A 144179-nucleotide genomic window follows, 5' to 3' on the forward strand; every position below is an offset into this window, starting at 1 on the left:
CTGAGCACAGTACTCCAAGTGGGGTCAGACCAGGGTCTTATACAGCTGCAGCATTATCTCCCGACTCCTAAATTCAATTCCTTGATTGATGAAGGCCAATACACCATACACCTTCTTAACCACATCCTCTACCTGCGAAGCCGATTTGAGAGCCCTATGAACCCCAAGATCCTTCTGATCTTCCACACTGCTAAGAGTCTTACCCTTATTGTATTCCTTCATCCCATTTGACCTGCCAAAATGTATCACTACACATTTATCTGGGTTGAAGTCCATCTGCCACTTCTCCGCCCAGTCTTGCATCCTATCTATGTCACGCTGCATCTTCTGACATCCCTCCAAACCATCCACAACACCTCAGACCTTGGTGTCATTGACAAACTTACCAACCCATCCCTCCACTTCCTCATCCAGGTCATTTATAAAAATCACAAACAGCAAGGACCCCAGAACAGATCCCTGGGGCACTCCGCTGGTGACCGACCTCCATGCAGAAAAAGACCCCACTCTCTGCCTTCTGTGGGCAAGCCACTTCTGGATCCACAAAGCAACTTCTCTTGGATCCCATGCCCCCTCACTTTTTCAATAAGCCTTGTATGGGGGACCTTATCAAACGCCTTGCTGAAGTCCATATAAACCACATCCAGTACTCTTCCTTCGTCAATGTGTTTAGTCACATTTTCAAAAAACTCAACCAGTCTTGTAAGACACAATCTGCCTTTAACAAAGTTGTGCTGACTACTTGTGATCATACTATACTTCTCTAAATATTCATATGACCTTAGCACTGACCCTCTGACAGTGCAGCACTCCCTCAGCACTGACCCTCTGACAGTGCGGCACTCCTGCAGCACTGAGCTTCTGATAGTGGGGCACTCCCTTAAGCACTGACCCTCTGACAGTGCGGCACTCCCTCAGTACTAAGCCTCTGACAGTGCAACTCTCCCTCAGCACTGACCCTCTGACAGTGCAGCTCTCCCTCAGTACTGATCCTCGAATAGTAAAGCACTCAGTGCTGACCTTCCGACAGAGCAGCACCCTCTTGGTATTAACCCTCTGACAGTGTGGCACTCCCTCAGAGTTGATACTCTGACGGTGCTGCACCCCTCAGCACTGCCACTGAGTGTGTCAGATTGGATCATGGGCTCGGGTTTCTTGTCTTTGATCTGAACCCAGGACTTTCTGTCTTGGGTCTTTTCTAGCTTCTGTTTGAAGCTGTCAAATGGATCTGTTTACAAAATAACGATGAGGAGAGAAAGTGAGCTTTCAGGATCTCGCCAAATCAGTATGAACTTTCAGAGGGATTAGAGTTACTGTGCAGCGTGGGTTGTGATGATCACCAGTGCTGAATTGAATTGCTGTGTGTTTGATGATGACAGTAAAAAGTCTCACAACACCAGGTTAAAGTCCAACCAGTTTATTTGACAGTAAACCCACAAGCTTTCGATCAAATAAACTGGCTGGACTTTAAACTGGTATTGTGAGACTTTTTACTGTGTTTACCCCAGTCCAACACTGGCATCTCCACATCATGTTTGGTGATGGCCAGACCAAGTACAGCTCAGACAGCAGCTTTTCTGCTGCCCACGTGACCGAGGATCGGTGATGGGCAAGATGTTAATCAGTACTGACAATGCCGAGGTCCCATTCATTGGTTTAATCAAAGCTCAATTTTAAATTAAACAGAGGTACAGGTGACGACTTCCTATGGGCTTGAGTCCGCTGCCTGCAGTTTTGAAAGTGTAGCATCCACCAAACTGACGATGTCCTGAAGGGAGAGCGAGAGTGTCAATGTGGTATGATTTGTTTCTTTTTCTCTCTCTCCCCTCTCCATCTGTGTCTCTCATGACTTTTCCTCAACCTCCTCCTTTTGATAGTGCTAAAAATTACTCTAATCATTCCTGATCCTGTCCTCACCACACCATGTGTTGTCAGGCTATTCACTGGAATAACAGGAGGCCACTTTAGCCCCTGAAGTCTGCTTCACCATTTTCTTACATCTGTGTTGATCTGAATCTCAATTCCATTATGAAAAACAGAAAATGCTAGAAATATTCAGCAGCTGTGGCAGTGTCTCTGGAGAGAGGAACAGTGTTAACATTTCAGGTAATGGACCTTTCATTGACCTGACACATACTTTTCCTCTCTCCACTTAAGATTCCTGGCCTGTTGAGTATTTCTAATATCTTTTTTTTATTTCAGCTATCTAACATCTGCAGTAGCTTGTTTATGTATTAATTCCATTAATTGATCCTGCTCAGTATCCCCTAACAACATTGTCCAGTAAAAATCCACACATTTTGAATAGCCTGTGCCCCAGCTTTTGCAGCTTCTTGGGTGAGAGTTCATTCCTTTTGAATGAGGAGGTGCTTCCTGATAGCATGCTGAACGGTGAGGCTGTAATGTTAAAGTTCTGCTCCCTTTGTTCTGGATTCTTAACCACCCTGCCCCTGCCCCTGCCCCTGCCCCCACCCCCACCCCCACCCAACCCCCTCAACACAACAGAAGAAATAGTTTCTGTCTATCCTAATGTAAGCCTATTTGTGACACTAATAAATAAGCTTTAAAACTATTGAATCCTTTAAACCTCTCCATTAGATAACCCTTTAAATTTCTATATCTGAGAAGTTTTAGGTCTGCGCAACTTGTCATTATCATATAACTTTGGCATCATTCTAGGAAATCTGTGCTGCATGTCTTCTGCTGGCTGTCTGAAAGAGTTATCCAGTTAGCTATCCCCAGCTGTCCCCTACAGACCTACACTTTCTCCTTTGCAAGCATCTTTAAGTTATTTTTGATCTGCTTCCACTGCCCTTTCAGGTAAGTACATTCCAATCACAAATTTAGAATAGGGATAATTGCATTCCTTGTGTGTGAGCTCATTGGTGATTCCAGCCTATCCGGCTGCTCTGGAATTTGGGATTGAAGGCAAATTCTCACACATTCCACTCACCTCATTTGATGCAAATTTGATTTTGATTGCATTCAGTGTCACATCTAGTTTTTGGGAGATCAACTCAGGCAACACATCCTCTGAAACAGCAATAGTACCAACAGGAAGCAACTTTATCAATTAATGAAAAGACATTTCTATAGCATCTACTTCCCTCCCTTTATTCACTTTCTTATTCCCTATCTTACACTCCTCCTGCCTCAAACATTCACCTCCTTGACTCCACTCTCCTCCGTCCCTTACTACCCCTCTCCATCCATCTACTCGATCTCCTCCTCCCACACTCTCTCCTCCCTCCACCCTCTTTCTTTCCCTACACTCTCTTTCTCTTCTCTTTCTCTTCTCTCCCACTCTCTCCCTTTCTCCCCTTTAGAGTCATAGTCAGACAGCACAGAAACAGGCCCATTGGCCCACCATGTCTATGTTTACCATCAAATAACAATCTATACTAATCCCATTTACCAGAACTTGGACCATATTCTACTCTGCCTTGGCAATTTTAGTGCTTGCCCAGATGCTTCTTAAATGTTGTCAGTGTCCTGCTTTCACCATCCTCTTAGGCAGCACATTCCATATTTCCATCATCCTCTGAGTAATAAAACTTTTCCTCAGATCCCCTCTAAGTCACTTACTCCTCACTCTAAACCTATGGAATTTAATCCAGACAAATGCATTTTGAATGGTCTAATGCAGAACGGAAGTATACAGTAAATGGCAGAACCCTTAGAAGCATTAACATACAGAGGGATCTAAGCATGCCAGTTCTCTGAAGGTTGCAGCACAAATGGATAAGCTGGTCAAGAAGGCATATCGCATGCTTGCCTGCATAAGTCAGGGCACAGAGTATAAAAACTGGCAAGTCATGTTGCAGCTGGAGAAAACTTTAGTTAGGCCACATTTGGAATATTCCATACTGTTCTGGTCACCACACTACCAGAAGGGTTTGGAGTGGGTACTGTAAAAGTTTAACAGGATATTGCCTGGTGTGGAGGGTATTAGCTATTAAGACAGATTGGACAAACGTGGTTTGTTTTCACTTGAATATCAGATGGCTGAGGGGTGACCTGATCAAAGTTTACAAAATGATGAGAGGCATGGGTAGAATGAATAGTCAGAGTCTTTTTCCCAGGGTAGAAATGTCAATTACTAGGGAATATAAATTAAAAGTAAAAGGGGGAAAGTTTAAAAGAGATGTGAAAGGCAAGTTTTTTTTACACAGAGGGTGCTAAGTGCCTGGAATGCACTGACAGAGGAAGTGATAGAAACAAATACAACAGCAACGTTAAGAGGCATTCTGACATACATCAAAAGGCAGGGAGTAGAGAGATATGAACTGCATAGAGATAAAAGGTGTTTTGTTTAGAAAGGCATCATGTGTCAGCTTGGTGGGCTATAGGGCCTGTTCCTGTGCTATGCTGTTCTTTGTTCTATGCCCTCTGTTCCTCAATACTCTCTAGGGACCGACAGTCCATTGTGTATCTCCTACCCTTATTAGACTTCCCAAAATACATCATCTCACACTTATCAGTATTAAATCCCACCCGCCATTCCTCTGCCCAACTTATCCACTGGTCAATATGAATCTGTGGCCTGAGACTATTTTCCTCACTAGTAACAACACCAACTTTCATGTCATCTGCAATCTTACTAATTATAACCTCTACATTCACATCCCATTCATTAATGTATATAACAAACAGCAAGGATCCCAGGCCCGATCCCTGTGGTATACCATTGGTCACAGGTTTCCATCACAAAAGCAACCCTCCGCCATCACCCTCTGCCTCCTATTAACAAGCCAATTTTGGATCCCATTTACCAACTTGCCTTAAATCCCACAGGCTTTAATCTTTTGGACCAGCCTTCCATGTGGAACCTTGTCAAAGGCCTTACTGAAGTCCATGTAAACCAACTGCTCTATCCCCTCCATCTCTCCTTCTCTCCCATTCCCTCTCTATCTCTTCCATTCTTTCTCTCTCCTCTTGCTCTGTCTCCTTTTCCCCCATCTCTCTCCCCTATAGTCCTCTTCCACCTCACTTTTCCCCTTAGATGTCCACTCTCCCCTCTGACTATCTTGCCGAATACCCTCCCCTCTCTTCCAGCCCATCCTCTTCTCCACATCTCTTTTCCCACTATATTGCCCACTACAATCTATAAGTGAGAACTCACTGTACTGCACCAACTCTAGAAACACCATACAGATATCTTCCACCAGCTCAGGGTCAGTGAAATGTTTATGGTAACACTCAATGATCAGGGACAGCCCATCTCGATCATATTCTGGCACCAAGATTCGGAATGCCACGAGCTCTGAAAGGGAGAGAATGTGAGCTGGTTAGATTGGAGAAAAAGACAGGCTAGGTGCCAGATCCTTCATTCCCTTGTCACTAACTCTCTTGGTTTATGTCAGCACACCACCTCCTCCATCCACATTCATGTTGAAATTTTTCAAAAAAATCTAAATGCCAAACAAGCAAGAAAACAGTAGCGTGTCAGACTCATTTTTTGGGAGAGTTTGAAACTGCAATCTTATGGCACTGCGCAGGTGCCCCAGTCTCCTCGTACTGGAAGATCCCTGCCACCCACTCCCTCCAAACACCCCCATAAACCCACAGACACCACCACCCCCTCCCCACCTCCCACCCACAGACAGACATCACCTCGCCTGAAGAGTTCCTTCCCTCCTCGATTGCCAATTAAAGGAAAGTAAAATTTATTTATTAGTCACAAGTAGGCTTACATTAACAATGCAATGAAGTTACTGTGAAATTCCTCAAGTCACCACACTGCGACACCTGTTCGGGTCAATGCACCCTAACCAGCACGTCTTTCAGACTGTGGGAGGAAACCAGAGCACCCAGAGGGAACCCATGCAAACACGGGGAGAATGTTCAAACTCCACACAGACAGTGACCCAAGCTGGGAATCGAGCCCAGGCCCTGGCACTGTGAGGCAGCAATGCTAACCACTGTGCTGCCTATGCACAGGTGGCACAGTGATTAGTAAGGGGATTACCCCCCTTCTGCAGAGTTCATTAATGATTGCATTTAGTTCTATTGCTCAGATACTGATGCAGTCCATGTTCAAACGCAGCAAGACCTGCACAACGTTCAGGCTTGGGCTGACAATGGTAACACAGTGGTTAACACTGATGCCTCACAGCGCCAGGGACCTGGGTCAATTCCCGGTTTGGGTCACTGTCTGTTTGGAGTCCGCACTGTGTCTGCTTGGGTTTCCTCTGATCTCCTAACCTAGTCTTTTTCCCAGGGCTGAAATGGTCACTACAAGAGGACACGGGTTTAAGGTGCTGGGGAGCAGGTACAGAGGAGATGTCAGGGGTAAGTTTTTCACTCAGAGGGTGGTGGGTGAGTGGAATCGGCTGCCGTCGGTGGTGGTGGAGGCGAACTCGTTGGGGTCTTTTAAGAGACTTCTGGAGGAGTACATGGGATTTAATGGGATTGAGGGTTATAGATAGGCCTGGTAGGTAGGGATATGATCAGCGCAACTTGTGGGCTGAAGGGCCTGTTTGTGCTGTAGTGTTCTATGTTCCTCCCACAGTCCGAAAGATGTGCTAGTTAGGTGCACTGGTCATGCTAAATTCTCCCTCAGTGAACCTGAACAGGCGCCAGAGTATGGTGACTAGGGGATTTTCACAGTAACTTCATTGCAGTGTTAATGTTAGTCTACTTGTGACACTAATAAAAAAATCTTAAACTTATACCAACATTTGCAACACACAAATGACAAGCAATGACCACCTCCAACAAGACAGAATCTGACCATCATCCCATGATATTCAATGGCATCACCATCTTTATCAACATTCTGGGGCTTAGCATTGACCAAAAATTGAACTGAACTAGGCATATAGAGCAGGTCATAGGCTGAAAATCCTGTGGTGAGTAATTCACCTCCTGATTCACCTAAGCCTGTCCACATTGTACAAGGCACAAGTCGGGTGTGATGGAATATTCCTCACTTGCCTGAATGGATGCAGCTCCAACAATACTCAAGAAGCTCAACGCCATCCAGGACAAAGCTGCTTGATTGGCACCCCATCCACAAACATCACTCCCTCCACTACAGTAGCAGTAGTGAGTACCATCTACAAGACTTCTTCAACAGCTCCTTTCAAACCCATAACCTTTACCCTCTAGAAGAGCAAGGGCAGTGGATGCAGGAGAACACCATCACTTGCAAGCTCCTGTCATGAGTTTTAAACTGTACCCACTGAATCAATAGCTGATCTCTAACTCGTACCTGACATTTGAATTAAGCTGGTCAGAGCAAAGCAGATTTTTTTTACAATGGTTTCCTTTCGCAGATGGAGTTCAAGTGCTTCAATTAAAAGCAGAGTGATATCCTCTAATTGCTCATCATTCAGGTGCTCTGAGAAGAGAACATCAGCATATCAATGCTCAAATCACCATACCACTGAGTCATGTAAACTGATAACATGCAGAGGCTGCATGATCGGACTGACATGCAGCTGCTATGTCCACTGCAGTAAGTGACACAGTGAGTTGCAGTGTGTGTACATAGGTATGCGCACACACGGACCGAGACACGGTTTATGTATACAGTCTTAAATACATAGGTTTATGCACACAAGTCTGAGACATGTGGTGGATATGCGCACATGCAGACTGAGACATTCAGAGGCTACCTACATGTGGACTGAGACACATTGCCAAACACTGTGCCGAAATTAGTAGAATAATAGTGTAGAACCCCTCCAATGCAGAAGGAAGCCATTCAGCCCATCAAGCCTGCATCGACAACAATCCCATCCAGTCCCTATCCCTCTAACCCCACATATTTACCCTGCCAATTCCCCTGACACTAAGGGGCAAGTTGGCATGCCCAATCCACCTTAACCCGCACATCTTTGGAGTGTGGGAGGAAACCGGAGCACCCAATGGAAACGTACGCAGACACTGAGAGAATGTGCAAACTCCAGACAGACAGTGACCCAAGCCGGGAATTGAACCCAGATCCCTGGTGCGGTGAGGCAGCAGTTCTAATCACTGTGCCATATGCCACCCCTGTCATATAGCATAGATCTGTTATATGTTGCACGTTCATGTATATATGATACAGTTCTGTAGTATGTACTAGTTCAGGCATATCCAACATGGGCCTGAAGGCCAAATGTGGCCCCTGGGGCCAGTTTTCAAAATGCTGGTCAAATAGGTGAGTTGGAATGGGATAATCTGTATGGAGCAGCTCTTCCAATCACAGGCTGTTTCTTTCCCATGTTTGCTGCCCAGCGAGCCTATCAGCAGCAAATGTGGAAGAAAAACAATCTGTGATTGGAAGAACAGTGAACACCAGCAGTCGTGAGTTCAAGGTCCCAGGGAGCTGAGGGCCAGGTGGCTGAGCAGAGGCCCCAGGCAACTGAGGGCTGGGTGGCTGAGCAGAGGCCCCAGGGAGCTGAGGGCTGGGTGGCTGAGCAGAGGCCCCAGGGAGCCAAGGGCTGGGTAGCTGAGCAGGGGCCCCAGGGAGCTGAGGGTTGGGTGGCTGAGTCGAGGCCCCAGGGAGCTGAGGGTTGGGTGGCTGAGTAGAAGCCCCAGGGAACTGAAGGATGGGTGCTGAGGAGAGGCCCCAGGAAGCTGAGGGGTGGGTGGCTGAGCAGAGGCCCCAGGCAGCGGGGGGCTGGAGAATCAAGGTGTAGGGCCTGGGGAGCTGAGAGTCAGTGATGTGAGGGCTGAGAAGACAATGAGTGGGGCCCAGGATCAAAGTCCAGTGAGCGGAGGGGCCGTCACTCAAGGAGCAGAGGGACTGAAGGCACAAGTACTAGGGAGGACAGTGTAGAGGACCATCCAGAGGGGGTCCACTGGTCTCCGAATCAGGGGAGGTGAAAGAGCGTGGGGTGGGTAGAAGTGCAGAATATGTCCACAAATCTGGCTCACTGTCTGTATCAGGATTCTCACCCAACCTCACTTACACACACTATCATGCAATCTCATAGCTGTTAAGAGTGAAACATAGAAAATAGTAGCAGGAACAGGTTATTTGGCTCTTTGAGCCCGCTCCACCATTTATTATGATCATGATTGATCATCCAACTCAATACCTGATCCCACCATTCCACCATCCTTTGATCCATTTTGCCCAAGAGCTATATATCTAACTGCTTCTTGAAAACATACAATGTTTTGGCCTCAACTGTTTTCTGTGATAGTAAATTCTACACATTCATCACTCTGGGTGAAGAAATTTCTTCTCATCTCAGACCTAAAAGGTTAATGCCTTATCTTTAAACTATGACCCCTGGTTTTGGACACCCGCCCGTAATCAGGAACACGCTTCTTGCATCTAGCATGTCTAACTCTGTTAGAATTTTATAGGTTTCTATGAGATCCCCTCTCGTTTTTCCCAACCAACTCAATCTCTCTTCATACATCAGTGTGATACTAAGATTGCCGGAGTTATGGATAGTGGTGAAGATTGTAAGAGAATATAGATAGGCTGGAAAATCGGATGGAGAAGCGGCAGATGGAAATTTAATCTGGAAGATACGAGGTGATGCATTTTGGTAAATCCAGTTCAGCTGGGAGCCATAAAATAAATGGCAGAACAATCAGGAGCATGGACACACAGAAATCTGGGCGTGCAGGTCCACAGATCCTTAAAAGTAGCAGCACAAGTGGAAAAGGTGGTGAAGAAAGCATATGGCATGCTTGCCTTCATCAAATGGGACATCGAGCATAAAAATTGGGAAATTATGTTACATTTATATAATACATTGGTTAGGCCACATTTGGAATACTGTGTCCAATACTGGTCATCACACTACCAGAAGGATGTGGAGGCTTTGGAGGGAGTAGAGAAAAGGTTTACCAGGATGTTGGAGGTATTAGCTATGAGGAGAGATTGAATAAACTGGGATTGTTCTCCCTAGAAAGATGGAGGCTGAGGGGCAACTTGATAGAAGTTTATAAAATTATGAGGAGTATGGATAGGCTGAACAGTTGGAAGCTTTTTTCCAGGACAGAAATGACAATTACAGGGGGGCACATGTTCAAGATAAGGGGAGAAAGATTCAGTGGAGATGTGTGGGGAAATTTTTTTTGTTAACAGAGTGTGGTGGAGGCCTGGAATGCACTACCAAGTGAGATGGTTGAGGCAGATACATTAATGACATTTAAGACTTATCTGGATAGACGCATAAATAGATGGGGAATAGAGGGGTATAAATGCTTTGTCTAGATAGGACAATGGAACCGGCACAGGCAGGGAGGGCCGAAAGACCTGTTCCTATGCTGTCCTGTTCTTTGTAGTCCCACCATCCCAGGGTGACTGGAGCACCAAGTCTGGGAGTGAGCTGAAAACACACACTCTTACCCTATTACACTGTAATTCTCATCTTTATTTATTACATATTTTGTTATTTTGCTCAGCAAGTTTTTTCATTCCTTGAGGTTTTTTAAAATTCATGATTAGTGTTATGCCAAACAAATTTCAAAAAGGTAATGTTTATTGGCCTCTTGAGTGAGAAAGATTTGAACTGTAGCCCCCCGCACAAAAAGGTTAGACAAGCCTGTACTACTTTATGTTTGTTATATATATTTACATGCTGCATTGTGACTGGTTTCTTGCACTCACCATGTAAGGACAAGGCCCACACAGCTGCGCTGGCTGCATTTACCACGTCACCATTCTGGATGTGCTTCTCCAGGATCTGCAGAACAACCTGCAGTGAATCTTCCAACTTTGCGGTTTGCGCATTTTCGTCTAAAGGAAGTGCACCAAGAGGAACAAAGTTACACAGTGAACTCCTCTCTAACCAGCTCTGACTGCCTGAGGTGAGAGCGTATTTGCAGCAGCTGAGCCCCTCTCTGCTGATGGGGTATCAGTCATGGTAGCACTCTCAACCTCAGAGTCAAAATATCAAGTGTTCAACCCCCATGCTAGAGTCACAAGCATGATGTCCAGGCTGACACAGTGTGGTAGTCAAAACATTAGAACCAGACCCTTCAGGAAGGAAATTAAGAAACATTTCCACGCAATAAAAGGTGGTAAAAATTTGGAATGCTTCTACAAACAGCAATGATGCTAGATGCGTTGTTAGTTTTACATCTAAAATGAACATATTTCTGTATTAAAATTAGAGGAATATGGGGCAGTGGAAGATATGTGAAGTCAGACTGCAGATCAACATGATCTCACTGAATGACGGGACAGGCTTGAGGGACTAAATGGCCTCTTTCGGTTGATAAGTACTTGTGAGGGATTGCTGTCTGTCCTCCCAGGTCAAACTTCTCTTCAGTATCTTGTTTTAATTCATTCTGAAGCCACTGGTGAAGTAGGAAACCAGAAGACAATATTTTACTTCAAACTGGAATTATTTACAGAATGCAACATTTCAAATGCCTTCTCCCTAACCAACATTCTAGAGGTCTTCCTTTATCAAACTAACAAAATAAACTAATTAAATGCATAGTTCCTTAAAAGGGCATAGGAACAAAAAAAAGTACTTTTGAAGGAAGCTTATGAAATTAAAATTAAAATGACATTCTGGGGCTGATCCCATAGAATCCCTGCAGAAAGAAGCTATTCAAGTCTTTGGGTCCGCACCGATTCTCCAGGGAGCATTTCAGAGAGACGAGCCGGCCACAAACATAATCACAGAAGAGGGGCAGACAGTCTGATCAAGGTATTTCATCAATCAATGGCCTCCACCTGTATATGCTTAACCTTAAAAATACATTTATCATGCCATTAACATCTTGAACAATATTATCCATCAACGAATGTCACTAAGAAATGGATTATCCAGTCATTATCCAGAGAACCTGGAGATAAAGGGAGCGGCCCTGAAGAAGTTTTGAGGTGGACCAGTGAAGGGACTGGAGCCAAGGGAGAGCATTAACATTAGGAAGCAAGGTGGAAATTTGTTCTGGAGAATTTCTTCGACCAGCATGTTCTCAGTCCAACTAGGAAGGAACATTGCTGGATTTGGGGCTGGGTAATGAGGTGGGCCAAGTAAACCAGATGTCTCTGGGGGAACACTTGGGTAAGAATGATCATCATATCATGCGGTTTTGGACAAGATGAAGGAACAATCTAAAGTAGAACTTTCTAATTCAGAAGAAAGTGAATTTCAGCTGGACGAGAGAGGATCTCACCAGGGTAAAATGGAACCAAAGACTGTCACAAAATACTTTAATGGATTACTGGGTGTTTTCTAAGAGTCTTTAATAACCCAAATCACCTGAAGCTTCAAACAGCATTTAGGAATCGGCAATAAATTCCAGCCTTGTCAGCAAGGCCCACATTCCAAGAATGAATTTAAAAAAGGAATGACATATTGCCTTGATGGGGATGCAGTGCAGATTCTGTGGATTTATACTGGAACTAAAGGATTAAATCGCAAGGACAGATTACGCAGACTAAGTTTGTATTCTCTTGTGTGTAGACCAATAAGGGGTTATCTAATTGAGATATTCAAATTATTCAAGAATTCAGAAGGGTAGATAGAGAGAAACTATTTCCTCTGATGGGGGCAGAACCTTAAAATTAGAGCCAGAGATGGTTTGTGGGTGATGTGAGGAAGTACTTCTTCACACAAAGGGAAATCTGAAACTTTCTCCCCCAAAATGCTGCTGAGGCTGGGGGCCATCCAATAAAGATTGCAAAAACGATGTTGATAATCTTCTTTGGTAAGGCTATTAAGAATTATAGAATGAAGGGAAGTAAATGGGAGTTGAATAATGTAATTAAATCTCCCTCATACTTATCTAGCATCCACTCCCATCTCAAATATCAGTTAACAGGACAAAGACTCACGGTTGAGCATAAGACCCCACAGAGCACCACAGCAGGGAATGCAGATATGGCTGTTGTCAATGTAAGTTCTCAAGGTCTTCATGATTATCCGAATTCCATTAGCCTTCCCAATCAGTACTCCAGATGCTTCTGTGGAAAGGTAAACAATTTTTTAATAATTGTTTGAAAATTTATTCAGCAAAAAACTAGCAGTTTGAACATTCTAAATTAAAAAGGCCACAAAGCCAGTGTCTCCAATGTTTTGTCAAAACAATCTTAGAGCTCCCTCCCTAACAGCACTGCAGACATATTGATGCCGGATGAACTGCAGTGGATCAAGAAGATGGCTCACCGTCACCTTCCCAAGGACAATTAAGGGTGGGCAATAAATGCTAGCCAAGCCAGTGACACACACAACCCAAGAATTAACGAAAAGCATGGCGTTAGATACAGAGTGAAGTTCCCTCTACACTGTCCCCATCAAACACTCCCAGGACATTGTCTCCAAGGATTTTAGCAAGGTCTTTGACAAGGTACCACATGGTAAGTTGTTGCATAAGGTTAAATCTCACGGGATCCAGGGTGGGGTAGCCAATTAGATGTAAAATTGGCTTGATGACAGAAGACAGAGGGTGGTTGCAGAGGGTTGTTTTTCAAACTGGAGGCCTGTGACCAGCGGTGTGCCTCAGGGATCAGTGCTGGGTCCACTGTTATTTGTTACTTACATTAATGATTTGGATGAGAATTTATGGGCATGATTAGTAAGTTTTCAGATGACACCAAGATTGGACAGTGAAGAAGGTTATCTAGGATTGCAATGGGATTTTGATTAATTGGGCCAGTGGGCTGTTGAGTAGCAGATGGAGTTTAATTTAGATAAATGGGAGGTGATGCATTTTGGTAGATCGAATTGGGACAGGATCTAGTCAGTTAATGGTAGGGCACTGGGGAGAGTTATAGAACAAGTGAATCTAGGTGTACAGGTGCATAGTTTCTTGAAAGTGGAGTCACAGGTGGATGGTGTGGTGAAGAAGGCATTCGGCATGCTTGGTTTCACTGGTTAGAACACTGAATACAGGAGTTGGAACGTCTTGTTGAAGCTGTACAAGACATTAGTGAGGCCACACTTGGAATATTGTGTGCAGTTCTGGTCACCCTATTACAGAAAGGATATTATTAAACTAGAAAGATGCAGAAAAGATTTACTAGGATGCTACTGGGACTTGATTTTTTTAAGTTATAAAGAGATGCTGAATAGACTGGAACTTTTTTCCTGGGAGCATAGGAAGCTTACGGGTGATGTTATAGAGGTGTATAAAATAACGAGGGGCATTGATAAGGTAGATAGTCAACATCTTTTCCCAAAGGTAGGGGAGTCTAAAACCAGAGGGCATAGGTTTAAGGTGAGAGGGGAGAGATACCAAAGAGTCCAGAGTGGCAATTTTTCCACTCAGAAGGTGTGAGTGTCTGGAACAAGCAGCCACAGGCAGTAATAGAGGCGGGTACGATTGTCTTTTAAAAAGTATTTAGACAGTTACATACAGAGTAAAGCTTTCTCCACACTGTCCCCATCAAACAGTCCCAGGACAGGTACAGAATGGGGTTAGATACAGCTCCCTCCATTAGTTGATGGTACAAGGTCAAAGTAACACAGATTTCAGGTTTTGTGCAAGAGATACAGAGGAATGTAATGGAGTTATAGAGTGGTACAGTGCAGAAAAGGCTCTTTGGCCCATTGAATCTGCACCGACAATATCTACCACTAAAGTCGCGCTAATCTCATTTTCCAGCACTGGTCCCATGTTCCCCACAGATGTTATGATATTTCAAATGCTCATCCAAATACTTTTTAAAGGTTGTAATGTTTCTGGCCTCCACTATCTTCCCAGGCAGTGCATACCCATCACTCTGAATGAATTTTGTTTTCTCAAATCCCCTCTGAATCTCGTTCACCTTACCTAAAACTATTTAGTTCATGATTGACCCCTCAACCAAGGGGAACAGCTGCTTCCTTTTCATCTTGTCTATATACCTCAATCATGTCCCCCCTCAGCCTTCTCGGCTCTAGAGAGAACAATCCAAGCCTATCCAGTCCCTTCTTATAGCTCAAATGCTCTATCCCAGGCAATATCCTATGTACCCCCTCTAATGCAATCACATCTTTCCTCTCGTGAAGTAACCAGAACTACACACAGTATCCCAGCTGTGGCCTAACCAATGTTCTGTACAGCTCCAACATTACCTCCTTGCTCTTGTACCTTATACCATGACTGATAAAAGCAGGTATCCTATGTGCCTTCTTAGCTATCCTATTCGCCTGCTCTATCATCTTCAGGGATCTATGAATAAGTACCCTAAGATCCATCTGTTCCTTTGAGCTTCCAATGTCCTGCCATTCATTAAATACTCACTTGTCTTGTTACTTCTTGCAAAATGCATCATCTCGCACTTTTCAGGGTTAAATGCCAACTGCTATTGTTCTGCCCATCTGACCAACCCTGTTAAATACCATCTGCCACTGTTCTGTCCATCTTCCTAAAGCCTATGATCTGGAAAGATGATGGCCTAGCAGTATTATCGCTAGGCTATTAATCCAGAAACGCAGCTAATATTCTGGGGATGTGAGTTTGAATCCTGCCACAGCAGATGGTGGAATTTGAATTCAAAAAAAAGAAATCTGGAAATAAGGATCTACTATGACCATGAAAACATTATCAATTGTCGGAAAAACCCATCTGGTTCACTAATGTCTTTTAGGGAAGGAGTTCTGCTGTCCTTACCAGATCTGGCCTACATGTGGCTCAAGAACCTCAGCTCCTACTCTGACCAAGGCCACAAGAAACTACAAAGGGTTGTGAACGTAGCCCAGTCCATCACACAAATCAGCCTCTCATCTATTGACTCCACCTATACTTCCTGCTGCCTTGGAAAAGCAGCCAGCACGGGACCCCACTCATATCCACTTCCACCTTCTTCCATCAAGAAAGCAATACAAAAGTCTAAGATCACTCCACCGGAGTCCAGAGCAGCATCTCCCATGTTGCCATCAAACTTCTGAATGGACCTACCTTGCATTCAGTTGATCTTTCTCTAAACCCTAGCTGTAACACTATATTCTACACTCTCTCCTTTCCCTCTCCCCTATGTACTCAATGAACAGTATGTTTTGTCTGTATAACACACAAGAAACAACACTTTTCTTGGTGTCCAATACATGTGACAATAATAAATCAAATCAAATCAAAGTGGTTGACTCTCAACTGTCCTCCAAGGGCAACGAGGCTTGGGCTATAAATGCTGGCCAGCCAGTGATGTCCATGTTCCATGAGTGAATAAAAAAAAACGACTGTCTTCCTCACTATTAACCATCCAACCAATCAAATATCTGCAAACTTGCTTATCATTCCCACACATTTTCATCTACTTAATTTATATATATAACAAACAATAAACGTCCCAGAACTGAATCTTGTGGTATACCACTGGATACGGCCTCCAGTCACTCAAACATAGAAACCAGAAGCAGGAGTAGGCCATTCAGCCCTTCAGGCCTGCTCGGCTATTCATTTTGATCATGGTTGATCACCAAATTCAATATCCTGATACCCCCTTCCCCCCTCCTTTGACCCCTTTAGCCCCAGAGCTACATCTAATTTCTTCTTGAAATCAGACAACAAATTGGACTCAACTACATTCTGTGGGAGTGAATTCCACTTATTCACCACTCTCTTGGTGAAGAAATTTCTCCTCACCTCAGTTCTAAAAGGTTTACCCCTTAGCCTCAAACTATGACCCTGGGTTCTGGATTCCCCCATCACTGGGAACGTTCTTTCTGAATCTACCCCGTCTATTCTGTTAGAATTTTATAAGTTTCTATGTGATCCCCTCTCACTCTTCTGAACTCCAGTAAATATGATCCTAACTGATTTAGTTCCTCCTCACATGACAGACCTGCCATCCCAGGAATCAGCCTGATAAATCTTCACTGTACTCCCTCTATAGCAAGGGCATCATTCCTCAGATAAGGACACCAAAATTGCACACAATACTCCAGATGTAGTCTCACCAATGCCCTATACAATCACAGCAAAACATTATCCCTATACTCAAATCCTCTCGCTATGAAGGCCAACATATCATTTGCCCTTTTTGCTGGCTATTGTACCTGCGCGCTTACTTTCAGTGTCTGATGCACAAATACACCAAAGTCTCGCTTAGTATCCACCTCTTTCAATTTACACCCTTCAAGTAATAATCTGTCTTCCTATTATTGCTACCAAAGTTGGTAACATCACATTTATCCACATTATACTGCAACTGCCATGCAGACGCTCACATACTCAGCCTGTCCAAATTGCACTGATGCATCTCTGCATCCTCCTCACAGCTCACTCTCCCACCCAACTTTTATCATCTGCAAACATGGAGATAATCATTTAGTTCCCTCTTCCAATCCCACTAGTCACTGCCTGCCAATCAGAAAAAGACCTATTTTTGCTTCCTGTCTGCTAACCAGCTTTCTATCCATCTCCAGACCTTATCCACAATCCCATGTGCTTTAACTTTAATAGTCGTGTATTATGTGAGACCTTGTTGAAAGCTCTCTGACAGTCTAAATAAACCATATGTACTGGTTCTCCTTGGTCAACTCTACGAGTTACATTCTCAAAAGAACGCCAATAAATTCTCAAGCATGATTTCCCTTTTGTAAATCCATGCTGACATTGTCTGATTATACCATTGCCTTGCAAATGCTGAGTTAGAAATCCTTGGTAATGGACTCTCGGAACTTCTCTAGTACCGACGTTAGGCTCACTAGTTTATAGTTCCCTGTTTTCTCTCTACCTCCCTTTTTTGAATAGTGGGCTCACATTAGCTACCCTCCAATCTGAAGGAACTAGTCCAGAGTCCAAAGAATTTTGAAAAATAACCACCAGTAAAGAACAAAGAACGAAGAAAATTACAGCACAGGAACAGGCCCTTTGGCCCTCCAAGCCTGCACCAACCATGCTGCCTGACTTAACTAAAACCCCTATCTTTTCAGGGACCATGTCCCTCTATTCCCATCCTATTCACGTACTTGTCAAGATGCCCCTTAAAGGTCACTACCTCCTCTGGCAACGAGTTCCAGGCACCCACTACTCTCTGTGTAAAAAAATCTGACTCGTACATCTCCTTTAGACCTTGCCCCTCGCACCTTAAACCTATGCCCCCTAGTAACTGACTCTTCCACCCTGCAAAAAAGCTTCCGACTATCCACTCTGTCCATGCCTCTCAATCTCGTAGACTTCTATCAGGTTGCCCCTCAATCTCCATCGTTCCAGTGAGAACAAACTAAGTTTCTCCAACCTCTTCTCATAGCTAATGCCCTCCATACCAGGCAACATCCTGGTAAATCTTTTCTGTACCCTCTCCAAAGCCGCCACATCCTTCTGGCAGTGCGGCGACCAGAATTGAACACTATATTCCAAGTGCGACCTAACATAAAGCTGTAACGTGACTTGCCAATCTTTAAACTCTATATTCCGGCTGATGAAAGCAAGCATGCTGTATGCCTTCTTGACTACCTTCTCCACCTGTGTTGCCACTTTCAGTGACCTGTGTACCTGTACACCCAGATCCCATTGCCTATCGATACTCTTAAAGGTTCTGCCATTTACTGTATATTTCCTATCTATAATAGGCCTTCCAAAATGCTGGGCGAATGGGCCAGGAACTAGCAAATGGAATTTAATGTTGGCAAATGTGAGGTTATCCACTTTGGTAGGAATACTGGTAGGAAGGACTATTACATACATGGCGAAAAACTGCAGCATGTGACGGTGCAGAGGGACCTCAGGGTCCTTGTGCATGAGTCGCAAAAACCCAGCCTACAGGTGCAGCAGTGGTCAGGAAGGCGAATGGGATGCTGGCCTTCATAGTGAGGGGGATTGAATATAAAAGTAGGGAGGTCTTGCTGCAGCTGTATAGGGCACTGGTGAGGCCGCAGCTGGAGTACTGTGTGCAGCTTTGGTCGCCGCACTTACGCGAGGATATTTTGGCCTTGGAGGGAGTGCAGAGGAGGTTTACTAGGCTGATACCGGAGTTGAGGGGGTTGAACTATGAGGAGAGGCTGAATAAACTAGGCTTGTACTCGTTAGCGTTTAGAAGAATGAGGGGAGATCTCATTGAGACATATGATGAATGGGATGGATAGGATAGAGGTGGAGAGGCTCTTCCCGCTCAGAAAGGACAGTAGGACTAGAGGGCACAGCCTCAAGATAAAGGGGGGACGGTTTAGAACGGAGTTGAGGAGGAACTTCTTCACTCAAAGGGTGGTGAATCTCTGGAATTCTCTGCCCGTTGAAGTGGTGGAGGCTGCCTCGCTAAATATTTTTAAGACACGGGTTGATAGGTTTTTGATAGGCAAGGGGATTAAGGGTTATGGGGAGAGGGCGGGATTGTGGAGCTGAGACACGACAGATCAGCCATGATCTTATTGAATGGCGGGGCAGGCTCGAGGGGCTAGATGGCCTACTCCTGCTCCTATTTCTTATGTTCTTATGTTCATTACCTCACATTTGTCTGGATTAAACTCCATCTGCCATCTCTCCACCCAAGTCTCCAACTGATCTATATCCTGCTGTATCCTCTGATGGTCCTCATCGCTATCTGCAAATCCACCAACCTCTGTGTCGTCCGCAAACATACTAATCAATCCAGTTATATTTTCCTCTAAATCATTTATATATATTACAAACAGCAAAAATCCCAGCACTGATCCCTGAGGAACGCCATTTGTCACAGCCTCCATTCAGAAACACACCCTTCCACTGCTACCCTCTGTCTTCTTTGACTGAGTCAGTTTTGTATCCACCTTGCCAGCTCACCTCTGATCCCAAGCAACTTCACCTTTTGCACCAGTCTGCCATGAGGGACCTTGTCAAAGGCCTTACTGAAGTCCATGTAGACAACATCCACTGTCCTACCCTTATCAATCATCTTTGTCACTTCCTCGAAAAACTCAATCAAGTTCGTGGGACAAGACTTCCCCTTCACAAAATCATACTGCCTCTACCTAATACATCTACTTATTTCCAAGTGGGAATAAAGCCTGTCTCGAAGAATCTTCTCCAATAATTTCCTGACCACTGATGTAAGGCTCACCGGCCTGTAATTACCTGGATTATTCTTGCTAAACTTCTTAAATAAAGGAACAACATTGGCTATTCTCCAATCCTCTGGGACCTCCCCTGTAGCCAGTGAGGATACAAAGGTTTCTCTCAAGGCCCCAGCAATTTCCTCCCTTGCCTCTCTCAGTATTCTGGGATATTTCCCATCAGGCCCTATGGACTTGTCTATCTTAATGTTTCTCAATAGCACCAATACCACCTCCTTTTTGATCTCAATATGACTCAAACTTTCCCAGACTCACCATCCACCAAGTCCTTCTCTTTTGCGAATGATGATGCAAAATATTCATTTAATACCTCACCCATTTCCTCTGGCTCCATACACAGATTTCCTCCCTTGTCCTTGAGTGGGCTAACCCTCTGCCTGGCTACCCTCTTGCTCTTTATGTATGTATAAAAAGCCTTTGGATTTTCCTTAATCCTGCTGGCCAATGCTTTTTCATGACCCCTTTTAGCCCTTCTTACTCCTTGCTTAAGTTTCTTCCTACTTTCCTGGTATTCCACACTTGTTTCCTGTATTCCCAGCCTCCTAGCTTTGACAAATGCTTCCTTTTTCTCTTTGATTAGGCTCATAATATCCCTCGTTATCCAAGGTTCCCAAAACTCGCCATACTTACCCTTCATCCTTACAGGAATGTGCCAGTCCTGATATCAACTGACACTTGAAAGCCTCCCACATGCCACATGTTGATTTGCCCTCAAATATCTGCCCCCATCTACATTCTTCAGTTCCTGCCTAATATTGTTGTAATTAGCCTTCCCATAATTTAGCACCTTAACTTGAGGACTACACTTATCATTAACCATCAGTGCCTTAAAGCTTACTGAATTGTGGTCACTGTTCCCCAACTGCTCCCCTACTGAAACATCGACCATCTGGCTGGGCTCATTCCCCAGTACCAGGTCCAGTATGGCCCCTTCCCTAGTTGAACTACCTACACACTGTTTCAGGAAGCCCTCCTGGTTGCTCCTTACAAACTCTGCCCCCATCCACATCCCTAGCACTAAGTGAGTCCCAGTCAACATAGGGGAAATTAAAATCTCCCATCACAACAACCCTGGTCCTTTTACACCTTGCCAAAATCTGCCTACATATCTGTTCATCAATCTCCTGCTGGCAGCTGGGTGGCCTATAGTAAACCCCCAACATTGTGACTACACCTTTCCTATTCCTGAGCCCTACCCATATTGCCTCGCTGTACGAGCCCTCCGTGGTGTTCTCCTTAACCAGTAGTGCAACTCTCCCAGCCCTTTTACAGCCCCCTTTATCCTGCCTGAAACATCTTTATCCTGGAATGTTAAGCTGCCAATCCTGTTCTTTCCTTAACCAAGTCTCTATAATGGCAACAACATCATAGTTCCTAGTATTAATCCAATCTCTAAGTTCATCTGCCTTACCTGTTACACTTCTCGCATTGAAACAAATAGACTTCAATCCACCAGACCCTCTCTGATTAGCAATACCACCCTGCCTGCTGTTTCTCTGAACACTACTGGCCCTACTCTCTGGTTCCCCTTTAGCTAATTCACATTTGCTTTGGTTCCCACCCCCTTACCAAACAAGTTTAAATTCTCCCGTGTAAACCTCCTGGCCAGAATATTTGTGCCCTTCCAGTTTAGATACAACCCATCCTTCTTGTACAGGTCCTATCTGCCCCGGAAGAACCCCAATAGTCCAGATATCTGAAACTCTCCCTCCTACACCAGCTGTTTAGCCATGTGTTGAGCTGCAGTATCTTCCTATTCCTAGCCTCACTAGCACATGGCACAGGGAGTAATCCTAAGATCACAACTTGTCATTGTGAAGACAAAAGCAAAATACAAATTTAATTCCTTGGCCATTTCTTTATTCTCCATTATGAATTCTCCTTTTTTGATGTAAGAGGCTTGCATATGTTTTTGTCAATCCTTTTCTCTTTACATATCTATAGCTTATTTTCATACTCTACTTTTCCCTTCTTAATCAATCCCTTGGTTACCTTTGCTGAATTTTAAACTGCTCCCAATCCGATTGTTTTTTTCTTGTTTGCTTCTTCCTTGAATCTGATATTGTCTCTAATTTCCCTTGTAAGCCATGGTTTGGCCACAATTCCCTTGCCTCTCTTGCATCAAACAGAAATGAACAACTTCTGGAGTTCACCTATTCGTTCTTTAAATGTGTGTCATTGCCTGTTCATTATCTTTCCTTTCAGTAATGTTTCCCAGTCGATCATGACCAATTCATGCTTCATACCATCATAGTTACCTTTATTGAGATTCAGGACCCTGGTCTCAGAATTAACTACATCACTATCCACCTTGACAAAGAATTCCACCGTATTATGGTCACTCATCCCCAAGGGTTCTCTCACAACTAGACTGCCAACTAGTCCTTTCTCATTGCACAACATCCATTCCTAGATGACTGGTTCCCTTATTGGTTCCTCAACATATTGCTTCCAAAAACCATCCCAGATACACTCAGAAATTCCTCCTCAACAGTACTGTCACTAATTTGACTCTCCCAATCGATATGCAGATGATTATCGTCCATAATCATAACATTTTCTTTCTGCCTGTCCTTCCTAAACACTGAATAGCCCTCAATGTTTTGTTCCCATCCTTGGTCATGTTGGAGCCATGTCTCTGTAATGCCAACTATATCATAGCCCTTTACATTTATATGTGCAACTAATTCATCCATTTCAGCCTTCTACCATCACTCTAAGATTTTGTGTCCTGTTACTGAACCAGTTTCAGATCCATCTCACCAAGTTTTCCTGTATTCTATGTGCTTCAACTTCTCAATCAGTCTCTCCTGTGGGACCTTGTCAAAGGCTTTGCTAAAGTCCATATAAACCATATCAACTGCACTTCCCTCATCCACACACTCAGTCACATTTCAAAACATTCTATCAGGTTTGTTAGGAATGATTTCCTTCTAACAAAGCCATGCTGACTATCTCTAATGAATCCGTGCCTTTCCAAGCAGAGATTAATTCTCTCCTTCAGAATATTCTCCAATAGTTTCCATGTCACTGACTTGAGACTCACTGGTTTGTAATTTCCTCTGCCATCTTTCCTGAAAAGTGAAACCACATTAATCATCCTCCTGTGTGGCCAAAGAGGAATTAAGAGTTTGAGTCAGAGCCCCTAGAATTTCCTGCCTCACCTCTTATGGTAGCCTGGGTTGCAATTCATTTTAAGCCCGTCAGAGCCTCCAGTACCGCCTCACACTCCCTTTTCCTGAATTCTGTACCTATAATGTGACCAATTTTATACGGACATATTTTGTGCAGTGAATGGTAATGTCCTGGAACTCGCTGCCTATGATACTGTTGAAAGTGTAGGTGATTAATGATTTCAAAAGATGGACACTTAAGGGAACTATATTTGCCCGGCTGGGGGAATGGGACTGACTAATTGCTCTTCAGAGAGCTGGCATGGATTCAATGGGCTGAATGGTCTCTATGATTTCATTTTTCACACCACACAATGACCTGACCTGTCAGTGTACAAACCTACCGCTTCCTGCCAATACCATGAGGAGGTTGCAGATGATTTGCTGGAGCTCCACACATTTCCACTGTGTATCCATTATGGAAAGAATGGTACTGATCACAGTCTCACTGAACAAAATACCTTCTTCCACACTGTCTTCTATGGCTGCAGGGAATCAAAAGACAGTCAGGACAGCACATTTTCACATACAGTCACTGATTAGAAATACTGACACATATACACAGTATTGCTAGTGATGTCAATTGGGAAAAATATTGGCCAGGACACAAGAGTGAACTCCCTAGATTATATTTCAATGGTGGCCTGGAATCTTTGACATTAACATATGAAGGTAGTTGGAGTCACAGTTTATCATCGTTTATCCAAAAGAAAGTGTTTCTGGGGTGCAGCACTCCCTCAGAACTGCACCTCTAACATCAGCACTCCCTCATTATTGTCCCTCTGTCACTGTGGCATTCTCTTTGTGCTGTCTGTCTGACAGTGCAGTACTCCTTCAGTTTTACATGAGTGAGTTAGGCTGGTTTATGTGCTCATACAGCCATCAGGTCTCAGGCATGAGTTCAACAGGAGAAACTGAAGGTGTTGTTCAGAGAGCACTCAACCAGGCACAACTTTATGAATTTTACTGTCCTACCTTTAACTGCAAATTTAATGAAGATCTGGCAAACCCGAGCCTGCAACTCCAAGCTGTCATTGTGATGCTTCAAAACAGAAATCAGGACTGGAATGATCTGTTCACTGGCCCCAAGCACTGCAAAGTAAATGACCAAAGTTACATTTGTTAAGGTGCAGATCAGAAACACCAGGTATGTTATAAAGCCTGTCCATATCCCAGTTTTTCTATTTTGGCATTTGTGTGAGGATAATGTATTTCACTCCAGGTGTGATTCTATTGGCACACTACAAAGCTTTTATCAGAACAAACTTTATTTAACAATACAGTTTAACTATAATGAAAGAATTAGCTTAACTTTTACCAACTGAACTGCTTAATCATGACAAGCTGCTAATCCATCTCTATAAGTTCCAATTCAAGCAAGGTTCCTCTTAGAGGCTTAAACTCCACTTGACTTGGTTAAAAAAGGGACAGGACTGGTAGTTAAATGTTCTGGGGTATCGGTGTTTTAGGTGAGACAGGGGAGACAGCAAGAGAGGTGGGGGAGTTGCAATACCAGTTAGGGAACATATTACAGCTGTACAGAGGGAGGACACCTTGGAAGAATCATGTAATGAGACACTGTGGGTAGAGCTCAGAAACAGGAAGGGAGCAGTCACTATGATGGGGGTGTACTACAGGCCTCCCAAAAGCCCAAGGGAAGTTGAAGAATGAAAATGTAAGCAGATTCTGGACAGATGTAGAAATAATAGGGTTGTTATAGTGGGAGACATTAATTTTCCTCATAGTGACTGGAAATTCCTTACGGCTGGGGGTCGGGACGGTGAGGAATTTGTTAAGTGTGTACAGGAAGTGTTTTTGGAACGATATGTAGATAGTCCAACTAGAGAGGGGACTACACTGGACCGGGTACTAGGCTCTGTTGCCTACCCAGTACCAGGGTTCAGGACATCTGCTCTGGGCTGGAGATTTCATGGTCATTGACTCTTAATAGGATAGAGGTTCTGCAGCCAAATGGTTATCCTCTTATGTGTCATGCCCAAATAGATAGTAGAAGAACTATTGGCTATCTCAGGGTAGTGTTCTAGGCCCAACCATCTTCAATTATTTTTATCAATATTTTTCCCTCCATCAGAAGGTTAGAAGCTGGGTTGTTTGCTGATGATTGCACAACGTCCAATACCATTCACAATTCTTCAGACAGTGAAGCACTCTGTACTTGCATGCAGTGAGACCTGGATAACATTCAGGCTTGGACTGAAAAATGCCAAGTTACACCCATACAAGTACCAAAGAGTGACTGCCTCCAAAAAGCAAAATATAACCCTCTCTCCTTGACACAACAGAATTACTATTGCTGAATCTCCCTTTAATATGGTCCCTTGGGTCACCATGGACCAGAAATATATCTGGACCAGCCACATAACTACCATGATTACAAGAACAGGATACAGATCGGGAATTCTGCATGGGTATCCCACCTCCTGAGTCCCCAGATAATTCACCAAGGCTCCTTTAAAAGCACTTTCCAAACCCATGACCTGCAGGGCTGGTGAACTTGATTGTTACTCGAGTGCTGTACTGATGGACACAACACTCACTTACCCTCAGGTTCATACAACAAGTAAGCTAGGTATTTCAGAGTTGTCTTCTGAGTTTCTTCTACGTCAATTTGCGACTGCATAAATTCTGCAACAGAACAGACAGGGGTATTTAGATTTTATACTTGGGGAGATTAGACATATGTCCATACATCTCCAACGTATAGAAAATTATGACTCCTGCTCCATACACAGGCTTTCCGACACTCTTGCAGAATTCTACTGCCCCATCTGCCAAGGAATTGGAGCTGGCGAGGGGCGGAGAATGGAAATGTCCATTGACCTCGGGCAGGAATTTCTGGTCTTTCTCAAGCAAGGCCATAAAATCCCGCCCTCTATGTCTACTCATACATGTACACACCTTCCAGCTCTCTGTATGGATGTTCTCCCATTCTGCTCACACGCCTATCTCCATTGTCCCAGATGCTAAACCTTAAGATGGAAATAGTGATCTTGGAGGGAGTGCAGCACAGGTTTACTAGAATGATGCCTGGATTCCAGAAATTAATTCATGAAATGGGATTACACAAACTAGGCTTGTATTCCCAGTAATTTGGATGGTAAAGAGGTGATTTAATCAGTTTTCTGGATATTGAGGGGAACAGGAAGGGTAGAGTCATAAAGTCATTTTGGAACATGAGGAGGGCGGTCAGCTAGAGAAGGAACAATTTTATGTCCGTGTCCGCCATGAGTGCAAACAGCAACGAAGGCACAAAATTTCACGAGAATCGTAAAACAAGATTTTCACCAACTTTTGAGCCATATGATTCTTCCAGGTCAGGAATCCGCCCCCCTCACCGATATGACATCATCTTGGCGAGGTTTACAACAGCCAATGCAAAACGGGAATTAGCTAAGGGGAATCCGGCAAGGGTGCAAATGTAAGTATAGTGTGGGGGTGCCCCTGTGCTTGTGTGTGGGAGGCGTTTCCCCTGTAGCTTCTGAGTGTGAGAGCGAGGTGTTTTTGTGTTCTGTATGAGGTATTTCTGTGTGTGTGTGTGTGTGTGTGTGTGTGTGTGCGTGTCTATATGTAAATGTGAGTGTGTGAGTGAGGTGTTTGCATGTGTCTGTGTGTGTGTGAGGTGTTTCCGCGTGTGTGTATGTGAGTGAGGTGTTTCCATGTGTCTGTGTGTGTGTGGGGTTAGGGGAGGGGCTGTTGCAGGTGCTCCAATGTTTGTGGGAGGGTGGGTGGCAAAGGGAAGTTTCTTTTAACACAGATCAGGGTGTCCTTGGAGCCAGCATTGACAGCTGTATCATGCCTTGCACTGCCGGCATGACAGTGGAAACAGAATGCTCTACAATGCAGTAAGAGACCATCCAGTCCATAATGTTTGCATGGACTCTCTTTGAAGATCCAATCTGTTTCCTTCACCCTATCCTCGTAACGTCACACATTTAACACGGTTATTCCACCTAACATGCACACCTTTGGACACTAAGGAATCTTTAGACAGTGGAAGGAAATCAAACCACTTGGAGGAAATCCAGGCGTACCACTGCACCACCCTTGCCTTGAAGGCCAACAGATGCTGAATCAAATGTCAATTTTAAATCAGAGATTGATATATTTTTGTTAACTGATGGTATTAAGGGATATGGCGGAAAAGGGATATATAGAATCATGTTGCAGATGAGCTATTAACTCATTGAACGATGTTTGAAAATAGGTTTGAAAAGTTGAATGTTTCTTTGATATACTGACTCAAGAGGTCAAATTGTGGGAACAAGTTATTCAAACTAGGCTTATACTCCCTTGAATGTCAAAATTTATGGCTGATCTGATTGGTGTGTTTAAGACAATTAAAACAGTTGATCAGGTCAATACAGAACCATGTTGGACTCCTGGATAAAAGTGTTTAGCCTTAAATTTAGATCTAGGCTATTCAAAGTGTCGCAGTAAAGACTTTTGTCACACAGAGGGTAACGGAAATCTGGTACTCTCTCCCCCAAGAAACTAATGAAGCTGAGGGTCAACTGAAAATTTCAAAATAGATGGATTTTTGTTGTGTATTTAGGGTTATAAAATCTAAGCTTGTGATTGGGGTTAATACACACATCAGTTGTGATCTAACTGAATGATAGAGCAGGCATATTGGATTAAATGGCCTTTGCCTGTTCCCCTACAGGCATTTCATATTCAGTTACTAGCATTGGGATAGAATTCAAGCTCCTAGATATTTTTAACGAGTTGGGTTAAGATACTCGGACATAATTCTCAAGTGGGTGTACACTTAGTTTCCAGTAATTACGTAAGAATTAGTAAACTCTGTTTTATGATTTCCTTCCATGCTGGGCATATTACCTGTCCAGTGTTGCAGCTGTACAAAACAGGTAACACAACATGTTAATGCTAGTATTTAGATGACATACAGAGTAAGATAATTGGCATTGTAAAGATTTGTCTGTGAATGGGACCAACTGAAAAATATATCCTCAGTAGAATGATTCCTTGGAATGTTTTATCCCAGTTAAAACCAATGGACCAGCAACTGAAGGAATTAATTACCTTTGGTGCTGGATTGAGGTTCAGGTGCTACTTACCAAGTAGCTTATCAATGCCTTCTCCGTAAGGCAACTGTTCTGTGCCTACTGGTGTTTTCTTTATTCCAGCCAGAGAAGAGCCGCAGATGATCAATGATTCTTTCACATACTGTAGGTCCAAGAGTGCCCTTCAGAGAAACACAAATCAAACATAAAGTTTTTAAAGTTTATTTATTAGTCACAAGTAAGGCTTACATTAACACTGCAATGCAGTTACTGTGAAATTCCCCTAATCGCCACACTCTGGTGCCTGTTCGGATCAATGCACACTAACCAGCATGGCTTTCAGACTGTGGGCAGAAACCAGAGCACCCGGAGGAAACCCATGCAGACACGGGAAGAACATGCAAATTCCACACAGAGTGATCCAAGCTGGGAATCGAACCCGGGTCCCTGATGTTGTGAAGCAGCAGTGCTAACCACTGTGCTACCGTGCCACCCACATGTGTAGATTAAAGCATGTTAATCTTTCACAAACTTGTGCATGGATCAGACAGAGATTCCAACTAATCACAGATCCAAACCCAACCCAAGCTGAAAGAGCCAACTTTCAGATTGCCCAGACTATTTCAGTGCTAAAAGGTAATACCATGCTGGCCACCTTGGGAGAGCTGCAAATGGTAGGACTGAAATGGCAGGCTATTGAGATGCATTGTGACACATGGAATATTCTGTATCTAACCCATGCTACAACAACCCTGGGACTGTTGGATGGGGAGAGCATAGATGAAGTTTCACTCTATACCTAACCCTAGATGTACATACCTTAAGAATGTTTGATAGGACAGCGTAGAGGGAACAACCATTGGGAAACATTCCCATTTCTGATCTTTTCATGGAAGGAAGGCTTTTGATGGAAGCAGCTGAAAATGTGAGTCTACGTCATTTTCCTTAGGGGCTTCTGCAGTTATGTCCAAGGGTTGAGATGCTAGATTTTTCTGTTGATAACTATGACTCCAGTCAGTGCAGAGTTGTTCCTGATTCCATTTGATTTCAATTTTGCTAGTGCTCTTTGTTTAAGTCAAATGTTGCCTTCATATTAAGGGGGTGATTGAAACCAAAATCGAGCATTAGGCTATTGCTGAATAAGCGCCATTTGATGGCATCTATGATGATGGGGGATCTTGAGAAGAAGACAAAATAATTATCCAAAATAATTACTCTGCACTCAGGCAGAAGATGGTTGCAAATGCTTCAGCCTTTTCTTTTGCACTGATGTGCTGGGCTCCCCCTTCATTGATGATGAGGGTGTTTCTGAAGCCTTCTGCTTCATTTAGTTGTTCCCCATTCCCATTCACAACTGGGTGTGGCTGGACTGCAAGGCCTTGAGCTGATCCATTGGTTATAGGATCACTTTTCTATGTCAATAGCATGCTACTTAGTACACGTGTAATCCTGTGTTGTAGCTTCACCATATTAGCACATCCGTTTCCAGTGTGCCTGTGCTGCTTCTGGCATGCTAACACGACCATGAAATAGTAAGCAGTTTTCACAGATGAGAGAAGGACTAAATGACGTTTTATGTGTTTAGCCAAATCTAAGGGTGAATGGCTAAACCAGCCACCATCTCAATTCATGTTTGTATCCCTTGGAATTAAGGGATTGGAAATTAGAGTATATGATGGGGAACACCCAGGGTGAGAGCAATGGTTTAATGGGGCCAAGGGCATCAAAGGTGCAGTTGAAGGCACAATTCAGCAAATCAGTAATTGCAGAAATATTGCACCAAATGTAAGATCAAAGGCTGAAGAGTTGAGATTTTGAGAACATAGCTATAAGTGAATTGGCAGAGAATACGTCCCAGAAAAAAAAGATTGTTACTTGGAAGAGGGATAATAAAGGGAGTGTGATCACAAAAAAGTGATCAGAGATGGCTTAAACTGTCATAGGAGTCACAAGGCCATGTGAGATTGCACAGTCAAATGGGTCACTGTGAAAATGGGTTGGGGAGTTTATTTGGATAAGAGGGTAGAAGGCAGAGAATACAGAACGCATGGGTTGAAGTGGAGATTAAAAATCACTACAAGGATGAAAGATTGCTTGATGAAATAGCCAAGGAAGGAAAGCAGTGAAGGTGAGCCAAATAATGCACTACTGGGTATCTGTTATTCTATATATAAACCACCCCGAACCCCTCGTTTAGATTCCAGTCTGTAACTCACTCCTGGGTATCTGTTATTCTATATATAAACCACCCCGAACCCCTCGATTAGATTCCAGTCTGTAACTCACTCCCGGGTATCTGTTATTCTATATATAAACCACCCCGAACCCCTCGATTAGATTCCAGTCTGTAACTCACTCCCGGGTATCTGTTATTCTATATATAAACCACCCCGAACCCCTCGATTAGATTCCAGTCTGTAACTCACTCCCAGGTATTTGTTATTCTATATATAAACCACCCCGAACCCCTCGATTAGATTCCAGTCTGTAACTCTCTCCCGGGTGTCTGTTATTCCACATATAAACCACCCCGAACCCCTTGATTAGATTCCAGTCTGTAACTCACTCTTGGGTATTTGTTATTCTATACATAAACCACCCCGAACCCCTCAATTAGATTCCAGTCCATAATTCACTCCCAGGTATCTGTTATTCTATATATAAACCACGCCGAACCCCTCAATTAGATTCCAGTCTGTAATTCACTCCTGATTATCTGTTATTCTCTGTATAAACCACCCCGAACCCCTCAATTAGATTCCAGTCTGTAACTCACTCCCATGTATCTGTTATCCTATATATAAACCACTCTGAACCCCTCGGTGAGATTCCAGTCTATAACTCACTCCCGGGTATCTGTTATTCCATATATAAACCACCCCAAACCCTTCGATTAGATTCCAGTCTGTAACTCACTCCCAGGTATTTGTTGTTCTATATATACAAACCATGCCGATCCCTTGATTTAATTCCAATGTGTAAATCACTCCCAGGTGTTGTTGTTCTATATACCCCTCAAACCTCTCAATTAGATTCCAGTCTGTAACTCACTCCTGCGTATAAGAACATAAGAAATAGGAGCAGGAGTAGGCCATCTAGCCCCTCAAGCCTGCCCCGCCATTCAACAAGATCATAGCCAATCTGAAGTGGATCAGTTCCACTTTCCCGCTTTCTCCCCATAACCCTTAATTCCCCTGTCTATCAGGAACCTATCTACCCGTGACTTAAATATATTCAGCGAGGTAGCCTCCACCACTTCAACGGGCAGAAAATTCCAGAGATTCACCACCCTTTGAGTGAAGAAGTTCTTCCTCAACTCTGATCTAAACTGCACCCCCCCCCTTACCTTGAGGCTGTGCCCTCTAGTCCTGCTATCCTTTCTAAGCGGGAAGAATCTCTCTACCTCTACCCTATCTATCCCCTTCATTACCTTGTACGTCTCTATAAGATCCCCCCTCAGCCTTCTAAATTCCATATATAACTCCACATATATAAATCCCTCAATTAGATTCCAGTCTATAACTCACTCCCGGGTATATAAACCCCTCAATCAAATTCCAGTCTATAACTCAGTCCCAGTTTTATAAACCCATCAATTAGATTCCAGTGTATAACTCACTCCCGGGTATATAAACCCCTCAATTAGATTCCAGTCTATAACTCACTCCTGGGAATCAGTTATTCTATATATAAAGCACCCTGAAGCTGTTGCTTAAATTCGAGTTTGTAACTCTCACTGGTTTCTGTAACACCTCTGAATGCAACATTAATATGTTGGCCACCCCACCCCCCTACAGCGGCTTACGTCACATTGATTCTATCAGCAGGATCTGGGTTCAACATGAGCTGCACCAACTCGCAAAGGCTGGACGTATATTTCTTCTCCACATGGAGTTTCTCCAGGAGGGAGTCCACATTTTTCCAGTCAGTCCTGATTAACTTGACCAGCTGTTCAAAATCATCCTCCTTGTGATAGAGAATTTGGAAAATACATTTGCACCAGTTGGCATGCACGTCAAAGATACAACCTTAAAAAGGTACCCTAAGTTAGTGTTCCCTCAGAACTCTACATGCCTATTTTGGCATTGTTTTGATTGGGGGGGGGGTGATTTTATAGTTTTGCGGGCTCCACATGGACTGAGATTCCACGGGGTCACTAACCCATATTTACACCAGGATCTTACTCAATACAGAACCCTGATACAAACCAAAACCCTGTAGTTCATGCAGGCTGTGGGGAGGATGACTGATGGCCAATAATGCCAGAAACACCAATTGTAGTTGGGCAATCTGCTCCTTACAAGTAAGGTTACACTCCTTGGGGACCACCTTTGCATAGTGACTCACTTCCAGGGGACCCCTGCAAATACTACCTCATACCTGGGGCATCCTTTAATTACTGACCACAGTCATCCTGTAAATACTGACTCCCTCTGAGTGGCCCCTTTAAATACCAACACATCCCACAAGCTGTTAGCATTCCAGCAAGCCATCTCAAAGCAAACAGAGGTCTTGGGACCAATACTACAATGAGTCAGTGCCTATGGAAACCATCACTCAGGAAGTATCAGTGCCCACGTGGCCAGCATCCCAGCGAGTATCAGCAGCAGAAGACAAAATGAAACAATATATATTTTTTAAATGCTACCCCGAGGGAGTCACAGATAATGAAGTGGAAAAGAGATTTGTACATCCATGGTGCCGCATGTCATCATCTTCAGTAATATACACCCTAATGACCAGACGTCGCTTTTCAAAATCGGCAACCTTTCCAGTGTCTCTGGTGCCATCCAGACCTTTGAACCTGGCAGAGAGAAAAAGAAAAATGATCTCTATTAATCTGTAAACAATTTATCTGAATGACAGAAACCGGGGAGGTTAATTTCACAACCCAGTTTGTTACTGTTTCAGAGGAAACACTACATAGTTGACCACCTCTAGTAGAATATGGCCCCATATTTTGCAGCATCTCCACATGGGACACATCCAGGCAGGTAAAAAATGGGTTGGAAACATAGAAACATAGAACAGTACAGCACAGTACAGGCCCTTCAGCCCTCAATGTTGTGCCGAGCAATGCCCAATCCCAAGATTAAGCTATCCCCTCCCTATAAGTCTGGAGTGCTCCATGTGGCTATCCAATAACTGCTTGAAAGTTCCTAAGGTGTCCAACTCCACTATCACAGCAGGCAGTCTAGTCCACACCCCAACCACTCTGAGTATAGAATCTACCTCAGACATCCCTCCTATATCTCCCACCATGAACCTTATAGTCATGCCCCCTAGTAACAGCTACATCCACCCTAGGAAATAGTCTCTGCACGTCCACCCTATCGATCCCTGTCATCATCTTATAAACCTCTATTAAATCACCTCTCATCCTCCTCCACTCCAAAGAGAAAAGCCCCAGCTCCCTCAACTTTTCCTCATAAGACCTACCCTCCAAACCAGGCAGCATCCTGGTAAATCTCCTCTGCACTCTCTCCAATGCTTCCACATCCTTCTTATAATGAGGTGACCAGAAATGAACACAATATTTCAAATGTGGTCTCACCAACGTCTGGTACAGTTGCAGCATAACCCCACGGCTCTTAAACTCAAACCCCCTGTTGATAAATGCTAACACATTATAAGCCTTCTTCACGGCTCTATCCACTTGAGTGGCAACCTTCAGAGATTTGTAGATATGAACCCCAAGATCTCTCTGATCCTCCACATTCCTTAGAACCCTGCCATTGACCCTGTAATCTGCATTCAAGTTTGTCCTACCAAAATGAATCACCTCACACTTATCAGGGTTAAACTCCATCTGCCACTTTTCGGTCCAGCTCTGCATCCTATCAATGTCTCTTTGCAGCTTGCAAGAGCCCTCCACTTCATCCACTACTCCACCAATCTTGGTGTCGTCGGCAAATTTACTAACCCTCCAGCCCCTACTTCCAAGTCATTGATAAAAACCACAAAAAGCAGAGGACCCAGCGCTGACCCCTGTGGTACACCACTGGTAACTGGCCTCCAGTCTGAAAATTTTCCCTCCACCACTACTCTCTGAGTTCTATGATACAGTCAGTTATTTATCCAATTGGCCAAATTTCCTTCTATCCCACACCTCCTTATCTTCTTCATGAGCCTACCATGGGGAACCTTATCCAACGCCTTACTAAAATCCATGTATACGACATCAATTGCTCTACCTTCGTCCACACACTTAGTTCCTTCTCAAAGAATTCAGTCAAATTTGTGAGGCAGGGTACACCCCTCATGAAACCGTGCTGACTCTCCCGGATTAAACTGGATCTTTCCAAATGCTCACAAATCCTCTCTCTCAGGACCCTTTCCATTAACTTACCGACCACCGAAGTAAGATGAACTGGCCTATAATTACCAGGGTCATTCCTATTTCCTTTCTTGAAGATACAGAGTTAAGCCATGTCCCACCACTCTCAGGGTGGGATGGGCATCACAGGTGCTGTAAGTAATAGGAATGGTAACAATATTAAACTGTATAAAGCTCAGTAGGGGTCCTTTCACACACCCTGTCAGCAATGCTTGTATGTCCACATCATATGAATTGTAGCAGTTCAAAAAAGTGGCTCATCAGCCCCCATCTGGAGTGCAATTAGGGATGGACAATAAAGTATAACCTCGCTCAAATGAAGAGAATTGGATTTAGAATCAGAAACCCTACATTTCAGAAAGAGGTCATTTGGCCCATCGACTCTGCATCAACCACAATCCCACCCAGGCCCCACCCCCTATCCCTATATACTTTAACCACTAATCCCTCTAACCTATGCATCTCAGAACACTAAGGGGCAATTTTAGCATGGCCAATCATCCTAACCCACACATCTTTGGACCGTGGGAGGAAACCGCAGCACCCGGAGGAAACCAACGCAGACACGAGAATTTTCTTCCCATCAATGTTGTGATAAAGAATTTCAAAGCAGTTTAGTGGAAATCTCCAGTACAGCAGTGCTCTTTTTAACTAATACTGCCACCTCTTCTTTTCTGTCTTTACTGAACTCGTTGTGCCAAGGAATAATTAACATCCAGTCCTGCCCTTCCATGAACCAGGTCTCTGTTATCATCGGAATATCACGGGCACGATTTTATCACCTTGCCATGCTTGGCAAACAGCATGGCAAGTTGGGAAAGTAGTGTATGAAGCTCAAATCCTATAGATGCCCAGCATGAAATAGTTTGCTATCTTCTTTGCCCCTTTCGAGTGGCATGAACCGCTTTGTGCCCAGAAAGGGCATGAACTTTAATAGCATTACAAGATTGACTAGATTTCAGTATCATTAGGCATGTATGTTTCCCCCCTTTTGGATGCTTCACACCTCTCCAGCAAGGCGTCACACCATGCGAATCACTACTGGTCTGCACTAGTGCAGACCTGGCGAGCTAGTCACACCAGGAGGCGGGGGGTGTGGTGTTGGAAGGGCGTCTTCAAGTGCACCGTGAGATCAAGGCGCCCTAGCAACATGGCGGTCAAATGTTCTGAAGCCAGTTTCATTGACATGTTTAAGAGGCACCTCCCAGGTACTGTCGCCAAGATCTCAACTCTCCAAAAAGTGGCTGGATGTCAAATGTGATGTACAGTGTACCTGAGACTGGCGTAGTCACCCCATGTTTCTCGCTGTTATGACACCCATATTTTCACATCGCAATCTGCACCTCTAACTCCCCAAATTTATTTACTGTATTCCATGCACTCACATACAGGCAAAGTAACCCTGATTTAGATATCTCCACTTTCCCCCTTATTAACTTATGATTCTCTACACTACTGCTTTCTTTCCCTTTGTGCACCCTGGTAGCACTCTAATATTTTCTGTTTGTTCCCGCACCCAGATTGTTTTTTTTAAGTAGTATCATGGTCACCATTAATGTTGGATGTCTTTTCTATTATTCCAGATTCACTTAATGAACTGAATTTAAACTTGCCAGTTGCCATAATGGGAATGATTTGAATTTATGTCTCCTGATCATTAGTTCAAGCCTCTGGATTGTTTATCCAGTAACATCATCACTATGCTACCATAACTGCAGGCTAAGGTGAAAATACTATATTCTATTGGACCATAGCCAACTCCTTGTCCATTTTCAAATTCCCTTCCACTTATTCCTTTCTGCTGCTGGGTACAGGGGATAAGCCTCTCCCAAGCAGCACTGAAGCTACTCTTCCAATATGTCCAGAGACACAGTGATACAGAAGGATGCCATTCAGCCCATCAGATCCCTGTGGAGCATTATAATCAATCTTATTCCTCATGGCATCCCACAGACCTGCATGTTTATTTTTTTCAAGTGTCCATTCGATTTCTTTAAAAATGATTAATCATTGTCATTTCCACTACCCTCATAGACAGAGATATAGGTCGTAGGTCAGTTGCATTTGCTGTTTAGAACACATATTTCCTCTTTTCCCTCTGCATCTCATGCCCAAAACTGTAAATGTACAGTCCCTAGTCCTTGTATCATCAATTGGAACAATATTTTGTCTACTTTGCCGAAATATGGCATAATCTTGTACACCTCTGCAATCTCCCCTCAGTCTCCTTTGCTTCAAGGAGAACAACTCCAGCTTCTCCAAACTAATCTTGTAGCTAAATCTCCCCCATCCCAAGAACATTCTGGTAAATCTCCTCTGCAACCCTTTCAGGGACCCACTTATCATTCCTAACATCTGGTGACCAGAACTGGATGCAATATCTGGTTGTTCATTGCTGTTTTTAAAATCAGACACCAGATGGCACACTCAAACTGGATTCCAGTCTGACGTTTTAATGATTTCTGATCCCTTGCAGTGTTTTCCCAATCTCTCCTGAAGGCAACAACAGTTTCATCCACACCAGCATCCTGCAGGCCCTTAATTCCAAAAACCATTCTTCAAGTACATAGTGGGGTGGGCTGGCCATTGGCTGGGCAGTTCGACTGTGGTGGCACCACCTGCATATGAAACAGCCCACTGACCAATGGGTCACTTCATCGCTGAGGCAAACTTTATCACACCCTCCTGAGTTCTGCGACACTGGCTAATGTAACCCCAGCAACCAACCAGGAAGATTTCCAAACCCTCTTCAAACAACTCAGCTGTCAAAGCCCCGAGAAAATGAGTGAATTAAACAGTGGTTCTTACAGTTCTTCATCCTTATCTTGACCTTAACTTCGTCAGAAACAAATAAAGGAGTGACGAAATCGCAAATTGCAAATGAGAGATCCGGCAGCAGCAAGATGTTAGTTGGTTTCAAGTTTCTAGGGAGGAAATATATTCAATAGATTGAATTAACATTGGTAAATTTGCATATTATTCCTCTAAGCCATGAACATAATATTTTTTCCCTTTGTCCACCATCTAAAGTATCAGAAAGCTATTAAATGGTGGACTGCAGAGTTCAGTCTGCCTCATCATATTCCCAAAAATTCGTGTGATAGGAAAAAGAAAGGACTTGCATTTCTATAACACCTTTTATAATCTCAGGATATCCAAAGCGCTTTACCAATGAAGCAGTTTTTTGAAGTGTTGTCACTGTTGTTATATAGGAATTGCAGCAACCAAATTGCACTCAATAAGATCCCACAAATAGCAATGTGATAATTATCATCTGCTTTTGTCATGTTAATTGAGGAATAAATGTTAACCAGGACACTGGGGAGAACACCACTGTTCTCCTTCCTAAGATTCTTCGCATCCATGTCAGCTGCAGATGGGGCCTTGTTTTAACATCTCATTTTTCTACATAAGAACATAAGAGATAGGAGCAGGAGTAGGCCTTCCAGCCCTTCGAGCCTGCCCTGCCATTCAATAAGATCATGGCTGATCTGAAGTGGATCAGTTCCACTTTCCCGCTTTCTCCCCATAACCCTTAATTCCCTTGTCTGTCAAAAACCTATCTACAGTAAAAAGTCTGACAACACCAGGTTTTAGACTAAAACCTGGTGTTGTCAGACTTTTTACTGTGTTTACGCCAGTCCAACGCCGGCATACCCACATCAAAAACCTATCTACCCATGACATATATTTAGCGAGGTAGCCTCTACCACTTCAACGGACGGAGAATTCCAGAGATTCACCACCCTTTGAGTGAAGAAGTTCCTCCTCAACTCCGATCTAAACTGCACCCCCCTTTTCTTGAGGCTGTGCCCTCTAGTCCTGCTATCCTTCCTAAGCGGGAAAAATCTTTCTACCTCTACCCTATCCATCCCTTTCATTATCTTATACGTCTCTATAAGATCCCCCCTCATCCTTCTAAACTCCAACGAGTACAGTCCCAGTCTATTTAGTCTCTCTTCATAGTCTAACCCCCTCATCTCCGGTATCAGCCTAGTGAACCTCCTCTGCACTCCCTCCAAGGCCAAAATATCCTTGCGCAAGTGCGGCGACCAAAACTGCACACAGTACTCCAGCTGCGGGCTCACCAGTACCCTGTACAGTTGCAGCAAGACCTCCCTACTTTCATATTCTATCCCCCTCGCTATAAAGGCTAGCATTCCATTCCATTCTGCACAAACTTTTCCTCAAAAAGTGATGCAGCATGGTCCAACCACTTGGAGCATTGTGTGGCAACCTGGCCAGATCTCAGTAGAAACTCAGTATGTAATGATACAAGGGGCCTTATTTTACCATTTTGATTCTATGTGCTGGGCAATCTTGAAACTGGAAGTGTTTCAGATCTGACTTTTAGACCCGTCCTCAGGTGCCCCCATATGCACTCTGCCTTCAAAAATATCAACAATTCCGAATTGCGCTGCACAAGCCTGTGGGTGGGGCTTAACACTCCCGAATTCCTGCGATTCCGATTGGCGCTTCTGACCGCGCATGCTTAAAAAAAAATAACGTGCCCCTTTCACATCCCTCCCAGGCCTTCCCCCGGCCCCCACAGATATTGCCCCACACCATTATTGATCCCCTTACTCCCCCACCTCCTCCACCACCCAGACTGATCGTAGGCCCTCCCTCCCTCATCGATTTCAGGCAGAGTGGCAGCAGACTCCCCCTCCCCACCGCCACAACCAATCTCAAGCAGCAAGCCGCTGGATGCACTTCACTTACCTCCTCATCAACTGGAGCACGCAAATTGGATTTTTGTACAGCATGTCTGTTTTGCGCTGAATCTGAATGGAGAAACATGATGGTAAAGGGGGAAGTGCCTGTAAGGTTGGGTGTGCAGCCCATTAAAAAGTCACTTTAAATGCATGTGAATGCATTTAAATGGCCATCACGCCTGTTTCGGGTGTGGTCCCAGTCACAACCAATTTTGGGTCTTGGTAAAGGGGGAACCGGCACAGAGGCGGGTGCAGATTACGCGACACACCTCATGCCTGACTTTACCAAGTTTTCACGTCCGAAAACAGGCGCTACTTGATGAAAACAGGCGCTACTAGGGGGCCAGTACTATGCTAGGACTGTACTGTAGGCTGCCCGACAGCCCGTGGGCAGTGGAAGAGGGTATATGTAGGGACATTTTGGACAAGTGTAGGAAGAACAGGGTTGTTGTAGTGGGAGATTTTAATCTCCCTGGGGTGGATTGGAAGGTGCCTAGAGCTGGGGGGGTCGGATGGGGAGGAATTTGTAAGGTGTGTGTTGGAAGGGTCCTTGCAACAGCATGTAGACAGCCCGACTAGAGAGGGGGCTATACTGGATTTAGTTCTGGGCAATGAGCCGGGTCAGGTGGTTGAGGTTGCGGTAGGCGAACATGTGGCTAATAGCGACCGCAACTCTGTCTACTTTAGGATACGAATGGAAAAAGATGAGAGCTCTCCTAAGGGGAGGGTGCTAAATTGGGCGAAGGCTAGATACAGCCAAATTAGGCAGGAGCTTAGGGATACAGACTGGGATAGGCTGTTAGAAGGCAAGACCACGTTAGGCATGTGGGAGTCTTTCAAGGGAAAACTGCAATGGGTGCAGGAACGGCATGTGCCAGTTAGGAGGAAGGATGGGAAAGGTAGGATTAGAGAGCCGTGGATTACTAGAGATATAGAAGACCTGGTTAGGAAGAAACGAGAGGCGTATGTCAGGTCTAAGCAGCTGGGAACGGAGAGAGCATTGGAGGAATACAGAGAGAGTAGGAGGGATCTCAAAAGGGGAGTTAGGAGAGCAAAGAGGGGGCATGAGATGGCTTTGGCAGGTAGGATTAAGGAGAATCCAAAGGCGTTTTACTCCTATTTTAAGAGCAAAAGGGTGGCTAGGGGTAAAATCGGTCCCCTCAGGGACAGACGAGGGGAATTATGCTTAGAGGCAGAGGGAATGGAGGAGATCCTGAATGAATACTTTGCTTCGGTATTCACGAAGGAGAGGGGCTTGATGTCTGGTACGGTCATCGAGGGAGCGGTAGACCAATTGAAAGATCAATCGATTACGAGGGAAGAAGTGTTAGGGCTTTTAGGTAGCATTAAAACCAATAAATCTCTGGGGCCCGATGGCATTTATCCTAGGCTGCTTAGGGAGGTGAGGGATGAGATTGCTGGGCCTCTGACGCAAACCTTTGTCTCTTCTTTGGACACAGGTGAGGTCCCAGAGGACTGGAGGATAGCGAACATGGTACCGTTGTTTAAAAAGGGTAGGAGGGATAGCCCGGGTAACTATAGGCCGGTGAGTTTAATGTCAGTGATAGGCAAGTTGATGGAGAGGATTCTTAGGGATAGGATGTATGAGCACTTAGAGCGTTGCAATCTGATTAAGGATACGCAGCATGGCTTTGTAAAGGGGAAGTCTTGCCTTACAAATCTGGTAGAATTCTTTGAGGTGACAAAAATGGTCGACGAAGGACGAGCCGTTGATGTCATCTATATGGATTGCAGTAAGGCGTTTGACAACGTCCCTCATGGTAGGTTGGTAGAGATTAAAGCTCATGGGATACGTGGCCAGGTATCTAGATGGGTAGAGAACTGGCTTGCAAAGAGGAGTCAGAGAGTAGTAGTGGAGGGGTCCTTTTCTAGCTGGAGGTCTGTCACTAGTGGTGTGCCACAGGGCTCAGTACTGGGACCTCTTCCCTTTGTAGTGTATATAAATGATTTGGAAGAGGGAGTAGGTGGTGTGATCAGCAAATTTGCTGATGACACCAAGATGGCTGGATTGGCGGGCAGTGAGGAGCAGTGTCTGGCAATACAACGGGATATTGATAGGCTGGTATATTGGGCAGATACATGGCAAATGGAGTTTAATCCGGATAAATGTGAGGTAATGCATTTTGGCTGGAATAATGTAGGGGGGAGTTATATGATAAAGGGTAAGCCCATAGGGAGTATAGAATCGCAGCGAGACCTGGGGGTGCAAGTGCACAAGTCTTTGAAGGTGGCAGTACAAGTGGAGAGTGTGGTGAAGAAAGCCTATGGTATGTTAGCCTTTATAGGAAAGGGTATAGAATATAAGAGCTGGAGTCTAATGTTGCAGTTGTACAGAACGTTGGTTAGGCCGCATTTGGAGTACTGCGTCCAGTTCTGGTCACCTTACTACCGGAAGGACGTGGAGACTCTGGAGAGAGTGCAGAGGAGGTTTACCAGGACGTTGCCTGGTATGGAAGGACTGGGGTATGAGGAAAGATTGAATAAATTGGGGCTCTTTTCCCTTGAAAGACGGCGACTGAGGGGGGATCTAATAGAGGTATATAAGATTATGAAGGGTATAGATAGAGTAAACAGAGGTAAGCTATTTCCTATGACAGAGACACATCGTAAAAAGTCTGAGAACACCAGGTTTTAGTCCAACTGATTTATTTGATAGTAAACGCACAAGCTTTCGAGGTTTCCCTCTCCGTCAGGTGAATGGAGAGTTCTGGCCTCGGACAGAGCATACAAAGCAGTTTAGTCTGTGCTTTATATGCTCTGTCCGAGGCCAGAACTCTCCATTCACCTGACGGAGAGGGAAACCTCGAAAGCTTGTGCGTTTACTATCAAATAAATCAGTTGGACTAAAACCTGGTGTTGTCAGACTTTTTACTGTGTTTACCCCAGTCCAACGCCGGCACATCCACATCAGGGACACATAGGACAAGGGGCCATGGACTTAAGGTGAGGGGGGAGAGGTATAACACAGATATTAGAGGGAGGTTTTTCACACAGAGGGTAGCGGGGGTATGGAATGCTCTGCTGAGTAAAGTGGTGGAGGGAAACATGCTAGAGTCATTTAAGAGTAACTTAGACAGGCACATGACTGGGTTGGAGATGGGTGGATATAGGAGATTGTTTTAAATAAGGGTCATTAGCATTGGGGCATCCCTAGTAATATGGTACAATAATAATGTTTTTTTTTCTCCTTTTCATTCACAGGTTTTAAGTCGGTCCGCCTTGTGTCCAACGAGGAGCATACACGCGATGGGTCGTACTTGGGCTGCTCTTGGTTGTTCGAGATTGGCCTAGTGCTTCATGTCGTTAGTGTGTGCCTAAACTGGACCAGATACTAGGCAAGACGACAGCTCAGTGACTATCACTGATTGCTGTGCAGATACATGGATTTGGGCCAGTGTCTGTGGGAGTTTGCGCATTCTCCCTGTGCTTGCGTGGGTTTTCTCCGGGTGCTCCGGTTTCCTCCCACACCCCAAAGATGTGCTGTTAGGCTGATTGGCAGTAATAAATTGTCCCCAAATTAGTTTCCCTCAATGTGGATGGCCATAAAACATTAGGCAAGGGTCATGGGTGGAGGGGGGTACTGGTGGTGTTGGGATGGCGGCACGGGCTCGTTGGGCCTGTTTCCCAGGCTGTTTTTGTTCTTTGTAAAATTGGACCCAATGTTTGCATACAGAGGATCTAAGCACAACTTGATGCGACTACACACAAAATGTGGCTGTCAGGATGAGGGCAACGTTAGGTATATTTCTTCCCCCTCGATCCAGTCCTTCGTACATGGTGTCCCTGCAGGCATTATCCGTCTTTGATCTCCAGATGAAATAGAAATTTGCTCGGGTGACCATTGCAGAGCAGGACTGAGCTATGGGCCACTCCTCTACCATGTCCAGCAACACCAAGACTGTTCATACCTGCTGGCCAGGTTCTTACCCGCAATGCAGAAGAAGCATTGCAAAGTTTGTGTCTCACCTTGGTTATACACTTGTTTCAGTTTTTGGCACATGCCCTAGTCTCTGCGAAATATAACCCCAGGACCTTCAGGCATTCTAACCTGATGGTGAAGGGGACAAAGGATCAAACAACCCAGTTCCCAAAGAACCCAGTGCCTCGCTCTTGCCACAATTTAACCTTGAGTCCCAAGGCCAGTTTGTACTGGTTGCAAACATTCATCAGTCTGCACACCAACAGTGGATCCAAGCAGGAGATAGCATCATCAGACATGTGCAGGGAGGTTTTGGTCTGAATGTCTCCACTGCTGGAGGTCATCACTCCTCTTATGCCCTATTGTACAAAAGTACTGAAACACTCTGCCCTTCACACTTGACCTCTTATCGAGGTTTTCAAAATAATGAGGGGTATAGATCAGCGGATGGCTAATATCTTTTCCCAAAGGTAGGGAATTCTAAAACTGGAGGATATACATTTAAGGTGAGAGGGGAGAGATACAAAAACATCCAGAGGGCAATTGTTTCACACAGAGGGCGGTGAGTGTCTGGAACAAGCTATCAGAGGTTTAGTAGAGGCAGATACATTTTGTCTTTTAAAAAGTGTTTAGACAGTTACATAGGTAAGATGGGTATAGAGGGATATGGGCCAAATGCGGGCAATTGGGACTAGCTTTGGGGTTTAAAAAAAACGGGCGGCATGGACAAGTTGGGCCAAAGGGCCTGTTTCTATGCTGTAATCTTCTATGACTCTATAACTTTGTATTTTCTTCATTAAAAGGAACCATGGATCCTAATAAACCTGCTATTTCTCTTGCAGGCACTAGCCACTTGAGACTGCTCAGTATATGCTTTTTACTGTTTTCCCAGTACTCCCCTTTTTACCCTGGAGACAGTTGACTTGATGTATTTTTTTTCAAACAACTCCAGCTGTCCAGCAAAGCATCCACTCTTCTCAAACATGCCAGCTACCACCTGGAATCTTCCCTGATCACAAAAACCCTTTTAAAATCACGCATACAGCTTTTTTCTGACTTGGCTTTACTGCACCGGCAATTCAATCTTTAATCCTGCTATTGCTTCTCCCCAACCTTCTAATATTTGAAGTGTAAGGATCACAATTTCTTTCTTCTACTTAGGATCTTTTCTCTCTGTTCTCAGTGAAACAAAATCCTGACTCCTCACCAATTGTTTTTTTTGAAATGTGCTAATTATGTTAGGGGTTTTATACAAAAAAGACATTGTTTGCACATGTAGATTCAAACTAGTAAATTTATTCTAGCAGCTTTTTCCTGCACAGAGTACAAGCTGAAATGAAAAGCAGGAGTCTCTGAAACATTCCAATGACATCGCCATCAAATCATGTGATCAGCTCTTAAAGCAAGCATGCAACCCTTTCAATCATAGACCATTCCCCAAACCCCATCCTGGAGAGCTGTGTTGCTGTGCAATATTCCATTGAAAACCGTCTCCTGGTGCTGGTTGATGAGGCATGAACCCATGCTGCTGTCCCACACATAGGGATCATATCCCAGAGTTGCTTGTGCAAGGCTATCAGAGGTCTTCTTGCTAGGTAAAGTGCAGGTTTAATCTGGGTGGATCACCAAGTCCAGAGCAGAATTGACCCAAATGGTGACGATCTTGACCACTGAAGCAGGTTGCCATTTTCTAATTTCCTCCCTTTTCCCCTTGCCTTTTTCTCATGGGTTTTGACATGCTGCCAGCCAGAAGTATACTCTTGTACATTTCCCATAAGTCTGGGCCAACCCAGGCCCAAAACCAAATACAACTCAGATGGGAAGCCATCACTTCTGGGAGTTTTACTTGTCACAAAGAACACAATGGCCTTTGTCAGCTCATCCAGTTAGAAAGTTGTCCAGAATTTCCATTTGCTGTTGTCTAAGACCTCCGTGATAGAGGACAGGAAAATTCTACTGTCTGTGGGCTTCATTTCATAGAAACTGACATAAAAGAATTTGTGATCCTTAAAATGTTGGTCTGTGTTGAATCCAATTCATGGTCCCTAAAAAGAGAGATGTATTAGGTCCAAACTGACAAGAAAAGGAAACGTGGTTGCAGGGTGACAGGGACTGGGATCTGAATATCCAGGCGTATCAGGTATTTAGGAAGGATATACAGGAGGAAAAAGGAGGTGGGGTAGCTCTATTAATAAAAGAAAATATCAGGGCGGTAGTAAGAGAAGATATAGGCTCCAAAGAGCAAAATGTGGAATCGTTGTGGGTGGAGATGAGGAACAGTAAGGGGAGAAAGACACTGGTGGGTGTGGTGTATAGGCCCCCAAATAATAACTTTGAGGCGGGGCAGGCTATAAACAAACAAATAATTGATGCGTGCAGAAACGGAACGGCGATAATTATGGGGGATTTTCATCTGCATATTGATTGGATGATCCAAGTCGGACGCGGTGGGCTTGAGGAAGAGTTCTTGGAATGCTGTCGGGATAGTTTCCTTGAACAGTATGTAACGGAACCTATGAGGGAGCGAGCTATCTTAGATCTGGTACTGTGTAACGAGGCAGGTAGAATTAGGGATCTTCTTGTGAGGGATCCTCTTGGGACAAGTGATCATAGTATGGTTGAATTTCTGATGCAGATGGAGAATGAGAAAGTAGGGTCCCGAACCTGTGTACTCTGTTTGAACAGAGGGGAGTATAAGATGAAGGCTGAATTGGCGAATGTAGATTGGGAGTGCAGATTGGTTGGTAGGACAGCTGAGGAACAGTGGAGGGTTTTTAAGGGGATCTTTTTCGGTACTCAGCAGAAATATATTCCGATGGTAAAGAAGGACTGTGAGAGAAGAGATAACTAGCCGTGGTTATCGAAGGAAATAAAGGAGAGTGTTAAATTAAAAGCTGATGCGTTCAGAGAGGCTAAAAATAGTGGGCAATTAGAAGATTGGGAAAGATTTAAAAAACAACAAAGAATGACTAAGAAAGTGATAAAGAAAGATAAAATAGAGTATGAAGCTAAACTAGCTCTAAAGAATGATAGTAAAAGTTTTTACAAATATATAAAGAGGAGGACACTGGCTAGAGTGAATGTTGGACCCTTGGAGGATGAGGGGGGATTTAGCGGTGGGTGACGAAGAAATGGCAGAGGCTTTAAATAAGTTTTTTGTGTCGGTCTTCACGGAGGACGACGCAAATAGCTTGCCGAATATTAAAGATAGAAGGATGGTAGGAGATGAGGTCCTTAATGCAATTACTGTCACTAGAGAGGTAGTGCTTGATAAACTAACGGGACTGAAGGTAGACAAGTCCCCGGGACCGGATGGAATGCATCCCAGGGTTCTGAAAGAAATGGCAGAGGTGAAAGCGAATGCCTTAGTAATTATTTATCAAAGTTGCTGGACTCTGGGGAAGTGCCAGAAGATTGGAAAATGGAAAATGTTACGCCGTTGTTTAAAAAAGGTAGCAGACAAAAGGCAGGGAATTATAGGCCGGTTAGTTTAACGTCAGTAGTTGGAAAAATGCTAGAATCCGTCATCAAAGAAGAAACAGAGAGGCACCTAGAAAAGAACGGTTTGATCAAGCAGACACAGCACAGATTCGTGAAGGGGAAGTCGTGTTTAACGAATTTATTGGATTTCTACGAGGATGTGACTAGTGCGGGAAACAAAGGGGAACTGGTGGATGTGGTGTTTTCAGATTTCCAGAAGGCATTTGATAAGGTGCCTCACAAAAGGTTGCTGCAAAAGGTTAGGCTGCATGGAGTTGGAGCTAAGGTGTCAGCGTGGATAGAGGACTGGTTGTCTAATAGGAAGCAGAGAGTCGGAAATCAATGAGTGCTATTCTGGTTGGCAGTTGGTGACTAGTGGAGCGCCACAGGCATTGGTGCTGGGGCCTCAACTGTTTACCATTTACACAGATGATCTGGAGGAGGGGGCTGAGTGTAGGGTAACGAAATTTGCTGATGACACAAAGATGAGTGGAAAAGCAAGTTACGTGGAAGGCACGGAAAGTCTGCAGAGAGGTCTGTATAGGGTGAGTGAGTGGGTGGGGACCTGGCAGATGGAGTATAATGTTAGCAAACGTGAGGTTATCCACTTTGGTAGAAATAATAGTAGGAGGGATTATTATTTAAAGGGTAAAAAGCTGCAGCATGCTACGGTGCAGAGGGACCTAGGGGTCCTTGTGCACAAATCGCAAAAACCCAGTCTGCAGGTGCAGCAGGTGATCAAGAAGGTGAATGGAATGTTGGCCTTCATTGCAAGGGGGATAGAATATAAAAGCAAGGAGGTCTTGCTGCAACTGTACAGGGCACTGGTGAGGCCGCAACTGGAGTACTGTGCGCAGTTTTGGTCACCGCATTTGCAAAAGGATATATTGGCCTTTGAGGGAGCACAGAGAAGGTTCATTAGGCTGATACGAAGGTGAGGGGGCTAGCTTATGAGGAGAGATTGAATAGACTGGGTCTGTACTCGTTGGAGTTTAGAAGGCTGAAGTGGGGGATCTTACAGAGACATATAAGATAATGAAGGGGCTAGATAGGGTAAAGGTAGAGAGATTCTTCCCGCTTAGAAAGGATAGCACAAGTAGAAGGCACAGCCTCAAAATAAGGGTGAGGCAGTTCAGATCGGAGTTGAGGAGGAACTTCTTCACTCAAAGTGTGGTCAGTCTCTGGAATTCTCCGCCCATTGAAGCTGTGGAGGCTACCTCGCTGAATATACTTAAGTCACGTGTGGATAGGTTTCTGATAGACAGGGGAGTTAAGGGTTATGGGGAGAAAGTGGGAAAGTGGAACTGATCCACTTCAGATCAGCCATGATCTTTTTGAATGGCGGGGCAGGCTCGAAGGGCTAGATTGCCTACTCCTGCTCCTATTTCTTATGTTCTTGTGTGATAATGTTACTGAGCCATCTTCTTCCTTCAGGCTACTGATTAGAGTTCATTGTGTGAATCTTTTGGAAGAAGAAACATGAACACACTTCATGTTTAAAATTTTTACTCTTAAAGTTATAAAGTCCATGTGCAGAGTGCACCAGGCAGGACCTTAACCCACCTCCTTGCTGGCTCCAAAAATCACTTGCGTTGAATCCAATTCTTGGTCCTTAAAAAGGGAGATGTACTAGATCCAAACTGACAAGAAAGGCATTGCGCTTGATCTTGGGCTTGATCTAAGCCAAATGGCTGGGAAGTGATTTTATGGAACCGACTCTGGAATGCAAGAAACTCTTGTAGGCCTCCGTGGCTTGTTAGCTCTCCCCCTCTTGGAGCTTCTCCTTGACATTGATCCCCATTGCCTGCCGTTGGCATGGCATTACCCTTTTCTACTCACACCTTCCATTCTACTTCCTTCCTTCCCTGATGTCTGTATCTGTTGGTGGGTGGTGCTGGGGGTAGGGGTGGGGGAAGGGCGCATAAAGGGATTGGGCAAAGGGTGCATGTTGGAGGAAGATTTTACCCTACCTTCTTGTCTTTTTATTTACTCTGTTGCAAACCCACATCCTGAGAGTGTTTGATGGGGACAGCATAGAGGGAGCTTTACTCTGTATCTAACGCCGTGCTGTACCTGCCCTGGGAGTGTTTAATGGGGACAGTGTAGAGGGAGCTTTACTCTGTATCTAACCCCGTGCTGTACCTGCCCTGGGAGTGTTTGATGGGGGACAGTGTAAAGGGAGCTTTATTCTGTATCTAACCCCGTGCTGTACCTGTCCTGGGATGTTTGAAGGGGGAACAGTGTAGAGGGAGTTTTACTCTGTATCTAACCCTGGGTGGAAATGTCCTGGGAATGTTTGACGGCTCAGTGCAGGTGGAGCACTCTTTCTAACTTGTATGTATTTGTCCTGGGGTTGATTCTGTCCTGTGATAGCAATGTGAAAAAACATTTAATTTCCGAAAATCAAGTGCCTTCATGTTAAAGAATGCATAACATTCAATCAACTACTAACCTGTGAATCACACGTTGGCTGTACATGTAGTTTAGGCCATCCACCATCTGTCCCAGAAAATTCTTGATCACCTTGGGAACAAATGCACTTTGCATAAGTGGAACCGTGCAGAATGGTTTGGGAGAAAGAGAAATCCCTCAACAACCCTGATTGCTCAGTGACTAAATTCCTTACTCTACATGGCCTTCAATAGAGCAGGAAGGGTGCAGGTGTATTCTTTAGCTATTCCGAGCTAGCTAATCTGAGATGAAGAGGTTGTGCACTGGGGTTCTATGACTGGCCCAAGCACCCATGAGTTAGTGGGGGCGTCTACCTGTGCTTCCAGTATCAACCACCATGCGGTAGCCTCCAGCATCAGGTGAAGAGAGGATCAGGTTTGGTTATGATGCCCTGTGGCTCAATTTCCTTTGTGTACTCATATATCAGCAGTACTACTTGTATGCAGTACGCCTTTGCTGATGTCCATAAATGTTCTTATGTTCAAGGATGTTCAGGCTATTCACCTGTGGAGGTCTTCACCAATGACCACAGGGCCATTTTCTAGCATTGACCAGTGGACAATGAACAGGTGAGGAGTCCGTGGACAACTGTTCTCCCCAGACACATTCACATCCCCCCTTAATCTGTGCTGAGCTCACCTGGCCTCATGACTTTTCCAGTTCAATAAAGAACGTTAGCATGATATTCCAAGTGGAGATATCATATAAAGTTCATTGATTTGGCACCAACTGAAATACTGGCTTAAATTTTCTGATTCCAGCTATCACAAGAATTGCCACTGGAACAGAAAATTTGATGGACCAGCAAAAAGGTCACTGACGTCTGGCAGGAATTTCCAAACCCAAATTCCTCGAAGGGAAGGCAATGACCTAGTGGTATTATTGCCAGATTATTAATCCAGAAACTCAGCTAATGTTCTGGGGACCTGGGTTCAAATCCTGATATAGCAGATGGTGGCATTTGAATTCAATTTAAAAAGTCTAGAATTAAGTATCTACTAGAATCATAGAATTCTATAGTGCAGAAGGAAGCCATTTGGGCCATGGAGTCTATACCGTCCACAATCTCACCCAGGCCCTATCCCCATAACTCCATGCATTTACTCTAGCTAGTCCTCCAGACACTAAGGGGCAATTCAGAATGGCCAATCTACCTCACCCGCACATCCTCGGACTGTGGAAGGAGGCCAGAGCAACTGGAGGAAAGCCGTGCAGACACAGGGAGAACATGCGGACTCCGCACAGACAGTGATCCAAACCAGGAATCGAACCCGGTTCCCTAGCACTGTGAAGCAGCAGTGTCAACCACTGCGCTGCCATGCTGCCCTCTGATGACCATGAAACCATTGTGGATTGTCGGAAAATGCATCTGGTTCACTAATGTCCTTAAGGGAAGAAAATCTGCCATTCTTACATGGTTCGGCCTACATGCGACTCTAGAGACACAGCAATGTGGCTGATCTCAACTGCCTTTGGCAACTAGGGATAACAAATGCTGGCCAGCCATGTCCCAATGAATGAATTTTACAAAATCCTGCCGGGTTCAATTCCTGGTTTGGATCACTGCTTGTGACACAAATAAACAAACATTAAATTTTAAAAACTAAACTTGTAATTGGTGGCCGTCGTTCCACCTGTGAGAGATGATGGGATTGCAGCCTCGGAATGCTGGTCAGATCAGATGAGTTCATCTGCTGCACTTCCTCTGATAACTGATCAAGTCAATCCAGAAAGGGAAATTTGCCACACATGTCCCTTGCCAGTGGTGCAGTATGAACTCTCCTTCTGCCTTGATTGCAGGGCTGGCGTCTACTTTAGAAATCACATGTCACTGTCATAGTAAACCCCTGCCCACAGTTGACGGAGTTTCCCACTTGTCATGATAAAATTACAGAATGGACATGTCAGTGATAAATAACTTCATTATCATAAGTGGGACATTTTGTCAGGAAATTTTAAAAGAAATTTTATTCCTTTCTCAAAGTTACAAAGCCACCGTGCAGTGTGGACAGAGCAACCCCTTAATCTATCTCCTTGCTTGCTCCAAAAACCAATTCAACTGCAAAATGAATCCAATTCATGGTCCCTACAAAAGAGACATACAGGTGGGAAATGAGGAAATGGCTGAGACTTTAAGTAAGTTTTTTGTGTCGGTCTTCACGGTGGAGGACACAAATAGCTTACCGAATATTAAAGATATAGGGTTGGTAGGAGATGAGGTCCTTAATAAAATTACTGTTACTAAAGAGGTTGTACTTGGTAGACTAATGGGACTGAAGGTAGATAAGTCCCCAGGACCAGATGGAATGCATCCCAGGGTACTTAAAGAAATGACTGAAGTAATAGCAGATGTGTCAGTAGTTATTTGTCAAAATTCGCTGGACTCTGGGGAAGTGCCGGCAAATTGGAAAACAGCAACTATTACGCCACTGTTTAAAAAAGGTAGCAGACAAAAGGCGGGTAACTACAGGCCGGTTAGCTTAATGTCCGTAGTTGGGAAAATGCTAGAAGCCATCATTAAAGAAGAAATAGCAGGACACCTAGAAAAGAACGGTTCGATCAAACAGACGCAGCATGGATTCATGAAGGGGAAGTCGTATTTGACGAATTTACTGGATTTTTACGAAGATGAGACGAGTGTGGTAGACAGAGGGGAACTGGTGGATGTGGTGTTTTTAGATTTCCAGAAGGTGTTCGATAAGGTGCCTCACAAAAGGTTGCTGCGGAAGGTTAGGGTACACGGAGTTGGGGGTAAAGCGTTAGCGTGGATAGAGGATTGGCTATCTAACAGGAAGCAGAGAGTTGGAATAAATGGGTGCTTTTCTGGTTGGCAGTTGGTGACTTGTGGCGTGCCGCAGGGATCGGTGCTGGGGCATCAACTGTCTACCACATACATAGACGATCTGGAGGAGGGAACTGAGTGTGGGGTAACAAAGTTTGCTGATGACACGAAGATGAGTGGAAAAGCAAATTGTGTGGAGGATGCGGAAAGTCTGCAGAGAGATCTGGGCAGGCTGAGTGAGTGGGCGAGGACCTGCCAAATGGAGTATAACGTTGGCAAATGTGAGGTTATCCACTTTGGAAGAAATAATAGTAGCATGGAATATTATTTAAATGGTGAAAAGTTGCAGCATGCTACTGTGCAGAGGGACCTGGGGATCCTTGTGCATGAATCGCAAAAACTCAGTCAGCAGGTAATCAAGAAGGCGAATGGAATGTTGGCCTTTATAGCGAGGGGGATAGAATATAAAAGCAGTGAGGTCTTGCTGCAACTGTACAAGGCACTGATGAGGCCGCAACTGGAGTACTGTGTGCAATTTTGGTCCCCTTATTTGCGAAAGGATATATTGGCCTTGGAGGGAGTACAGACAATGTTCACCAGGCTAATACTGGAGATGAGGGGATTAGCTTATGAGGAGAGATTGAGTAGATTGGGCCTGTACTCGTTAGAGTTTAGAAGGATGAGGGGGGATCTTATAGAGACTTACAAGATAATGAAGGGGCTAGATAGGGTAGAGGTAGAGAGATTCTTTCCACTTAGAAAGGAAACCAGAACTAGAGGGCACAGCCTCAAAATGAGGTGGGGGGTGGGGCACAGTTTAGAACAAAGTTGAGGAGGAACTTCTTCTCTCAGAGGGTGGTGAATCTCTGGAATTCTCTGCCCATTGAAGCGGTGGAGGCTACCTCGTTGAATATGTTTAAGTCATGGGTAGATAGACTTTTGATCGATCAGGGAATTAAGGGTTATGGGGAGCAGGCAGGTAAGTGGAACTGATGCACTTCAGATCAGCCATGATCTTATTGAATGGCGGGGCAGGCTTGAAGGGCTAGATGGCCTACTCCTGCTCCTACTTCTTACGTTCTTATGATACAGACTTACGAGAACAGAAATTGCGCCTGATCTTGGACTTGGTTTTTGCCAAAAGGCCAAGAAGTGAAAAGTAAGGAGGTGACATATCCCTCAAAAATGCTGATTCTAAATGGGGTAAAGGGACAGAGGAATCTGGGGGGAACGGATACACGATCAGTAAAAATAGTCACACGGGTTTATAAGGTCATAGAAAACAAACACTTGGATTCATTTCCAGAGCGATGGAATTGAAAAGCAGAGAAGTTATATTAAACTTCTGCAGTGCCTTTGTTAGACTACACTTGGAGCACAGGCCTGGTCTCGATATTATACACTATATAGAGGCACTAGAAAAGATCTACAACTGATTGACAAGGATCATAACCAAATTGAGAGGTTACAATTGTTAAGAAAGACTGAACAGGCTGGGATTCTTTTCTCTAAAAAGGGTGACCTGATTGAGGTCTTTAATTTATGAAGAGATTTAATGGGGCAGATAATCATTGATTAATCAAATAGGAATTCTGGAGAACCCTCTATATCTTGAAAATGGTGAGAATGTGGAACTTACTGTCACAGGGAGTAGTTAAAGGTAATAGTATTGATACATTTAAGGGGAAGGTGGATGAACACATGAAGGAGAAAGAAGTGGAACATTATGTTAAAAGGACGAAATAAAGTAATGTAATCAGTTAGGCCTAATGGCCAGTACTGTGCTGTAAATTCAATGTAACACTCAGAAAAAAAAGGACAGGAAAAAAAAGAGCAAATACATTGGCGGAAGGAGTGAAAGTCATCTTGGACAGGTAGTGTGCAATTGGTGGCGGCAAATCAGCAGCCTGCTTCACACAGAGGTGATAAGTCTCCCCTGCTTACCAGGGTGATTCCCCCACCCTACTCCCCAATTGCCTTTAAGGGTCACATGACCTGGAGAAGCAATCAACACTTCACCCAAATTGGGATGCTAATTTGGCATCACTCACTGTTATGTGCCCAAGGCAAATTTCACCTTCATGTGGTTCTCAGCTAGCTGAAAGCTAGCTGCCAGCTGTAAGTTTATCCCTTGGTGCTCAAAGGAATGAAAAGCTGGCTGAAGGGCTTTTATGTTGGCATGGTGGTTAGCACTGCTGCTTCACAGCGCCAGGGACCCGGGTTTGATTCCTGGTTTGGGTCACTGACTGTGTGGAGTCTGGTCATTCTCCCCCCATGTCTGCGTGGGTTTTCTCCGGGTGCTCTGGTTTCCTCCCATAGTCTGAAAGACTTGCTGGTTAGGTGTATTGACCCGAACAGGTGCCGGAGTGGCGACTAGGGGAATTTCACAGTAATTTCATTGCAGTGTTAATGTAAGCCTTACTTGTGACTAATAAATAAACTTTACTTTTTTCTTCCGTCTTACCATTTCCCTGATATTCTCCTTTCTTCTTCTCTTGGACCAAATAAATAAAGCCAAATCTCCCACAGAGGAATATTCCATCACCATGCATACGTTCACGGCTGATACCTGTACAGCAGAGTGCAAAAGGAAGGATTAAAAAAAAATGAAGATTCTTCCCAGTTACCTAGTGTTACAGCAAAAACTTGCATTTATATATTGCCACTCATAACTCAAGACACGATGAGCACTGTACAGACAATGAAGTCATTAATTTGATGACCAGTTATAATGTTTGGAAATCAACCAGCCAATTTTTTAAAGACCAAGGTCCAAGAAACAGAAATAAGATGACAAGACAAATAGTAATTTGGGTCAAAGGGTAGATATTGGTCCAAGATACAGAGAAAAACACCTCTGGTTTCATTCAAAATGTTGTTGGATCTTTTACAGTCCACCTGAGGGGAAAACGAGGGATTTGGATTTCTGGATTTCTATGAGGATGTGACTAGTGCGGTAGACAGAGGGGAACCAGTGGATGTGGTGTTTTTAGATTTTCAAAAGGTGTTTGATAAGGTGCCGCACAAAAGGTTGCTTCAGAAGGTTAGGGTGCATGGAGTTGGGGGTAAGGTGTTAGTGTGGATAGGGGATTGGCTGTCTAATAGAAAGCAGAGAGTTGGTATCAATGGGTGCTATTCTGGTTGGCGGTTGGTGACTAGTGGAGTGCCGCAGGGATTGGTGCTGGGGCCTCAGCTACTTACCATTTATATAAATGATCTGGAGGAGGGGGCTGAGTGTAGGGTAACGAAATTTGCTGATGACACAAAGATGAGTGGAAAAGCAAATTGCACAGAGGGTGTGGAAAGTCTGCAGAGGGATCTGGATAGGCTGAGCGAGTGGGCGAGGACCTGGCAGATGGAGTACAATGTTAGCAAGTGTGAGGTTATCCACTTTGGCAGAAATAATAGTAGGAGGGATTACTATTTAAAGGACGAAAAGCTGCAGCATGCTACGGTGCAGAGGGACCTGGGGGTCCTTGTGCACGAGTCGCAAAAACCCAGTCTGCAGGTGCAGCAGGTGATCAAGAAGGCAAATGGAACGCGGGCCCTTTATAGCGAGGGGGATAGAATATAAAAGCAGGGAGGTCTTGCTGCAACTGTACAGGGCACTGGTGAGGCCACAGCTGGAGTACTGTGTGCAGTTTTGGTCGCCGCACTTGCGCAAGGATATTTTGGCCTTGGAGGGAGTGCAGAGGAGGTTCACTAGGCTGATACCGGAGATGAGGGGGTTGGACTATGAAGAGAGACTAAAGAGACTGGGTCTGTACTCGTTGGAGTTTAGAAGGATGAGGGGGGATCTTATAGAGATGTATAAGATAATGAAAGGGATGGATACAGTAGAGGTAGAGAGATTCTTCCTGCTCAGAAAGGACAGCAGGACTAGAGGGCACAGCCTCAGGATAAGGGGGGAGCAGTTTAGAACGGAGTTGAGGAGGAACTTCTTCACTCAAAGGGTGGTGAATCTCTAGAATTCTCTGCCTGTTGAAGTGGTGGAGGCTACCTCGCCAAATATATTTAAGTCATGGGTAGATAGGTTTTTGACAGACAAGGGAATTAAGGGTTATGGGGAGAAAGCGGGAAAATGGAACTGATCCACTTCAGATCAGCCATGATCTTATTGAATGGCGGGGCAGGCTCCAAGGGCTAGATGGCCTACTCCTGCTCCTGTTTCTTATGTTCTTATGAGTTGGTTTAACATCTCATTTGAAAGACCCTATCTCTTACAGTGCAGCACGCCCTCAGTGCTGACCCTCTGACAGGGCGGCACTCCCTCAGTGCTGACCCTCAGAGAACAGAATTCCCTCAGTGGGAGGCTGTAGTGGTATTGGACTAGTAATCCAAAGACCAAGGGTAATGCTCTTGGTATTCAAATTTGCAGCAAGGCATATGTTGCGGAATTTGAATTCAATAAAGATTTGGAATTAATACTGACCCTCTAACACCGTGGCACACCTTATTTTCTGACCCTCTAACAGAACAGTGTTCTCTCACAACTGATCCTCTGATAGGCAGAACTCCCTGGTCTGCATGGATTTTGTGGTCAAAACTTTGGACTGCGAGTCAGAGGCAAGAATGCTTATGGTACTTCAGTAATAAATGTCAATCTGGATGCTGGACTCAAGTTTCTGGGGTGACAGTTGAACCCACAAATTCTTAAACCCAATCTCGAAATAGTAAGGATAAAAGGAAGTGTTCTAGCAGCAGATGAAGTGCAGCCATTTTCACCCACAATACTTATCTGTGGCTAAAATCACTTTTGTCAGAAAGTTCTCGGGTTGAATTTGCAAACAGTTTGCTCAGCATCACACCAGGATTCGCTTTCGCCAGTAATCTGCCAAGCAGTTTGAGAAGAAATTATTACAAATGAAGAACTCTCAAGACGAGTACCTCATACCTCCTGATCCCAGGCAACAAATATCTCCTTGTACGGGCAGATATTGGGATGAACCAGACCTAACAGGCCCAATGCCTATGAGAAAAAAGGTGACAAATCATCAGATGACGCATCAACATCACTGAGCCAGCAACCTATACTAACATTACGGGACCTTTATCACAAACAAAGCCCATGCCACTGCTCAAGTTTTCAACTGAACAATGACAGCAGAAAGAGTAAAGAATCATCATACCTAAATCCCACCCTACCCTAAAGCTCCCTCTACACTGTACCCATCAGACACTCCCAGGACTCCCAACACATCAGGGTGGGCTGGCTGGACGTATAGAGAACGGACTTGAGTCACAGCAGGTGTTTTATCAGAATGAAGATCTTCAGTTCTGCAGACATCAGTGCTGGGATCTCTATTGTTTGTAGTACATATAAATGATCTGGGAGGAAACCATAGGGGGTCTGATTAGTAAGTTTGCAGATAATACGAAGATTGATAGAGTTCCTGATTGTGCCGGGGATTGTCAGACGATACAACAGGATAGATAGATTGGAGATTTGGGCACAAAAACTGCAAATGGAGTTTAATCTAGACAAACGTGAGGTGATGCATTTTGGAGGATCAAACTTAGGTGTGACATATACTGTAAATGGTAGAATCCTTAGGAACATTAACATACAAAGGGATCTGGGCGTGCAAGTTCACACTTCCCTAAAAGTGGCCAAGGTGAATCAGAAGGCATATGGCATGCTTGCTTTCATCAGATAGGGCATTGAGTATAAATCATGTTGCAGCTATATAAAACCTTGGTTAGGCTGCATTTGGAGTATTGCATGCAGTTCTGATCACTGCGCTACCAGAAGGATAGTGGAAGGTTTGGAGAGATTACAAAGGAGGTTCACCAGGATGTTGCTTGGTCTCGAGCGTAGTCTATGAGGAGACATTGAATAAACCAGGGATTGTTTTCACTGGAAAGACAGAGGCCAAGGAGAGATCTGATAGAGTTCTACAAAATTATGAGAGGCATAGACAGCGTGGATAGTCAGAGGCTTCTTCCAGGGAGGAAGTGTCAATTACAAAGGGGCACGGGCTCAAGGTGAGAGGGGAAAAGTTGAAGGGAAACGTGCAGGGGAAGTTTTTCACAGAGTGGTGGGTGCCTGGAACAGGCCGCCAAAAGAGGAGGTGGGAGCAGGCACAGTAGCAACATTTAAGAGGTATCTGGATGGGTATGTGAATAGGGAAGGAATAGGGAAATATGGACCAAAGGACAGAAGGTTTTTTTTAATTCAGCTTGGGCATCATGATCAGTACAGGTTTGGAGGCCTGAAGGGTCTGTTCCTGTGCTGTACCTTTCTTTGCTCTTTGCTGGATATGATGTGGAGATGCTGGCGTTGGACTGGGGTAAACACAGTAAGAAGTCTGACAACACCAAGTTTAAGTCCAACCGATTTATTTGATAGTAAACTCACACGCTTTTGAGGTTTCCCTCTTCATCAGGTTACTCTCCCTTCACCTGACGAAGAGGGAAACATCGAAAGCTTGTGAGCTTACTATCAAATAAATTGATTGGACTTAAACCTGGTGTTGTCAGACTTCTTACTTTGCCAGATACAGCAGGGGTTTGATGCAGAGTAAAACTTCCTCTACACCGTCCCATCAAATACTCCCAGGATAGATACAGCATGGGGTTAGATACAGAGTAAAGCTCCCTCTACACCATCCCCCATCAAACACTCCCAGGACAGGTACAGCACAGGGTTAGATACAGAGTAAAGCTCCGTTTACACTGTCCCCATCAAACACTCCCAGGACAGGTACAGCCTGGAGTTAGATACAGAGTAAAGCCCTTTCTACATTGTCCCCCATCAAACACTTGCAGGACAGGGAGAGCGTGGAGTTGGACACAGAGTAAAGCTCCCTCTACAGTGTCTCCATCAAACACTCCCAGGACAAGTATAGCATGGGGTTAGATACAGAGTAAAGCTCCCTCTAAACAGTCCCCATCAAACATTCCCAGAACAGTACAGCTCAGGGTTACACACATAGCAAAACTTTCTTGATTTTGATGGCTAAACTCTGTGCAGTACACTGATCCCATTCATTGATGCTAAACCAACCCCCTACACCAAGCCCTGAAACATTCACTGTAAGCTGCAAACTTACTTGTTGCACACCTTGATTGGCTGTCGCCTCGTCCATGCATTCAATCTATTTTCAGAAGATGGGTAACAATGTTATATGTCAAAAATCGAGTAAACTGTGGTCAACTTAAAATCATTTAACGTGAACAAGCATTTCCCCAGCAAGACTCACCTGTGAATAGGAGTCCCAACTTCAAAATCAGAAGTCAACAATAATAACAACTCACAATTCAATAGTTCCCTTAACGCAGTAAAACATTTCAAGATCCCGCAAAGAAGCAATATCAAACAACATTTGGCACCAAGTTTGCAGAAGGAGATGTAAGGTCGACTCCCAAAAGTTTGGTCAAAGGTATAGCTTTAAGGAATATCTTGAAATGGGAGAGCGAGAGTGAGTGGGGGGGGGGGGGGAAGAGAGAGAGAGAGAGAGAGAGAGAGTGGAAACACAGTGTGAAGAAACATGAGTACCAAGGTACTCTAAGGAATTCAGTGCAGAGGGGAACTTGGTGAAAGAGGGAATGAAGTGCTGCTTTTTGTAGAAGAGCATAATGTGGAACTGGGTACAGTATCACCCACAATGTGTTCAGTTAGATAGTCAATATCATATTTTCCTAAAAGTAGGGGAGTCTAAAACTAGAGGACATAGGTTTAAAGTGAGGGGGAAAGATACAGAATACAGGGGCAATTTTTTCACACAGAGGTGGTGAGTGTCTGGAACAAGCTGCCAGAGGTCGTAGTAGAGGCAGGTACAATTTTATCTTTTAAAAAGCATTTAGATAGTTACATGGATAAGATGGGTATAGAGGGATATGGGCCAAATGTGGGCAATTGGGATTAGTTTAGGGGTTTAAAAAAAAAAGGCAGCATGGACAGGTTGGGTTGAAGGGCTTGTTGCCATGCTGTAAACCTCTATGACTGTATGACACCAGAAGCAAAGGTGCAGAAGGAGATCGCCAAAGAAAAGCTCCAAAGCAGGACTGGAAGCAGAAGCTGAAATAGAACTCCACACTGCAGCGGAAACCTCCAATGAATCCCATGAAACGTATATTAATAAAAAAGACTATTCAGCTCCTCGAACCTGTTCTGCCATTTAATAGGTTCATGGCTGATCCGAATAGTAACCTCAAATCTGAAGCCTGCCTACCCCTAATAACCTATCACCTCCTCGCTATCCATTTGTGCTCTAAAAATATTCAAAGATTCTGCTTCCAATATCTTTTTAGGAAGAGTTCCAAAAACTTTCACACCACCTCAACAACTACCTCCCCCAACCACCTAAAATATGGCAGAGCCAGATCATCATCCTGTTTTCCTCTTCCCCCACAACCCCCAATTCCAGAAACCCCGCTTCACCCCATGCCACAACACCCGCTTCACCCCACCCCACCCCACAACCCCTCTCTACATCCACCCTGTCAACGCCCCTCAAGATCTTATATATTTCAATCTTATTCCTCTTGTGATGCATGCACTCAGACACCCAGATCCCTCTGAAATGTCTCATCGTTCAGACAATATGTTTCTTTTTTATCCTTCTAACTAAAATGGACAATTTCACACTTTCCCATATTATACTTCTTTCGCCAGATCTTTGCCCATTGACTTAACCTATCTATACCTTTTTATAATCTTACTATGTTGTCTTCACAATTTACTTTCCTACCTCTCTATATCAGGAACAAATTTGGTAATCCCTTCATCGCAGTCATTTATATAAATTGTAAACAGTTAAAGCTCCAGTACTGAACCCTCTGGCACTCCACTTGTTACCACTTGTCAACCTGAAAACTATCTATTTATGCCTACTCTCTGCTTCCTGTTGGCTATGATGTGGATATGCCGGCGTTGGACTGGGGTAAACACAGTAAAAAGTCTGACAACACCAGGTTTAAGTCCCACCAATTTATTTGACAGTAAACTCACAAGCTTTCGAGGTTTCCCTCTTCTTCAGGTGAATGGAGAGTTCTGGCCTCAGACAGAGCATATAAAGCACAGACAGTTTACAGATTACTGATTAGAATGCGAATCTTGACTTGAACAGCAGGTTAGGTGTAAAGATTCACATTCTAATCAGTAATCTGTAAACTGTCTGTGCTTTATATGCTCTGTCTGAGGCCAGAACGCTCCATTCACCTGAAGAAGAGGGAAACCTCAAAAGCTTGTGAGTTTACTATCGAATAAATCGGTTGGACTTAAACCTGGTGTTGTCAGAATTTTTCCTGTTGGCTAACCAATCTTTTATTTTATCCAATATCCTTTGAGCTTTCATTTTATCCAATATTCTTTGATATGGCATTTTATCAAATGCCTTCTGGAAATCTAAGTACAGTACATCCACCAGTTCCCCGTTATCCGCAACATATGTGACTCCCTCAAAAAAAAAATTCCAGTGTGTTGGTTATATATGATTTCCCTTTCACAAAACATGTTGACTTTATCTGATTACCTTGAACTTATCCAAGTGCCCTGCTATAACTTCTTCAATAATAGCTTCTAACATTTTCCCTATGACAGATGATAAGACAGCTGGCCTGCAGTTTGCCAATTTCTGGGTGAGATTTTCTAGCCACTCTTGCCCTGAAACAGAGGTCAACAGATCTTTGCATGGTCCCCCCCTCACCTGCTCTGATTCCTGTGGTGGCGGGACAGTAAAATTTACCACTCTGTCTCCCACCTTTTTTGAATAACAGAGTTACATTTGCTATCTTCCAATCTAATGGGACCTTCCCTGAATCTAGGGTGTTTGGCAAAATTAACAATGCATTTACCATCTCAATAGCCATTTCTTTTAAGACGCTAGGATGAAGTCCATTAAGACCTAAGCTCTTGTTAGTTTGTAGCTCCAACAATTTACTCAGTACCTTGTCTCTGATGACTAATTTTACCAAGTTACTCCCTCCCTTCCATTTCCTGCTCTGTAGCTGCTTATGGGATGTCATTTGTATCCTCTATAATGAAGACTGATGTAAAATACCCATTTCCTCCATCTGCCATCTCCTTATTTTCCATTATCAATTCTCCAGGCTCACTTTCTATAGAACCACCAATCATTTTATTAATTCTTCTCTCTTTAAAAAATGGTTCTAAAAACTCTTGTCTGTTTTTATGTTTCTGGCTAATTTTCCCATGTATTCTAATCTTTCTCTCTTTATTAATCTTTTAGTCATCGCTTGCTGTTCCTTATATTTTGATCAGTCTTCTGACCTGACACCTACTTATCTTTCCACAATGATATTTCTTCAGATTTAATATTATCTCTAACTTTCCTAGTTAACCACAGATGGTGGGTCCGACCCTCGGGCTTTTTCTTACTCACTGAAATGTATCTATTCTTGTATTCTGAAATATCTCCTTCAATGTTTGCCACTATCCCTTAACTTAATTTATCAATTCACTTTAGCCAGCACAAGGTTCATGTCTTCACAATTGCCCTTATTTAAGTTTTAAAACATAGGCGGGAATCTTCTGCTCCTGTTCTTTGCGGGCAGGTTGGCAACGGGGATGAAAAATCTCATGACAGGATAGTGGATAGAGCATGCAAGGCTTTGGGAGGCTGCCAATGAGGGCACCAGCAAAGGTGAGGGGATACTGGTGAGGGAAGTAACAGCAGAGGCACCGCGCCAGGAGAGGCCAACGCACTGGCACCGAAAGGTGACGCACTGGCGCTGAATGGTGCACACATTGGGGCAAAGGCTTCAGTGCTAGGAAGGGACAGTCGCAATGGGCCCAGAAGGGCAGCGGATTCACACCAGATGGAGAAAACAGCCAAATTACCATTCCTGAAGCTGCCTTCTTCTGCTGATGGACTTCTGCCTTCTTGGAAAGCCCTGACATTAGGAAGGCAAGCCTGCGTTAGTGCAGTGGGTGCGTGGCCAATCATCATGCGTTGACAGATCCACTCGTGTTGGTGGGGTGGGTGTGCATACTTCCTACTGACAAGTACAAGTTTAATGGTAAGAATGTCAAATGAATATTCCATTGCAGCTGAGATCATTCAGCTATGAATCAATTAACATGTCTGTAGTCTGACTGCTCAAACAATAATGCCCACTAAATCATCACTGATGTGTGTGGGTTCCATTGATTGCCCTTGGCAATGCTAATTGCCAGATTCAATGACTCCTATAGTGTCACAGCACCACTGACCAAGTGGGCAAGCACATACATTCCCTTTGACTGTCAGTAAGGACACACTGGCTGAGAAGAGCCCTTTGACCTCTCAGATGTGTGCCAAGGCGCACTTTGACAGGTGCCCCCGTAGACTAGGTTGCGTGCAAAGCCTTAAGTGTAAAGCTTGGGACATCAATCCTGCCATTCCAGGAAGCAGTCTGGTAAACCTTGTCAGCACTCCCTTCAGACAAAAATATCCTTCCTCAGATGAGGAGATCAAAACTGCAAACAATACTCCAGATATGGCCTCACCAAGGCCCTGTACAATTACATCAAGACATCCCTGCTCATGTACTCCAGTTCTCTCGCTGAGAAGGCTAACATACCATTTGCCTTTTTTTTTACAGTTTGCTGCACCTGCATGCTTACCTTCAGTGACTGGTCCACAAGGACACCTAGGTCGCATTGCACATTCCCTTCTCTTAATTTATGGCCATTCAGATAGTAATCTGCCTTCCTGCTTTTGCTATCAAAACGAATAACCTCACGTTTATCTAAATTATACTGCACCTATCATTCATTTGCCCATTCATACAATTTGTCCAAATCACACTGAAGGATCTCTGCACCCTCCTCCCAGCTCACCCTCCCATCCAGCTTTGTGCCATCTGCAAATTTAGAGATATTACATTTAGTTTCTTCATCTGAATCATTGATAAATATAGTGAATAGTGCTGGAACCTGTAGCGTATAGGTCCCAGCACTGATCCCTACTAGTCACGGCCTGCCATTTGGAAAAAGACCAGTTTATTCCTACTGTTTGTTTCCTGCCTGCCAACCAGTTTTCTATCTATCTCAACACAAAACCCCCAATCCCATTCGGCTCAAATTTTGCATGTCGGACTTTGTTGAAAGTTTTCTGAAAGGACAAATAAACCACATCCATTGGTTCCCCCTCATCAACTCTTACATCCTCGAAGAATTCCAGGAGATTGGTCAAGCATAATTTCCCTTCCATAAATCCATGCTCCGTTCGAATCTGCCACTGTTTTCCAGTAAGATCTTTGAGAAAGGATTCTAGAGTTTTCCCCACAGCCGACATCATTGTGGAAACCCATGTCACGTCAGTGTGAAGGCTAGCCTTACCATTTTAATGGCATACATCTTCTCCTCTTCCAAGTGCTTCACAATGTGTACAACCCCGTAGCATCCTCTTGGTTCAGTTTTCTGAATCTGGATGGCGGTGGGGGGGAGCGGGGTTGGGGGAGACACAGTTGATGAACAGTTAATAAAGCGTGGAAATATTCATGAACGCACTCTGTTTATTAAAAGGAGCAGTGGCCAGGGCAGAATGGAGGAGGCTGAGTGGATTAGGAGAGAGGGACAGGCTGAGTGGATTGTGGGGGAGGCTGAATCTATTTTGTTGGAGAGGAAGGGGTGGAGGGAGAGGAGGGGGAGGCTGAGTGAATTGGGAGGAGGGATGGAAAGAACAAGGCCTGAATGGTTCAGCCCCTCGCTTCCTTTACCTGATAGTTCTCCATGGCGCCGAGCTGCCGCCAGCGGACAACACTCTCCCGCCCGTTACCAGGGCAACGCGGGCCCGCGCACTGCACCATGGGGAGAAGGGCAGCTCCAGGCTGAGGACACTCCCTTTATTAACACCTAAAAATAATAACACATTCCCAGTTACAGTCCCGATAACTGCGGAATTGTTGGATTTCTTTGTTTCTTTCAAACACACGGAAATAAAATATGCTTTCTATGAGGCACTGCGCGTGCGCAGGGAGGGAAGTGGCGGAACGGTCACGTGTCACAGTCGCGGTCAGAATTTATCACCAAATCCCTAATGTCCAAGTGAGGGTCCTCAAGGCCATTTATCACCAAATCCCTAATGTCCAAGTGAGGGTCCTCAAGGCCATTTATCACCAAATCCTTAATGTCCAAGTGAGGGTCCTCAAGGCCATTTATCACCAAATCCCTAATGTCCAAGTGAGGGTCCTCAAGGCCATTTATCACCAAATCCCTAATGTCCAAGTGAGGGTCCTCAAGGCCATTTATCACCAAATCCCTAATGTCCAAGTGAGGGTCCTCATGGCCATTTATCACCAAATCCCTAATGTCCAAGTGAGGGTTCTCATGGCCATTTATCACCAAATCCTTAATGTCCAAGTGAGGGTCCTCAAGGCCATTTATCACCAAATCCCTAATGTCCAAGTGAGGGTCCTCAAGGCCATTTATCACCAAATCCTTAATGTCCAAGTGAGGGTCCTCAAGGCCATTTATCACCAAATCCCTAATGTCCAAGTGAGGGTCCTCATGGCCATTTATCACCAAATCCCTAATGTCCAAGTGAGGGTTCTCATGGCCATTTATCACCAAATCCCTAATGTCCAAGTGAGGGTTCTCGTGGCCATTTATCACCAAATCCCTAATGTCCAAGTGAGGGTCCTCATTGCCATTTATCACCAAATCCCTAATGTCCAAGTGAGGGTCCTCATTGCCATTTATCACCAAATCCCTAATGTCCAAGTGAGGGTCCTCATTGCCATTTATCACCAAATCCCTAATGTCCATGTGAGGGTCCTCATTGCCATTTATCACCAAATCCCTAATGTCCAAGTGAGGGTCCTCATGGCCATTTATCACCAAATCCCTAATGTCCAAGTGAGGGTCCTCATTGCCATTTATCACCAAATCCCTAATGTCCAAGTGAGGGTCCTCATTGCCATTTATCACCAAATCCCTAATGTCCAAGTGAGGGTCCTCATGGCCATTTATCACCAAATCCCTAATGTCCAAGTGAGGGTCCTCATGGCCATTTATCACCCAAACCTAATGTCCAAGTGAGGATCCTCATTGCCATTTATCACCAAATCCCTAATGTCCAAGTGAGGGTCCTCATTGCCATTTATCACCCAAACCTAATGTCCAAGTGAGGGTCCTCATGGCCATTTATCACCAAATCCCTAATGTCCAAGTGAGGGTCCTCATGGCCATTTATCACCCAAACCTAATGACTCTTCTTAAGTATGTGCGTGTTTTGCCTTACTGAAGAGCCCTGCTTTTACCTCCTTTGTAACTGATGGTGGGGGGAGGGGGCGAATTAAGCTAATAAACACATAACCATAGATTTAAGAACACTAACATGACACTAATTTTGGAATGAATTATCTTAGATTATGGGAACGTAAACCAGCCAACGCTGTTGCCGTAGAAAACAGCTCTGCACAATTAACAAATATTTCTCATTTAAAACATGTATTTTGAATTTACAAGATAGATGTGTTTTGCTTTTGGTTACATTTTGTGAAACTTCAGTCAGTGATAAAATACAGGGACTGGGAAGGAACAATAGATTCACTGAAAAGCGATCAGCAGTGGTCGGCAACAAGATGGCCACCAATGCTAGCCTTATGAATAAGGTCATACAACTGAGAGAGATAAGCAGGTGATGAGCAGACATGAAGAACTTTTCAGGATTGGACAAGAGTCAGATGGATTCAATTCAATGGGAATCATTCTCCCATTTCACTGTCCAGATAATGTCCATAATTTAATATCAAATTAAATCCCATGAGGTCATGATGTGTATTATTATTATTGGCTGGAGTTAATGACAGGATGGTTATTGACTGATTTATGTTCATGTTTACTAGATAATGCCCACTGGAAAGATGGGCAATATGATTTTAGGAATCTACAATTGCCTTCACAGGGGCATTGTTCTTCAGACTGACAGCAGGCTGCCCGCATTCTATACCTTGAGTGCAGGGCTTCCTCATATCATTCACCCATTCGATCATTTGGTTAAATAAAGTCACACCTTCAACATCAGTACATTGCATTTTTGAGTATTTGTATTAGCTTTAGTAGCTTTACATAGCTTTGAGAGTATGTCTACATACCTATGCACATGATGGTCGATGTAAAGAGAACCAGAGAAAGAGAGAAGCAGCAGACATGAGAGTGAACACATATCACAAATCAAGTTCTGTTCATTTTTACCAAAGTGTTCCTGAGTGTCATGTCTCCAAATACACAACCAAACTGGCGATGAGGATAAGGAATGTGTTCTTGCTAAATCACTCGAAAGAAGAAGTTTAAGAAGGACAGTCAGAAGAAAAAATGAAAACTTTTCACATGGTGTGTTGCATTGCTGTCTATGTGGAGAACTGGTGGGTTAATATGGTTGTAACTAGAATATACCCTAAAAGCAGATTCTAGATCAGATTAGTGGAAAAGAAAACCAAGGTTGCTGCTGAAATGCAGTTGCAAAATACTCATATGGGAAACTTGCATGAGTAAAACTGGCACAAATTTTCAGCATTGCTGAAGCTTTTGGTCAAAATGTGGAGTGATGGAGCTCTTATACTAAGCATTTTGATTATTTTGCATTGGCAAACACAATAGATGAAGACATTGTGTGTGAAGAGAAGAAAATTTTTTAATCTCCTATTTAACTGCAAGAATGTAACCCTTACTCCCCACCAGAGGAAATAGTTTTCCACTATCTATCAGTATACAAACCTACAATATAGGTGCAGGAGTAGGCCATTTGGCCCCTCAGCCTGCTCTACCACTGAGTAAGATCATAGTACTCTAGCTGTGATCTCACTAGCACCCTGTACATCTGTACCAAAGACTCCCTATTTTAATATTTCATTACCCTTGCAATTAACAACATCCCATTTGCCTTCTTAATCACTTGCTGTATCTGCATTATAACTTTTTGTGATTCATTTACAAGGACACACAGATCCTTCTACAGTCCCTCTCCATTTATGCACATAATTTTATTATTGACTATTTTAAGATTGTCTTAAATACGCCAAGTATTTTAAACCTTAATATTCTATACCATAAAATTCCTACAATGCAGAAGAAGGCCATTTGGCCCTTCAAGTCTGCACTGGCTCTCTGAAGTGTATCATACCCGGGTCCAACCTTCACCCCATCCTATTCCCCTAACCACTGTGCTTTTTTCTTCAAAGACAAAAAAAGACATTTATTGACTGCAAATCATTTCAACACGTCTTATTTTCCGAAACAATCACAGCAAGCCATTTAAACTTCATGTTTGCTTGAACTAATACAGTCATTTTTTATAGATCAATACAATCAATTAATGTAGACTCCTGAGGTGGTTGTAGTGTAGACCGTAGGTCTCTCAGATTAGACACAATGCTTTCAGGAACTGTTCATTTATTGGATTAGGGATGGGGAGTGAGAAACAGTTCCATACGGGTTTTTAGATGGATGTTCTGTTTTGCTGTGGAGATGTGAACCACTGTGCTTTTATCCCATTAATCCACCTAAACATCACATCTTGCGACACTAACGGGCAATTTACCACGCCTAATTCACCTAACCTACATCTTTGGACTGGGGAAGGAAACCAGAGCACCCGAAGGAAATCCATGCAGACATGGGGAGATCATGCAAAATCCACAAGACCATAATGGTATTTAAAATCGTGAGGAGTCTGAACAGAGTAGATAAACAGAAACAATTCACACTCACTGAAAGGATCAAGAGTGTGTCACTAATATATGGTAAATATTAAAAGAAGTAAAAGTGATATGAGGAGGAATTTCTTTTCACAGTGAGTGATAGGGTTTGGAATTCAGGTGATCAAGAAGGCGAATGGAATGTTGGCCTTTATAGCGAGGGGGATACAATATAAAAGCAGGGAGGTCTTGCTGCAATTGTACAGGGTACTGGTGAGGCTGCAGCTGGAGTACTGTGTGCAGTTTTGGTCGCTGCACTTGCGGAAGGATATATCGGCCTTGGAGGGAGTGCAGAGAAGGTTCACTAGGCTGATACCGGAGATGAGGGGGTTAGCTTATGAAGAGAGACTAAATAGACTGGGTCTGTACTCATTGGAGTTTAGAAGGCTGAGGAGGTATCTTATAGAGACATATAAGATAATGAAGGTGATAGGTAGGGTAGAGGTAGAGAGATTCTTCCTGCTTAGAAAGGATAGCTGGACTAGAAGGCACAGCCGCAAGATAAGGGGGGGGGGCGCAGTTTAGATCAGAGTTGAGGAGGAACTTCTTCACTCAAAGGGTGGTGAATCTCTGGAATTCTCTGCCCGTTAAAGTGGTGGAGGCTACCTCACTGAATATATTTTAAGTTACGGGTAGATAGGTTTGTGATAGACAAGGGAATTAAGGGTTATGGGGAGAAAGCGGGAAAGTGGAACTGATCCACTTCAGACCAGCCGTGATCTTATTGAATGGCGGGGCAGGCTCGAGGGGCTAGATGGCCTACTCCTGCTCCTATTTCTTATATTCTTATGAATTCACTGCCTGAGAGTGTGGTACAGGCAGGTTCAATTGAAGCCTTAACCTGACTATTATCTGAAAACGAAGAACGTGAGAAGGTGGGGGAATGGCACTAGGTAAATTGCTCATTCGGAGAGCTGATGCAGACACGATGGGCTGAATGGCCTCTTCTTCCCTGGTAACAATTCTGTTCCAGTAAGAAGTCTCACAACACCAGATTCAAGTCCAACAGATTTATTTGGTAGCAGGAGCTTTCAGGGCGCTGCTCCTTCAGCAGCACGCTTGGCTCATTGATAGGCATAGCCACGCCCTTTCATTTGCATAACCTCGCCCTCTGATCTACATAGCCCCGCCCCTGTGACTAGCCCCGCCCTCGCCTCCCACGTGGCAGCTGCGTGGCGCTGTGGCGCGGTGTATTGTGGGGAGTGGTTAAGGCTCCGCCCTTTCACTTCCGGCGTCAGCCGAGCGGCGGGAAGGCGCCATGGGGAATAGCGACATCATGGGTGCGGCGGAGGACATCGCCGACCAGGTACCGGGCTCCGAGCGCTAGGCCCGGCTTCTCTCCCCACAGCCCAGTGCCAGTCTCTGTCCCTACACCCCAGCGCCAGACGCCAGCTCCAGGCCTTAAACCCGGCGCCCGACTCTGAGAGGCCGCGGCCCAGCGCGATCTCCTCAGCCTAACACACCTCAGCCTAACAGCCCCCCTCCCCTCAGGCCGAACAGCCCCCCTCCCCTCAGCCCGAACCCTTCCCCAGGCTCAGTATCCTTCATCCCCCAGTCCAATTATTCCCCCCACACCCACCCCCGCAGCCAGGCACCCACTCCTCTCCCTAACCATCTCCCTCCAGCTGTGTGACAGCAAACAAATTAAATTGTGAGTCACTGCAATCTCTGAGGTTGTCGGCAAGTTGAGTTTGCGTCTCTAATGGTAAAATGTTTCCTTCTGAGCCGGAGAAAGAAAAGCTCCAGAGTTTCTGCGTTGTGTTTGAATCCTTTTTGATTTGATTTATTATTGTCACATGTATTAATATACAGTGAAAAGTATTGTTCCTTGTGTGCTACACAAAGCCTACCGTTCATAGAGAACAAAAGGAGAGAGTGCAGAATGTAGTGTCACAGTCATAGTTAGGGTGTAGAAAAAGATCAATTTAATGCAATTTAATGTAAGTCCATTCAAAAGTCAGATGGTAGCAGGGAAGAAGCTGTTCTTGAGTTGGTTGATACATGACCCTTGACTTTTGTCTTTTTCCTGATGGAAGATGGAAGAGAGAATGTGAGAGAGGTCCTTGATTATGTTGGCTGCTTTTTGAGGCAGTGGAAAGTACAGACAGTGGCAATGGATGGGAAGCTGGTTTGTGTGATGGATTGTACAGTAGTACCTCAGGAATGGGGAGGTATGCTTGCTAGTGACTAAGTTCTGGGTGACTTTAAATCTTCCTGTACCCATAGGTTTTGTCTGAGGTGAATTTCATTGGTTTCTAGATAAGTTTTTGTAAATCTATATGTTTAAAATCTGTAGAAGAAATATTCTCTTGAATATTTTATGGGTATTTTTATGTGGTTCTTTATTGTGGCTGTAACATTTCAATTTGCCTCATAGCTAAAAGATTATTTTGTGTAGTGATGCTTTTTGTTATATCAATAAATAAGTCAAGCAATTGGAGTCACATGTATCAGACTAGGTAAAGGTGGTGGGTTTTCTGTAAAGGACTTTAATGCAGCAGCTAGGTTATTTCAACAATTCAGCTTTGTAGAAGTTTTTAATGATCCCAACTTTTCATTTCCAAAACGAAACTGAATTCAAATTCTGAGATTGCGTGTAGTGAAGTTTAAATTCTTCTCTGAATTACTAGTTTAGCAACATTATACCACTGTATATATGTGAATTTACTGGGCTCTAGCTAGTAAAAGTAACAGATGTATATAGTCCTGTTTTTGATCTTTAGACTCTGCTGAACTATTCGGGGCTACAGTGGAGTTGCTGTAACTCTGCCTCCATATCACACTTTGGTAGGCTAAATATGTTATTTAAGGGTGAACGGTCGTAGATATTCCTGTTCCCAATTTCTATCCCTTAATCCTTTGCTGGAAATTGGGTATCAGGTGAGGGAACCATCTTAGTCCGAAAAACTCACTGTTTAGAGTTGGTTATGAAGAATAGTTGCTAATGGAACCTATCCCACGCCTTCAGGAAAGGGGAATAAAAGGAGATTTCTCATCACTCCCTTCATTATGATGGACACTAGTGGAACATCACTATCTCCTGGGATTTTTAAAGAAAATCATAGAAAAAGGAACTTGCATTGCTATGATATCTTTCAGCAGTTTGGTGTTCTCAACGCATTTTACAGCCAACAAAGTTTTCAAGGACAGTCAGTTATAATGTAGGAAACATGGGAGCTATTTTTGAGTACAAAACTTCCACAAATTAGACCACAACCAGATAATTTGTGCTATCATGGTTTGTTGGTGAATAGGTATTAGCCCAAGATATTTGTCATCGATAGCCATAGGTGAGGTACCGGAAGACTGGAGGGAGGTAAATGTTATTCTGTTGCTTAAGAAAGGCCAATGGGTTTATTTGGTAGCCAACGCCACTAGCTTTAGGAGTGCTGCCCCTTCATCAGGTGAGTGGGGAAGTGAGTGACAGAGTCTCCAGCTGTAACAAATTTTGGTTGAACTGAAACAGCCACAACAAGTTTTCTTTGATATGGGGCACAGCAGAAAGATTGTGGACAACAATCAGCACAAACCCTGGAGCTTACCTTAACTTCCTTCCTGACGAAGGAGCAGCGCTCTGAAAGCTAGTGGTGTTTGCTATGGTGTGCCACAGGGATTGGTATGGGTCCAGTTTTGTTATTTATACGAACGATTTAGATGGTGGCACAGTAGTTAGCACTGCTGCCACATGATGCCTGGGACCAAGTTCAATTCCCGGCTTGGGTCACTCTGTGTGGAGTCTGTATGTTCTCCCCGTGTCTGCGTGGTTTTCCTCCCACAGTCTGAAAGACGTGCTGACTAGGTACATTGGCCAAGCTAGATTCTCCCTGTATGAACCTGAACAGGCACCGAAGTGTGGCGGCTAGGTGATTTTCACAGTAACTTTACTGCAGTGTTAATGTAAGCTTGTGTGACACTAATAAATAAACTTTAAATTTTAGGAGGCATGGTTAATACGTTTGTGAATGACACCAAAATTGGTGGTGTAGTGGACAACGAGGATGGTTATCTAAGACTACAACCGGAACTTGATCAACTGGACCAGTGGGCCGAGGAATGGCAAATGGAGTTTAATTCAGATAAATGTGAGGTGTTGCTTTTTGGTAAGACAAAGCAGGACAGGACTTACACAGCTAATAGTACGACCCCAGAGAGTGTTTTTAAAGAGAGATCGAAAGGTGCAGGTACATAGTTCCTTGAAAGTGGTGTCACAGGTAGACAGTGGTGAAGGTGTTTGACACACTTGCCCTCATTGATCAGAGCAATGAGTATAGGAGTTGAGACATTATATTACAATGGTACAAGACATTGATAAGGCCATTTTGGGTACTGTATACAGTTCTGGTCACCCTGCTATAAGAAGGATGTTATTAAACTGTAAAGGGTGCAGAAAAGAATTACAAGGATGTTACTGGGACTAGAAGGTTTGAATTATAAGGAGAGGCTGAATAGTTTGGGACTTTTTTCCTTGGAGTGTAAGGGGATGAGGGGTGGCTTTATAGATGTTTATAAATCATGAGGGGCATCATAACATTAATTGCCACAGTGTTTTCCCCATGGTAGGGGAGTCCAAAACTAGAGGGCATAGGTTTAAGATAAGAAAGGAAAGATTTAAAAGGGGCAACTTTTTCACACAGTGCGTGGTATGTATATGGAATGACACTTGGACAGTACATGGATGAGAAAGGTCTAGAGGGATGTGGGCCAAATGCAGGCAAATGGGACTAGTTCAGTTTTGGAAACCTGGTCCACATAAATGAGTTGGGCCAAAGGGCCTGTTTCTATGCTGCCTTAAGATATCAAGCAGAACTCCCATGCTCTAATATTAACCCTGGGGCCCTTACACTTGAAAGGCAGGTAGGCTGTCTTACCTGGAAGGCATGCACCTCTGACAGTACAGCGTGCTCTCAGTACTGCACTGGCATGTCAGCCTGAATTATGGGCTCTGGTCTCTAGAGTGGGTTGTAAACACTTTGCAGACATGTTTCACAGGATCCATGTAAAGCCCATCTTTCCAGAGAAGGATAATGATCCCCACATAGTTGCCTTTCATACACTTGCACTGTATGAATAATTTCAAACATGGATGGTGAGTGTAGCCTGCTTGGGAGGAACAAATGATTTAGAAATGATGCTCATACATTGAGTCTGTTAGAAACTCTGATACAGGTTGATTGTTGTAATTATCATTGTCATTGACATTGTCATTTTTATAAAATCCCAACAGTGCAGGAGGAGGCCATTTGGTCCATTGAATTGGCACCAACTCTCCGAAAGGGAACCAACCAAACTGTCTTCTCTATCCATGTAATCCCATGCATTTAGCCAATCCATCTAACCTGCACGTCTTTGGAGTGTGGGAGGAAACTGGAGCACCCGGTGGAAATCCACACAGACATGGGGAGACGTGCAGAATTCTCACAGACGGTCAGCTGGAATTGAACCCGGGTCCCTGACTATGAAGCAGCGGTACTAACCACTGTGCTGCCAATTTACCCTAGGACTATCATGATGGTCAAAGGGGAACTGAAATGGTAAACCAAGGCCCTTCGCACGGACATCAAATATCATGTCACAACTATTTTGAAGAATACAAAGTAATTAGATCTCTGGCGTCTGGGTCAATAATTATATAATTTTCCTCCCCCATCTCACCCACCCATCACTAACATCCTGGATGATTAATATTCCCCTCCATCCCAGAATCACAGTGCAGAAGAGGCCCTTTGGCCCATCGAGTCTGCACTGATGCATGAAATGCCCTGACCTGCCCACCTAATCCCACTTGTCAGCACTTGGCCCATAGCCTTGAATATTATGGTGTGCCAAGTACTCATCCAGACACTTCATAATGGATGTGAGGCATCCTGCCTCCACCATCTCCAGCGTCCTGGATGTTCTATATTTATTATCCAGCCTGTGTTTAAAGAAAACCCATCGGTCAGCATCATGCTGCTGTGTACAGTTGGCTGCCAGTTTCCTTGGTTTTGAAGTGCTTTGGGACATTCTAAAATAATGAAATGTTCACTATTTTAAAATTTTCCTTGTGCCACCATAATGATGCTGCTGAACTCCTTGTTGCTTGCTCTTTGCCAGTGGTTTAGTTCTGGACTTAAACTCCCAGTATTTACACCATGTTCCCTTCATCCAGCACAGACTGTAGAGGTGCTGCAAACTGGATCAAAGTCAAGATGTTGGGACAAGAAAGGCCAAGTTAACCGTAAGACAGCCGACTGCCAGGATTTCATTCCTGATCCGCATGTTTGTATAATTAATCTGATAAAATCCAAGCAAAGCAAGTGACTGAAAGGTATAATTACATGGTCAGGTAGGAGGGAGAGGAGCTTAACATTCTCAGTCCTGGAGTGTGAGCAGCTGTGAACTGGATTCTTAGTGTTGACTGGAAGTGGATTGTTTGAACAATAAGAATCTGAAGGGCAATTAATCTTAAATTGCTGCTTAGGATCTGCTCTTTCAGGTGAGCACAGAACACTATCTGTTCACTCTGTCAGTGACAGTGTAATAACTGCAATCTCAAGGACGGTTGTAGAATTGAATGGCATGTGTGAGATTCTAAGCAAGTGCTGTGTTGAAATCAGCATTGGAGTGAGTATTTGAAAACTTGTTCACCAGAAATGGAAGAAAAGTTGTGCATTTCTATGGTGCATTTTGTGACCTCAGACTGTCCCAGTGTGATTTATTGTTAATTAGTCCTTCTGAAGAGCAGTCTCTGCTGTAATGACTACATTAGCTTCCAGACTTGATCCTTATTTTCAAATCCCTCCATGACCTCACCTCTCCCTATCTCTGTCATCTGTTCCAGCTCTACAGCCTTCCAAGGACATAACATAAAAATAGAAGGCCATTTGCAAATTCTGGTACCTTCAGGGATGAGAAATTGCCACCTTTTTGGCAGAATTTCGACTTATCTATTGTGGAATTCTGTCCTTTGAAACATTTTACTGACCTGTGCCTAACCTTTTTCTTTGGCAGTTTTTCAGGGTCAAGGGTAACTTGCTTCCACTCTAGGGAGGTGGATTCTGCAGTGGCTGAATAGTCCAATCCTGGAGCTGCAGATTTTGCCACAGGTTTGGCAGGTGGTGTTTGATGAGGTGGGTGGGATGTTCTGGATTCTGTGCTCTCTTTCTGCTGTTTATGCTTGTCTTCTGCATGTTCCATCTGGTAACACTCGAGGTGATTAGCATCTTCACAGATGCTTCTCCAATTTGTGCGTTCTAAACAAGTGATTCCCATGTGTCAGTGGGAACATTGTGTTTATTTAGGGAGTATTTCAGAGTGTCCTTGTAGCATTTCCACTGCTCTTCTGGTGATTGCTTGTCATTGAGGAGGTTGGAGTACAGCACTTGTTTTGGGAGTCTTGTCAGGCATGCAGACTTCGCAGCTTGCTGAATGTGACCTACGCGTCTGTTGGGATTATCTGTGTGGGACAGGAAGTTGACATTGATATATTTATCTTGCCAGTGGATTTTCAGGATTTTGTGGAGGCTACTTTGGTGATATATCTCCAGGGATTTGAGGTGTCTGCTGTACATTGTCCACATTTCTAATGCACACAGTATGGCAGGAACCACGGCTGCTTCTGTTGATGGTGAGCTAGGTGCTGGATTTGAGATCTGTCCTTGAACGCTCTTCCTCAGGCATCCGAAGACTACACTGGCACATTGGAGTCAGTGCTGGATTTCATTGTTGATGTCTGCTCACACCAAGAGGTGATTGCTGAGGTATGGGAAATGATCCAGGTTGTCCAGAGGCTCACTGTGGATCTTGATGGTTGGGGGCAGTTTTGTGTGGCAGGAGCAGGCTGGTAGAGAATCTTTGTTTTCTGGATATTTAGTCTGCGCCCTATTCTCAATGCCTTGGTGAATGCATCAACAATAATTGTACCTCGGTCTCGGAGTGTGCGCACACATAGGTGTTGTCTACATGCTGCAGCTCAGTGACAGAAGTTGGGGGGTGTCTTGGTTCTGACCAAGAGGAGGTGAGTTTCCTGCTTGTCTGGTAGGTTAGTTCCACTCCAGTGGAGAGCTTCATGGTGATGGGGTGGAGTGTTGCTGCAAGGAAAATGGAGAAGAGTATTGGTGCGTTGACGCAGTGACCCCAAATTTCACACTTACTGGGTCTATAGTTCCATTGGTGAGGGTCACTGCTTGCGTGTCATCATGGAGTAGACGGAGCGTGGTGTTGAATTTCTGTGGGCAGTTGAATTTGAGGATGATATTCCACAGTCCCTCACGATTGACAGACAAAGGCCTTTGCAAGATCGAAGAAGGTTTTTTTTAGTTTTAATGTCACAAGTAGGCTTACATTAACATTGCAATGAAATTACTGTGAAATTCCCCTTGTTGCCATGCCGGCACCTGATAGGGTACACGGGGAGAATTTAGCATGGCCAATGCACCTAACCAGCACGTCTTTCAGACTGTGGGAGGAAACTGGAGCACCCAGAGGAAACTCGTGCAGGGAGCCTGTATACTCCACACAGACAGTGACCAAAGCCGGGAATTGAACCCAAGTCACTGGCACTGAGACAGCATTGCTAACCATTGTGCCACCGTGTCACCCTATGTACAGAGCTTGATGTTGCTCCCTGACTTTCCTTGGATATGTTCTTCACTGAAGATGTTAAAGATGTAAAAATATTTTTGAGGATGTGACCAGTAGAGTGGACAAGAGTGAATCAGTGGATGTTGTGTACCTGGACTTTCAAAAGCTTTTTGACAAGGTCCCACACAAGATTAGTGAGCAAAATTAAAGCTCATGGCATTGGGGGGTAATTATTGTCGTGGGTAGAGACATGGTTAACAGAGTAAGAAGTCTGACAACACCAGGTTTAAATCCAACCGATTTATTTGATAGTAAACTCACATGCTTTCAGGGTTTCTTCCTTCGTCAGGTAGAGAACTGATTGGCAGATAGGAAGCAAAGAGTGGGAATAAACTAGTCCTTTTCAAAGTGGCAGCCAGTGACTAGTGGGGCACTGCAGGGTTCCGTGCTGGGACCTCAGCTTTTCACAATATAGATTAATGATTTGGACGAAGGAGCTGAATCCAAATAGAACATGGAACATAGAACATTACAGCGCGGAACAGGCCCTTCGGCCCACAATGTTGCGCCGACCAGTCTTATTTTTAAAAAAAAACAATGACCCACTAATCTAAACCAATCCCTTTTCGTCCATAAACCTATCCACCAATCTCTTAAACGCCCCCAAACTAGGCGCATTTACAACAACAAATTTGCAGACATCACCAAGCTGGGTGGCATTGTGTGCTGTGAGGAGGCTGCCCAGTGACTTGGATAAGCTGAGTGGGCATATAGTTGGCTAATGCAAATATAATGTAGATAAAACAGAATGGTGGCAGTTTAGGAAAAGTGGAAGTACAATGTGACCTGGGTGTCACTGAAGGTTGGCATGCAGGTACAGCAGGCAGCGAGAAGACTACTGGCATGTTGGCCTTCACATCTAGAGAATTTGACTATAGGAGTAGGGATGTCTTGCTGCAGTTGTACAGGGCCTTGGTGAGGCTACACCTAGAGTAATGTGTGCAGTTTTGGTCTCCTAGTCTAAGTTGCTATTGAGGGAGTCCAGTGGAGGTTCACCAGACTGATTTCTGGAATGGCAGAACTGACACATGAAGAGAGACTGTATCAACTGGACTTGTACTCACTGAAGTTTAGAAGAATGAGGGGATCTCTTAGAAACATAAAATCCTGATGGGATTGGACAGGCTAAATGCAGGAAGAATGTTCCCAATGTTGGGGAAGTCCAGAACAAAGGACCACTGTTTAAGAATAAGGGGTAAGCCACTCAGGACTCAGATGAGGAAGAACTTCTTCACTCAGAGTTGAGAACCCATGGAATTCTCTACTGCAGAAAGCAGTTGGCGCTGGTTTGTTAGATACATTCAAGGGGGAGCTGGATGTGGTCCTTGTGGCTAAAGAAATCAAGGGGTATGGAGAGAAAGTGGGATAGGGATACTTAGTGCATGATCAGCCTTGATGCAGGCTGGACAGGCCAAATACAAATTACAAGCCTTGCTTCCTGCACCGATTTTCTATGTTTCTATCATGTCCATTATGTTGGCACTGATGCATATCAAACTATTTTTCTTAGTGGATGAAGTTTTGTGAAGTTGGGTGGGAGTGGGAAGTCATAGGCAAAATGCATCATCAGAGGGTCCAAAGAATCTACCCAGTGGTGAAGCGGGTTGTGTGTGATGTTTGAGGCTGTGGCAGTTATGGGGATGGGGATTTTAGGCAAAGACTGTGCAGTGATCAGAGCGGGAATTCTTTGGATGTTACATGCTACCTTGTCACAATAATTTCAGACCTCTATCTTCATGCACTTTCGTTCCTGCATCTTGTGCATCACTGATTTCCATTAACCTACCATTGGCTATGACTTCAGTTCTGAGGACCTAAGTTCTGGTATTCCCTCCATAAAACCTGCTCTTTTTAGTATACCTTTGATCACCTATCTTAATATCTCCATATGTGGTTTGGTGTCAGATTTGGTAACATTCCTGTCAGCACTTTGGGATGTTAAAGATGTAAATGCAAATTTGTGTTGAGTAGATTCTCAAATCTGAACTTAGTATCTGGTGTGAGGTATTCATGGTCACATCAGGTGCTTATTGCTCAGTTAATTGGTCTGTCCCTGTGTCACTTTCAATTTGTGATTGAACAGTTGGCTCCTAGTTTAGCACAAGTGTGAAATCTTCTTCAATCCAACCTGTAGGTTGCGTTGACGCTGGGTGTTGAAGTGAAAGCAAGACTTGTAATTTGTATTGAGTGGGTGGAAGGAATTAGAGTTTAAAATGTGATTCAAGTTCTTGGTCCTGCCTCCTGCTGCTTGAAATTCTGATGTGCTGAGCTTGGTCATTGCCATTGATGGTTTTTATAGAGCTTGTCCGTGAGCCTATAGAAACATAGAAAAACTACAGCACAATACAGGCACTTTAGCCCACAAAGTTGTGCCAAACATGTCCCTACCTTAGAGATTACTAGGCTTACCTATAACCCTCTATCTTACTAAGTTCCATGTACTTACCTAAAAGTTTCTTAAAAGACCCTATCAAATCTGTCTCCACCACTGTTGCCAGCCCATTCCATGCACCCACCACTCAGTGAAAAACTTGATGTTTCCTCTGTACCTACTCCCTAGCACCTTAAACCTGTGTCCTCTTGTGGCAATCATTTCAGCCCTGGGAAAAAGCCTCTGACTATCCACCCGATCAATACCTCTCAACATCTTATACACATCTATCAGGTCACCTCTTGTCCTTTGTGTCTCCAAAGAGAAAAGGCCGAGCTCCCTCAACCTATCCTCATAAGGCATGCTCCCCAATCCAGGCAACATCCTTGTAAATCTCCTCTGCGTCCTTTCTATGCCTTCCACATCCTCCCTGTAATGAGGCGACCAGAACTGAGCATAGTACTCCAAGTGGGGTCTGACCAGGGTCCTATACGACTGCAACGTTATCTCAGCTCCTAAACTCAATTCCTCGATTGATGAAGGCCAGTACATCATATGCCTTTTTAACCACAGCTTCAACCTGCGCAGTTGCTTTGAGTGTCCTATGAACTCGGACCCCAAGATCCTTCTGATCTTCCACACTACCAAGAGTCCTACCATTAGTATTATATTCTGCCATCCTATTTGACCTGCCAAAATGAACCACTTCACACTTATCTGGGTTGAACTACATCTGCCACTGCTTCGCCCAGTATTGCATCCTATTAATGTCTCGCTGCAACTTCTGACATCTCTCCACACTATCCACAACACTTCCAACCTTCGTATCATCAGCAAACTTACCAACCCACCCCTCCACTTCCTCATCCAGGCCATTTATAAAAATTGCAGAGTAAGGGTCCCAGAACAGATCCCAGGGGTACTCCATTGATGACCGGCCTCCATGCAGAAAAAGACCCATATATAACCACTCTTTGCCTTCAGTGGGCAAGCCAGTTCTGGATCCACAAAGCAAGGCCCCCTTGGATCCCATGCCCCCTCACTTTCTCAATAAGCCCTGCATGGGGCACCTTGTCAAATGCCTTGCTAAAATCCATATATACTACATACTTTCTGTTTGATGTGATGAGAAATTCTGTATCCCAGTGAAGCGGTGGAAAATAAATAAAGGACGGATATTTCTTTAGTATGTTTCACAATCTTCAGGTATCCCAAAGCTGCTTATAGTGAGTGAAGTAATTTTGAGGTGTATCTGCTGTTGTACTGTTGGGATTGTTCTGCTTAGGGTGTGTTGGGGAAGTGGCAAACGTGAACTAGATGAATGTCATAACTGAAAATCACTAGTCTAGGTGTAACGGGTTTAGCCATGCATATTGATATTTAAGAGAAAATGCATTGGGCACAATCCAAGAAATTTGATTTCATACATATATTTTTACTGAACAAGTGCTTTCCTCTGAGTTAGCAAGGAAGTAAAGCTCTCCTAGTAACCAATAAACACTCGTATACTGTACCTATCTTCACTTTGCCCATAAACACCTAAAGATTAAGGTTCACACATTGGCACAACAATGAGGTTGTGACCTGGTGAGGTGGTTATTGGGTACAGTAATGGCAGGTACAGATTTTTACTGTGTAATGATTAGTAGTGGGCACAGTTACTGTATAACTGGGGTACAGTACTTGTGAGTACAGGTTTGTTAATCATGGTGTGATCAGTTTGAAGCATTTGAATAAGACTCTTGAACGTGCAGCGTTTTGATCTGTGCTGCTGCCTTGGCCAGGCTATGTACTGCTTAGGTTTGGTGTATTTCATTCCTTTGATATGGATTTTTATTTGCAGTTTCTGCGGATGACCAAACATTACCTGCCTCATCTTGCCCGGCTGTGTCTAATAAGTACCTTTCTGGAGGATGGGATTCGCATGTGGTTTCAGTGGAATGAACAACGAGATTACATTGAGGCCACCTGGAATTGTGGCTACTTCCTAGCTACATGCTTTGTACTGATCAATCTCTTTGGGCAGTTAGGTAAGAGTGAGTGCGTTCTCTTTTTTATCTTCACCTCATCTTGTTTTGAATCTTTCTCTGTTTATTTGTTTTTTTTGTTCTATAGGTGGATGCATCCTGATATTAAGTAGAAATTTTGTAGAATATGCCTGCTTTGGACTGTTTGGAATCATAGGATTACAGGTAAGCAAAGAGGATATTTTCCACTGCTTTTAAAAATGAGTAACTTGAACTTCTGAAGGGGGAGCGACGGCCTAGTGATGTTATTGCTAAACCAGTAATCCAGAATCGCAACTAATGCTCTGGGGACCAGGGTTCAAATCCAGCCACGGCAGATGGTGGAATTTGATTAAGATTTTTAAAAATCTGGAATTAAGAATCTTCCGATCACCATGAAACCATTGCCAGTTGTTGGAAAAACCTATCTTCACTAATGTCCTTTAGGGAAGGAAATCTGCCGTCCTTATCTGGTCTGGCCTACCTGTGACTCCAGAGCCACAACAATGTGGTTCATTCAACTGCCCCTGAGCAAGGGCAACTAGGGATGGGCAATAAATGTTGGTCAGCCAGCAACACCCATGTCCCACAAATTAATTTTTAAAAATCGAGATCTATTGCTGGAGTGTAGATTCTTCAGGTTCGTTGTCATGATCTCATCCAGTGAGCAAAATGCAACCTGGTTAAAAATGTGTTTAAGTACTGTCCATATACCCTCCGAAACGAATCCCACCCTGAATAGTGCAGGATTGAAGAAACCAGAAATCCCAGTCTGTTTTTTGAGGCTGACCTCAGTGTGCCTGAGTAGATGGAGGAAATATCAGCAGGAAATCACTATCACATTCCAGTGATCCCTGCTGCAAAGTGTAGATTGGACTTGGTTCTGATGTCCCGATAGTGTACCTTAATGTGTTCAAAAGATTCTCCAATCTGTGTATGTTATCCATACTATTTCGTGCTGTTATTTGAACAGGAGAGTGGCGTATCTTTCTGCAGCCTTCCTCTTGAGTTTCACTTGTCTTTTACGGTGCAGACTGCCCAACTTGACCCTTCTCGAGTGTTATAATTTTCAGTGTGGGTCAGTGTTGATGCTTTCAGGCATCCTTAGAGAAACAAATCACAGGTGCCTGTTCAGCGGGTGATGAGACCAAGTGACAGTGGTCTTGTCTTGTTCTGGGCATCCACAAGCTCATGCTTCCACCCTCCCACTATAACACAGAAATTGTGTACTCAATGGAATAGTAATTGCAAGTTCATTTAAGCTAAATTTGTGACTGATTTCTTTGCAACGCCATTTATCTGCTGTGGTATTGGGTCCCAGCTCCCAGTTAAACAATGAAGCTGTGAGGCAACTTCACATTGACTTAAGGGAGAATATTCAGAATCTTTGCTATCCCTTATCTGACCCCTCTTTTCTAAAATGGTTTGTACGTTGTGTCTCTCTCTACCTAGTGTGGAGGCTGATGGACACTAACTGCTCCATTTTCTTTTTGGTTTCAGACTGTTGCCTACAGTATTTTATGGGATCTGAAGTTCCTGATGAGGTGCGTACCTTACCCCCGCTGCTGTTCCGCCTGCTTCACCAGTGCCACCTTCACAGATAAGGATGCTGAAATGGGAGGGATGAGTAGTAACCCTGCAGGAAGCACAGATGCTGCACGTTAAAACGAGCAAGGCGGGGGGGAAACCAAGCCATTGTTAGAAGTAGGGGGGAACCAGACCATTGTTGGGGGAGGGGACCTTGAAATGAATACATTTGAAACATTACGATAAACTTTGAGGACAGGCGAAAGACCCTCCACAAGAATGGAGGGGCGGAACAGGGAAGGTTGGGTGCCAGAGAGCTCATTATTAGGAGGGAGGTAGCAAGGCAGTGAGGTTTGTGGGAAAATTCCAGGATTTGCTGATGCCCTGTCAAGAAGGAAGACTACTTTTTTTCCACTCTGGGATTCATAGAACATTACAGCGCAGTACAGGCCCTTTGGCCCTCGATGTTGCGCCGACCAGTGGAACCAATCTAATGACCCTCTAATCTAAACTATTCCAATATTATCCATATGTCTATCCAATGACCGTCTGAATGCCCTTAAAGTTGGCGAATCCACTACTGCAGGCAGGGCATGCCATGCCCTTAGTACCCTCTGAGTAAAGAACCTACCTCTGACATCTGTCCTATATTTATCACCCCTCAATTTAAAGATATGTCCCCTTGTGCCACTCCAGAACTACTGCAACATTGACTGACCTTTAACTATCTTCTGAAGCGGTCCCTCAGTTGTATCAGATCTGTTGCAACCTAGGTATTTAAGAAAACACTTCGCCGTCATTTCTGTGCAACTTGCCAGTGTTGCCAATGACATCCTGGGGGAGGGGATTCAGAATTGGTACTTTGTGTGCTGGGGCTTGGATTTTGATGTGCTGTGTTAATTGTCTGTCTCTCTCCTCTGGTTAGGAACCTTGCCCTTGGGGGTGGCTTGCTGCTATTACTGGCTGAATCCCGGTCAGAAGGTAAAAGTATGTTTGCTGGTGTTCCAACAATCAGCGAGAGCTCCCCGAAACAGTACATGCAGCTTGGGGGCCGTGTGCTGCTCATCCTGATGTTCATGACCTTGTTGCATTTTAATGCCAGCTTCTTCTCGGTAAGTCTGGAACCAGCATGCCAATTGTATTTTATTAGCGGCAGATTTGAAAAGGAAACACAGCAGTTACATTAACAAACTGACTTACTTGCAAATCACCATCTTTGTGCTCGAGCAATCCAGTAACTTCAAAACTTTCATATGCTTAATACCAGCAGAGACCATGTTACTCCATCCTGCTGGAAGGAATGCCGATTTCAGGCCTCCCTCCCCCTGCATCTACATTTGAAACTTCTGGCATTTATTCCTGATATCGCTATTCCATTTACACAGTTTTGTGTCTTTGTTTGTCCCATTGTCATCTCTTTTTCTCTTGCACCATCATCCCTTTAGTCGCTGTTTTCCACCTGATCGCAGACTTTCCCCTTAGTCCTCCTTCCTCACCCCTGCTTCATTGCCATTCTTTTTGTTGACTTCAGTCTGTTCTTCAGTGTTAAATTGGATATGATTATAGAATCAGAGTCCCTAGTGTGCAGGAGGGGGCCATTCGGCCTATCGAGTCTGCACCAACTCTGACAGTATATTACACAAGCCCTTCCCCCGCTCTATTACCGTAACCCCACACACTGACCATGGATAATCCATCCACCTCCAGGATTTCAGCCTCTCCTTCGATATTTCTCTGCCGTGGATTGCCACGTACATTCAAGCTTCTACACAATCTCTTAGGTACCCAGTCATGCCAACAGAATACCACTGCTTCACAGGCTGTTTTAAGGTGCCACCAAACTTCTGATTACCTTGGATGTCTGGCTTCTTACTTGGCCGACTTTAAAACTGGTTCTTGCAACTGTCACTTCAGTTCAGAGCCCATCTCTGTTCTCACTTGAATTCCCATGACTTTGACCTTGTTCAATTCATATTCTTTCTCCTTTGGCTAACTATTTTCCTGAGGCGTTCTTTTGTCTCTTTCTGGTTCTGGGATTTTTTTCTTGTTTTGGGAAATCTGCTCACTGTAGTTCCCATGCCCTGCGTCCAGCCTCTGGCACAAGCTTGCAACTAATTGTTTGATAAGGTCCCCCATGCAAGACTTCTTGAGAAGGTGAGAGGGCATGGGATCCAAGGGCCTTTGGCCTTGTGGATCCAGAACTGGCTTGCCTGCAGAAGGCAGAGAGTGGTTGTGGATGGGTCTTTTTCTGAATGGAGGTCAGTCACCAGTGGAGTGCCCCAGGGATCTGTTCCAGGACCCTTGCTGTTTGTCATTTTCATAAATGACCTGGATGAGGAAGTGGAGGGATGGGTAAGTAAGTTCGCTGATGACACGAAGGTCAGTGGTGTTGTGGATGGTCTGGAAGGATGTCAAAAGTTGCAGCAGGACATAAATAGGATGCAGGACTGGGCGGAGAAGTGGCAGATGGACTTCAACGCGGATAAATGTGTAGTCGTCCATTTTGGCAGAACCAATGGGATGAACGAGTACACTATCAAGGGCAGGACTCTTAGTAGTGTTGAAGAGCAGAAGGATCTTGGGGTCCGGATCCACAGGACTCTTAAATCGGCCTCGCAGGTGGAGGATGTGGTCAAGAAGGCGTATGGTGTACTGGCCTTCATTAATCGAGGGATTGAGTTTAGGAGTCGGGAGGTAATGCTGCAACTTTATAAGACCCTTGTCAGGCCTCATTTGGAATACTGTGTGCAGTTCTGGTCGCCTCACTATAGGAAAGACGTAGAAGCTATTGAAAGGGTACAGAGGAGATTTACAAGGATGTTGCCTGGACTGGGAGGCATGCCTTATGAAGTTAGGTTGAGGGAGCTGGGACTCTTTTCCCTGGAGAGACGAGGGTTGAGAGGCGACCTGATAGAAGTTTATAAAATGTTGAGAGGAATAGATAGGGTGGATTCTCAGAGGCTATTTCCCCGGGTTGAAATGGTCGCTACGAGAGGACACAGATTTAAGGTGCGGGGAGGAAAGTACAGAAGTGATGTTAGGGTTAAGTTTTTCACTGAGAGGGTGGTGAGTGAATGGAATCGGCTGCCGTCAGTGGTGGTGGAGGCGAACTCGCTGGGGTCTTTTAAAAGACTTCTGGATGAGTATATGGGGTTTAATGGGATTGGGGGTTATAGATAGGTCTATAGATTGGTAGGTGTTGATGTGATCGGTGCAACTCGTGGGCCGAAGGGCCTGTTTGTGCTGTAGTGTTCTATGTTCTATGTTCTAATTGAACTAATTAGTCAAATCCTGCCATCTTATGGTTATTGATGAAGTAGCTGGAGACGGTTGGGTCTAGGACACTCGAGGATCTCCTGCAGTGATGTCCTGGAGCTCCAACCACCACAACCATCTTCCTTTATGTCAGGTATGAGTCCAACCACTGAAGGTATTTCCTCAGATTCCTGTTGTCTCCAAATTTGCAAGGGCTATTTGATGTCACACTTAGTCAAATGTTGCCTGGATGTCAAGAACAGTCATCTTCTCATCACTCGAGTTCAGCTTTTTTGTGCCTGTTTGAACCAGAGCTGTAATAGGGTCAGGAGCTGTAATAAGGTCAGGCTGCTTATTCCTGGATGGTGTTGAGCTGCTTGAATATTGTTGGAGCTGCATTCATCCAGGCAAGTGGAAAGTATTCCATCACAGTCTGACTTGTATTTTGTAGATGGTGGACAGGCTTTGGAGAATCATGAGGTTAATTAACTGCCACAGGATTCTTAGCTGCTAACCTCTCTTGTAACCACAGTATTTATATGGCTAGGTTGTTTCAGTTTTTGGTTAATGTTAACTCCCAGAATATTGATAGTGGAGGATTCAACAAAGATAATGTCAAGGGGTGATGATTAGATTCTGTCGATGCAGATGGTTGTTGCCTGGCACTTGAGTGGCATGACTGTTACTTGCCACTTGTCACAGCGCCAAGGACCTGGATTCAATACTGACCTTGGGTGACAGTGTGGAGTTTGCACGTTCTGCCTGTCTGCACAAGTTTCCTGCAGGTGCCCAGTTCCCTCCCACACTCGAGATTGTGCAGGTTAGGTTGATTGGTCATGCTAAATTAACTTAGAGTCAGGAGGATTGGCGGGGTAAATGCATGGTGTTACGGGGTTAGGGGCTTGGGTGGGATTGTTGCTGGTGCAGGCTCAATGGGCTGAAAGGTCTCCTGCATACCAGGGATTCTATGATTCTAATCCAAGACTGGACATTGTCCAGGTTTTGTTGCATTTGGACATAGACTGCATAAATAGTGCTGAAAATTATGTAGTCATCAGCAAACATCCTGCCATGTTATGGTCATTGATGAAGTAGCTGGAGACGGTTGTGTCTAGGACACTCAAAAGATCTCCTGCAGTGATGTCCTGGAGTTCCAACCACCACAACCATCTTCCTTTATGTCAGGTATGAGTCCAACCACTGAAGGTATTTCCTCAGATTCCTGTTGTCTCCAAATTTGCAAGGGCTATTTGATGTCACACTTAGTCAAATGTTGCCTGGATGTCAAGAACAGTCATCTTCTCCACTCGAGTTGAGCTTTTTTTGTGCCTGTTTGAACTAGGGCTGTAATAAGGTCAGGAGCTGAATGACCCTGGCAAAACTGAAACTGAGCGTCACTGAGCAGGTTATTGCTAAGTAAGTGTTGCTTGATAGCGCTGTTATCACCTCTTCCATCGCTCTGACAATCAAGACTCGATTGATGAGGTGGTAATTGGCCCAGCTGGACTCATCTACTGCGGATAGGAAATACCCGGTCAATTTTCCACATTGCTGGGTAAATGCCAGTGTTGTAGCTGTACTGGAACAGCTTGGCTAGCTGTGCAGCAAGTTCTGGAACACCAGCCTTCAGTACAATTGCCAGAATATGGTCAGGACCCGTTGCCATTGCAGTACCCAGCACCTCCAACTGTTTCTTGATATCACGTAGAGTGAAATAAATTGATTGACATCTGTGATGTTGGGGACCTCTAGAGGAGGCTGAGATGGATTATTGACTTGGGATTTCTGGTTGAAGATTGCTGCGAATACTTCAGCCTTATCTCTTACATTGATGTGCTGGGCTCCTCCATCATTGAGGATGGGAATATTTATGGAGCCTCCTCCTCCAGTGAGTTGTTTAATTGTCCACAACCATTCAGAATTGGATGTGGCAGGATTGCAGTGTTCAGATCTGATCTGTTGGTTATGGGATTGCTAAGCTCTTGAGTATTACTTGCTGTTTGATGTTTGCCACGTAAGTAGTCCTGTGCAGTCGCTTCATCAGGTTAACACCTCACTTTTAGGTGTGCCTGGTGTTGCTCCTGGCATTCCCTTCTACACTCTTCATTGAACTTGGATTGATCCTCTGGCTTGGTGATAAAGATCGAGTGGGAGATATGCTGGGTCATGAGGTTATAGATTGTGGTTGAGTACAATTCTGTCGTAATGGCCCACAGCGCCTTATGGACACCCTGTCTTGAGTTACTAGATTTGTTCAAAGTCTCTCCCATTTAGCATGTTGTAGTGCCACACAACACAATGGCGGGTAGTCTTAATGTGAAGACAGGATTTTGTCTTCAAGGATTGTGGTCACTCTTACAGGTGCTGTCATAGATGCATCTGTCAGACAAGTTAGTGAGGATGAAGTTAAATGTTTCTGCCTGTTGTCCCTCACTACCTGCTGCAGACTCAGTCCGGCAGCAATGTGCTTTAGGATCTTACCAGCAGTAATGCTACCGAGTCACTCTTTGGTGATGGTCTCCCATCGGAGTCCATTCTGCACCTTTGCCACCCTCAGTGCTTCCTCCAAATGGTGTTCAACATGGAGTATTGATTCATCAGCTGAGGGGGACAATGTGTGGTATTCAGAGGTTTCCTTGCCCATGTTTGGCCTACTGTCTTGAGACTTCATGAGATCCAATGGCAATGTTGCGGATTCTAAGTGCAACTCTCTCCTGACCTGTATGCCATTGTGCCACCATCTCTGCTGGGTATGTCCTGTTGATAACCTAAGAACTAGGAGCAGCAGTGGGCCATCTGGCCCCTTGAGCCTGCTCCTAGATCATGGCTGATCTTTCTAAATTCAGTTCCACTTACCCGCCCACTCACCATAACCCTTATTCCTTTACTGTTCAAAAATTTATCTATCCTTGCCTTAAAAACATTCAATGAGGTAGCCTCAACTGCTTCAGTGGACAGGAAATTCCACAGATTCACCACCCTTTGTGTGAAGAAGTTTCTCCTCAACTCAGTCCTAAATCTACTTCCCTTTATTTTGAGGCTATGCCCCCTAGTTCTAGTTTCACCTACCAGTGGAAACAACTTCCTTGCTTCTATCTTATCTATTCCCTTCATAATTATATATAAGATCTCTTATTCTTTTGAATTCCAATGAGTATAGCCCCAGTTACTCAGTGTGTCCTCATAAGTCAATCCCCTCAACTCCGGAATCAACTGGAATCAATCCACAGGGATCAGTGCTGGGTCCTCCGCTACTTTATCAACAACTTGGAGGAGGGGGCTGAAGTGTGGATCTGTAAATTTGTTGATTACACCAAGGTTGGTGGAGTAGTGGATGAGGTGGGTGGCTGTTGTAGGCTGCAAAGAGACATTGATAGGATGCAGAGCTGGGCCGAAAAATGGCAGATGGAGTTTAACCCTGATAAGTGCGAGGTGATTCATTTTGATAGGACAAACTTGAATGCGGATTACAGGGTCAACGGCAGGGTTCTGAGGAGTGTGGAAGAACAGAGAGATCTTGGGGTTCATATCCACAGATCTCTAAAAGCTGCCACTCAAGTGGATAGAGCTGTGAAGAAGGCTTATAGTGTGTTAGCGTTTATTAACAGGGGGTCTGAGTTTAAGAGCTATGGGGTTATGCTGCAACTATACCGGACCTTGGTAAGACCACATTTGGAATATTGTGTGCAGTTCTGGTCAGCTCACTATAAGAAGGATGTGGAAGTATTGGAGAGAGTGCAGAGGAGATTTACCAGGATGCTGCCTGGTTTGGAGGGTAGGCCTTAACAGCTAGGGAGCTAGGGCTTTTCTCTTTCGAGTGGAGGAGGATGAGAGGCGACTTAATAGAGGTTTATAAAATTGAGGGGGATAACACATTCAACTATGCAGTTTTGGTCACTTAATTACAAGAAAGATATTAATATAGTTGAAAGTACAGAGAAGGTTTACAAGGATGTTGCCAGGACTTGAGAAACTGAGTTACAGAGAAAGATTGAATAGGTTAGGACTTTATTTCCTGGAGCATAGAAGAATGAGGGGAGATTTGATAGATGTGTATAAAATTATGATGGGTAAAGATAGTGAATGCAAGCAGGCTTTTTCCACTGAGGCTAGGGGGGGGGAAAGAACTAGAGGAAATGGGCTAAGGGTGAAGGGGGAAAAGTTTTAAAGAGAATATTGGGGAGGGGGTTCTTCACACAGTGGTGGGAGTGTGGAATGAGCTGCCAGATGAAGTGGTGAATGCAGGCTCACTTTTAACATTTAAGAAAAATTTGGACAAGTACATGGATGAGAGGGGTGTGGAGGGATATGGTCCAGGTACAGGTCAGTGGGACTAGGCAGAAAAATGGTTCAGCGCAGCCAAGAAGGGCCTCTATGGTCCTATCATCTCAATATTCCCCATCCCTTGTAACGGCAGTCTTTTGATACTGCCTGTCATATGCACATGGCCTTTGCCTCCTGTGTGTGTTGTTACAAATAATAAACAAAAGGGTTGCTCATTGTGAGGGCATAGGTGCTTATCAGGGTGGCTTGACTCCTATTCTGTAGCGAAAGCTGTAATGTCATAAACCGGTCATTCACACCCTTGGGTAGACTAGCAAGTTTCCGAACAAGGTGACCCGTGATGGCGAATCCACCTCCAGCATCACGACGCTCATCACTGCCGTGACCACTCCAGAAAAAAGTTATCCACCTCCAGCTTCAGTCAACTGACTGACTTTGGCAAGATGAGTTTCACTCAGGGCTGCAATGTCAATGTTGTATCTTGCAAGCTCTCTGGCAACTAAGGCTGTTCTTTCTGGTTTGTCTGCTGTAGGGTTGTCCGAAAGTGTGCACGTGTTCCAAGTGCCAGTGGTGAGTGGCGTCACCTTGTGTTTTATTTTGTTTGTTCGACCGTGAGATGGGATCCCCACCAGCAATGTTTAGGGCACTTTTTATTTTTTAGCCCCTTCCTCATTCTACAGAGGTGAGCAGTGCGGTCTTGAAGAAGACTGCTCAGTTGCCCAGATAGACGCAGAGTTTCGCTGCTGCTTCAGTCAACAGAAAACGACCATTAGACCTGAGCCGCCTGCATGCAGGTCCGTGACTACAGCTCCCAGTGTATCCACACCTGTTGCTTTGTTGCTCGCCCATTGCCACAGGACTTCAAAGGTTGAACAGGATGATGATGATGGCGTCGAAACTAGTGCTTGATTTGGATTAAAGTGAGGGAGAATTGCGCAGTGTCAGCCTCACTGTCTCATCAGAATTCCCATCGGATCCAGTGGCAAGACAAAAGTCAAGACGGCTGGAGATGGGACTAAGCACAGTGGATGACCAAGACGTCTTCTGTATCTTGTCCTACTCTTCGCATTCCATGATGCTTGCGGAGACCGCCATCTTGACCGTTGGACCTTCCAGTGGTCTCATCCGCTCAATCCACCAGAGTCTGTCTTCATATGCTGGGATAGACATCTCCCTGTCTCACTGAGGGTTGAGATCTGTTGGCTACCCTCACCTGTTTAGACAGCTTGTCGAAGCCGTTGCCCAGGGTGTGGCCGCTGTCACATGCAAACAGCTACAGGGGAGCCACGGGTGAGAGCTGAGTGCCAGGTGGGGACAAAGGGTGGACAAACTGCCCTGAAAAGGACGTGACATGTACCCGCACCCCCCCCCCCCCCCCAGAGGTACTATCCTCCCTGACACCTCATACAGCCTATAGACCTCAATCTCTCAGGAGTTTCCCCCCTCCTGAGTACAGATGGTACAACTCTCATTACAGAGAGGGCTCAGATCCTGCAGAGATGGACTGAACAATTTGAAGCTGTCCTCAACCGACCGTCATCTATTAACGATGAGGCAATAGACAGGATTCCCCAGGTGGATATCAACAGCGCCATGGGTGACCCACCGGTAGTAGCTGAAGTCACAAACGCAGTCAGCCAGCTAACCAGTGGCAAAGCCCCAGGGGCAGGTACAATACCCACAGAGATCTACAAAGCTGCTGGTCCTGTACTTATCAAGAAGCTCACCGCGTTGTTCCAGTTCTTTTGGAAGCAAGGATCCATTCCTCAGGAACTTAAAGATGCTTCCATCATACCCCTCTACAAGAGGAAGGCTAATTGGCAGTATGCGACAATCACTGAGGAATCTCACTGCTCTCCATCACAGGAAAAACCGTCGCAAGAGTCTTGCTAAATCGTCTGGTCACTCATCTGGAGCTGGGCCTGCTTCCAGAGTCAGTGTGGCTTCCGCAAAGGTCGCAGGGCGCCAACTTCAGGAGAAGTGTCAGGAGCAGAATCACAAGCTCTACACAACCTTTGTTGACCTCGCAAAAGCTTTCGACACTGAGCCGACAAAGCCTGTGGAGGATCATGTCAAAGTTCGGCTGCTCACCCCAAATTCATTCAGCTGGTACGCCAGTTCCGTGATATCATGATGGCCAGAGTACTGGATGGCAGAGAATCCTCTGAGGCATTCCCAGTCACCAATGGCGTCAGACGGGGCTGTATGCTCGCACCCACACTGTTCAGCATGATGTTTATTGCCATGCTGAATGATGCCTTCCAGGGCAGTGTTGCTGGAATCAGCCTCAAATACAGAGCTCTTCAACCTGAGGAGACTTCAAGCTATTACCAAAGTGAAGGAATCTGTTCTGAGAGACTTCCACGGTTTATGACAACTTTGGACTCGCCATCAACATTAAAAACACCAAAGTCTTTACTAGCCTGCTCCTCATGCACCGTACACAGAATCCATAATCACAATCAAAGGGCAGAAACTACAGGCAGTGAATCAGTTCATATATCTTGGCAGCACCCTCTTTCGAGCAGTGACTATTGATACAGAAGTTAATTGCAGAATAGCAAAGGCAAGTTCTGCTTTCGGTAGACTGTGCTCCCACTGCGTGGGAAGGTTGAGGAATCAGCCCAGCAACAAAACTGAAGGTCTACAGCACCGTGGTACTCACTACTCTTCTGTAAGCCTGTGAAACGTGTACTGTGTATCAAAAGCATGCAAGACAGCTCAATCATTTCTACGTCTTGTCTTCGCAGAATATTACGCATCAGATGGCAGGACAAAGTACCAGATACTGAAGTGTTCTCTAGTGCAAGTCTTATCATCAGTCCACACATTGCTGAGAGCACAGACCCAGTGGGCAGGTCATGTCATCTGTATGCCAGACGAGCCCATACCCAAGCAGCTCCTTTTTTGGGGAACTCTCTGCAGGTAGATGCTCGCATGGAGGGCAGAAGAAACGTCACAAAGACATAAAGCCCTCCCTGAAGTCACTTGACGTAGATGTGGCCACCTGGGAAACGCTGGCGCAAAACTGCCCTACCTGGCGCTGCCTCATCCACAAGGACTGTCACGCTTACAAAGCAAGGTGACTTGCTGAAGCGCAACATAAACGTGAGCTGCGCAAGTCCAGAGCCACTAGCGCAACAACTACAGTGTCTACACAAGTCTGTCCAGTATGTGCCAGGACACTCGGTGCCCGAATTGGCCTGATCAGTCATCTTCAGACACACCGCATTCAGCCTCAAAATGACGAATGGTGTTGAGGTCCTCATTGACAACGATGGACAAACAACAACAGACAAAAGGACAGGCAAAGTTGTTCCTGCAAGTGAGGATTGGCAGTCCTGAACATGTGTGCTGTCTCCAACAGGCTGCAGCCCTTTGATACAAATTATATTTGAGAAAGGGAAATCCATGCAAGTTCAACTTCTTGGTTTGCTAACTGGCAATTAATTCAGAAAAAGGAAGTTCTGAGTGCCTGTCACAGCAGCAGTAAATGACAAAGAAAACTGCCTACCCAATGTGTTTTCCCACTAGTGACATTGTTGAGATGTGACAGAACAAATTGACCTTTTTGAGTACCAAGTGTCTTTTGAAACTTGCAAGTTTTTAACTGCTAAAAGTATCTTCCGAATGGACTGTACACCATCTAGCTGGCCAAAGCGTGTCTTTCCCACCAGATCCCGTTTCCTCCAACTTGTGTTCCAGGGGAGGACAAAGAAAACAGATTCTGAAACTCTCCTTGAATCACAGCAGTGATGTTAATGACTTTGAGGAGCTTGCCAGCAGTGGTTCAAAATAACTTGTTCATTAAGTGACACCATGCTTTGAGCTACACCATCTTAATGCTGAGGTAGAGCAGCAGCAGAGAAGGAAAAAAGAGACAAATACTGCACTCCAAATTTGGCATGTCTGCTATGACTCTCCAATTTTTTATAAGTGCATCATAGAAAGCATTCTTACTTGTTGTATCACAGCTTGGTATGGCTCTTGCTCTGTCCAAGACCACAAGGAACTACAAAGGGTTGTGAACATTAGTCCAGTCCATCAGGCAAATCAACCTCCCATCCGTTGAGTCAGTCTACACTTCATGCTGCCTTGGAAAACCAGCCAGCATAATCAAGGACCCTATGCACCCCAAACATTCTCTTCTCCACCTTCAGGAAAATTATACAAAAGTCTGAACGTGTACCAATCGACACAAGAACAGCTTCTTCCCTACTGCTTTCAGACTTTTAAATGGACTGTCCATATATTAAGTTGATCTTTCTCCACACCCTAGCTGTAACTGTAACACTACATTCTGCACTTTCTTTCTCCCTTACATACTCTATGAACAGTATACTTTGTAGCATGCAAGAAACAATACTTTTCACTGTATCCCAATGTGACAATAAATCAAATCAAAACCACTAAAAATTCATGGGACTTCTTGCTCCATGTGCCCAATGATCTGTGGGGTCAAGAACCAGCCTGTTGAATCACATGAAGATCAGTGACAGAAACTCTGGGGTTTCTGTCCTGAGAAGAAACAGGAATAGATGTCATCCTTGAATTGAGGGATGGCTGACTTTGCTTAAAGCAGATGCACCTGTACCTTTTTATTCCAGTTCTGATGAAGGTCTCAGCCATGAATTGTTTGTTGTTTCTTTCGCCACAAAAGCTGCCCGACCTGCTGAGTCCAAAGAACAGAGAAAATTACAGAGCAGGAACAGGCCCTCCAAGCCTGCACCAATCAAACTACCCAACTTAACTAAAAACCCCCTACTTTTCTGGGGTCCGTGTCTCTCTATTCCCATCCTATTCATATATTTGTCAAAACGCCCATTAAAGCTCACTATCATATCTGCTTCCACTACCTCCCCTGGCAATGAGTTCTAGGCACCTATCACCCTCTGTACAAAATCTGTCTTGTGCATTTCCTTTAAACATTGCCTCTTACTCCTTTAAAGCTGTGGCCCCTAGTAATTGACTCTCTCACCCTGGGGAAAAAGCTTCTGACTATCCACTCTGTCCATACCCCTCAACCTCCATTGTTCCAGTGAGAACAAACCAAGTTTCTCCAACTTCTCCTCATTGCTAATGCTCTCCATACTAGGGAACATCCTGGTAAATCTTTTCTGTACCCTCTCCAGCCTCCACATCCTTCTGGTAGTGGGGTGACCAGAATTGAACACTGTTCCAAGTGTGGCCTAACTAAGTTTCTATAAAGCTATAACATGACTTGCCAATTTTTAAACTCAGTGCCCTGGCCGCTGAAGGCAAGCAAGACATATGCCTTCTTGACTACCTTCTCCACCTGCATTGCCACTTTGTGACCTGTGTACCTGTACACTCAGATCCCTTTGCTTATCAATACTCTTAAGGGCTCTGCCACACATTGTCTTATTTGTATTAGACCTTCTAAAATGCATTACCTCACATTTGTCCAGATTAAACTCCATCTGCCACCTCTGCCCAAGTCTCTAACTGATTTATATCCTGCTGTACCCTCCGATGGTCCTCATTGCTATCTGCAAATCCACCAACCTTTGTGTCGTCTGCAGACTTACTAATCAATCCAGTTACATTTTCCTCCAAATCCTTTTTTATGTATTACAAATAGGTATTTCCAGCATTTTCTCCTTTGTTCATTCCAGATACTGGAAATGTAAAAAAAACAAAGAAAATTACAGCACAGGACTGAACTAAAATCCCCTACCCTTCCAGGGACCATATCCCTCTATTCCCATCCTATTCATGTATTTGTCAAGATGCCCCTTTAAAAATCACTATGATGTTTGTTTCCACTACTTCCCCCACCAGCGAGTTCCAGGCATCCACCACACTGTATAAACTATGGTGCTTCATGTGGCCAAATAGTCACCTGGCCCTCACTACTAGACTTATAGACAAAGTTTCAGCACATCGCTGGAGAGGGGTGTTAATGATGGTCAATATTATGGATATTTCTGTGTTCCAGTGATTCAAAATGAGTGAGTTTTTATTCTCTCTGTAGATTATCCAGAACGTGGTGGGAACGGCTTTGATTGTCTTGGTGGCGATTGGCTTCAAAACTAAGCTGGCAGCTCTGACCCTGGTTATCTGGCTCTTCAGTCTTAACCTCTATTTCAATGCCTTCTGGACAATCCCCGCCTACAAGCCCATGCATGACTTCCTGAAATACGACTTCTTCCAGAGCATGTCTGTGATTGGGGGGCTGTTGCTTGTGGTTGCCCTGGGCCCTGGTGGTGTCTCGATGGATGAGAAGAAGAAAGAGTGGTGATCAGTGTAAAGTCTCCAAAACTGCAGGCCTCTTGCCCCTCCTCCCTTCCCTTCTCCCTGCACCCTCCCCTTCCTGCACCCATGTTCCCCTCCCCCCACTCTCTGCCCACAAATCGCTGTTTTGTATAGTTTAAGGACTTTGTCCTACATTTTCAGTGCATTTGCACATTCGGGGTTTGTATTTGCTCCACCTATTCGTATTGGTAACCTGACAAAGCACAGCTTTATTTTGGGTTTCAGATATAAAAGAAAGCAGTAAGGACGTTTCAATGTCCCAGTGGAAAGATTCTTACGGTTCAGACTTTTAAAATTGGCTGTGTATTAAAGAATTGCAATCCTTCCTTTTCTTAAAAAAAAAGATAACGGTCAAAATAAAGTCCCAATTTATGCTCCCGCAACTGTGCAGAGTTCCCTCTCTTTTCCTGAGCAATAAGGGAAAGAGTTGGAATGTTCTCCCTCTCTGCTGAGTCTCAATTCCTAGCTGCTGACAAATTTATTTAATTACACTTCACTATAAATGGCAACATTCTCTGATAGAGTTGGAAGAAACAACTGAAACTAAAAGAACACTAAACTGTGCCAAACTGAGATCCTCCTGCTGTTTAAACCCTCCCTCGGTACACCTGTCCAAACTAAGGATTGGAAGGTCTGATTTCAAGTTAAAAGAAGTGTTACTCCCTCCTCCCCTGAGTGCCATTCCCATACTGGACTCTAACTAAAGCTTTTCGCTCCCTCCAGTCAAGGGTAGAGAGCAGTTATGGAACAGCCATTCACAAAGACTGTTACCAAGGCTTAGCACCTCCTGCAGAAGGATTGGGAGTATGCAATGCAAGCTGTCCACGTAGTTAGCATGCAAAGCAGGCCAGGCCAGGATTCCATTTCCCCAGTGTTTTGTGGAGCTAAATGAGTTAAGGGATTGGTTGTCACAAGAGTTAAGGAGAGGAAAAGCAACCAGGATTGAGGTTTGTTAGCCAGTGGCCCAATTCCAGAAACCACATACACTGTGTATGTGTCTTGATTGATGCCCTCTTCCATTGCCAATATTTGGACCTCAGTGCTGCAGGCACAGGCCCACAGAATGCTCCATTGGTAGCCACGACCTGTGGAAACAGTATCGAAGCTAGAGGCTGCTCCTTCAGGGGAGGGATAATGTGGAATTTCACAGCCACTACCAGGTGGAGATATGTTCAAGGTGCAGAGTGCACCTTCAGACTGAATGTCTGCTATGCTTTTAAGTGAAGCTTGCAGTGGAACTTATCATGTTAATGATGGAATTGGCATTAACCCACACTGCCACTGAGTATTCCTATTTTAAGATTAATCTCACTTGGGCCACACATGTCCTAATTCCCAAAGAATTATTCTCAGCTTTGAGATATGTTTTTAAAAGCGGTTGCCTCATTCATCTTTCCTTTCGTGTTTGCTAGTCTTTAGTAGCCTGGCCTGCAGAGCAGCACAAACAGGTGTTGGTTTGTGCACAGCTCCCATAAGTGTTTTTCTGCTTTAAACAACAGTTGTCACAGACTTTCTCCTGAGTTGGTACTCTGGATCCTGATCATACTTTGGTGATTCTCCCAGGGAAGTGCATGGGGACATGGAGTCAGATTGTCAGTCTTGTCTGTGATGCCCTCTGCAGTTGAATAATGCTAATTTTTTCAGGTTTGTAGGGGACAGCTGGGCAGCCAGCACCTTTGGAACTGGAGATTCCTGGCAAAAGTCAACTTCAGGAGATGAGGGACAGGGAAATAATTATTTATATAAATACAGCAATAAAGATGGACTCTTATTCTTACACTCAGTGCAATAACTGTGTCAGTATTAGTTGATATGCCTGACTTGAGAAGGGGGCAAGGGGTGACACCTAGTTTCATCTGGGAAAATGTTTACACAGCTGCTTTTTAAAAAATTTTCACACAAAAACCAAGCTTACTTAAGTGGAGCTGAGCTGTTGCTGTTGTGTGAACAGCTACAGCCCCTAGGGTTATGGTTACTGCAAGATGTCAGGAACTTCTGTTCCCTTCGGAAGATTATTTAGTTTGTTAAAATAAAAGTTATGAATTCCCCTGTACTCCCTCCACATTGTTGCATTTCATACAATTTGTTTCTCAGCTTTATCAGATTGTGATTGTTTCTGCTGAACTGGCAGCTTCAGAGCAGCTGCTCCCAAACTCACCAGTCCAGAGTGCTGAGAAAACCATTTGCAAGTTCTCCTCCCAAGTCTCAGCACCTCAGATACAATCACCACTCCCACACCAAAATCTGAACTCCCTCGCTATTAGCACCCAGCAGTTGAAGCAAACAGCACTCAGGTATAGACAATAACGGACTGTCTCACAAGTGATGCCCACATCCAAGACAAAAGTAGAACCACAATTGAATCATCCTGGAGTCTTTGATTGCAGAAGTTTGTAGTCACTGCTGCACAATGCAGGTCAGCCCACATCCTGACTGAGATTGCATTAAGTCCAGTACATCCACCCAGCACTCATGACATTGTAACCAAAACTCTGCTGCCCAAATCCTAACTCACCAAACACGTTCACCCATCACCTCGAAGCATGCTGGCCAACTCTACCTCCTGGTTAAGTAACATTTCAATATTAAAACTTAACCCCCACCATTTTCAAATCCCTCTATGACCTTGTCACTCTCTACTTCTAATCTCCAGCCACACAACCTCCTGAAATGTCTCATTCCCCCAACTCTGGCCCTGAATATCTCTGATTTTAGTCATTCCACCAATGCCTGGGCCCTGGCATTCCCACCCTAAACCCCTTAAGATTTTCTTAAAAAGCGACCAGTTAAAATATCTTCTGAAACCCTACAGTGCAGAAGGAGGCCCATACATTTACCCTAGCTAGTCCCCCTGATGTGAAGAGGCCAATTTAGCATAGCCAATCCACCTAATTCACACATCTGTGGACATCTTATGATTTGCTATCAAATCTTGTTTGATGATGCTTCTGTCAAGCACCTCAGAACATTAACGGTGCTGTAACACAAAGTATTGCAGGTGCAGCAGGTGGTCAGGAAGGCGAATGGGATGCTGGCCTTCATAGCGAGGGGAATTGAATATAAAAGTAGGGAGGTCTTGCTGCAGCTGTATAGGGCATTGGTGAGGCCGCAGCTGGAGTACTGTGTGCAGTTTTGGGCGCCGCACCTGCGCAAGGATATTTTGGCCTTGGAGGGAGTGCAGAGGAGGTTTACTAGGCTGATACCGGAGTTGAGGGGGTTGAGCTATGAGGAGAGGCTGAATAAACTAGGCTTGTACTCATTAGAGTTTAGAAGAATGAGGGGAGATCTCATTGAGACGTATAAGATGATGAATGGGATGGATAGGATAGAGGTGGAAAGACTCTTCCCGCTCAAAAAAGACAGTAGGACTAGGGGGCACAGCCTCAAGATAAAGGGGGGGCGGTTCAGAACGGAGTTGAGGAGGAACTTCTTCACTCAAAGGGTGGTGAATCTCTGGAATTCTCTGCCCGTTGAAGTGGTGGAGGCTGCCTCGCTAAATATTTTTAAGAAGCGGGTTGATGGGTTTTTGATAAGAGAGGGGATTAAGGGTTATGGGGAGAGGGCGGGAAAGTGGAACTGAGCCACGACAGATCAGCCATGATCTTATTGAATGGCGGGGCAGGCTCGAAGGGCCAGATGGCCTACTCCTGCTCCTATTTCTTATGTTCTTATGTTATGTTCAGATCCCAGAGTGGGTCAGCATTCATTCGAAAAGGAAGGGGAAATGGTTTAATGTTCACTTAGTTAAGCAAACGGTAAAAAGATGCTCACAATCTCACTGTTTCAGATGTACTTTAATTGCTATGCAAATATGAATTGAACTATACAATTATCACTCAGCATGTTGCACGCAGTGTAGAAGAGTTGAGCCACTCCCAGAATTAGTTCTGATTTCGAGCTTTCTGGCTCGTTTTAAACTTCCTGCAATGGTTGGATCTTTGAGGTGCCCCTTCCTTCAATTTCTTCTTTGTAAAGGGCTGTGGTTCTGCCTGTATTTGGAGGAAATAGAACAGATCATAGAATCTACAGTGCAGCTGGCGGCCATTTGGCCCATCAAGTTTGCACTGACCTCAATCTCATCCAGGACATAATCACACACATTTACCCGAGCCAGTCCACCTGATGCTAGGGTCAATTTAGCATAGCCAATCCACCTACCCTGCGCATCTTTGGACTATAGGAGAAAACCGGAACACCCGAAGGAAACCCACGCAGACACGGGGAGAATATCCACACGCCACACACAGCAGTCCAAGCTAGGAATTGAACCTGGGTCTCTGGCGCTGTGAGACAGCAGTGCTAACCACTGTGCCACTCTATTACATATCAGGCGAAGAGCAGTGAATTGCGTGACATCAATGCCCAAACTTACTTCATTTTATGTTTAAGTTTATTGATTTATTAGTCACAAATAAGGCTTACATTAACACTGTGATGAAGTTACTGTGGAAGTTCCCTTAGTCGTCACACTCCAGCACCTGTTTGGGTCAATGCACCGAACTGGGAGGAAACCCACGCAGACACAGGGAGAACATGCAAACACAGTACAGACAGTGACCCAAGCCAGGAATCGAACCCGGGTCCCTGGCGCTGTGAGGCAGCAGTGCTAATCACTGTGCCACCACACAATGAGAGAAACCACACCCGCTAAGAGGCCATTTAGCCCCTCAAGCCAATTTTGAGAGGCAATCAGGTCACATTTGATTTGTGCCACAACTCCATTTACCCTCCTTGCCTCAATATGCACCCAACCAACATCTGTTAATTCAGTCTTGAAAGCTCCCTCCCAGTTGTTTCCATAATCCAATCTTTACGTTAGGTAGGAGTACTGAGGAGATTGTGGTCGGTGTGGGAATTGGGGGGTTTTCATTGGGAACGGGTATTGGAGTTAGAGAAATAAAGTGATAGATGTTATTAATAAAGAGTTACGCTATGATCAATTGAATAGCAGAACAGATACACTGGGTGGACTGGCTTCCTATTCTGAAGAATGTCAGGGAATTAAACACATTCCTTTGCTGTTCTTGTGTGATGGGTGCAGCCTCTACCTTTTTCCGCTTTCTTGGCAATGGCGTCTCGACCTCCATCTTTTCACTGTCACTTTCCTCCTGATTCACAAGCAATTCTGTCCTTGTGTCGTCATTTCTGTTGAAGAGATGTTCTGCAAAATAAATGTGAACTGTTAGGACTGGACAGGTCACTGAGCCCAAGAATAAAAGACAGCTGGATTATCAGTAGAGATACAGTCAGTAACACAGGGTGTTGGGGAGAGAGGGGTTACTGAGTGTGAGAGAGCTGGATTAACATCAGTAGAGATATAGTTAGTAACACAGGGCGCTGGGTGGGGGATGATTGCTGAATGATGGTGCGAGGGAGCTGAATAAAGGTACATTATTTTCCTTAGAGCGACAAGTTTAAGGATAGTTGATTTTTTTAAAACTCAACTAGTTGTGATCAGGAATTGCTGATGGAAATGTTGGTGGAATCAGACTTAACAGTACCTTTCAACAGGGAATTAGATAAATACTTGGTGATGGGGAATATGCAGGGAAATGGCAGGGGGTGGAAAGAACTGGATAGAATCAGCACAGAGAATGGACCAAATGGCCTCCTCCTGCCCTGGGTGACTGTAACAGAAATCTCAGGTCTCTAAAACACTAGTGAAATCCAAGTTAAAGGTTGCAGCCTCCAACCAATCACATGGTCTCAGCTTGCAGTAACTCACCTGGGTACAGGTCACTCATACTGTCATCCGAGTTGTCATTCTCACTTCCTTCATCATTCCCGTCTGGCTCCCAGAACTTCTGATTGCGGTAAGTGTCCTTACTGTCAGATTCCCGATTCTGTTTCTTCTGTGACAAACATGCCGGGATGAAGGGGACCCCGAGAGCAGCACATTCGTTAACTGAGTCAAGACAGAAGGACACAGCATGAGAGAGACACTGCACTACACCATTCCCATCCATAATCGGGGCGATACTATTGCACTGGCACTGGCGAGGATCCTGGCAATACCAGTTTGCTCCATCTGTAAGGACAACAGTTCCATTGTCCCCACTCCCCACAAGTGTCAAATCAAATCAAAGTGTCAGAATCAGATATGCAAATTTCACACAGGCGAGTTACAGACTGGAATCTAATCAAGGGGTTCGGGGTGGTTTATATATAGAATAACAGGTACCCGGGAGTGAGTTACAGACTGGAATCTAATCGAGGGGTTCGGGGTGGTTTATATATAGAATAACAGATACCCGGGAGTGAGTTACAGACTGGAATCTAATCGAGGGGTTCGGGGTGGTTTATATATAGAATAACAGATACCCGGGAGTGAGTTACAGACTGGAATCTAATCGAGGGGTTCGGGGTGGTTTATATATAGAATAACAGATACCCGGGAGTGAGTTACAGACTGGAATCTAATCGAGGGGTTCGAGTGGTTTACATATAGAATAACAGATACCCAGGAGTGAGTTACAGACTGGAATCTAATCGAGGGGTTCGGGGTGGTTTATATATAGAATAACAGATACCCGGGAGTGAGTTACAGACTGGAATCTAATCGAGGGGTTCAGGGTGGTTTATGTATAGAATAACAGATACCCGGGAGTGAGTTACAGACTGGAATCTAATCGAGGGGTTCGGGGTGGTTTACATATAGAATAACAGATACCCAGGAGTGAGTTACAGACTGGAATCTAATCGAGGGGTTCGGGGTGGTTTATATATAGAATAACAGATACCCGGGAGTGAGTTACAGACTGGAATCTAATCGAGGGGTTCGGGGTGGTTTATATATAGAATAACAGATACCCGGGAGTGAGTTACAGACTGGAATCTAATCGAGGGGTTTTGAACATGTGAATTAGCTTCGACATCACCTTGAGTTTATAACTAATAAGTTGAGCCACCTGGTTAATAAACTATTTACATGCCGTGCACTCCCCCCTCCTTGTCCAGATGAGCAGCACTTACATTTCTTCAGTGCTCTTTGATAACGTTTTCCATTCACGTGGCGAAGAACATGCTGAGGAATCTTATTAATGTGGCGGATTGTCAATTTACAGAACAGCTGCTGCCTGAGAACACACAAGAAGAATTAAAGAAGGATCGTGCATTTCTGCAGCACCTACCACCTCCAAACATCCCAAATCACTTCAGAGTAAATGAAGCACGTTTTGGGACTATAGTCACTGCAGCCAGTGTACGCACAGCAAGCTGCCAGAGACTGCAGGGGAAGAACTGCTAGATAATCATTTGTTTAGAGGTGGATTGTAGGATAAATATTAGCTGCGACACATGGGGGAAATTAATAAAATAATGGCTGAAGGATTATTTTCATTCCAAGATGGAAAGATTGTGCCTCAGTTAGATATTTAAACTGAATGACAGCAACTCCAACAGTGCGGCACTCCCTCAGCACTGACTCTGATAGTGCGGCACTCCCTCAGCACTGACCCTCTGACAGTGCGGCACTCCCTCAGTACTGACCCTCTGACAGTGCGGCACTCCCTCAGCACTGACCCTCTGACAGTGCGGCACTCCCTCAGCACTGACCCTCTGACAGTGCGGCACTCCCTCAGCACTGACCCTCTGACAGTGCGGCACTCCCTCAGCACTGACCCTCTGACAGTGCGGCACTCCCTCAGCACTGACCCTCTGACAGTGCGGCACTCCCTCAGCACTGACCCTCTGACAGTGCGGCACTCCCTCAGCACTGACCCTCTGACAGTGCGGCACTCCCTCAGCACTGACCCTCTGACAGTGCGGCACTCCCTCAGCACTGACCCTCTGACAGTGCGGCACTCCCTCAGCACTGACCCTCTGACAGTGCGGCACTCCCTCAGCACTGACCCTCTGACAGTGCGGCACTCCCTCAGCACTGACCCTCTGACAGTGCGGCACTCCCTCAGCACTGACCCTCCGACAGTGTGGCACTCTCTCAGCACTGACCCTCTGACAGTGCGGCACTCCCTCAGCACTGACCCTCTGACAGTGCGGCACTCCCTCAGCACTGACCCTCCGACAGTGCGGCACTCCCTCAGCACTGACCCTCTGACAGTGCGGCACTCCCTCAGTACTGACCTTCTAACAGTGCAGCGCTCCTTCAGTATTGATCTGAGGATCCTCTGACAATGTGGCACTCCCTCAGTACTGTCATGTGTTTGTCAGTCTGAATTTTGTGCTCTGATCTCTGAAAACCCTGAGCAAGTTTGATGGGGACAATGTAATGAGAGCTTACTCTGTATCTAATCCTGGGCTGTACCTGTCCTGGGAATGTTTGATGGGAGTCATGATGTGAGATGCCAGTATTAGACTGGGGTAAACACAGAAGTCTCACAACACCAGCTTAATATCCAACAATTCAGCAAACACCACTAGCTTTCGGGGCTCTGCCCCTTCGTCAGGTGAGAAACTCCCTCTACACTCCCTATGCAGCGTAGGGGTGAGAGACACTCACCTGACGAAGGGCAGAGCCCTGAAAGCTACTGGTGTTTGCTACCAAATAAATTGTTGGACTTTAACCTGATGTTGTGAGATTTCTTACAGTGTTTGATGGGGATACAGTGTAGAGGGAGCTTTACTCTGTATCTAACCCCGTGCTGTACCTGTCCTGGGAGTGTTTGATGGGGGGACAGTGTAAAGAGAGCTCTACTCTGTATCTAACCCCGTGCTGTACCTGTCCTGGGAGTGTTTGATGGGGGGACAGTGTAAAGGGAGCTCTACTCTGTATCTAACCCCATGCTGTATCTGCCCTGGGAGTGTTTGATGGGGGGACAGTGTAGAGGGAGCTTTACTCTGTATCTAACCCTGTGCTGTACCTGTCCTGGGAGTATTTGATGGAGACAGTGTAGAGGGAGCTTTAATCTGTATCTAACCCCGTGCTGTCCCTGTCCTGGGAGTGTTTGATGGGAGTATAGTGTAGAGGGAGCTTTACTCTGTATCTAACCCCGTGCTGTACCTGTCCTGGGAGTGTTTGATTGCTCAGAGATATCAATTCTGACCATTGTGCACTTACGGATTTTTTGTGCTGGGGACGATATGTGGCTCGTACTGACTGTAGTTAAATGGTTCCTTCATTGCTAAGCGCTGGTACTTCTTGCCCTTGGTGTAGGCTTGCAGATCTGCCAGTCGGCACGGCAACTCATGGCCAGTTAAAGAACATTTCACCTTCAACATATTGCAGAAAAAAAAATTACTATCAGTTGAAAACATTCGCAGTAACTTTGTTTCAATCTCACACAGCAATCCCCACAGCATAATTGAATGTGGAGCATTAGGGAGCATCCCTAAAGTGCCTAGTTGAACATGCCTCACTCCTCCAAAACCACACTGGCTGCTCAATATTGAACGCTGCTTGTGGGATCCTGCTCTGCTGACACGAACCAGCCTGCTGCCCTGTATGGCAGCATTCATCCTGGTTTTTAGTTAGTGAATTGAATGATGTACAGGAGGGGCTTGGGGCCAGAACCTAGTTCAATTTGAGTGTGGTGGCTCAGTGGGACAATGGTAAGCACTGCTGCCTCACAGAGCCAGGGACCCAGGTTCAATTCCTGCCTTAGTGACTGTTCGTGTGGAATCTGCATGTTCTCCTCATGTTTGTGTCACTTTCCCCTGGGTGCTCCAGATTCCTCCCACAGTTCAAAGATGTGCGGGTTAGATGGATTGGCCATGCTAAATTGCCCCTCAGTGTCCCAAGATGTGTAGATTAGATGGATTAGTGGGGTAAATATGTGGGATTACAGGGAAGCTGTGTCAGAATCGGTGAAGACTCAATGGGCTGAATAGCCTCCTGCATTGTCAGGATTCTACATATACAACTGAACTGACCATCGCTGAGTGGAATCCTGTGTTTCATATTGCCCCTCATACCAAGGAGAATACCAACACTTTCCATGCCAAACCTGGCCCCCTTGCCCTCCCACCCCCAACATCTCCACCCCAGAACCACAAGCTAAGTTCATCAACTTATTTTTCAATAATTACTTGTGTTGCTGATCTCCCTCATTGTCCTGATGAGATGGTGACCTTTTGTATAAGTTTGTCGGAATTGACAGTCTCATTGGGTCAGTCCAGAGAGTAAAGTCAAACACATAGATGTGGGACTGGAGTCACAAATATAATCCCAGGCTGTGTAAGGATGGCAGGTCTCCATCCCCAAAGAACATGAGTGACCCAGTTGGGTTTTTAGGACAATCCCACGAACAGTTTCATACTGATTACAGATTTTTAATTAAGATTCTCAGAATGCCCACGGTCCGATTTGAAATCATGTTCTCTGCATTGCAGCAACAAAACCGCTCACTGCAACCTGATTACTGGCCAACCCCATTCTTCCCCAGAGAAAACACGAGGCTTTTACACAGTTGCTGCAGACTTTCCCTTCGTAGGGGCTGCAAGTGACCCACGTCCCAACAAGGGGCAGGATTGCTGTGCATGGGGCAGAGCTACTTAATGGGGTGTTGGGGGGAGGACTTAAAGGGGCCGAGGGAGTATTTAAAGAGTTCCGGGGGGCATATTTAAAGGAGCTGGAGGAGTATTTAAAGGCACCGGGGCAGTTTTTAAAGGGGCCGGGGAATATTTAAAGGAGCTGGGGGGTGTATTTAAAGGGCGCGTGGGGGGTATTTAAAGGGGGCGTGGGGGGTATTTAATGGCCTCTCTGCCCGCACTCACTCGGTTGTTGTGGTCGGGCTGCAGTGCCGGGTGCTGCTGGAGGAAGGCGGCCAGTTCCGGGGACAGGGCGGCGGCACCCGGGGCCTCCATGGCACCGGTTCGATCCGAATCGAATCCAGAGGGTCGACTGGACTTCCGGACCAAACACGTGGGCCGCCTGAAGCCGGAAACAGAGTGTGGCGTCACTTCCGGGTTTAAAGCCTAAAGTGAGAGCAATCTGCAGCGTATATATAAAATTTCACCAAATTGTCCAACCGCTCCGCCACCCCCCCACCCGGGCTCCAGGCTCAGGACCGCCGCCTCACCACCCCCAGCACAAAACTAACCATTTGTTCAAGAGATCTTTGTTCTGGAAGCCTCTGTGGATGTGAATGTGGCACTTCCGCTAAGATGGCGGATGTGAAAGTGCCCTATCTCCATCACAGTGAGAGGCCGGAGTGTGGAACTGAGTCACAGTAACACCTCCACACTCTGACTGCTGCACAATAATGCAGTCTTCCTACAATTCAAACAGCAATGCTGGATAAATCCGAGAGGTCTGGCACCATTCCAGGAGAGAGACAGAGTCAATGTTTCATAGACACATAAAAACTAGAAGCAGGAATAGGCCATTCGGCCCTTCAGGCCTGCTCTGTCATTCATTTTGATCATGGCTAATTATTGAATTCAATATCTGAACCCGCCCTCCCCCCCACCCATATCCCATTAACTCCAAGGACTAATTTTTTCATGAAATCACACAATGTTTTGGCCTCATCTACTTTATGTGGGAGTGAATTCCACACATTCACCACCCTCTGGGGGAAGAAATTTCTCCCCATTTATCCTCAAACTATGACCCCTAGTTCTGGACTCCCCCCACCATCGGGAACACGCTTTCTGAATATACCCTATCTAATCCAGTTAGTATTTTATAAGTTTCTACGAGATCCCCTCTCACTCCTCTAAACTCCAGTGCATATAATCCTAACCGACTTAGTTTCTCCTCATGTGACAGACCTGCCATCCCAGGAATCAGCCTGGTAAACCTTCACTGTGCTCCCTCTATAGCAAGGACATAGGAGGTGATGGCCTAGTGGCATTATTGCTGGACCATTAATCCATAAATTCAACTAATGTTCTCTTCTGCGGACCCGGGTTCGAATCCTGCCACGGCAGATGGTGGAATTTGAATTCAATAAAAAATATCTGGAATTAAGAATCTACTGATGACCAGGAAACCATTGTCGATTGTCGGAAAAACCCATCTGGTTCACTAATGCCCTTTAGGGAAGGAAATCTGCCATCCTTACCCGGTCTGGCCTACATGTGACTCCAGAGACACAGCAATGTGGTTGACTCACAACTGCCCTCCAAGGACAACTAGGGATGGGCAATAAATGCAACATCCATAAAAAATTGCTTCCTCAGATCAGGATCTAAATGAACCTTCTGTAGAGCTTCTTAGTTGATCTTGTATTTTCTGTTTTTATTTCAGACTTCAAGCATCTGCTTTCATTTTAGCATCATTTTATTTGTTCTTTCACAGGATGTGGGGGTCGTTTGCTAAGCCCAGCATTCATTCCTCATCCCTAATTGTCCCTTGAGAAGGTGGTGGTGAGCTGCCTTCTTGAAGCATGCAGTCCCTGTGGTGTCGGTGACTCACCTGATGAAGCAAGTAAGTGCTCTGAAAGCTAGTGGCTTTTGCTACCAAATAAACCTGTTGGACTTTAAACCTGGTGTTGTGAGACTTCTTACTGTGTTGGTACACCCACAGTGCTGTTAGGGAGGGAGTCTAGGATTTTGACCCAGTCACAGTGAAGAAACAGCGATTGGAGAGAGGAACAGATCTAATGTTTCAAGTTGACTATGACTCCTCTTTATAACACTGAAACCAGCTGCCTGCCACATCTGGTTCATGTCAGTGTTTCTGCTCCTCCCACCCCCTCTTTCTCTCACCCTAACCTTCTATTACTTTCTTCCTTGTGTGTTTGTCCCGTTTCCTTTTAAATGCATTGATACTATTCAACTCGACCACTCCCTGTGGGAAGTAGTCCCAAATTCTCCCCATTCCCTGTAGGAGCGAGGTCCACATTCTCCCCACTCCCCATGGGAGTGAGTCCCACATTCTCCCCGCTCCCCGTGGGAGTAAGTCCCACATTCTCCCCCACACCCCATGGGACAGAGTCCCGCATTCTCCCTCACTCCCTGTGGGAGCGAGTCCCACATTCTCCCCCACACCCCACGGGACAGAGCCCCACATTCTCCCCACTCCCCCGTGGGAGCGAGTCCCACACTCTCCCCACTCCCCGTGGGAGCGAGTCCCACATTCTCCCCACTCCCAGTGGGAGCGAGTCCCACATTCTCCCCGCTCCCCGTGGGAGCGAGTCCCACATTCTCCCCCCACTCCCCGTGGGAGCGAGTCCCACATTCTCCCCACTCCCCGTGGGAGCGAGTCCCACATTCTCCCCACTCCCCGTGGGAGTGAGTCCCACATTTTCCCCACTCCCTGTGGGAGCGAGTCCCACATTCTCCCCACTCCCCGTGGGAGCGAGTCCCACATTCTCCCCACTCCCCGTGGGAGTGAGTCCCACATTTTCCCCACTCCCTGTGGGAGCGAGTCCCACATTCTCCTCACATTCTGGGTAAAGAAGTTTGGCCTGAATTCCCCATCGGATTTATTCCAGATTCTCTTACGTTGGTGGCACTGAGTCCTGGTTTGCACCACAACTGGGAAGATTTTCTCAGCATCTTCCCAATGAAATACTTCCACAATACTGAAGCCCGTGATCAGATTACTCCCTTCTGTCAAGAGAAAATAGCCTGCTTGCTACATCCTGATCACTAATCTTACAGGTTTGCTGATATATTTAGAAACTATTTTTCATTTTCTCCAGTCTTTCTGCATCCTCTTTGTAACATGGAGACCGGAACCATTCACACTTCTTCAAGTACAAACTGACCTTTCTCCTCCCTATCTCTCTAATCTCAGTTTTTCTGGTTTTAGTTTGTTGTGTGGAGTGTTGGTCTGGTTTATATACTCTCGTTTGTCAAGTGGGTCTTGAACCCACAACCCTTGGACACAAAAGCGTCAGGGAGTACAACAAAATGAGCTATGGCTGACATGGGTAAATCCATCAACAGCTACTGTTCCCCTGCGCAATATTCACGACCGAAGTTTATCAAACTATACAATTTTTCATGACAATAAGTAAATGTTTTGGGCTCTCCCGAGGTTGTGGGCAAGATGATGATGTAAGCAGCAAGCAGGGAGAGTCAGCATTACTTTCCGGTCAGGCATTCCGGTGCAAACAATTGTACGTAAGGCTGGTCTGTTCACAGGCAGGAACAGAATGACGTTGTAATGCAATACAGGCCAGGGGTGGCAGCATTGGCCAGGAAACTGGGGAGAGAAGGAAACAGCAACCAACACACGGTGGCTAGGAGCCACTGAGAGATCTCTATCAGAGGCATTTCAGTGTGTTACAGTGAGGGGTGTGTGGTATATACCAGTGAAAAGAAAGGATTGTAGGAAAAGGGATAATCAGCCATGAAGAGATTGAATAGGTTAGGACTTTATCCCCTGGAGCGTAGAAGAATGGGGGGAGATTTGATAGAGGTGTATAAGATTTTGATGGGTATAGATAGAGTGAATGCAAGCAGGCTTTTTCCACTGAGGCTAGGGGAGAAAAAAACCAGAGGGCATGGGTTAAGGGTGAAAGGAGAAAAGTTTAAAGGGAATCTTAGGGGGGCTTCTTCACACAGAGAGTGGTGGGAATGTGGAATGAGCTGCCGGATAAAGTGGTAAATGCGGGGTCACTTTTAACATTGAGGAAAAACTTGGACGGGTTCATGGATGAGAGGGGTGTGGAGGGATATGGTCCAAGTGCAGGTCAGTGGGACTAGGCAAAAAAATGGTTCGGCACAGACAAGAAGGGCCAAAAGGCCTGTTTCTGAGCTGTAATTTTCTATGGTTCTATGGATATCTATGGAAATAAAGGAGGATATCAAACTGAAAGAAAATGCATATAAAGTAACAAAGATTAGTGGGAAACTAGAAGATTGGGAAACCTTTAAACATCAACAGAAAGCCATGAAAAAAGCTATAACGATAAGTAAGATAGATATGAAAGTAAACTAGCTCAAAATATAAAAACGGATAGCAAAAGTTTCTACAAATATATAAAATGAAAAAGAGTGGCTAAAGTAAACATTGGCTCTTTAGAAGATGAGAAGGGGGATATAATAACTAGAAATGAGAAAATGGCTGAGGCATTGAACAGGTATTTTGTGTCGGTCTTCACAGTGGAAAACATAAATAACATGCCAAAAATTGATGTCAGGAAGGTTATGGCAGGTGAGAACCTAGAAACTATCATTATCACAAAAAGAGTTGAGCAAGTTATTGGGGCTAAAGGTAGACAAGTCTCCTGGTCCTGATGGAATGTATCCCAGGGTATAAAAGAGATGGTAGGAGAAATAGCAAATGCACTAGTGGTAATTTACCAAAATTTGCTGGACTCTGGGGTGGTTCCCACAGATTGGAAAACAGCAAATGTGAAACCACTGTTTAAAAAAGGAGGTAGACAAAAGGCAGGTAACTAAAGGCCAATTAGCTTAACTTCTGGAGTAGGGAAAATGCTTGAATCTATCATCAAGGAAGAAAAAGCAAGACATCTGGATATAAATTGTCTCATTGGGAAGACGCAGCATGGGTTCATGAAAGGAAGGTCATGTTTGACTAGTTTGGTGGAATTCTTTGAGGACATTACATGTACAGTGGACAGTGGGGAATGGGCGGATGTACAGAATTCGACAATGTGCTGCATAGAAGGTTGCTCGGATACAGGTGCACAGGATTATGGGTAATAGCATGGATAGAGGATTGGTTAACTAACAGAAAGCAAAGAGTGGGGGTAAATGGGTGTCTTTCTGGTTGGCGATCAGTGTTGGGACCACAATTGTTTACGATTTACATAGATGATTTGGAGTTGGGGACCAAGTGCAGTGTGTCAAAATTCAGCAGATGACACTGAGATAAGTGGTAGTGCAAAGTGTGCAGAGGACACTGAAACTCTGCAAAGGGATATAGACAGTCTAAGTGAGTGGGCGAGGGTCTGGCAGATGGAGTACAATGTTGGTAAATGTGAGCTCATCCATTTTGGTAGGAATAACAGCAAAATGGACTATTATTTAAATGGTAAAAAATTGCAGCATGCTGCAGAGGGACCTGGGTGTCCTTGTGCAGGAATCTCAAGGAGTTGGTTTGCAGGCACAGCAGGTAATTAAGGCGGCAAATGGAATTTTGTCCTTCATTGCCAGAGGGATGGAGTTTTTTTTAACTCATTCTTGCGACATGGGTGTCGCTGGCTGGCCAGCATTTATTGCCAATCCCCTGTTGCCCTTGACAAGGTGATGGTCAGCTGCCCTCCTGAACCGCTGCTCATGTGGGCTGACCCACAATGCCATTAGGGAGAGAATTCTAGGATTTTGACCCAGCGACTGCAAAGGAATGGTGATATATTTCCAAGTCAGGACTGTAAGTGGCTTGAACGGGAACTTGAAGGGTGGTGTTACCATGTATCTGTTGCCCTTGTCCTTCTTGATGGAAGTGGTCATGGGTTTGGAAGATGCTGTCTAAGGATCTTTGGTGAATTGCGGCACTGCATCTTGTAGATAGTACACACTGCTGTTTAAAAACAGCGAGGTTATGTTGCAGCTGTATAAGGTGCTGATGAGGCCACACCTGGAGCACTGTGTACAGTTTTAGTCTCCTTAATTTGAGAAAGGATATACTGGCACTGGAGGGGGTGCAGAGGAGATTCACTAGGTTGATTTCAGAGTTGAGAGGGTTGGCTTATGAGGAGAGACTGAATAGACTGGGGCTATACTCATTGGAATTTAGAAGAATGAGAGGAGATCTTACAGAAACATATTAGATTATGATGGGAATCGTAATAATTTCACGGAGGCAAAAGTCCCATCACCAAAAGTTCCTTTATTCACAATTCATACTGCACAACAGAGTGCTCTGTGTGTGCACTCCTTGCTTCAGCAGGCAGAGAGACTGACACACCTGCTTTAAATAGGAAACATGAGGCTCCCTGATTGGGCCATCAGTTAAGACTCAATCAGGGGGCTCTTTATGTGTCCAACCAAATAAACAAAATCAAACTAACTTAGGGTCAACTCAAAAGGAGTAGCTCCCTAAAAGGAGGGGAACTGCCCGAAACAAAAGACAAAGCAGAAAGGTAACTTGAAACATCAAATTAAAATGCGATTAAGGGGGTCAATAATACACCCCAGTCCCTGCTGTGTCTAGGAGGCACAGAAAGGACTCAATCAGGAAGCTTATATTCTAACAGGATAACCTCATTTGCTTAACCGCAGTCATCACAGGAATAGATACGATAGAAGCAGAAAGGTTGTTTCAACTGGTGGGTGAAACTAGACCTAGGGGGCATGGCCTCAAAGTAAGGCAGAGCAGATTTAGGACTGAGTTGAGGAGGAACCTCTTCACCCAAAGGGTTGTGAATCTGTGGAATTGCCTGCCCAGTTGAGGCTCCCTCAGTGAATGTTTTTAAGGCAAAGATAGATAAATTTTTGAACAGTAAAGGAATTAAGGGTTGCGGTGAGCGGGCGGGTAAGTGGAGCTGAGTCCATGGAAAGATCAGCCATGATCTTATTGAATGGCGGAGCAGACTCGAGGGGCCGAATGGCCTACTCCTGCTCCTAGTTCTTATGTTCTTATTTATAACAATGTTACAGTGAGGGGTGTGGGATATATCAGAGTGTTACAGTGAGGGGTGTGGGGTATATCAGAGTGTTACAGTGAGGGGTGTGGGGTATATCAGAGTGTTACAGTGAGGGGTGTGGGGTATATCAGAGTGTTACAGTGAGGGGTGTGGGGTATATCAGAGTGTTACAGTGAGGGGTGTGGGGTATATCAGAGTGTTACAGTGAGGGGGTGTGGGGTATATCAGAGTGTTACAGTAAGGGGTGTGGGATATATCAGAGTGTTACAGTGAGGGGTGTGGGGTATATCAGAGTGTTACAGTGAGGGGTGTGGGATATATCAGAGTGTTACAGTGAGGGGGTGTGGGGTATATCAGAGTGTTTCAGTGAGGGGTGTGGGATATATCAGAGTGTTACAGTGAGGGGGTGTGGGGTATATCAGAGTGTTACAGTGAGGGGTGTGGGATATATCAGAGTGTTACAGTGAGGGGGTGTGGGGTATATCAGAGTGTTACAGTGAGGGGGTGTGGGGTATATCAGAGTGTTACAGTGAGGGGTGTGGGATATATCAGAGTGTTACAGTGAGGGGTGTGGGATATATCAGAGTGTTACAGTGAGGGGTGTGGGATATATCAGAGTGTTTCAGTGAGGGGTGTGGGATATATCAGAGTGTTACAGTGAGGGGTGTGGGATATATCAGAGTGTTACAGTGAGGAGTGTGGGGTATATCAGAGTGTTACAGTGAGGGGTGTGGGGTATATCAGAGTGTTACAGTGAGGGGGTGTGGGGTATATCAGAGTGTTTCAGTGAGGGGTGTGGGATATATCAGAGTGTTACAGTGAGGGGGTGTGGGATATATCAGAGTGTTTCAGTGAGGGGTGTGGGATATATCAGAGTGTTACAGTGAGGGGTGTGGGATATATCAGAGTGTTTCAGTGAGGGGTGTGGGATATATCAGAGTGTTACAGTGAGGGGTGTGGGATATATCAGAGTGTTACAGTGAGGAGTGTGGGGTATATCAGAGTGTTACAGTGAGGGGTGTGGGGTATATCAGAGTGTTACAGTGAGGGGGTGTGGGGTATATCAGAGTGTTTCAGTGAGGGGTGTGGGATATATCAGAGTGTTACAGTGAGGGGTGTGGGATATATCAGAGTGTTACAGTGAGGGATGTGGGATATATCAGAGTGTTACAGTGAGGGGGTGTGGGATATATCAGAGTGTTTCAGTGAGGGGTGTGGGATATATCAGAGTGTTACAGTGAGGAGTGTGGGGTATATCAGAGTGTTACAGTGAGGGGTGTGGGGTATATCAGAGTGTTACAGTGAGGGGGTGTGGGATATATCAGAGTGTTTCAGTGAGGGGTGTGGGATATATCAGAGTGTTACAGTGAGGGGTGTGGGATATATCAGAGTGTTACAGTGAGGGATGTGGGATATATCAGAGTGTTACAGTGAGGGGGTGTGGGATATATCAGAGTGTTTCAGTGAGGGGTGTGGGATATATCAGAGTGTTACAGTGAGGGGTGTGGGGTATATCAGAGTGTTACAGTGAGGGGTGTGGGGTATATCAGAGTGTTACAGTAAGGGGTGTGGGATATATCAGAGTGTTACAGTGAGGGGTGTGGGATATATCAGAGTGTTACAGTGAGGGGGTGTGGGGATATATCAGAGTGTTACAGTGAGGGGTGTGGGGTATATCAGAGTGTTACAGTGAGGGGTGTGGGGTATATCAGAGTGTTACAGTGAGGGGTGTGGGGTATATCAGAGTGTTACAGTAAGGGGTGTGGGATATATCAGAGTGTTACAGTGAGGGGTGTGGGGTATATCAGAGTGTTACAGTGAGGGGGTGTGGGGATATATCAGAGTGTTACAGTGAGGGGTGTGGGGTATATCAGAGTGTTACAGTGAGGGGGTGTGGGGATATATCAGAGTGTTACAGTGAGGGGTGTGGGATATATCAGAGTGTTACAGTGAGGGGGTGTGGGATATATCAGAGTGTTACAACAGCACGTTCGGGAGGGAATCTTTTCTACAAGAGTTTTGTTTTCCTGCAGGTGGGCGAGTGACAATTGTAATTTTCTCAAGGTTTAATGAATGTTGTCTGTTTGGCTGCTGCTCCCAGAGTGAGTGCTAACCAGGAGAGGAATGTTTTTGAGTGAGCTGGAGACGGATTGTGTTTACAGAGCTCCAGCCTGCTCCTGAGGAATAAAAATAAGAGGAAAGAGTGGAATAACAGAGACTGTCAGGTCCAGGCTGTTATCTCCATGTAAAACCTACTCCTGGAAGCTTCAATATTTCCTGCGTTCCAGGTTCCAGACTGCACCGGTTAGGGGATTATATTTACCTTGGAGAGTTGGCCAAACTGCACACCCACCATCAGATCCTTGGCCTGTCTGTCGCCTGCCCTCAATTGTTACGCTGTTTCCATTGGCAATGCTTCTGTGAGGGTTGGCAGTTTAACATTCTGTTTTTCCCAAGTTGCAAACAAATAACAAAGAAGAGTTTGAATAGGCTTTCCCAAATTTAACCATTTATACTAACTCTCACTGGGGTACGGGTCCCACACACACTGACTCTCACTGGGGTACGGGTCCCACACACACTGACTCTCACTGGGGTACGGGTCCCACACACACACTGACTCTCACTGGGGTACGGGTCCCACACACACTGACTCTCACTGGGGTACGGGTCCCACACACACTGACTCTCACTGGGGTACGGGTTCCACACACACTGACTCTCACTGGGGTACGGGTCCCACACACACTGACTCTCACTGGGGTACGGGTCTCCCACACACACTGACTCTCACTGGGGTACGGGTCTCCCACACACACTGACTCTCACTGGGGTACGGGTCCCACACACACTGACTCTCACTGGGGTACGGGTCCCACACACACTGACTCTCACTGGGGTACGGCTCCCACACACACTGACTCTCACTGGGGTACGGCTCCCACACACACTGACTCTCACTGGGGTACGGGTCCCACACACACTGACTCTCACTGGGGTACGGTTCCCACACACACTGACTCTCACTGGGGTACGGGTCCCACACACACTGACTCTCACTGGGGTACGGGTCCCACACACACTGACTCTCACTGGGGTACGGTTCCCACACACACACTGACTCTCACTGGGGTACGGTTCCCACACACACACTGACTCTCACTGGGGTACGGCTCCCACACACACTGACTCTCACTGGGGTACGGCTCCCACACACACACTGACTCTCACTGGGGTACGGGTCCCACACACACACTGACTCTCACTGGGGTACGGCTCCCACACACACTGACTCTCACTGGGGTACGGGTCCCACACACACTGACTCTCACTGGGGCACGGCTCCCACACACACTGACTCTCACTGGGGTATGGGTCCCACACACACTGACTCTCACTGGGGTACGGGTCCCACACACACTGACTCTCACTGGGGTACGGCTCCCACACACACACTGACTCTCACTGGGGTACGGTTCCCACACACACACTGACTCTCACTGGGGTACGGGTCCCACACACACACTGACTCTCACTGGGGTACGGCTCCCACACACACTGACTCTCACTGGGGTACGGGTCCCACACACACTGACTCTCACTGGGGCACGGCTCCCACACACACTGACTCTCACTGGGGTACGGCTCCCACACACACTGACTCTCACTGGGGTATGGGTCCCACACACACTGACTCTCACTGGGGTACGGGTCCCACACACACTGACTCTCACTGGGGTACGGCTCCCACACACACACTGACTCTCACTGGGGCACGGCTCCCACACACACTGACTCTCACTGGGGTACGGGTCCCACACACACTGACTCTCACTGGGGTACGGGTCCCACACACACTGACTCTCAGTGGATTTTCTGTGGTGAATTCTCTCTCTCTCTCTCTGTTGATTTTGTTCCCACTTGTCTCTGTCTCTCTTTAATCTCTCTTGTGTGTGTGTGTGTATCTTTGATGAGTGATGTTTGAAGCATGCTGTGCTGCTTTTGTAGGGGTGCAAAATACAAATCATCCCACTGGCTTCCCTCTGAAACTCTGCACACAGCCAAAGATCAGAGCAACACGTCCCTATCCACATCTCCTGGGGCAATGTTCAATAACCACCAGCATTCATTCACAGGCTATTCACCCACAGGAGGCTTCACATTCAAGTCTGAACCTGTGCACAGTAACACTCGACCTGCAGCACACAGGAACGCAGAAATAATCCCCTCCCTTGCCGAGGGCCTTGCAAATATCCTATGCTGCCTTCAGCTGAGTGAAACCTGAGTGCAGGCTGTGTAGATCAGACCCGCATTGACTGGAACACCTTGCTGAGTTGTTTCTTGTGGAAAATTGTATCAACTCTTTAGACTTTGATTTGATTTATTATTGTCACATGTATTAACACACAGTGAAAAGTATTGTTTCTTGCATGTGATACAGACAAAGCATACCGTTCATAGAGAAGGAAAGGAGAGAGTGCAGAATGTAGTGTTACAGCCATAGCTAGAGTGCAGAGAAAGATCAGCTTAACGCAAGGTAAGGCCATTCAAAAGTCAGACAGCAGCAGGGAAGAAGCTGTTCTTGTACTTCTGTATCTTTTCCCCGCAGGAAGAAGGTGGAAGAGAGAATGTCCGGGGCGCTTGGGATCCTTAATTATGCCGGCTGCTTTTTTGAGGCAGTAGGAAATGTGCACAGTCTCAATGGATGGGGAGGCTGGTTTATGCGATGGATTGGGCTTCATTCATGACCCTTTGTAGTTTCTTATGGTCTTGGGCAGAGCAGGAGCCCAGACCGAGCTGTGATACACCCAGAAAGAATGCTTTCTATGGGGCATCTGTAAAATTTGGTGAATGTCGTAGCGGACATGCCAAATTTCCTTAGCCTTCTGAGAAAGTAAAGATATTGTTGGGGCTTTCTTAACTATAGTCTCGGCGTGGGGGGGTGGGGGGGGGGGTGGTGCCAGGGCACGTTGTTGATGATCTGGACATTTAGAAACTTGAAGCTCTTGACCCTTTCCACTTCGTCCATATTGATGTAGACAGGGGCGTGTTCTCCACTATATTTCATGAAGTCGATGACAATCTCCTTCGTTTTGTTGACATTGAGGGAGAGATTATTGTCACCGCACCAGTTCACCAGATTCTCGATCTCTCTCCTGTTCTCTATCATTGTTTGAGATCTGACCCACTACAGTGATGTCGTCAGCAAACTTGAAAATCGAGTTGGAGGGGAATTTGGCCGCAGGGTTATAGGTGTATAAGGAGTACAGTAGGGGGCTGAGAACACAGCCTTGTGGGGCTCCGGTGTTGAGGATGATCGTGGAGGAGGTGTTGTTCCCTATCCTTACTGATTGTATCTGTGGGTTAGGAAGTCTAGGATCCAGTTGCAGAGGGAGGTGCCGAGACCCAGGCCACAGAGCTTGGAGAGAGGGGTTTTGTCGGAATGATGGTGTGGGAGATTGACCTATCGCCAATAAGCAGGAGGGACCAATCTCAGGGTCTCACTCCCTGAGTCAGGAACTGCGGCTCATTCCAGTCTTCTCCCACCAATCACCCTCCAAAATACATCAACTCACCCAGGACGCTGCCTCGCTGAGTTCCAGCTCCAGTCAGTTTGTGCCCTGGCACCTTCCCCGGCTCCCAGTCCAGCAAGGACTCAACTTTAAAATTCTCACCCTTAATTTCAACTCCCTTCCTGCTCTCATCCCTGAGGAGAGGATTGGAAATCTCAGCAGCTTCTGTCTCAGGTGTGGAAGCACAGCCCAGAAAGATGATATTGTGGAAACAATATAGCTCAAGGCCATAAATACCTCAGCAGCAAGGCAGGTGTCAGCCACAGCTCACACCGAGAAACTCCCAACTCCACGTCAGCTGAAACAATAAGGTTCATTCTTGCAATGCAGGACCGAGGGAGTGCCGCACTGTCAGAGGGTCAGTGCTGAGGGAGTGCCGCACTGTCAGAGGGTCAGTGCTGAGGGAGTGCCGCACTGTCAGAGGGTCAGTGCTGAGGGAGTACCGCACTGTCAGAGGGTCAGTGCTGAGGGAGTGCCGCACTGTCAGAGGGTCAGTGCTGAGGGAGTACCGCACTGTCAGAGGGTCAGTGCTGAGGGAGTGCCGCACTGTCAGAGGGTCAGTGCCGAGGGAGTGCCGCACTGTCAGAGGGTCAGTGCTGAGGGAGTGCCGCACTGTCAGAGGGTCAGTGCTGAGGGAGTGCCGCACTGTCAGAGGGTCAGTGCTGAGGGAGTGCCGCACTGTCAGAGGGTCAGTGCTGAGGGAGTGCCGCACTGTCAGAGGGTCAGTGCTGAGGGAGTGTATAAAATACACTATTTTGATGATGAGTGGGGGGATTCTCCTTGGTGGTCTGGCGGATATTTATCCACAAATGGAAGATTTGTATCTGATTATCCCATTGTTATTTCTGGAATATTTTCCACAAATGTGCTTCACCAGCTGGCCTGTATTTTGAGGATCCTTTGGGCATGGAAGATCCTGTATGAATGTAAACTCCCTCTGTCACCTTCTCCAAACTCCTGTACCTGCCCCCAGTCCTGGCCTATTGAACATCCCCGAGTTTATCACTGTCACTGCCACTCATGCCTTCAGCTGCCTGGGGCCCCCAAGCCGAGGGATTCCTTCCCTGACCCTCTGCAATTGGAATTCCATCAGCAAACCTGCGCCCATCAGCGAGCACTGAGCTTCCTGTCTGGAAATAAACCCATTTGGTTCTGTGTGAAACATTGCCTGAATAACACACCTGTGGAGCGCAGGGAGAGTTTGGATTGGGTAAAGGCTGCTATATAAATGCAGTCAGTTGATGTCGATTTGCAGTGGTGTTCACGCATCAAGGAGGTAATTTACAGCGAATCACAACCCACAGACAAAACAATCTTTCCAGCTGAAGGTTGGGGATTATCAGAGTGAAATGCTGTGGCAGTGTCAGTGAAGGGGAAGTGGTGACCAGGGGAGGCTGGGCGCTGGGAGTGACTGGAGTTGTTGTGGTGGTGGAGGGGGTGGGGGGATTTCTGTAAAGTGGGAGTTTGTGTATTTCAAAGAAAGAGTTCCTCAGCACTGACACCTTAAAACTTTCCACCTGTCAACACAGGAAGCAAATCTCTCAACCTTTTCACAGGTTCCCACACGACAGTGAGAGTCAGTGTGTGTGGGACCCGTACCCCAGTGAGAGTCAGTGTGTGTGAGACCCGTACCCCAGTGAGAGTCAGTGTGTGTGAGACCCGTACCCCAGTGAGAGTCAGTGTGTGTGGGAGCCGTACCCCAGTGAGAGTCAGTGTGTGTGGGACCCGTACCCCAGTGAGAGTCAGTGTGTGTGGGACCAGTACCCCAGTGAGAGTCAGTGTGTGTGGGACCCGTCCCCCAGTGAGAGTCAGTGTGTGTGGGACCCGTACCCCAGTGAGAGTCAGTGTGTGTGGGACCCGTACCCCAGTGAGAGTCAGTGTGTGTGGGAGCCGTACCCCAGTGAGAGTCAGTGTGTGTGGGACCCGTACCCCAGTGAGAGTCAGTGTGTGTGGGACCCGTACCCCAGTGAGAGTCAGTGTGTGTGGGACCCGTACCCCAGTGAGAGTCAGTGTGTGTGGGACCCGTACCCCAGTGAGAGTCAGTGTGTGTGGGACCCGTACCCCAGTGAGAGTCAGTGTGTGTGGGACCCGTACCCCAGTGAGAGTCAATGTGTGTGGGACCCGTACCCCAGTGAGAGTCAGTGTGTGTGGGACCCGTACCCCAGTGAGAGTCAGTGTGTGTGGGATCCGTACCCCAGTGAGAGTCAGTGTGTGTGGGACCCGTACCCCAGTGAGAGTCAGTGTGTGTGGGACCCGTACCCCAGTGAGAGTCAGTGTGTGTGGGACCCGTACCCCAGCGAGAGTCAGTGTGTGTGTGGGACCCATACCCCAGTGAGAGTCAGTGTGTGTGGGACCCGTACCCCAGTGAGAGTCAGTGTGTGTGAGACCAGTACCCCAGTGAGAGTCAGTGTGTGTGGGACCCATACCCCAGTGAGAGTCAGTGTGTGTGAGACCAGTACCCCAGTAAGAGTCAGTGTGTGTGGGACCCGTACCCCAGTGAGAGTCAGTGTGTGTGGGACCCATACCCCAGTGAGAGTCAGTGTGTGTGGGAGCCGTACCCCAGTGAGAGTCAGTGTGTGTGGGACCCATACCCCAGTGAGAGTCAGTGTGTGTGGGAGCCGTACCCCAGTAAGAGTCAGTGTGTGTGGGACCCGTACCCCAGTGAGAGTCAGTGTGTGTGGGAGCTGTACCCCAGTGAGAGTCAGTGTGTGTGGGACCCGTACCCCAGTGAGAGTCAGTGGGAGTGTATGAAGTTTTGTTAATTTCAGTGTGTGGGTATACTCTGTGTCCTGTTAAACAGTCAGGCTGCTCAGTGGAAATTTGATCTTTTCTGGGTGAAGCTTTATTCTCACTGAGATTCTGCTTCTTTGAAGGGATGATGTGGAGATGCTGGTGTTGGAGTGGGGTGGGCACAGTAAGAAGTCCCACAACACCAGGTTAAAGTCCAACAGGTTTATTTGGTAGCACAAGTCACAAGCTTTCGGAGCATTGCCCCTTCATCAGGAGAGTGACGGTTGTGTTCACAAACAGGGCATATAGAGACACAAACTCAATTACAAGATAATGGTCGGAATGTGTAATCTTGTAAATTGAGTTTGTGTCTATGTATGTCCTGTTTGTTAACACAGCTCCTCACTCACCTGATGAAGGGGCAGTGCTCCAAAAACTTCTTACCCAATGCTTAGACAGTGGCCTGAACAAAGATGTGGAATGAAATTTGCAAACACAGGGCCATGTTCTCACACTCGGGGTGGCACGGTAGCACAGTGGTTAGCACTGCTGCTTCATAGCTCCAGGGACCTGGGTTCGATTCCCGGCTCGGGTCACTGTCTGTGTGGAGTTCGCATATCCTCCTCGTGTCTGCGTGGGTTTCCTCCGGGTGCTCTGGTTTCCTCTCACAGTCCAAAGGTGTGCGGGTTAGGTTGATTGGCCATGCTAAAGTGACCTCTTAGTGTCCTGAGATGCGTAGGTTAGAGGGATTAGCGGGAAAATAAATCAACTCCTGGGGTTTGGCCTGGATGGTCTTGTGGTCGGTGCAGGTTCGATGGGCTGAATGGCCTCTTTCCGCACTGTAGGGATTCTATGATATGACTCACTCAGTGCGATTGGACTGATCTGTCACCCCGTCTGTTTTTGCAGCTGCTGATCCCAATGTTCAGTGGAATTGGATTGAATCCCAATCAGAATGCTTGTGAGAGGGAATTCCAGGATCCCGGAGCAGGGGGAAATCCTGCTCTCCCCATTCCCTCATCAACATGCACAAGAAATAATAACATGAAGCGTTACAAGAGAAAGAACCACCGTGGGAACAGTGAGATCCCAGATTCCCTGCAGCACTGGGCCATATCCCATCACAGACGGCTGGGTTTATCATACCACTCGGGAGTGAGCAGGTCTGTATTCCACACTCTCATCTGGAGATGCCAGCGTAGGACTGGGGTGGGCACAGTGAGAAGTCTCACAACACCAGGTTAAAATCCAACAGGTTTATTTGGTAGCATGAGCTTTCGGAGCGCTGCTCCTTCATCAGGTGAGTGAAGATTTCAGTTCACAAACACGGTGGCACTGCTGCCTCACAGCGCCAGGGACCTGGGTTCGATTCCCGGCTCGGGTCACTGTCTGTATGGAGTTTGCATGTTCTCCCCGTGTCTGTGTGGGTTTCCTCCGGGTGCTCCGGTTTCCTCCCACAGTCCAAAGATGTGCGGGTTAGGTCGATTGGCCACGCTAAATTGCTCCTTAGTGTCGGGGGATTTGTTAGGGTAAATATGTGGGGTTACGGGAATAGAGCCTGGGTGGGATTGTGGTCAGTGCAGACTCGATGGGCTGAATGGCCTCCTTCTGCACTGTGAACTATGAACTTTAACCTGGTGTTGTGAGACTCCTTACTGTTCCACACTCTGCACCAGACCTGCTGAGGAACTGAGTCACGCGAGGGTTAATCCAACAGAATCGTATTCTCCAGTCATGTGAACCTGTCCTCTTTTACTCTGTAATAAAATCTCAGCAACAATCAAGTCCTGTGTGCGGTTTGTGTTGGGGATTAATGAGGCAGCCTGTACCTACAGAGGGACTTGCCTTCAGTCACACCACACACAAGAAGCAGCATGTGATAAGAAGTTAATGAGTGATTGTAGGCGCAGCTTGTCGAAGGTACAAAGAGCAGACAGGACCAGGGTTGGGATTGAGTCACTTCCATGTCTTGAAGAGTGAGAGGTTTTAAATTTGTCCCCCACCCCAAAACTACACACAATACTCTCGGTGTGGTCTCACCAAGGCCCCTGTATAATTGCAACGACACATCCCTGTTCCTGTACTCGAAACCTCTCGCGATGAAGGCCAACATACCATTTACCTTCTTTACCGCCTGCTGCACCTGAATGCCTACCTTCAGCAACTGGTGCACAAGGACGCCCAGATCCCTCTGCACACTCCCCTCTCCCAATTTACAGAGAATAGGTGCCCATTCCCCTCATACTGGGTACACCTGGAGTGCGGTCTTGTCTCAGGGCCACCGTGTGTGGGAGTCATCCATAAATGGGGTCAACCTGCTCCCCAGCAATGACTTGGCCGGATCAGAGTGCCTCCTGCAGTCTCAGAGAAGCCCCCTGAGGTCGGGGGACCAAATAGTCGAAGGAGAAAATGTCTGGCATTTTCCCTGACTGTGGTGACCTGGTCTCTGGTCAAATACAGTCCATCAGAACAAGCTGAGGAGACATGCAGACAGAAGACCCCCCCCCAGGGTAGTAATCTGAAATGTTTTAAGAATATAGGAAGTGGAGTAGGCCATTCAGCCCATCAAACCTGCTCTGTCATTCAATACAATCAAAGCTGATCAGATAATTCAATATCTCCTACACTCACTATCCCCACAGCACCGTTACATTATTGTTAATCAGAAATCTGACAATCGCTGCTTTAAACAGACTCAGTGACTGATCTTCCACATCCCTGTGGGGTAGAGAATCCCAAATATTCATAAACCTCCGTGTATTTGGGAGTCTAGGAGACCCTAAGGACTCCTTCTGGTGTATCACAGCTTGGCCTGGGCTCCTGCTCTGCCCAAGACTGCAAGGAACTACAAAAGGTTGTGAATGTAGCCCAATCTATCACACAAACCAGCCTCCCACCCACTGATTCTGTCTACACTTCCCGCTGCCTCGACAAAGCAGCCAGTATAATTAAGGACCCCACACACCCCGGACGTTCTCTCTTCCACCTTCTTCCTTTGGGAAAAAGATACAAAATTCTGAGGTCCCGTACCGACCGACTCAAGAACAGCTTCTTCCCTGCTGCTGTCAGACTTTTGAATGAACTTACCTTGCATTAAGTTAATCTTTCTTTGCACCCTTGCTGTGACTGTAACACTACATTCTGCACCCTCTCCTTTCCTTCTCTATGAATGGTATGCTTTGTCTGTACAGCGCACCAGAAACAATACTTTTCACTCTGTGTTAATACATCTGACAATAAATCAAATCAAATTAAAGGATTAGTCAATGAACCCTCTTTAGTAATGACATAGAAAACTGAGCCATATTTAGAGGCAGTTTCTCAGACTGTTCACACTGGAGCCAACCCTGAGGTGCTCCTCAGATGTTACTATATTCAGAGCCCCGCATTAGGCTGCAAACCAGGAATGGACAGTGATCCAGCAGCTAGATTTAGTGCCACCGAGATACTGGGAAACCTTATGGATCACCACAAAATTCAATGTTTATTTATTTATTGTTTAATGTCACAAGTGGGTTTATATTAACACTGCAATGAAGTTACTGTGAAAATCCTCTAGTCGCCACACTCCGGTGCCTGTTCGGGTTACACTAGAATTTAGCGCCGCCAATACACCCTAACCAACACGACTCTCAGACTGTGGGAGGAAACCCATGCAGACACGGGGAGAATGTGCAGACTCCACACAGACAGTGACCCAAACTGGGTATTGAACCCGGGTCCCTGGCGCTGTGAGGCAGCAGTGCTAACCACTGTGCCACTGTGCCACCCCAGATCCCTGGCGCTGTGAGGCAGCAGTGCAATGGTTGGATATGTTGGCAAATCCCTATTGCACGTCAGCCAGCATTGCACTGCCACAGGGGCATAGGCATGTTTTACAGAAGCTGCCACATGTGCCAGCTTGGGGGGAAGTCCCGTCCCGCAATGTGACCCACACTTATCATTCCCATGCCAACTTTGGGGGAACAATTCAGCAAGATGTTAGTGGGTTGTCTGGGCCTCCACCCGAACCAAAAGGGGACCACAGGCTTGGAGAGCATCACTGACTTGGACGCCCATTTTCCAGAGGCTGTGTCTCTGCGAAGAATATCCACCAAAACAGCGGGGAGGGGACTGACCCAATTCTTAACCGGGCATGGCCTGCCCATCGAGATCCAGTTGGTTCATTTCTGAGAAAGAGAACAGCGAACACCTTGTGTAGAGACCGGCGCAGCTGCACCAGCCAACCCCACAGGATATGCGTGTGAGAGAGACCTCACCCATTGAATCATCGAGACCCAGCAAAGCTGGCCCAGGTACAGCCATTGTCCATTTCCCCATTCCCGTCAGTAACTGGGAAATCCTGGTGTTCCTGGGGGATGTATGGATACTGTGAGTTCTTCTTGGACTTTAGCAGTGTGGGTGTCGCTGACAGACCGATTACAGTAAATACCCGACGCTGTGTGGATTGAGAAACGCCAGGCATCTTCAACCCATTCCAATCGGCGGGTCTATGCTTGCAGCCTGAGTTTACAATAGACGCTGATGTGTCACCGGGTAAAGGCTGTTCCTCTACAGAAGGGTGAGTTCAGAAAAGAAAGAGAAAGACCGCTCCCACTCCCCCTCCCTACCCCCACTCCCCCACCCCCCCCTTCCCCTACCCTCACAAACCCATTCCCCACGCCCACCTCTATTCCCTCCCCACCCCCCCACTCCCCTATACCCACTACCCCCCACCCCCTCCCCAACCCCACTCCCCATGCCCACCCCCACACCTCCCCCTCCCCACCCCACTCCCCACCCCCACACCCCCCATCCTCACCCCACTCCCCAACACCCACACCCTCCCTTCCCCACCCCACTCCCCCACCCCCCCAACCCCCCTTCCCCACCCCACTCCCCAACCCCACCCCCCCAACCCCCCTTCCCCACCCCACTCCCCAACCCCACCCCCACAACCCCCCTTCCCCACCCCACTCCCCAACCCCACCCCCACAACCCCCCTTCCCCACCCCACTCCCCAACCCCACCCCCACAACCCCCCTTCCCCACCCCACTCCCCACCCCCACACCCCCCATCCTCACCCCACTCCCCAACACCCACACCCTCCCTTCCCCACCCCACTCCCCCACCCCCCCAATCCCCCTTCCCCACCCCACTCCCCAACCCCACCCCCACCACCCCCCTTCCCCACCCCCACTCCCCCCTCCTCCACTACAAGTTTCAGTTATTTTTGCAGATTGACTGTCCCATTCGACGCTGGGCAGGTTAATGAGGGGATTACAGGTCAGTGTGTGGCTGACAGTCCCTGGGGTGGACATTTGTTCCCCGGTTCGATCTCCGTGCCTGACACCTTTCTGGGAATGTTCCCGAGCCGGACCTGTAGGTGCTCTCGGAATTTAGCAATGTGTAGCTGAGGTCATTCAGAGTTCATCTCAGTCGATGAGACTGTGTGCTGGGTGAAGGTACCGGTGGGGGGGTCAGTCCCTGTGAGGGGTAAAACATTCGGGCTGATGTGAGAAGCTATCTGTCCCACTCAGAGTCAGCCCAGGGCAGCCTCACTCACTGCCCCAGCTCCAGCTGCTAAACTGAGCCAATCTGTTGGTGCACGGTGATCCAGGAAAATTATCCCAAATTCCCACTCCTGACCACTGGGCAGTGAGACCACTGGGAAGTTAGTGTGTGTGTGTGTGTGTGTGTGTACAGTGTGTGTGTCTATGTGTCTGGGTATGTGTATATGAGTGTGTGTGAGCGTATGTGAGTGTGTGTGTGTGTGTCTCTGTGTGTGTGTGTCTCTGTGTGTGTGTGTGTGTGTAAATTTATCTTCCCTATGCCTCTTCCAAACAAACCATGTTTATTTTTTAACAAGAAGCCAATCAAACCGGGATTTCTTGAGCCAAAGAAAGAGTAAATTTATTAGTTACTAACCCACAAAAAAAAAGACGCAATGGCACACACACACACACAAACACACAGACACACACACACACACACACACTCAGACACATACACAGACACTCAGACACAGTCACATACACACACACATTCAGACACATACACAGACACACAAACACACAGACACACACACACACACACACTCAGACACATACACAGACACTCAGACACAGTCACATACACACACACATTCAGACACACACACACACACACACACTCAGACACATACACAGATCTCAGGAGTTGGGTCTTAGAAATAATATATGATGAAATCCTTTGCTTGTTGCTGAGGTGTGAATTGTCGACAGCGGCAGCCATTTGCAGTCAATTGGTTTCATTTAAAATCTTGGAGTTGAACTGAAATTTAGGTAACTGCATCTTCCTGGAGTCAAGTTTAGCTTCAGAAAGAGAGATTCCTTACTGCTCCCATCAGCAGTGTTAGAACATAGAACATGGAGCAGTTCAGGCCCTTCAGCCCTCGATGTTGCGCCGAGCTATGTCCAAACCCAAGACCAAGCTATCCCACTCCCTTTCATTCTGCTGTGCTCCATGTGCCTATCCAATAACCGCTTGAAAGTTCCTAAAGTGTCCGACTCCACTATCACAGCAGGCAGTGTATTCCACACCCCAACCACTGTCTGAGTGAAGAATCTACCTCGGACACCCCTCCTAGATCTCCCACTATGAACTTTATAGTTATGCCCCCTAGTAACAGCTACATCCACCCGAGGAAATAATCTCTGAATGACCACTCTATTTATCCCCCTCATCATCTTATAAGCTTCTATTAAGTCACCTCTCATCCTCCACCACTCTAAAGAGAAAAGCCCCAGCTCCCTCAAACTTTCCTTATAAGACCTACCCTCCAAACCAGGCAGCATCTTGGTAAATCTCTTCTGCACTCTCTCCAATGCTTCCACATCCTTCTTATAGTGAGGTGACCAGAACTGAACACAATATTCCAAATGTGGTCTCATCAAGTGTTTCCAGATAAACTTGATATTTCTCTCTGTTTTTGGCTTGGCAAAACCAATTCTTAAATCTCCTGCCTGTATATTCCAGAAGGACTTTGATTAATATACCACCAATGTTGAACAAGTAATTGTATTTTTGATGTTTCGTCTCAGAAACCTTTGGGACATTTCAGGATAGCAGAAACCAAAAGGGGGTTGGGCTATTTCATTTTCCACTGGGGTGGCATGATTTGAATGTCTATTCCATCAGGTATCTGGCTGGTTAGCAGTTCCCATTGTCTTGACAGGATTACCGCTGTTTAAAGTCCAGTATTTTGCATTTTTAATGCCTTTTCTTAAGAGTTCCTTTTGAATTGGACCTTCACACACCCCAGGATGTGAAATGTTCTGCAAGACGTCAGCGTAGTTCTGAGAGGAACTTTCTAGAAAATTGGTCAACTTAGAAAACCAGACATCAGGAGACTGGTGTTAGCCATCTTTGGTTAGTATTTCTTTTCAAAACTAGGTCCTTCTTTAAACAGTTGAATATGGTTTTGGTTAGTTGGCGATGTTATAGGTCGGTCTCTCTGAGTAACAATCTCCCATCATTGTGACATTGGGCAGAATCTTACCAAAAAATATCAGGCGCTAACTGAAAACTGGTGTGTTTCTCTCCCAGTCTTTTGAAATTTTGTCAAAACAATCGGCTGTGTGTCTTTCACGCTGTCATGCTGAGGGGCAGGGCCTAAGCACGCTAGTAAAGCCCGCTACACTGAGATCGGGGAACCATCTTTAAATCAAAACATAACCTCCCCTCACCCCAGCGTGGAAGTCTTGGCGAGTCCTTGTGACCAGAGTTGGCATCGGACCCCTTTCCACCCCCCCCAACCTCTCACTCTCCATAAACTAAATTAAGGGTTATAGGGAGAGGGCGGGAATGTGGAACTGAGCCACGACAGATCAGCCATAATCTTATTGAATGGCGGGGCAGGCTCGAAGGGCGAGATGGCCGACTCCTGCTCCTATTTCTTATGTTCTTATAACCAACTCATCTGATACTCTCTCTGCTGTCCTGCTGCCAGTGATTTGGTCTTTGCAACTTTGTGTGGTAGAGGATTCCTCAGGTTCACCAGCCTCTGATTGAAGAATGTTTTCCTCATCTCTAAGATTGTGACCCCTCACTCTCGACCCCCTCGGGGCGGGGGGGGGGGGTTGGTGGTGGTGTGGTGGTGGTGGAAATAAGATCCCTGCACCCAGGCTGTGTCCAGCCCTGTTAGAATTTTATACAATCCAACAAAATCCCTCCCATTCTTCTACCCTCCGGTGGATGCAGGTCCAGTCGATCCAATCTCTCCTCAAACGACAATCCTGCTCCCCCAGGAGTCAGCCTGGTGAACCTTTGCTGCGTTCCCTCTGTGATGAGTACATCCTCTTTTAGCTAAAGAGACCAAAACTGCACGCAGTGCTCCAGGTGTGGTCACAGTCTGTTAAAGGATTGCTGAATCTCTGCTGGTTATCGCCTCTCCAGCGCTGCACTGGCCGCTACTCACAGAGGCTCATCGTCCAGCTCAAACTGAGCGGGTCGTGCATTCCCCCCCAACCATTCCCACCAATGGGGACTGCAGAAGCCACCCCACTTTCAGACTCAGTTTCAGAAATGGGAAATTGTGCCCACAGGCTCTCGCTGAGGTTTGGTTTGATTTATTATTGTCACAAGTATTAACATTCAGTGAAAAGTATTGTTTCTTGTGCGCTATACACACAGAACATACCGTTCATAGAGAAGGAAAGAAGAGGGTGCAGAATGTATTGTTACAGCCATAGCTAGAGTGTAGAGAAAGATCAACTTAATGCGAGGTAGGTCCATTCAAAAGTCTGACAGCAGCAGGGAAGAAGCTGTTCTTGAGTCGGTCGGTACGGGACCTCAGACTTTTGTATCTTTTTCCCGAAAGAAGAAGGTGGAAGAGAGAATGTCCGGGGTGCGTGGGGTCCTTAATTATGCTGGCTGCTTTGCCGAGGCAGCGGGAAGTGTAGACAGAGTCAATGGATGGGAGGCTGGTTTGAGTGATGGATTGAACATAAGAACATAAGAAATAGGAGTAGGCCATCTAGCCCTTCGAGCCTGCCCCGCCATTCAATAAGATCATGGCTGATCTGTCGTGGCTCAGTTCCACTTTCCCGCCCTCTCCCCATAACCCTTAATCCCCTCTCTTATCAAAAACCCATCAACCCGCGTCTTAAACATATTTAGCGAGGCAGCCTCCACCACTTCAACGGGCAGAGAATTCCAGAGATTCACCACCCTTTGAGTGAAGAAGTTCCTCCTCAACTCCGTTCTAAACCGCCTCCCCTTTATCTTGAGGCTGTGCCCCCTAGTCCTACTGTCTTTTTTGAGCGCGAAGAGTCTCTCCACCTCTATCCTATCCATCCCATTCATCATCTTATACGTCTCAATGAGATCTCCCCTCATTCTTCTAAACTCTAACGAGTACAAGCCTAGTTTATTCAGCCTCTCCTCATAGCTCAATCCCCTCAACTCCGGTATCAGCCTAGTAAACCTCCTCTGCACTCCCTCCAGGGCCAAAATATCCTTGCGCAGGTGCGGCGCCCAAAACTGCACACAGTACTCCAGCTGCGGCCTCACCAATGCCCTATACAGCTGCAGCAAGACCTCCCTACTTTTATATTCAATCCCCCTCGCTATGAAGGCCAGCATCCCATTCGCCTTCCTGACCACCTGCTGCACCTGCAAGCTGGGTTTTTGCGACTCATGCACAAGGACCCCGAGGTCCCTCTGCACCGTCGCCTGCTGCAGTTTTTCGCCACGTAAGTAATAGTCCTTCCTACCATTCTTCCTACCAAAGTGGACCACCTCACACTTGCCAACATTAAATTCCATTTGCCATTTCCTGGCCCATTCGCCCAGCCTATCTAGATCCTTCTGCAGACTCTCCACACCCTCCGCACAATTTGCCTTTCCCCCAATCTTGGTGTCATCAGCAAATTTCGACACCCTGCACTCGGTTCCCTCCTCCAGATCATCTATATAAATGGTAAATAGCTGAGGCCCCAGCACCGACCCCTGGGGCACCCCACTAGTCACCAACCGCCAATCCGAATAGCACCCATTGACCCCCACTCTCTGCCTCCTATTTGACAACCAATCCTCTATCCACGCTAACACCCTACCCCCAACTCCATGTCCCCTGACCTTCTGCAATAACCTCTTGTGAGGTACCTTGTCAAACGCCTTCTGAAAATCCAGAAAGACCACATCCACCGGCTCTCCTCTATCCACTGCCCTAGACACATCCTCATAGAACTCCAGTAAATTTGTCAGACACGACTTCCCTTTAATGAAACCGTGTTGCGTCCGCCCTATCAAGCAATTCCCTTCAAGATGCCTCGCAATTTCCTCCTTAATGACGGATTCTAACATTTTACCTACCACAGACGTTAAACTAACCGGCCTATAATTCCCCGCCTTTTGCCTGGCACCCTTCTTAAACAACGGCGTAACATTAGCCGTTTTCCAATCTTCCGGCACTTCCCCGGAATCCAGCGATTGGGCTACATTCACGATCTTTTGTAGTTCCTTGCGGTCTTGGGCAGAGCAGGAGCCCAGACCGAGCTGTGATACAACCAGAAAGAATGCTTTCTATGGTGTATCTGTAAAAGTTGGTGAGAGTTGTAGCGGACATGCCAAATTTCCTTAGTCTTCTGAGAAAGTAGAGGTGTTGGTGGGGCTTTCTTAACTATAGTGTCGGTATGGGGGGGACCAGGACAGGTTATTGATGATCTGGACACCTAAAAACTTGAAGCTCTCAAAGCTTTCTACAGCTTCCAGGATCTGGAGTTATATTTCTGATTAGTTGAGAATCTGAATTCAATTCCCTGATGGTTGAGGTGGGATTTTGATTGGTATTGTTTAGCTTGTTGGCACCAACCAGTCCCAGAGCAGCCCACACTGTCCTCCGCAGAGAAACACTGGCCACCCTCGCACTCCTCACTCCCTCTCCAGCTGGGCTAATCAGGAGCCGAACCTGGATTAAATTTCCTGCTGTTTATCCCAACAGCGTCCACACTGAGCACGGCGAGAGCTGGAGAGATGTTCATCAGCAGAAATCCGACGGATTGTACATCAGGAGATGTTAGCTAGGAGACCAAAAGCTCAGACAAAGAGGCGAGTGTTAAGGAGAATGTTGAAGGGGGAGAGCGAGGCAGGGAGGTTTCGGGAGGGAATTGGGCCTCAGGGAGCTGAAGGCACGGCCGCCAATGGTGAAGATTAAAATTGAAGACGTTAATTAGTCCAGAACTGGAGGTGATCAGAGAAGTGTATGTGTGGGGGGTAGTGGTGGGGCAGAGAGAGGTTACAATCAGTGGCTTGACTGATGAACTCAATGGCCTGGATATCACTTGACGTTGCGGAAGAGATTGACTTAAAATGATGTAACACAAACTGGGAAATGTCCCGGTGAGAGAAATGTGAGAGGGTGAGAACCAGGAGAAGGGGAAGTGACTGTACATTCCATCACCAATATACCCATCGGTTGGCAACAACATGACATTTCTCCAGCATGTTCAGGGTCTACACATCAATCATCTCCGTTCAGACGGCTGCAGCTGAGGAGAAGGATAGACAGAGACCCGATAAATCCACTTCTGTCTAAACTGGAGTTGCCAATACTTACAAGAATGTTCCGGAGTCTCGAGAATCCACTCCATTGCAGCGAATGAAAGTTATCCAGGAATTAAACCAAACTGTCCATTTTCCATAGGAATATTTCCAAATATTAATGATAAAGGAAATACTTGACTGAAAGTCAAACTCATCAAATTGAGTACAAAATGAGGTGGCGCAGTGGTTAGCACCACTGCCGCACAGTGTCAGGGATCCCGGTTCGATTCCCAGCTCGGGTCGCTGTCTGTGTGGAGTTTGCACATTCTCCCCGTGTCTGTGTGGGTTTCCTCCGGGTGCTCCGGTTTCCTCCGAAAGACATGCCGATTAGGGTGCATTGACCCAAACAGGCACTGGAGTGTGGCGATTAGGGGAATTTCACAGTAACTTCATTGCAGTGTTAATGTAAGCCTTACTTGTGACCAATAACATAAACTTGAAATTTTAAGAGTCTGTCCCTATTCTAATTGGCTGTGAGCGCTCAGGGGTGAATGGGCCAGTGGTCGGAGGATGGGGGTGGGGTGATCAGCAGCAGGGGGGGGGTCACATGTTGAAATCTGTGGGATGCCCCAGGAAGGGTCAGTCAGTCAGTGACCGGGTCTCTTCCTCCAGGCTAACGTTCCTCATCCCCATCGCTCATCACAGCTCTGCGACAGCCACCATATCATCGTGGAGAGGAGATGGTCTGGTGGGATTATCACCAGACAATGAATCCAGAAACTCAGCTAATGTTCTGGGGACCTGGACTCGAATCCTGCCACGGAATTTGAATTCAATAAAAAATACCTGGAATTAAAAACTTACCATGAAACCCATGGGTGACTAATGTCCTTCAGGAAAGGAAATCTGCCGTCCTTACCCGGTCTGGCCTATATGTGACTCCAGAGCCACAGCAACTACCCCCCAGGGGACAACTAGGGATGGGCAATAAATGCCGGCCCAGCGACACCCGTGTCCCAGGAACGAGCAAACAAAATCCCACGTGGCAGCTCAGCAACTTTCTGGAATATTCAGTGTTTGTATTTCAAAGTCTCAGGGTTTTTGTTGAGTTCCTGCTCTTTTTGCACTATTTATTTGACACTGAGAGACGGGGACGCTGTCACCCTCTCTGCTGCTTCCCTTCCTGGGTCCAGAATAGATGTGACCCCCAGGTCACCATCCTGAAATTCTCTGGATTCTCCTGATTTTACACAAGTGATATTTTGTGTGCATTTCCTTCTTCACACTTTTTATAGACTGCCCCCTTGCCCAAGAAGCTCTGATTCCCATCAACACCTGCAAATCTGCTGAGACATATCGACAAAGGCCATTATTGATGAACCCTCAGTGTCGGGACAGGACCCACCCGTCCAGACGGACACACGAGAACCAATATCCCCGACAACACCCACCCTCCCCCGACTACCCCAGAGCAAACATGTCACCCTTCTTCTAGACATAGAGTTTATGTATCAGTGGTTCAATAAGGGTCCCACACACACTGACTCTCACTGGGGTACGGGTCCCACACACACTGACTCTCACTGGGGTACGGGTCCCACACACACTGACTCTCACTGGGGTACGGGTCCCACACACACTGACTCTCACTGGGGTACAGCTCCCACACACTGACTCTCACTGGGGTACAGGTCCCACACACACTGACTCTCACTGGGGGACGGGTCCCACACACACTGACTCTCACTGGGGTACGGCTCCCACACACACTGACTCTCACTGGGGTGCGGGTCCCACACACACTGACTCTCACTGGGGGACGGGTCCCACACACACTGACTCTCACTGGGGTACGGGTCCCACACACACTGACTCTCACTGGGGTACGGGTCCCACACACACTGACTCTCACTGGGGTACGGGTCTCACACACACTGACTCTCTCTGGGGTACGGGTCCCACACACACTGACTCTCACTGGGGTACGGGTCCCACACACACAGGGGGGGCGATATTACCACTTTTGGTCTAAGTACTGGGCCAATTTGTAACTGGGAGAGTTTCAGATGCGTCTTTTGGCTGTAATTTCTGCTGGTCCACGTGCTTCCTGCTTGCAGAATACTGAGCGAGCCTGTTGCTGGTTACAGAAGTCTGTGGGTGGGGCTTAATGTGCCCGAATGCCTGTAGGGGGAGATAGTGTGCATGTGCAGGCTTCTGATGCTGCACATGTACATTAGCATGGCAGGATCTGACAAGAAAAGAGAGAGCTGTCAGGCCCCTGCTGATGCAGGTAGCCTGAGCAGCTCCCGCTTCAATCACGGGGGCCCACGAACAAAGATATAGCCCACACGACCACCCCTGCCGCCCACACCGATTGAGGAACCCCTCCCCCACTGACCACTGCAGAGTGGAAATGGGCCCTACATTAGCCCCACCTGCACTGCCCCCTATCCAGTAGCCGCCCCTTGACACTGCGCAGGTGCCAGACTGGTATTGCCCGAGAGGCACCCCCCCCCCCTTACCCTTGACCTCCCTGGGGGCCTCAGTGGCCTCTGGATCCAATGGCGAGGCCAAGTTGACTGTCCCCTGTTCATGGGGAACATTCTGTGCCCCGCCAAAGTGAACCTTTCCCAGAGAGGTCATAAAGCGGTGGGGTTCGGCGGGGGGTGGGGGGGGCACCCATTTCTGGTGAGAGGGTGGACACGCTGGAAATCCGGCGCTCATGAAATGGTGCAGGTCACGAAAACGGCACCAGTCGCTTAACCCCACATTACCAGCACCTCGTTCTTGAAAAACACAGCGATAAAATCATCCCCGCTGACTCTCACCGGGATCCGGGAATGAGTGAGAAAATTGGATTGAGTTGAAGCATGAGGGCAGTTTGTCCCTGCCAGAATTTCATGTTTTTGTTGCGAATGGAGCGAGGTGGGATGGTGATCTGTCAACAGGACAGAGAGAGGCTGCAGAGGAGACAAACAAAGCAACAAAACATTTTCGATAAAATAACTGAGAAATTGCTGACTTTGGAAGGAGTTTATAAAAGTAGAACTGTTTTGACCAGAAACAGACTGTGAAATGTTTATATTTAAAAGGTTAATAACAAATATTAATATATTCAGATGTACATCAAATAGTTAGGTGCCGCACTGTCAGAGGGTCAGTGCTGAGGGAGTGCCGCACTGTCAGAGGGTCAGTGCTGAGGGAGCACCGCACTGTCAGAGGGTCAGTGCTGAGGGAGCGCCGCACTGTCAGAGGGTCAGTGCTGAGGGAGCACCGCACTGTCAGAGGGTCAGTGCTGAGGGAGCGCCGCACTGTCAGAGGGTCAGTGCTGAGGGAGCACCGCACTGTCAGAGGGTCAGTGCTGAGGGAGCGCCGCACTGTCAGAGGGTCAGTGCTGAGGGAGCGCCGCACTGTCAGAGGGTCAGTGCTGAGGGAGCACCGCACTGTCAGAGGGTCAGTGCTGAGGGAGCGCCGCACTGTCAGAGAGTCAGTGCTGAGGGAGTGCCGCACTGTCAGAGGGTCAGTGCTGAGGGAGCGCCGCACTGTCAGAGAGTCAGTGCTGAGGGAGTGCCGCACTGTCAGAGGGTCAGTGCTGAGGGAGCACCGCACTGTCAGAGGGTCAGTGCTGAGGGAGCGCCGCACTGTCAGAGAGTCAGTGCTGAGGGAGTGCCGCACTGTCAGAGGGTCAGTGCTGAGGGAGTGCCGCACTGTCAGAGGGTCAGTGCTGAGGGAGTGCCGCACTGTCAGAGGGTCAGTACTGAGGGAGTGCCACACTGTCAGAGGGTCAGTACTGAGGGAGTGCCGCACTGTCAGAGGGTCAGTGCTGAGGGAGTGCCGCACTGTCAGAGGGTCAGTACTGAGGGAGTGCCGCACTGTCAGAGGGTCAGTACTGAGGGAGTGCCGCACTGTCAGAGGGTCAGTACTGAGGGAGTGCTGCACTGTCAGAGGGTCAGTGCTGAGGGAGTGCTGCGCTCTTGGAAATGCTGTTAAAGCTGGGGTCTATCTGTTATGGATATAAAAGATTGTGATATTCTTCCTGTTTCCCTCAGCCCAGATTACTGAAACAATAAAATTACGAGGCCACAATTTGACATTTGTAGATTTCTGTTTTTACACTAAAACACTTCGCCGAATGTTTAATCTATTTATTTGCGTCAGAAGTCGGCATACATTAACACTGCAATGAAGTCACTATGAATATCCCCCAGGAGTACTTTATGGGCTGTAAGGCCCTGAGATAATGAAAGTGTTGTTTTGTATATCAGTCAGTGTTGGTTCTGAGCTCAGGCTCCAGCCCGCAGTGACTCTGAGCGACAGTCTGTCTCTGCTGCCAGCTGCCCTGTCCTTCAGGTAGCAGGCAGTCCATCTCAGAAATGCTGTGTTGGAACGAGGGCCCTGTCTGCCTCTGGAATTGGTGAAAAATGCGGACAGAAATAGCCCCACCTGTCCAAAGAGCGCGCCACTCCCGCGATCCTTCCCCTCCACTGAGAGTGTCCGTGAATAGCCCCAGTGTCTGAGTTACATCTCAGGGTGCTGGGATCGGCAGTCCCACGCTGATGCATTGACAAGATAGAATTTCAAACATACATCACTGAAAAGGTTCGCCCAGCCCATCTGTGCTGCTGTTTGCGTCTCACATGTGGGGCACAAGGAGAGGCCATTGAGCCCATTGAGCCCATGCCAGCTCTCTGTGGAACCATCCAGCTGGTCCCATTCCCCAGTAGTCATGATGTGGATATGCCGGCGTTGGACTGGGGTAAACACAGTAAAAAGCCTGACAACACCAGGTTTAAGTCCAACCAATTTATTTGATAGTACACTCACGAGCTTTCGGGTTAGTCCCTTCACAAAGGGACTAACCCAAAAGCTCGTGAGTGTACTATCAAATAAATTGGTTGGACTTAAACCTGGTGTTGTCAGGCTTTTTACTGTGTTTACCCCAGTCCAATCCTCACAACCCCGACCCTTCATTTCCTTCAGGTGCACATCCATTTCCCGTTGACAGAACTTCTCATCTATGCTTCCGGGACATTGAAATTCCTGGTCACCGTGTCGCTGTGTAAGAATATTCTTCCTCACACCCCCAGTTCTTACCTCTGACCTTAGAATGGAGCACCCTGCAGTATTAAAGACCAGATAATACAGACAGACGGCGAGATAAATGTCACTGCCACTGTTTGAATAATTGGTGATTTCCCTCCTGTGTAACATTCAGCACACAGTCAAAAAACATCAGTGAAAAACACTGAATTGAAACGATTTACCAAAGAAACAAGTGTGATGTGGGAGAAAACTTTTCTGACCTGGTGAGTGATTGGAGCCTGGAATGCCGTGCCCGGAATTGTGGTAGAGGCAGGTCCAATCGAGACATTCAAGAGGGAACTCGCTTAAAATCTATTTATTAATATTACAAGCAAGGCTTACATTAACACTGCAATGAAGTTACTGTGAAAATCCACACTCCGGCGCCTGTTTGGATATACTGAGGGAGAATTTAGCACGGCCAATCCACCTCAGCATCGTGTCTTTTGGACTGTGGGAGGAAACCAGAGGAAACCCACACAGATATGGGGAGAACATACAGGCTCCGTACAGACAGTGACCCGAGGCTAGAATTGAACCCGGGTGTCTGGCATTGTGAGGCAGCAGTGCTAACCACCGTGCCACCTGAATTCGGTGATTATTCAATGAGAACCAATGGTGTGGGGCGGGGGAGGGATGCATTTTCCTGTCCCGCCTGCCTCGGGGATCACAGCGGGCCGGGGGGAGTGGATCTTTGATCTCGGGTGGGATTTTCCAGTTTTGGGGCGAGCGTGACCAGAAAATCTGACGAGCAAGACATGGAGAAAGGCAGAGGAACAGCAATAAGTCCTGGTTTTCACTTTGGGGAGCAGGATGGATATAATGGGCTGAACGGCCTCCATCTGCACTGTAATAATTCTGTAATATTTGATAATTTTGCAATGGCGGGATCTTGCTGTGTGTTAATTGGTTGCTGCAGTCTTTGAGAGCAGTCTCCAGGGCAGCTTGGCACCGTCTGAGTGTCTTGTTAAAATGCCAGTGCTCTCCCTCTCTCTCTCTTTGTGTGTTTGGAAATCCTGTAAAGTGCTGAAACTTATTATCAAAGCAGTGACTGTGCCCGTGTGGGTCTGCTGGAGGCGGCAGCATCCTGTGTGGCACAGAGACAGGGGAGGGGGAGGGGGTGCCGCTTGGTGCCGTGTTCTGGGCACATGCACAGGTCAGTGTTTGGCAGCCACGGTCTGAGCAGCGGGCGTTGCGGAGACTCTGCAGCCCACTGAATACAGACACGAAAGGACCTCAGCTCAGTGTGAAAGAAACCCTTTCATCGTTGTCCCTCTGCCCTCCCCCCTCCCCACTTCGCCCCCGTCCCCCTGCACTTCCCCAACACCCCCACCCCCTGCTCCCCTTGCAACCCCCCCACCACTCACATCCCTGCACCCTCTGCAACCCCCCCCCAACTCCGATCCCCCCCCCACTCCGATCCCCCTGCAGCACCCACATTCCTGAATCCAAAGCTACTCCCAGGACCTGCGCTGCTGCCAAGGGGTTTTTAACAGCAGCAACCCCCCTCCCCCACCCCCTCCCCCACCCTGACCCCCTTCCCTTCCACCAACCCCCCCTCCCCCACCCCCACCCTTACCCCCCCCTCCTCCAAATCCTCCCCCATCACCCCCACCCCCTTCTCCACCCCACCCCCTCCCTCTTCCACTGCCACCCCACACCCTCCCCCTCCTGAACCCCTTCCCCCCACCCTGCACCCCCTCCTCCACCCCCCCCCCCCCCCCCCCCACTGCTGATTTATTCGCTTGCCTGCTGTCCGTGTTCTAACCGTCCCTTCATCCCAGGCAGAGGGTTTGGGGGGGGTGGGTGTTGGAGGTGGGGGTGGGGAAGGGGGTGGGGGATTGAGGGGGGGGGTGGTGCCCAGCCGTGTGAGTTGGTTTGTCTCTAACGCTCGGTGAGCAGCGCTGAGTTATCCCGGAGACAATCCCAGCCTTTGTCTGGAGTGGCTTTTCACTGAGCCCAGTCAGGCAAAACTGAACCTGCCCCACCCCCAGCCCTGTCCTCCCCACCCCCACCCCCTTCCCCACCCCCACCACTCCCCCACCCCCTTCCCCACCCCCACCTCTCCCCCACCCCCTTCCCCACCCCCACCTCTCCCCCACCCCCTTCTGCACCCCCACCTCTCCCCCACCCCTGCCCTCCACCCCCTCCCCCACCCCCTTATTCCCCCTCCCCCACCTCTCCCCTAGCCTCCCTCCTCCAGTCCCCCACCCCCTCCACCACCCCCCCCCCCCAGCCCCCATCCCCTCCCCCAGCCCCCCCATCCCCCTCACCTCCATTCCTCCCCCACCCCATCCCCCACCCCCAACCCACCCATCCCCTACTCCCACCCCCCTCTCCCACCCCTGTCGCCTGGCGCATGCACAGAGTCCTGCTGGTTTCAGGCTCCCAGGGGAAGTCGGCCCCGAACCCTGAAATCAGAGATTGACGCCGGGGGCCGTTCCACTGCAGAGTGTGGGAGATTCCAGTCCGAACCCCCACTGAGAAAACAGCCTGAATTACCCCCGTTTTCCTGCAAACCCAACACTTGGAAGTTTTTGGGGAGAATTTCGCCGGTAGCCTCGCGATGAAACCCCTCAGCCATCAGCTCCCCAATACACGTGACAATAACAAATCGAATTGAATCAGGTCCCACCCAGACCCCCAGCCTGATCCCCCTGTCGATCCTTTCCTAATACTTGATGGTCTTATTAAAAGCTGCTTCTGTCAGGATTGGCTTCAGGTTGTGCTGAGACCGTGTGAAAATGAATCTTTCACAGGTGCCATGTGTGTTTTGTTAAGGTTTCGTGTTTATGCTTGAAGGAGCCTGCTTTAGCCCCGACATGCCCCACACTCTGAATCACCAGCTCCTTTTCCAGCTCTACCTGTCTGCTTCCCCACCTCACGTGCACAGCCTGATACTCTGGGCTCGATCCCCAGTACGTCGATTAGCGCTGGATTCCTGATGTCAGCTTTCACTCTGCACCCTCGCTGCTGGGCCTGACACACACGTGGCAGCAGGTAGCTCACTCAGGGTGACAGACATTGAAACGCGAGTCAGATCCACACCCTGCGTCTCCCTCACAGCTTGGCACACTCCCTCAGCAACACCAGAAAAAAATAAGAATGTTTATCTGAGTAGCACCATTCACATCCTCAGAATCTCACAAACAGCAACCTCAATCTGACTGACATTGCTCGATGGATATATAAAGTTTATTTATTAGTGTCACAAGTAAGGCAGTTACTGTGAAAATCCCCTAGTAGCCACAGTCCAGCACCTGTTCGGGTACATTGAGGGAGAATTTAGCACGGCCAATGCACCCTAACCAGCACGTCTTTCAAACTGTGGGAGGAAACCAGACCATCCGGAAGAAACCCATGCAGACACGGGGAGAACGTGCAGACTCCAAATTCGATTTTCAAGTTTGCTGACGACATCACCGTAGTGGGTCGGATCTCAAACAATGATGAGACAGAGAACAGGAATGAGATCGAGAATCTGGTGAACTGGTGCGGCAACAATAATCTCTCCCCCAGTGTCAACAAAACGAAGCAGATTGTCATCAACTTCAGGAAGTGTAAAGGAGAACATGCCCCTGTCTACATCAACAGGGACAAAGTAGAAAGAGTCGAGAGCTTCAAGTTGTCAGGTGTCCAGATCACCAACACCCTGTCCTGCTCTCCCCCAAACCGACACTATAGTTCAGAAAGCCCCACCAACGCCTCTACTTTCTCAGAAAACTAAGGAAATTTGGCATGTCCGCTACAACTCTCACCAACTTTTACAGATGCACCATAGGAAGCATTCTTTCTGGTTGTATCACAGCTTGGTCTGGGCTCCTGCTCTGCCCAAGACCGCAAGAAACCACAAAAGGTTGTGAATGTAGCCCAATCCATCACACAAACCAGCCTCCCATCCATTGACTCTGTCTACACTTCCCACTGCCTCGGGAAAAGCAGCCAGAATAATTAAGGACCCCACACACCCCGGACATTCTCTCTTCCACCTTCTTCCGTCGGGAAAAAGATACAAAAGTCTGAGGTCCCGTACCAACCAACTCAAGAACAGCTTCTTCCCTGCTGCTGTCAGACTTTTGAATGGATTTACTGCATTAAGTTGATCTTTCTCTACACCCTCGCTGTGACTGTAACACTACATTCTGCACTCTCCTTTCCTTTTCTATGAATGGTATGCTTTGTCTGTACAACACACAAGAAACAATACTTTTCACTGTATGTTAATACATGTGACAATAATAAATCAAATCAAAGACAACAACCCAAGCTGGAAATCGATCCCGGGTCCCTGGTGCTGTGAGACAGCAGTGCTAACAACTGTTCCCCTCCCTAAAGGACATTGGTGGACCAGGTGGACTTTTTAAACAATATTCTGGTAGTTTTCTTATTTCGGAGATTTATTTTGGATAACTAAATTCCCCCAGCTGCTCTGGTAGGATTTGAACTCTGGATTATTGGCCCAGTCACAGGACCATTTTGTTACTGAGTTGACGATACATTGATTCATCTGTTGAAGGCGCTATATAAATGCAAACTCTCTGCTGATTGGGTCCAGTTGCTGAATGGGGAGTTTGAGATGAGCAGAATGGGGTTCACTGAGGGTGGGGGGGGAGGAGATTTTAGTCCTCACACACTGTGAGAGACAGAAACCAGCCGGGGAGCACAGGAAGATGGATCCGCAGCTAGGAGTTGGTAAAAACAGGCAAGAACGGGCAGGATGGAACAGGGCTGGGGCTGGCAGCTTGGGAGGATTCCCCAGGCTGGGGGAGTGCCAGCTCCCTCCCTTTCACATTATAACAACACCAGTGATTGATGGTGGAAGGTTTTGAGGTGGAACGGGCCTCTGGGCCGTTCGAGATGCGGGCAACAATGCTACAATTCAGATACTGACTCAGGGGGTCAGTCAGGGGGAGGAGCGGACAGCACCCCTCCCCTGCCCTCACTGTCACCCCTTCCCCCACCCCCACCGTCAGCCACTCCCGTGCCCCGCACTGTCACCCCCACTGTCACCCCCTCCCCTGCCCCCGTACCATCATCCCCTCCCTCGCCCACACTGTCATACCCTCCCCCGCCCTTGCCGCTGCGTCGT

At 46.2% G+C, this 144179-nt stretch overlaps 3 protein-coding genes across 3 annotated transcripts; 1 reads left to right on the plus strand and 2 right to left on the minus strand.

Annotated features, from left to right (window-relative positions):
* Window positions 1-1705: 1705 nt before the first annotated feature.
* On the minus strand, window positions 1706-64522 carry LOC145358096 (serine/threonine kinase-like domain-containing protein STKLD1). Its single transcript, XM_080211771.1, has 19 exons — window positions 64473-64522; window positions 64093-64179; window positions 58859-58903; window positions 56701-56775; window positions 54271-54375; window positions 49026-49096; window positions 37247-37362; window positions 32793-32905; window positions 31907-32067; window positions 28156-28283; window positions 25619-25702; window positions 24032-24148; window positions 23401-23541; window positions 12746-12874; window positions 10562-10690; window positions 7214-7342; window positions 5123-5263; window positions 2954-3033; window positions 1706-1768 (listed from the first exon to the last, which is right to left on the minus strand). The coding sequence occupies exons 1-19, from the start codon at window positions 64485-64487 to the stop codon at window positions 1706-1708; spliced, it is 1929 nt and encodes a 642-aa protein (XP_080067897.1). The 5' UTR covers window positions 64488-64522.
* A 5140-nt stretch (window positions 64523-69662) lies between these two features.
* On the plus strand, window positions 69663-99140 carry LOC145358247 (surfeit locus protein 4). The gene is made up of 6 exons (XM_080212099.1): window positions 69663-69759; window positions 81290-81476; window positions 81562-81638; window positions 82953-82996; window positions 83905-84091; window positions 96514-99140. The coding sequence occupies exons 1-6, from the start codon at window positions 69712-69714 to the stop codon at window positions 96778-96780; spliced, it is 810 nt and encodes a 269-aa protein (XP_080068225.1). The 5' UTR covers window positions 69663-69711; the 3' UTR covers window positions 96781-99140.
* Window positions 99141-100569: 1429 nt separating this feature from the next.
* On the minus strand, window positions 100570-107615 carry LOC145358228 (surfeit locus protein 2-like). The gene is made up of 6 exons (XM_080212067.1): window positions 107466-107615; window positions 105811-105962; window positions 103767-103870; window positions 102520-102699; window positions 101843-101955; window positions 100570-100783 (listed from the first exon to the last, which is right to left on the minus strand). Exons 1-6 carry the CDS (start codon window positions 107553-107555, stop codon window positions 100676-100678), a joined length of 747 nt encoding a protein of 248 aa, XP_080068193.1. The 5' UTR covers window positions 107556-107615; the 3' UTR covers window positions 100570-100675.
* Window positions 107616-144179: the final 36564 nt, after the last annotated feature.

The sequence above is a fragment of the Carcharhinus amblyrhynchos genome, chromosome 25 (assembly GCF_965287045.1).
Source record: "Carcharhinus amblyrhynchos chromosome 25, sCarAmb.v2.hapA, whole genome shotgun sequence".
Lineage (NCBI taxonomy): Eukaryota > Metazoa > Chordata > Chondrichthyes > Carcharhiniformes > Carcharhinidae > Carcharhinus > Carcharhinus amblyrhynchos.

Excerpts from the sequence above, each read along its gene's own strand:
- LOC145358228 (XM_080212067.1), bottom strand. The coding sequence starts at position 107,555 with ATGGAGGCCCCGGGTGCCGCCGCCCTGTCCCCGGAACTGGCCGCCTTC. Across the intron at positions 103,871-105,810 it reads GTCCCCAGCACAAAAAATCC|GCAGCAGCTGTTCTGTAAAT; the intron begins GTAAGTGCACAA and ends GTGTGTTCTCAG. Across the intron at positions 101,956-102,519 it reads TATGAGTGACCTGTACCCAG|AACATCTCTTCAACAGAAAT; the intron begins GTGAGTTACTGC and ends TTTATTTTGCAG.
- LOC145358096 (XM_080211771.1), bottom strand. Across the intron at positions 37,363-49,025 it reads AGCCAACGTGTGATTCACAG|AAACTTGAAACCAACTAACA; the intron begins GTTAGTAGTTGA and ends TTTCCTCCCTAG. Across the intron at positions 32,906-37,246 it reads CAAGATAAGGATGAAGAACT|GTTCAAAGGTCTGGATGGCA; the intron begins GTAAGAACCACT and ends TCTCTCTGCCAG.
- LOC145358247 (XM_080212099.1), top strand. The coding sequence starts at position 69,712 with ATGGGGAATAGCGACATCATGGGTGCGGCGGAGGACATCGCCGACCAG. Across the intron at positions 69,760-81,289 it reads CGGAGGACATCGCCGACCAG|TTTCTGCGGATGACCAAACA; the intron begins GTACCGGGCTCC and ends TTTTATTTGCAG. Across the intron at positions 81,477-81,561 it reads CAATCTCTTTGGGCAGTTAG|GTGGATGCATCCTGATATTA; the intron begins GTAAGAGTGAGT and ends TTTGTTCTATAG.